The sequence below is a fragment of the Leiobunum rupestre genome, chromosome 5, assembly GCF_980474605.1.
Source record: "Leiobunum rupestre chromosome 5, qqLeiRupe1.1.hap1, whole genome shotgun sequence".
In the NCBI taxonomy this organism is placed as follows: Eukaryota; Metazoa; Arthropoda; class Arachnida; order Opiliones; family Sclerosomatidae; genus Leiobunum; species Leiobunum rupestre.
The window spans coordinates 65,182,432-65,326,610 of record NC_143388.1 but is presented as its reverse complement, the minus strand read 5'-3'; the positions used below and the strand labels follow the sequence as shown (position 1 = coordinate 65,326,610).

Below are 144,179 nucleotides of genomic sequence, written 5' to 3'. Positions count from 1 at the left end.
TTGCTCTCATCTATAAAGCTGCACTCATTTATAACACTCATTTAGAAGTGGCTCGATACTCATCAGCTGTTAATTTAGAATTGAAATTGCTCTTCCTTCATTAGAAAAGCAAAGGATATTATTTTATTAAAATGTAGGATTTTGAATTGATGTAGTTTATTTATAGAAATAAAGGATTTGTAGTGCCAATCTTGTCTCATCTGTTTAGAAATGGAAGGGAAGTCGTCTATGAGGAGAAATTTGAAACTGTCTTTTTATGAGGTAATGTACATGGTTTACAAGTGTGTGTTTTTAAATAACATTCAACATTAATAGGGCAATTTACTGGGCATTATCTGTTAGGTTGTGCCATTTATATTTTTGAATAAGGAAACTGGAGCTGCGGAAGGTTACATGATGCAGTTCCTCGAAATGATTGAAAAGACTTACAACTTTAAGTGAGTAAAATAGTTCTATGACTCTTAAGTCAGAATGCTTTTATTTCGAATTCCAAGCAAGCACGTTGAAATATCACAGAAGTAAAATCAGTTCTAAATAAAAGTATTTTTTAAAGAAATGTAATAATAAGACTATTTTAAAGACCATGCTAAAGACACATATATTTAAGTTCCATACCAACATTTATATGTATAAGAGACCTAATTAAATAAATAAACACTGTTAAAAACGTTTGAAAACTATTTCCCGCATTTTGTACCTCCCAAACCTAAGTTTATCAGTTTTGATATAAATTTTATAAGTAAAAGAAGTTCAGTTTAGTCGATAAAAAATTTATTAATATTCTTAAATGGATTGATAACCCGAGACAATTAAACAAAATTCATTCTCCCAATCTGAAATTTTATCTAGTCTTACAAGTTATGTCGCACACCTGGTGAGACAGAAGGGCGTCATGGAGTTTTAGGATTAACCACCGAAATTAGTCCTTGTGATATTAAATATAAAATTACCTAGACTAAAACGTTTTTGTCTGGGAATTTTTAACAAAGTATGTATTTTTTAACCGTTTTCAGTTACACAATTTCAAGCTATACGGAAGGAGCGTCGGGTAGAAAGAGCAAATCTGGGAACTGGAGTGGGATTCTAGGAAGGCTACAGAGAAATGTACAGTTAATTTTGACTTTTGTTGAATGAATAATTCTGGAAAGGCTCTTCTTATAGTTCTGTAATCTGATATGAAAAAAAAATAGCATTTCTTAAAACGCTACAAGACGATTGAACTATCCTCCCGCCAAAAAATGCTGCAATAAAAAAAACTCCCAAACCAACTTATTTCTTCAAATAAATAAACCGAAATGTTTTGTGATATTCTCACAAACTCGGGAAACTTTAGAAGCAACTACTAAATTGTAATTCAAACACAGCTCGAAATCGAGAACCAACCAAGACGATTCATTAATATTATTGAATTTAATAGTAGTAATAATAATAATGAATATAAAGTTAATAATTATTTATTGATATTAAATTAATTTCTTGATTTATAATTAATATTATTACATTTAATAGTAATAAAATAACAATAAATATGTCATGGAATTTTAATGGTTTTTGCAACTGCTGTACGGCTTTCAAAAAATGAAAAATAACGTCTGATCTCTTTGACATTTTTAGGAAATCGACGTTTCATTTAGTCCGATTACGTTGACTCTCGGACGTTTCAAAGATTTTCCAATATCAATTCCTGTCTACGTTGGCACCGCGAACACTTTGGTGGGAACGCAAAGCCACTATCATTTTACCATTTTCTCTGTTATTGGCATTGAGGTAAGTTAATCACCTTAATTCACAATATATTTGGCCCACAGGAGTTACAACTACTACTGAGGGTCGTCGCGAGGCGTTTTGGCGCCCCAGGCAAAATATTTTTTGCGCCCCTATTTACAGCCACTTTTAATTTCCACAGTGCAGAACGTTCTCAGAGCACAGTAAGTGCCCTGAGCACACACTGTGCCCCAAGCACACACTATGCACTGTGCATTTTAAGGGATTTGCGCCATTAATTTAGAATCAAAAACCAATGTTTGGTTTTGGGTGGTGCCGGAACCTCAAGACCCCGTAGAAAGCCGTTGTGCCAAATAATGAGCAAAGCTCAGCTCAATTACAAGCTCACTAAAAGCGCTCATAAATAAGTGAAAAGTGAGAAACACCACTTTTGCTTCTTAAATAAAACCTAAAACAGAATGTCTATGGACTAGTATTTACATAGAGTGCAATAAAAGAAGGGCATCTTTGTTTCGCAATAATCATCGCTTTTTTCTGTGAATATTAGCTTAAAGCGAGTCTTTTTCATAATGAGTGTTAAAAGAATAATAGTATTGGGAATGAAATAGTTTAAAAAATTATAAAATACGAAATTAAAAATTAAGAATCGTTTTGAATTTGACGCTCCAGGTAACCACCTGTTTTTCCTGCATGTCACGATGGCCCTGCTACTACTAAACGTGCATTTTAAAAATTCGGGTTTGGAAATTAAGTGATCACTTCTGTTTCCCGCTACCGTGATTTCTTGAGTGCTAGATATTTGAGCTTGGAGTGGGCGCTTTCGAAACTAAATAGAAAAGGGTTTATTTACACACAAAGAGAAGAAAACGGATTTAACAGATCGATTAACAAAGAAATTATATAAATTATTGCGTAGTTCCAGCAGTAAAAATGACTAGACTTAATGGAAAATATCATATCAAATTTCAATTTAGATATCATACACGAGGTTTGGTTATTTCCCTCAGAGTTTTGCAATGATTTGAACTAAGTTTTTATACTTTTTATAATTTGTAAAATTTACGTTTGTTTGAAGTTCAAATATCCAAATTATTTGTGGTATCATAAGTGGTAATTGTCAATCCAATAACTGTATAAAGTTGTAACCATAAAATATAGTATAGCAAATAGTACACAAATTATCAAACGTGGTAAAACCTCAATGGGTCTCTTTTCACGTTTCTTTAATTCGGAAATTCGATTCTAAGTAAAAATTCCAACTAGATATTTTATAAAAATTTAAATTTAATCATATTTTGTTTTAATTTTATTTATTTTTATTGTGACAGAATAGCTGAAATTGGCGCAAATTTCAAGAACCGTTTGGCAGTGATTTTCCTTCTTTGGTTAAATAAATGCAAAATTATTTAGAAAAATGTGTAAATAATGTCCTTGTACCACGAATGTCGGAAATACATTAAGCCTTGTAGCACCTATTGGATAATTTATTAGAAAAAACTCTGAAGTAGGAGTTCCCAACCAAATAACGAAGAGTTTCGTCAACAGCGTTCCTACGAAAATGTCAATTATATTGCTTCAAATATTGACTTTTAATTGGATAAGGAGTTCAATTTTCTTGTTTGAAAAATGTTTAGTTGATTTAAGCTAAGACCATTTACACCTGGACTACAAATTCTACAATGCCAACGATTTCAGAGTGTCCGCTACAAAACACCACCATGTGGAGAAAATCCGCGATAGTAATCGACAAACATGCAGCAACCCATTGACTTTATTATGTTGTACAGTTTTATTAATTTGTTTTTTGTGTTTTTTTTTATTGACATTTCATGTATATTTCGGAACGTAACATTGGCGCGCATGGTGTGAAAGCTTTTAGCTGTATACACCAATTTCCCTTCTACATTATTCTGACCCCCCTTTTTTGACGCCCCTTCTTTAGGAGGCGAACGGTTCGCGCTCTCTCTCTTGACGCGGCGTAAATAACGGGCGAAAATTGGTCACGACTCGCGGGGCGAGTAAGATGTCGGGAGAGGAGGGCGAAGTGAACGCGTTTCAGCCCGAATTCCCTTGTGGACGAGAGTTGCCTCTAAATAACGATGGTGGCGTTGGGGTAGCGGCGACACTAGCCTAACAACAACGCCTACCTTCATTGCAGTCCAGGTGTAAATGGTCTAAGATTTAAGCCTAATTATCGGAATTCAAAGTAAATTTTTAAAAATGCTTAGTCATGTCTGTCATTAGGTATTCCAATTATAACATAATAAGTTTAAAGCAAGTGGCGGCTCTATCCTTGCCGCCTGTATTATGAAACAAGACGTACGACGGTCAGAATACACACAATCCTTCTAATGTGTTAAGTTTGTTTGAGCTATTCACAGCAACCTGCAACGTCGGTATCCCAACCAAAATATATCTACGGTCACACATATTTACACTTATTTGTTACTTCTAGTCATACTTTGAAAGCATCGAAGATTCCTTCGATCAGTGTCACTCTTATTTTTTACTTCTGATCACATTTATTTGTTACTACTAGTCAGTCGTTGAGTGTCTCACTTATTTCTTCTGGTTATACGACAAAGACTAGTTCGATCAGTTTCATACTTTTTTGTTACTTCTGATCACACTTATTTGTTACTTCTGATCACACTTATTTGTTACTTCTGGTCACACTTATTTGTTACTTCTGGTCACACTTGTTAGTAAGTTCTGATCACACTTATTTGTTACTTCTGATCATACTTATTTGGTACGTTGAGTGTCACACTTATTTGTATTTCTGATCACACTTATTTGTTACGTTGACTGTCGCACTTATTACTTCTGGTCATACGCCCAAGACTAGGTTGATCAGTGTCATACTTAATTGTTACTTCTGGTCATACGTTGAAAGCGCGGCCGACTCTGAACGGCCTTGAAAAACGCTATAGGGAAACGGGCGCGTAGATCTCTATAAACACGCGGATTTTCAATGTTGGAAATTGCGGGGGTCCGTATACGCTGCCCAAAAACCATATTGGAATTAAATTTAAGGAACGTATTTGCAATTCTAGGTTATATGTAAACCACAGCTATTCAAAAATATAACTTTCAAGAAAATTGGACTTAAATTAAGGAACTGTATGTAGATTTTTAGGCGAAAATATAAAAACACGAAAATTGGGGTCCCGTAAATTACCCTGAAGTTGTAGTGTAACAGAATCCTAACCTACCCAATAATATTTTTTAACGTTATTGGACTTAATTTTAATTAAAATATCTACCACATAAAGCGAAATAGTAAATTGGGCAAATGCCCAACTTCTAGGGCTCCGATTTGAAAACTTTATGAAAGGCTATCAATGGCGATGCATGTACACTCGAACGAAATATCATTGACTTTTCTAGCCCCAACCGTTGATGAGGTATGCGCGACACGGCGGCATCGGCATCGGCTACACTGTACGTGAGACTAATACACACAAATCCTTAGGATTGTGTGTAAAAACTACTGTTATTAGAGATCGCCATGAATCTAGCCGATCCTACGAACAACGTGACTTAACTGGGGACCGTCACGCCGGGGTGTCATCTTTTTATGTAAAAGGAAGCTAAAATTTAAAATAGCCGAATGATAACGTCGTCAGAGAGCCTTTGTAGAGTATTATAGTATAATAGTTAGAAAACTTTTACTCTATTTAGTGAAATTTTACCTAATTTATATATATAATGTAAAAATATTGTTTATAATTGCTGTAATTTATGTTATTGGCTAATTTACAAACGATCAAAATCAACTCCTTTTTTTTTCGACGCTAGCGATATCTATTGAAAAAACAGCTACTTCACGTCGAGCCGCCACTTGCTTTAATTATATACCATCATAATTATAGCAATTTATATAACATTTATAAAGAGTCGATTAGTCAATTTTAAAGAAAGTTATCTTACCTATGGTTTCCCACATTGACACAATATCAAATTCCGATTAAAATTTAAAAAAAAATATTTTGAAAGGTTTACGTGGTGTTGTTCGTTTCGATTGGCATTTTTTACGGTTTTGGAAGACTCTACGCAAATTTGGTTGAAAGAAAAAAGGACATTCCTCTGCTTTTCCTCATTCAATGCATATTTGGAACAAGTATGTAACGTTTTGTAAAGGGATTTAATTCTACATTTATAAATCATCTGCTAACACGGGGTACGTAACTATATAGAGACTAAATATACTACTTACTAACTTCTAATATAAATAACTTGATTACTCACTGCAATAAGTTCTTTAATTTCCGAAATTGATAAATTATTAATTTGTAGTAAATTCGTAATGTCTACTTGAAGAAAAATTCAAAATTTCTATTTTAACAATGACTTTAGAAATGAAATAACTAAATTGGTAATATAACCGTTTTTTAATAAATTTATTATAATAAACTAAATTCCAGGGCTACGTTGTGTCCCACTCGCGAGCTGATCCGACCCCTCATTATTAAACTACATTACTAAAAACGAAACAAAATTGACAATTTAAAAAATTACTATAGTTAGTTTATTATTAAAAGTACTCTAAGAATGTCATGCCAACCCTAAAATCTACGTTACTGATAGTTGTGTGGAATCTCTATATTCCTTTAAAGCATCATTAAGCGGATCATTTAAAACGTAATTCATACTTTTAAGGTTTCTGATAGATAAAGTAAATATTTAATATAGTAATAGTGTAAATGTGTGTTAATTAATATTTATTGGTTACATAAATTATCATTCTCCAGCCAGAAGGATAAACACGAAACTTTGGGCTAAAAGTCGAAGTATTAATTTATAAAGGCTAGTTTCGCATTAAATTAATTAAAGTGCAAAGTCTTAACCTGTCCAACCCACACCTTAAGAGTTTCTAACCTGCCCAGCGAAAGTAACCCGCAATTACCTGCAAATATATACTAATGAAGAAATAATAGCAAATTGGGAAGTTGAGGTGTCAAAAAGTCTCAGTACATATTTTCTTAACACCAAGAGTGAGCAGGTGGTAAGCCCGTCTCTCTAGGGTTGTGCTATTCCAAGCTGCGTACCTTTTTTTTGGAGCGCTCCTTTCAAATGTTTAGCATGCATCACTCTAAATTTTTTCATCGTGATCCTGATTGACTTTAACCGTGAAAGTTGCAGCTAGGAGAAACAAACCCAAGGAGAACGCAGGTAGCCTTTAAACACGATAATGCAGTGTTGTGTACAAATTTCGTTGGACGCACCTTTACGGTGAACGTTTTACGGGCGGGGGTAAGTCATTTTCCGAATTGTCCCCTTCCGACGCGACGGTAGCAGGCGCTAAAGCGTCTAACCAATGAAAATTGTACACAAGAAAATTCATAAATTTTGATGGGGGGGGGGGGTATTCTTCACGAGGTAGGTGGATCTCTTAGTTACCTAGATGTTAGTTTTTGAAACCAATTATTTTGTCTCGTTTATTGGTGCACCTTCAATAAGATGATTATTTTAAGTTTGCAAAAGCATTTTACGTTCTGCACTCTTGTGGTTCACTCTCCAAAATCTCTAAATTTTAAATAACCAAACTGACCTTTTTGAAATTTTGAACAGGTCCGTCGGCAGTTAGAAGAAGCAGCTCATTAAGATTTTTGCTTTCCTTGTGGAACTTAACGACGTTTTTGTTCTTAGTTAATTTTTCGTCCGAAATGACCTCGAGATTTTCGATTAAGAAAGAGGACAGATTCATTGATGACATCAACGATTTCGTTTTATTCGATAAAGTGCAACCACTTTTATTCAAAGATGCGGCCACAACTACGTTCATTGAAGTATTACACTTTTATATTGTGTTTTATTATTTTAAACCTTTATTTCTATACTTATTGAAGAGCGATAACATTTTTTTAGAAATCAAACTGTATATCATCTGGGGAGTGAAAATAGTAAAATTGCTTTTATATAAACCAGATTTCAAACAGTTGTGTATTGAAGACGGTACCTGTAAATTTAAATACATTTTTTATGATAATGAGGGTTCGTGTACAAATTCGTGAGTTAACGCGATGAATAATTTCACTTTCGATTGGATAAAGCCTTATTGAAAAACTGAGTGAATCCATTTTTAATAACTTTAGTTTAATCTAGATTACTTATGCGTCTTTTATCTCAAAAGATAACTCTGCTACAATTTGAAAACAGGAGATGAGAGAAGTTTCCTCAATAGGTCGAATTAGGTGCTTTGCGGCTCAGGTCTAAAAGAAATTCAAAAACCTCCGGCGTTGCTCACCCGCGAAACACGATAAAATAAGTAAACTGTAAACATTTTTGAATGTATCTGCAAATGCATAAACCTATATCCACCTAATCAGAGCCCTTTTTCCCAGCTCGCATTAATTTTTTACATTAACATTACATTAACACTACATTAACATTACATTAACGTTACATTAACGTTACATTAACGTTACATTAACGTTACATTAACGTTACATTAACGTTACATTAACGTTACATTAACGTTACATTAACGTTACATTAACGTTGCATTAACGTTGCATTAACGTTGCATTAACGTTGCATTAACGTTGCATTAACGTTGCATTAACGTTGCATTAACGTTGCATTAACGTTGCATTAACGTTGCATTAACGTTGCATTAACGTTGCATTAACGTTGCATTAACGTTGCATTAACGTTGCATTAACGTTGCATTAACGTTACATTAACGTTACATTAACGTTACATTAACGTTACATTACCAATTACCATTATTATTATTATTATGGTTTATTCAATGCATAAATTTATACAGTTTTTTTCTTTAAGTATTTTTTTCTTTAAATGCATTGCGTGGTGGAGTGTTACAAATGTAATGCATTTAATACATTAGTATTGAGGATTACATCGATAGATATATATATACACACTTTTTTTCTTTAAATTACTTTCTTTAAACAAAATAAAAATAAAAAAACGTTAATTTTATATAATCATAGCTAACAGTATTCATTCTTATAATAGACAATTTATAGTTAAATATTATTGCAATTTTAATAACCGACATAATTACTTGTTAAGTCATCATTTTCTAAAGTCCATTTACGTACATTTATCTTGAAGAGATCACGGTTTAACTCTTGTTCTAAATTTAACGGTAGTATATTAAACAATTTATAGCCCAAGTACATAGCTTGATTTTGTGTTTTAGTTTTATTCATTTTTGGGAGTTTAGCATTACCATTAGCATTAGCATTAGCATTACCATTAGCATTACTATTAACATTACCATTAACATTACCATTAACATTAACATTATCTTAACAATATATTACATTACGAATTTATCTAGCAACGTCACTGGAAGGGATATAAGGATATATTTGAATTTATATCGTTTGTAATAGACACTTAACGTGCAACGCTAATTTCTAAATGACGTATAAACGAGTCTATTGGTTTCCCTAGCGTTAGCAAAGTAGAAGGAATCTCGTGAAAAACAACCTTAACGTTAAGTAACCGGGTTCAAGAATGTCTAGGGGTATGATATAGGTAAATATACAACGAGAGTACGGGTGTCCAAAAGGTTTAATATATTGTAAACCAAAATAATAATAGCAATACAAATAACAATAAAATACTTAAACACTTAATAATAATAAAAATAAGCATGCACTAACACGAACGTCGCGGGGGGGGGATACGCGGGCTCTCTCTCTTTATAACAATAGTTTGAAGCCTGTGGCTTTCGCTCACCGATTGATCAAACGGTCTGGTGCCGTTCAACGTCGCCCGTTTGGGTCTCCTTAACCCTTTGGCTCTGTCCGCTCTTTAACTCGGCCCACTCTCTGGCTCGATCCGAACTCTGGCTCGATCCGAATTCTGGCTCTGTCCGAACTCTGGCTCTGTCCGATCTCGGGCTCTGTCCGACCTCTGGCTCGATCCGAATTCTGGCTCTGTCCGAACTCTGGCTCTGTCCGATCTCGGCCTCTGTCCGAACTCTGGCTCTGTCCGACCTCTGGCTCTGTCCGATCTCTGGCTCTTCCGTCACTCAGGACCCTGAGGACTCACTCCATCTCTCACTCTCACAAAAAAACTCTCTAACTCCCTGGTTTTGTTCAGCACCATTTCAGTAGGCGTGGTTTAATTACGGAAACTGAAATTTGGTGACTTCTTATTGGAGAGGTTAAAGGTTAAGGGTAGCTTGGAGTAGGCGGCTTGGCTTGAAGATTATTGGCTGTAGAAGGTTCGTGTATAAAAGTAGAAAGATGAAATCATCTGGTGTGTTTCCCAGGAAGAAGGTCGCACGACGGTACCACATGTCGCCACGTGTCTTTCGGGAAGGGTACACGTGGTTGTAGTTTTTATTTTTAAAGGTGGCCGTTTGAAATAACACTTCTTTCAATATTTTACTATTGACGTCCGAACGCCGTACAATAGAGAGCGCGCATCTTTAAGTCATTTACGATACGACGCCGAGTATTCAACAATAGAGAGAGAGAGAGAGAGAGAGGTTATAGCGCACAATGGATGAGTCAAGATGTGCTCGCTTTCCCAGCACCGAACGCTGGTTAGGGGAGAGCCACATGTAGAGGGGATACGATACTTTACACGGACAACAATAATACATTTTACAAGAAAAATACTAATGATACCTTTTTACGACTTGGACACCCGTAAGAAATTGAAAAATATAAAAGGGACTTAAAAACTAAATGTCATAAGTTTTAAATAACACTAATCTAAATAGGAAATATTTGAAATGCAATAAGTTTTAAATAACACTAATCTTTAAATAACACTTTTAAAAATGAGCGTTACAAACGGTTTCGGAATAGTTTCCATCGTGGAATTCATGAAATCTCTCAGAAAAAAACGTTTCATTTACGAGAAGCTTTGACGGGTCAATGTTGGCCCCCCTTTTTTGATTTCCCAGAAAATAACTCTATCAATTTTATGCACCCACAATGCGATAAAATGTGACAACAAGCAAAAGAGATGTGACTTAACCATTATCGAGATATAATTAAAATTAAAAGGGGGCTAAATTAACGTCAGCCCCCATAATTTCGTTATTCAACTAGGATACAATATCATAGCCACTGCATGTCAATGCGAAGAAATGCGACAGATATAATTTTGATTGCGAAAATATAGTTTATGAGAATATTAATAGAGAAAGTGGGGGGGCTAACTCAACAATATCCCCCCATATTAATTCATAATTTGAATTAAACTTAATATAAAGAGACGTCAATGCGAATTAATGCGACACTATTTTTAACGAATGCGACAAATTAGGTTATGAGATAATAGACAAACGAAAAAAGGGGGGCTAATTTAATGGCAGCCCCAAAATATAAAAAAATAAGTTATAAAAAAATTTCAATTACGTCGTTAACGTGTACCAATGCGACAATCATTTCTTCAAATGCGACATCAATAGAAATAGTTCTTCCAGGCCAGATTGTTATGTGACCAATAATAGATAAAAACGGGGGCTAATTTAATGGCAGCCCCCAAACTATAAAAAAATAAGTTAAAAAATTACATTACGTCCTTAACGCCAACCAATGGGACAATCATTTTTCCAAATGCGACATCAATAGAAATAGTTCTTCCTAACCAGATTGGAATATGACCAATAATAGATACAAAAGGGGGCTAGTTTAATGGCAGCCCCCAAAATATAATAAAGAAGTTTAAAAAATAAAATAATTTGCGTGTTTAACGCTAATTAACGCTACAATCGTTTTTTTCAAATGCATCATCAATATAAAGAGTATTTATTAAACAGAAATTTATATTATCAGAATAAGAAAAAAAATCAATCTAAGGAGACGTCAATCAAATTAATGCAACACTATTTTTAACGAATGCAACAAATTAGGTAAAGTAAAATGAAAAAAATATATTAAATTATGTGTTTAACGGGGACCAATGCGACAACACCTTTATTAATTGCGACAACATATAATACCTGCGAAACTGACTACTATATGCACTCCATTTTTGTTTAAGAAGCGATAGTTTTATTCAAGAAAACTGATAGCACCAATTGCATATGATTACGAATCATCTCGATTCGAAAGCGACATCTGGGTGACTGCTTGCGACATCATTTTCATGAATGTGACCTTATTTTAAATGAATGGGACATCATTTTAAGTGAATGCGACATCAATATAAAAATGTGACGTCAATATAAATGAATGCGACATCACTATAAATGAATGCGACCTCAATATAGATGAATGCGACATCAATACATATGAATGCGATATCAATATAAATGAATGCGACATCAATATAAACGAATGCGACATCAATATAAACGAATACATATAGTAGTCAGTTTCGCAGGTATTATATGTTGTCGCAATTAATAAAGGTGTTGTTGCATTGGTCCCCGTTAAACACATAATTTAATATATTTTTTTTCATTTTTTAATATTCTGAGGCTACCAATAAATTAGCCCCCCTTTTTAATTTACCTAATTTGTTGCACTCGTTAAAAATAGTGTTGCATTAATTTGATTGACGTCTCCTTAGATTGATTTTTTTTCTTATTCTGATAATATAAATTTCTGTTTAATAAATACTCTTTCTATTTATGATGCATTTGAAAAAACAATTGTCGCGTTAATTAGCGTTAAACACGCAAATTATTTTATTTTTAAACTTCTTTATTATATATTTTGGGGGCTGCCATTAAACTAGCCCCGTTTTTATCTATTATTGGTCATATTCCAATCTGGTTAGGAAGAACTATTTCTATTGATGTCGCATTTGGAAAAATGATTGTCGCATTGGTTGGCGTTAAGGACGTAATGTAATTTATTTTAACTTATTTTTTTTATAGTTTGGGGGCTGCCATTAAATTAGCCCCCATTAATTTTATCTATTACTGGTCACATTCCAATCTGGTTACGAAGAACTATTTTTATTGATGTCGCATTTGGAAAAATGGTTGTCGCATTGGTTAACGTTAACGACGTAATTGAAATATTTTTATAACTTATTTTTTATATTTCGGTGGTTGCCATTAAATTAGCCCCCCTTTTTTCGTTTGTCTATTATCTCGTAACCTAATTTGTCGCATTCGTTAAAAATAGTGTCGCATTAATTCGCATTGACGTCTCTTTATATTAAGGTTAATTCAAATTATGAATTAATATGGGGGGTTACTGTTAAGTTAGCCCCCCCCCACTTTCTCTATTAATTTTCTCATAAACTATATTTTCGCAATCAAAATTATATCTGTCGCATTTCTTCGCATTGACATGCAGTGGCTATGATATTGTATCCTAGTTGAATAACGAAATTATGGGGGCTGACGTTAATTTAGCCCCCTTTTAATTTTAATTATATCTCGATAATTTTTAAGTCGCATCTCTTTTGCTTGTTGTCGCATTTTGTCGCATTGTGGGTGCATAAAATTGATAGAGATATTATCTGGGAAATCAAAAAAGGGGGGGCCAATTTAATCGACCCAGCTTTGACGCAAGGTTGGTCAAAACGATGTTTTTTAAAAAGATTTTGGTTTAAAACTAGGGATGTTAATTTTCCGGAAAAATAAAATGCGGAAAATTTTCCGCAAATCGGAAAAATAAAAATTGTTTTTAACTTTTTATCGATATAAAATGTCTAATATCAGTAAACATACTACAAAACATTAATAGCGTTACATTGTTAATCAGTTTAAAATAGTCTAGAGGTTTAGTTTTACTTTCAGATTCGAAAAAATGAGGCGAAAATACCGCTTTATTTCAATTTGCAAACAATATATTAGACTAATCATGGAATGAAAACTTTTTTTTATTCTTTTCGGAAAAATACGGAAAATTTTCCGGAAAAAAGGCCTCGGTCATTTTCCGGAAAATTTTCCGAGCGGGAAATTTTCCGCGGAAAATTTTCCGACTTACAACACTATTAAAACCCTTATCGCTGTTTCAAATATTTAACTTGAATGAAAACAAAACTTTAAAAAAACCTAGATTAAAACTCTTTAATTCGCATATAAAAAGAATTGAAAACTGTTTGAAATGGGTATTTAACGGTTTAAATTGTTTTAACAAATCGCAGTTTCTTACTTGCTACTAAAGATATTTAATTTGAGACTTTAAAATTTTAAATTTTGAATGAATAACATTGTATTACGCTTATCAGAAAAATGTCGTCCAAGACAAAACCTTTGAAGAAATAGTTCGCCGTCATGGGCCAAATCAGCACATGGTGGGACCACCGATACTCATTCGCAACGCGGAACTATTTTCTCGAATTTCGTCAAGCGTTGAGCAACGAAAGAGCGTCATATTCACAACTAGTCTGACGTCCAGCATGCTCATTAAGAAACGCTATTCCCAGAAGCGAACTTGTAAATTGAAAATTGCTCGATCTTTCAAATTAGCCACGAAAGTTTTATTTTTTAATCCGAACCTTTCGAACTCAACAATCGAATTCTTCAACCACAGGTACGTGCCTGTAGTTCATTCGGTTGCGATCATTTAAATAAAAATGAGTGCAGTTTATGAGACTTGACTTGTGATTATGAAAATTTTCATTTTTTTATAAGACTTCGTACGATGATCGAAAGAGATTGCTTGGCAGATTTGAACCCAGATCACAAGTTCGAACTGCATCCCTGTTTTACGCAACAAAAGAACGAAGACCACTTTCAAATATTTGATGTTGAAGCGTTTCATGAAACGTTTAAAATATGTATTAATGGTTATATTTTAGGCTCTATTATTTTAATGGTAGAAATGTTCTATTACTTTACTATTCAAATTGCCCACTATTACGGAAGTAATAGATCACGCTTCAATTAGTTTAATAAGAAATAATCTAGGAATATACAGTAGAACTATTGGGCGAATATTGGTCGAATAAGTCAATCGAAATTTAATGGTTTTACGTAGCAAAATATGTTTAACAATTTTTCCGATAAGATATTTCACTTCGATCTCAGTCAAAACTTTAAAGAAGCTTATTAATTTTTCAAATATATATTATTTGGAATCATCTATTTCATAACAATATAAATATTTTAGAGTTGCCATTCTACTCATTTTTAGGTTTTTAAAACAGAAGTACATCATAATTTATATAGAAAAAAGGTATATTAATGTATGTTTTGCTAGGATTTTAAATATTGTGGGGAACAAATGTTGGGGGTATTCGTGTCATGACAAATCAAACACTTCGAATAAACTAGTATTTCTCGCTAGCAAAGTTAAAAACCTTCATAACCGGAATTTTACTTAAAGATGACCTTATATTCTAAAATGCCTTATATTATACGCTCTGAAATGGTAGTTAAGAATTCGCAAGAAGTTTTTTGATTTTTTATTATTTTACAATTTTTTCAAATATCAACATTTCCTCAATTCTCGATAAATAAAACTGTTGATGATTGGATTAGTAATAAATGGTAATAACATTTATATTTAGTTTAAATTTATATAATTACATCCGTATCTTCGAAACTACTTCACGGCAGATAAATTTCTGGGCCCCCGGGGCCCAATATGAAGTTGCGGGCCCTCCTGACAGAATTTTCAAGCCGGGGATAATGGGAAAGATTGTACTGAGTGCCATTTTCTTATGTGGAGTTGCTACTTTCTAAGTCGTGACGGTGAGTCTTAAAAAGCCAACTTGTAGGATATTTTCTAAATTCAAGGCATACTACGACTAAATAAATGATTGTTGTAAGGGAGGTTACGATACTTTGAAATATCTGTTTTAAAAAATACCTTTTAATATTATACGCACGGAATCTCGCAATGTTCTCTAATTTTTGCTTAAACGCTTTTGTTATATTCATCTAGTGAAATTCACCAATTTTTCCCTTAACATGCATTGCTATAACACATTGAAAGTTAAAACCAAATATGAATGAAACCTCTATCTGGGCCGCCATACCATCTGAATTAAAGAAGAAGGCCCAATTCTGCGGTCTAGAGAATCGGTACACGTTTAAAGTTTTCACCATCGTAGACTCTATGAAGCTACTGTAATAGGTGCGCCTTATTCTGATGAATGTTTATTTCAGAGCAGTGTCGCGACATTGTGGGAAATTTCGCATATTGTGGGAATTTATAGGGCCCATTTTGGCTTTGTGGGGAAAATGTAATTTTTTTCCATAAACTTGGATTTTGTCATTTCTGCGGGTTTGATCATAGGTTTCTTAAATTTGACTATCAATAGAAAGCTCAAAATTAACTAGAGCTGTGCATTTTCGTGAATCTTGTGATTTTAGAAATATTATAAAGGAGGCGCCTCCTAATACTTCAATCAAACAATGTATAGGCCTAACAACCAAAATCTTTAAAAATTGTAAATTCAATAAAATTTAATTTTAAAAAGTTCATTTTCCAAAATTTTACAAATTTATGGCTTGTTTTCGTTAAGGATGGGCCTTAATTGAGGTGTGGGAATTCGTCGGTAATTTACTATCCAGCAATGGGAATTTCGAACATTGGCAAAACTGCTTCACTTTCTCTTGACGACTCTTTGTATTCACTGCCATCGTTTGCTTTTTTTAAATATTTTGTATTTATTTATCATCATCTAAAACTTAAGCGATTAATACTTTAAATGCCGTATGAAGCGATGCAGAAGGTTCAACAGAAAATATGGCGTCTTCTTCAAGTTATAGAAATATTAAACTCTGATGTCTAAACGTCGAAGGAAACGATTAAAATATCACGTGACCTTACTACCTACTGTAATAATGTGTTACCTAATAACATTTATGTATTAAAATCCCTTACGTTTTTATATTATTGAAAATTTCTGAATTTTTGTTACGGATTGCACAGTATGGTGTCATAGAACGTTACCTATGGGTTTCCCATAGATCATGGGTTGTAAATCCGTATGGCAGCCATGATTGAAGCTACGAAAGTACTATTATTTTATAGAAAATTTCCCCAAAACTGTTACAACCCAACACTAAGAGGAAAATGTTCTGTAATAGTTATAGAACGTTTTAGGCAAACCCTGAAGCCAGAACACCTCGGTATTTTTACAAACAAATCTGTCTGTCGGTTATTCAGAACTTTTCTGTAAAATTTTGTTATTTCTCAATATTTCAAAAAGCATAACCATTTCTGTAAATTCTACGGTTGTTATCTGTGTTTCTATTATGTATTTTTACAGAAATAATTATATATTTACCAGTTTCGTCCTGAATTGAAAACCTGTAATTTTAAATGAAACATCGATACATTTTACTGTTTTTCACTGAGATAAAAAACACTTTAAATAAAACAAATTTTGTGGCAGCACATGATGCCTAAAAATTTAAGAAAAACTTACATGTAATACTACTCGTAGAGTTTGAGATATTCACTGTAAAATGAATGATATTCAGCGAACAACGTTTACGCTCAAGTTTCATTCGAAATCCGACGATCAGATAAATGTCCAAAAGGCAAAATTTGCAATGGACTGGTAATATAGGGCAACATTGTTGTATTTTAGTTGTTTTGATAGCGGCAGTTTCCGAGGATAACCTAAAGTGCGAAACCGCTCTATGTTGTAATATCTGGCTGAAATTCGGACTTTGAAATTAGAGGTTGTTCGATGAATACCGAAACGCCATGCAAATATTGTGAAGAATTTCACTATAAATTGCAATGGACCGCTCACATTTAGGGCAACATAGTTATATATTGGTTCTACATAGTGATGAACATGTGTCTAAGTATATCAAAATTATAATTCTTAATTGACCACCAAATATAACTTTTATTTTATCAAATTAACTTTTAATACCTAACGGTGCTTGCAGAACATTTCTCAAGTGGATTGTAAAATTAGTTATCGTTATATAGATTAATCAATATATCGTAAATATTTTATTGGTAAAAATATTTCAAACCACTTTTGGGAAATATTTTCGTTCGTTAAATTAATTTTTAGGTCTGCTAAAATGTGTTGTGGATCTGTAAAATGTTTTTCTTAAAAAAACTGTTTTATGTAAAGAATTTCTGAAACATTAACAGAAAAAAACTGTATAGTCCTGTAATTGTTACAGAAGCAGTCAAATTTACAGTTTCATTAGTTATATTTACTTTTGTGATTAAAAACGATTTAACTGCTTTTCGTTTTTTACAGAAAAACACTTTAATAGCTACATGTATGTACATTTTAAAACTGTAAAAATTATCTGTAGGCTGTACAGAAATTTCAATTCTGAACTTTTTTAGTTGCGACTTGGAAAATGTACAAAATAGGCTGGCTAACTTCAATTTATAAAGGAAATTATACCATCCACTGATGCTTATGGCAAAATAGTTTAGTATAAAGTTAATTGTTGGGGTCTTTCGCTAAGAACGCCTATGATGGTGAATTACAGAAATCTTTAATCAGAATTAATTTTATCCTTCTTTTTAATATTTTAACATCTAGGTAAGTTTATTAAATCCATATTTATTTTTATTACAAAATTAAGAATATTCATTTTAGGTCCTAATTTTCTTATTGCTAAAATGGGTGTTGTAAATATGTAGCCACATAATAAAACTTTCCCTAACTTCGTTTTAGGTAAACACTTCAAAATGACTCTTCTTATTTGGAAAAACTGTACAATTTTAATTTATTACATTTTAAAAATAACCTGGATTTTTAAAGGCTGTATTTCTATAAAAAAAGAAACGAAAATCTATCGCTAATATCAACTATGTTAGTTGTTAGTTTGGATCATCGAAGTACGTGTAAGAACCAAGTGGCAATCGGTATCGGTTTCCGAAAAAAACCTCTACTGCAGCGGAATATCACACCACGGTCGTTTTTTGATACGTTTACTCGATTTCAGGAGCGGATTTCATTTCGAGTAGTGCTATAATATCCTATGCTCACTTTGCGTTAATGAAAATGTATGTACACGGCTTTTGTGAAACTATATTTTTGGTAAGTTCCAAAAAGAATCTTTAATTGCATGTGGTGTAGCGAAATTTTGGGTAGACCTCGATGATTATACTGTGATCACCCCAAATAATGAAACTTATTGGGGGTGTGGCCTATCAAGAACCCCACGCTACAACCTAAAACAAATCCGGGTACACGTCTGGCGTTCACTATTGGGGCCAACGTTAAAATATAAATTAAAAATAGAGCTTTGTCTAGGGGTATGATTTGGAATAAACACTAAAATGGATTTAAAGGTTGCCAACTAAAACATTTAATAATAAAACACTTGGAAAATATAATTCAACACTACACTGAGAGAAATTTCTGTACTTTCTACAGAGTTTTTGTACAGTATTAATGTGTGCGAAATTTTTGCAGTACGTTTCTGTAAGCAAGTAAAACAGTTCAGTCATTTTATTTCTGTACACTATCCTTATGTATATTTTAGTTACAGAACTGTTTTTGTACTAAGAACTGTAGAGATTAAAGAACTATTTCTGTAATCCATGATCAACGGTTTTGGCTGTTAAAATGACCAAATATGTTTATTTGTGGCACTGTAATTTTCACCAAAAACTGCAAAAATTACAGATCTCGTCTTGTAATTTGCGCTACAATTATTTAATGTTTTACATGTATATCCGTAGTTGTAATACAAATATTTTATAGAAACGAAATTTTCTAAATTTCTGCGGTTATTACCATAAGCCTATGATAGCCACTCTCGCACCTAACGGAACGCGCCTCTTGCGACCGCGGTAAAGCACGGCTCCTATCTGTCAATTCAAAGGAATCCGGCGCCTGGCTGAACGCGCTTCCTTCTCCGTCTCTGGGTACTCATCTCAACGATGATTCTTTTAGAATCGCCATCGGTCTTCGCTTGGGTGCCCATATCTGCGTTCCGCGCGTCTGCAACTGTCGTGCCCATGTCGACCCGTTCGGGACCCATGGTTAAGTTGCAAAAAAGCACTGATCGTCTGTCCCGCCACGCCGCCATCAACGACATCGTACGGCACGCTCTCGTGACATGTCCGCCCGTGTGCCCTCCGTCCTCGAGCCCCCGCGTTTTGTCGCGGGACGACGGCAAACACCCAGATGGCATGGCCCTTGTCCCTTGGTCCGGTGGTAAATCTTTAGTATGGGATTTCACATGCTCCGACCCCATAGCGCCTTCGTATTTGGCTTCGTCTTCTGGCGCCCCTCTCTGGGCCGCCATCCAGGCTGAATTGAAGAAAAACGCCCAATATATGTGGGCCTCGGTCTTCGCTTCCAGTTCTGTGCTTTGGCTGTTGAAACTCTTGGCTTGGCCCTGGAACACGCGACTGGCCTGAAAATTCGCGAAGTAACCGGGTAGCCGCGTTCCGTGGAATACATCAGCCAATGCATAGCCATAGCCGTGCAGCGGGGCAACGCGGCCGCCGTCTTGAACACGTTCCCACCAGGCTCCTCTCTTGATGAATTTCTTTACAAACTCCACTATTTTTTACTATTTCATTTTTGTAAACCAATTTTTTTTAAATAAATTAAAAAGTTAATTCTTGACGCGACAAGCGACTCTCACCTCTTTTATAACTCAAACATTTAGTGCAATAATAAAAGAAATCGACAACGCCACGGCAAAGTATCAACCCAGCACGTGAGGTATCAGAAAAAGAGCGGTCAGTTATCACAACATCAAATAAAATTGCGTTGTTTTTTCTCTACTCTAGACTGTGAGTAGACGAATTAGCAGACGGAAATCCAGTAGTTTAGCGAACTTCTCGCGTTGGCCGCTGGAAGGTTCTATGGTAACCGAATATCTTATTTTTAAAATTACAGTTTAGCAACTTGCGCAAAAATTACCAAAATTAAAATAACGTAGACGACGAATTTTTCTAGTGCACAAGATTTATTTAAAACATAAATATTTAAATTATGTAATTAAATATTTCTGTGTATTTTTTGACGCCCCTACCGGATTATTTTTTTCAGAATAGTTTTTACATTGAAGCCAATATAAAAACGAGCGTGGCGCTGAACTCCTACACGTTATAGTACAGTTTATAGGGGGAAAATCCTTGCTCGCGGAATTTCGACGAATGTGTTGGCCACTGTAGCGTGAACAGCGCGTGATCAAAGTTGGCCGTGGTTCACCAGTGCGGCGCTGATGGCGTAACTTTCGTTACCAGCCAAATGAAAAGCATGGGCCAAAGGCAGGGTTCTTTAAAAGTTCTAATCGGACCACGCGACAAAATTTCAAAACTCGTTCTAGTTTGTTACCCGATTTCTACATGGCTTCACGAAATGCAGTTGCAGAGTCAGTTGTCAATTATTTCTTTGTATTATTCTAACCCGTAAGTTAACTTGTATTCACATTAGAATAAGATATAACAGGTTCAAAACTTTTATTTAAAAAATCTTAAGATTTGTGCACAAAGTTACGTGGTTTTGTGTATAAGGCCATAGATATATGATCTATGAATAAGGCCGCGTGATGTCTTTATAAGGAACGTTAATACGTGGCGTTTATTGCTGTCCAGTCTTGAGTAAACTGATTTACTCTTGAGTAAACTGATTTACTCTTGAGTAAACTGATTTACTCTTGAGTAAACTGATTTATTCTTGAGTAAACTGATTTACTCTTGAGTAAACTGATTTACTCTTGAGTAAACTGATTTACTCTTGAGTAAACTGATTTACTCTTGAGTAAACTGATTTACTCTTGAGTAAACTGATTTACTCTTGAGTAAACTGATTTACTCTTGAGTAAACTGATTACTCTTGAGTAAACTGATTTACTCTTGAGTAAACTGATTTACTCTTGAGTAAACTGATTACTCTTGAGTAAACTGATTTACTCTTGAGTAAACTGATTTACTCTTGAGTAAACTGATTTACTCTTGAGTAAACTGATTTACTCTTGAGTAAACTGATTTACTCTTGAGTAAACTGATTTACTCTTGAGTAAACTGATTTACTCTTGAGTAAACTGATTTATTCTTGAGTAAACTGATTTACTCTTGAGTAAACTGATTTACTCTTGAGTAAACTGATTTACTCTTGAGTAAACTGATTTACTCTTGAGTAAACTGATTTACTCTTGAGTAAACTGATTTACTCTTGAGTAAACTGATTACTCTTGAGTAAACTGATTTACTCTTGAGTAAACTGATTTACTCTTGAGTAAACTGATTACTCTTGAGTAAACTGATTTACTCTTGAGTAAACTGATTTACTCTTGAGTAAACTGATTTACTCTTGAGTAAACTGATTTACTCTTGAGTAAACTGATTTACTCTTGAGTAAACTGATTTACTCTTGAGTAAACTGATTACTTTTGAGTAATCTGATTTACTCTTGAGTAAACTGATTTACTCTAGAGTAAACTGATTTACTCTTGAGTAAACTGATTTACTCTTGAGTAAACTGATTACTTTTGAGTAAACTGATTTACTCTTGAGTAAACTTATTTACTCTTGAGTAAACTGATTTACTCTTGAGTAAACTGATTACTTTTGAGTAAACTGATTTACTCTTGATTAAACTAATTTTCTCTTGATTAAACTGATTTAATTGGATTAAAACAATTTTCACTTTATTAAAGCGATCTACTCTTTATTTAAATGATTTAATCGTGACAACTAGATTTGATCTTGATTTAAACTAACAAAATCAATGACTTTTAATGCTTTACGATTACGGAAATAAATCGCCTAACAGATAATAAAAATAGCGTTCTAGCACTTATTAATTTTCTCACTTCTAATGTTTACCAGATCTGTAATCTCTATTTTTAGGGTCCTTATTTATGTGTAGGGCCAAGCTGACGGGAACCCCAGGACCAAATTTGGATGCCTTAAATGCCTTTTGGAAAGTGATGTGACACAGTGCGTAGTAGATCACCGTGTTTTAGCCCATGCGGGATTAATGAACTAGAATACTTCTTTTGGTAACTAACCCGTGGTCAGTTTTAACAAAACAGCATGTACAACAGAAACTAAACCTTTTTGCAAAACAGCCATACCGAGATAAAAATCAATATCGTTAACGCGCTGTACCCAATGATATGGGGTTCAGACTAACTATTGAAAATCCGTGCTAAAATAAAATTTATTCCAGGTAGAAGTAGTTATCTATACTCCGTTGTTTAGCTTATCAGCCTCTCCTTTCATGCTTCCTTTATCTTCCTCGCCTCTAAGAGATCACCCTCTTTTCTCCGGCGACTCCGGTCTCTACTTCGTCGTCGACGTATCTCGTTTATACCTTTACTGTGACAGCTCGGTCCCTACTTCGATACCGAAGTATCTCGTATCTGTCTTTCCTGTGGCAGCTCCAGTCCCTACTTCACCGTCAACGGATCCGATCTCTGCTTCTCCTCCGACAGCTCCGGTCTCTACTTCGCCACCAACGGATCTCGTCTCTGCCTTACGTGTGACAGCTCCAGTCTCTACTTCGCCACCAACGGATCTCGTCTCTGCCTTTCCTGCGACAGCTCTGGTCTCTTCTTTGCCGCCAACGGATCTCGTCTCTGCCTTTCGTGCGACAGTTTTGGTCTCTTCTTTGCCGCCAACGGATCTCGTCTCTGCCTTTCGTGCGACAGCTCTGGTCTCTTCTTTGCCGCCAACGGATCTCGTCTCTGCCTTTCCTGCGACAGCTCTGGTCTCTTCTTTGCCGCCAACGGATCTCGTCTCTGCCTTTCGTGCGACAGCTCTGGTCTCTTCTTCGGCACCAACGGATCTCGTCTCTGCCTTTCCTGCGACAGCTCTGGTCTCTTCTTTGCCGCCAACGGATCTCGTCTCTGCCTTTCGTGCGACAGTTCTGGTCTCTTCTTTGCCGCCAACGGATCTCGTCTCTGCCTTTCGTGCGACAGCTCTGGCCTTCTTTGCCGCCAACGGATCTCGTCTCTGCCTTTCCTGCGACAGCTCTGGTCTCTTCTTTGCCGCCAACGGATCTCGTCTCTGCCTTTCCTGCGACAGCTCTGGTCTCTTCTTCGCCACCAACGGATATCGTGTCTACCTTTCTTGCAACAGCTACAGTCTCTACTTTGCCGCCAACGGATCTCGTTTCTGCCTTTCGTGCGACAGCTTCGGTGTCTACTTCGCGCTTAGGGCAGCTGATTTCAGTCACCACACCGTGAAAAATCACTGACTGAGCGAATTTATCGGCGCTCAGCAGGCTTGCTCAGTTGAAGATAAATAAAATAAAATAGTCTGGCATGAGCTCTCGCTCGACTGATCACCCAAGTGAAAAAATTCTGAACATTCATTTTTCAAAGTTCATTTGTCCACCTGAGCACCTCTGTCACAAAGCCTTTTGTCATCTCTCTTGGTCCTAATAAGGCGGAAGGACGGCACTTGGTGCTTTTCTTTTGACTACAGGAATTTGAAGGCCATCACGAAAAAAAGATGTTTACGCCCTACCGCGCATCGATAACGTGCTAGATCGAATTGGATGCCCGGAGTATTTCAATCTTAGCCGAAAAGAACAAGGAGAAATCCTTTTTCACTGGATCTACGAATTCAAGCAGCTCCCATTTTCGCTTAGAAGTGGTCATGCCACTTTCCAGCGTCTTGAGGATAGAGTACTACTGGGCTCTCTGAAATGTACTATGGCACTAGTATATCTCGACGATAGCATTACGCAATGCAGCTACGTTTGTCGAACATCAACGAAGTCTGGCCAGCATACTGCAAGCATCACGCGAAACGGGGTTTAAACTGAGCCGTCCAAACGTACTTTTGCCGAGAGTCAGATCAAGTACTTGGGTCACATCGTTTTAGAGAACTGGGTTAGCTCTAACCCTAAAAAGGTACGCGGTGTCCAGGAGTTTCATTTTTCAACTAGAGTACCAGAGATCAAAGAATAGATGTTACTATAAAATAATTTGACCAAAAAATATAAATATAAAATGTTTATTTAAGATCACAAGACATAAAATTTGCACGCGCACTAGAAAATCCAAAATTCCTCGCGACTTGATCACGCACTCGTTGCCTTGGAAAAATAACATTAAAATAAGAAGACTAAGTTGCTTTATAGAAAGATCTACTCCTGGGCATAACTGGGTACTACCAACGGTAAATATAGGACTATGCTTAAGTGGCGAGCCCCTTGGCGTGGTTGCTTCGAAAGTACGAGACTTTTCAGTGGACCTCAAGAAGATGACTTAGGAACCCTGCCAAAAGGCCTCCTCAGTGAAGGGATATTGGGTCACTTTGACGAAGATGGCAACCTCGAAATCAACTGTGATTCCAATGGTATTGACCTTGGGCTGATTTTGGTGCAGCCGATGGAGAAAAGAAACTGTGTCACCATCTGAACAGTGCTAAAGAAAAACGGGAGTGTTTGACCTTTAAAAAAAATAATAATAATAATCAGCTAGGCTAATACCCAAGGCACCACCTTAGGCCCAAGTCATCTAGCGACTTATAATGCCTTCAAACAGGTGGCCGGGTTAAAATGCGTAGGAGGGTGGTAGCAAGCCCTTCATGCCACGCGAGCCAACAGCTCCCTATACTAACGATTACCGTTAACCTACACAAGTTTTTATGGAAGGGGAAACCGAAGAGCTCGGGGGAAAACCCCTTAACTAGTGAGGAGAGAACTTGCAAACTCAACGCAGAAGGAGTTGATTCGAGTTTTCACCCAGTGCCACAAGCTGGGATCGAACCCGGCTCCTCTTGCCGCGAGGCGTAAGTGCTAACCACTCCGCCACCCCACTACAGCTACGGTAGACCGTTAAGGTAGTTTCGGATAACAACTCTCTCATTACCTTCAAGGAAAAAAATCTTAATTCAAGGCTATCGTGCTGGACAATCAAATGAGAGAAACATCAACAGCAAAGACACGAAGGGAAATTATAATCAAAACGATAGCGCATACCGATACCCGAAACTGAACGACCTTTGGAAAACCACCGATTTCGGACTAAGAAGCTTTTCTCACACAAAAGTCCCTTCCCCAGATCCGAATCGTAATGCATTATTTAGAAAGGGAAGAAGATATTCCTCTGCCGCAACTACGAAAAACGGGTAATAGCTATACGCCGACTTTCGCTGAAAAACGGACCCTTATACCGGAAGAATCTTTTAAAAATTGTGGGTGACGGCTACTACTCGATAATCCACTTTCTGCGTTGGGACATTTAATTCAAGGCAAACTATTTCCCTACCTCCGCACATTAACGAATCGATAAAACGCAAGATAAAGTAATTGAATGATATTGGTGACCAACGTTTTTAAAGAATGGTCAAAAGATGTCGCCTCTTGTTCCAAATCTCAACTTTGTAAAATTCCTCCCGTCAAGCCATCGGCTCCAATACGCCCGATCCCGTGGACTACCTGACAATGTGGGTGGAAACAAAAGCAGTCTCTACCACCAAATCAAAAGACGTCGTAAACTTCATTCTGGGTCACATTGTTTGACGGAACGGAGCGCCTTAGAGACGAGCAATAAAGACTAACTTCAAGCGGTTGACTAGAGCAGGAGAGGAGCTGGAACTCGACTCCCCTCTAAGAGAACGCATCGCATTTTCCGAGATACACGATTTTCACATTAAAAGCGAGAATGAAACGCGACAAAATTACGACGATCAAAAATGTTAGTTTTAATTATTTCAAGCTGCACTTCGGAATCCCCTTCTCTTACAAAGCACGAAGGCATACTTTTCGTAGGTCTGCCGCACTACAACGCTTTTTCATTCCTCTTTGTATTTTCCCCTTTTGGGCCTAGGACCCGAGCTCCCATCATTTTTATAGAATTGCTGTTGATGTTTGTACCCGCGTCCCACCTTCCAATTTTCACAGCTATGTCCAGCAGCACCTCATAGCCGAATACCTAGGACGTCGGGTTTTTTTTCGTGGTCCTATTCATTATTCACGCACACACCGTTTTCGGGGCCAGTTTTATTAACTATTTTTCTTTGTGTTTTCTTTAGTATATTATTTGTTACCCAGTTGTAAACTATTTTGGATATTACTAAAATATTGATTTCTAGTTTTCTACTACGGATAAACAAATTAATCGATTTCTTATTGATTTCCACCTCGAATGAAACAAATTATGATTTGATTAATGAATTCCACATCGGATATGTTGATTTCCTTTGGCGCTGGCACCTGGGATATATAACATTATGAATTTCTGTTAGGCTTCGACGTCGGATATATCCAATTACTGATTTCTGGTAGGCTTTCACCTCAGATATATCCAATTATTGATTTCTTGTAGGCTTTCACCTCAGATATATCCAATTATTGATTTCTTGTAGGCTTTCACCTACGATATCTTTAAATATTAATTTCTTGTAGGCTTACACTACGGATATATCAAAATATTGATTTCTTGTTGACTATTACTGCGGATATATCAATATATTGATTTATTATAGGCTTTAACCTCATGCACATCAAAATATTGTTTAATTTTCAAAGCAAGTATTGCCTCTAAGGGTCGTTCGAGTGGGACAAGCGTATATAAAATTCCACCCGAGCGCTGCTTTCCTCGTAAAGCTTCTACTTTCACCGGTTTCTTCTTCCTCTTCGAAGGTCAGATATTTTCCATTAGCAACTCCCATATCACAAGTATGTTTTGATCAGCGATGTGTGGGTAAAAACCAATTACAAATTTCCTTTACTTCGTCAGATAAACAAGTAGTAGTTCCAAGGCTCTTTTTTATGATGATATTTATATTTCATATCTATACGCAGTAATACGACCGTAACACTTGGCGTAAGTGTACTTCTGAATATGGATTTACAAGGATTTTGTGAAACAAAATTTTGGGTAAGTTTAATAACCAATTTAAAATTGAAATAATGGCATATAAGGTAACGAAGTAATATATTTCTCTCTTTTAATTTCAAACAATCAAATGTGATTATAGCAGTAATAGTGTGTGAGGTGATTAAGTAGTGATTGAAGTGATAAAGTAGTGATTGAAGTGATAAAGTAGTGATTAAAGGATTTAATCGTGATAAAAGGATTTAATCGTGTTTAAAGGATTTAATCGTGTTTAAAGGATTTAATCGTGATTAAAGGATTTAATCGTGATTAAAGGATTTAATCGTGATTAAAGGTTTTAATCGTGATTAAAGGATTTAATCGTGATTAAAGGATTTAATCGTGATTAAAGGATTTAATCGTGATTAAAGGATTTAATCGTGATTGAAGTGATTAAGTACAAATTAAAAGGAGTAAGTCATGATTAAAACGATTAATTAGTTATTAAAATGATTATTTAGTGATTAAAATGAATAATTAGTTATTAAAATGATTATTTAGTGACTAAAATGTTTAATGAGTGATTAATATGATTAATTAATGACTTAAATGTTAAATGAGTGAATAATATGATTAGTGATTGAATAATGTTATTAATTAGTGATTAAAATGTTTAATGAGTGATTAATATGATATATTAGTGATTAAAAAGATTAATAGGTGATTAAAATCATTAATAGGTGATTAAATGATTAATAAGTGATTAAATGATTAATAAGTGATTAAAATAATAATTTAGTGGTTGAAATTATTAATTAGTGATTAAAATGATGAATTAGTGATTAAAATGATTAATAGGTGATTAAAATCATTAATAGGTGATTAAAATGATTAATTGGGGATTAAAATGATTAATTAGTGATTAAAATGATTAAGTAGTGATTAAAGGGATTAAGTTCCTCACCGAAAAATAACTCCCCCTTAACATTAATTTATAAGGGGAATTTATTGGTGCCAAAATTACTGCCGCAAAAAAGTCACCCCCTACCCTCTGAAATTAACCTACCTTAACATAGTTTTGGATCGAAATTTATTGTTGAAAAAAATATATACCGCGGTACCTTTGACACAAATAATTGAAAAGTAATGAAAAATGTTATTGATTTTGAAAAGAAAGAGTTTCTCCTAATTGAAAGTTAGGTTTTGCACTTCACCAACTCATTCGGTTTCGGCACTTTTTGTATATTATTGCAACGCCAAGCTCACCCCTCGGTGGTCCTTTCATTCCTAATGAGCTCACCATATCGTCGTACTTGGGATGATTGACTTCTAACTAAGTTGAGGTTTAGCAACCACTCTAATTAATTGATGCGGATCTTTAGCGAAGCGTTGGATTGAACACAGATGAAATAATTCATGATCATTCATACATTGCGATAAATAGCCATTGCTAGAAGCACTCTCCTCATTGTCCGAACTGGGTGCGGCCATATCGACAAGCGAGTTGTAAATGAGACAGAGCTTTAATAATTTGGTATTTCTGGGGCTTTCTCGGAAATGACCAAAGTATTACAGTTTTCCGATTGTTAATTTTATGGCATACCCCCATAAATAATCATAAACAACCACGATTTTTGCCTGCATTTAAACTTATGGGGGTCCTATCTCCCCATACCCCCTCAATTTTAAATAAGCTGAATTTTATAAATGAAATACTTGCCGCGCACTTTTTTACAGAAATTTATTTATTGTAAAAAGTACAATAAGGGGGGTATCATTTAAACGGGGAAAGGGGTTTGCGGGCCTATTGTAACAAATAGCCCAACTGGTAATTTCTTATTTGTTGGACGTTTAATATAATGTGTTAAGTTATTTTAATGCAAAGACCAATGAATGATAGAATCATCGGTTCGTTTTTCGAAATGATTATTCTAGGTGTAAAATTAAACTTTTATTAACAGCTTCATTTATATAAAAATAAAGTTTTATTTAAATTTGAAATATCAAAATTATATTTGAATATTAATTATTTAAATTAATTATATTTTACAATGTCATTATGGGCAGTTAATACATTAAGCAGTTTTTCTATTTGGAATATGTAAAGTTTGAAACTTTTCATAACTTTACAATTTTAAACTCTTTCCATAAAATATTTATTTTATAAAATTAATTTTAATAAATATATGGGAATATTCCTTTAGATTTTAATTTTTTACGCTTCTTTCCGTTCAGTCTAGCTATCAAATTCTTATTAATGTTTTTTAATTAAAAAAGTTATGGTATCGGTAATTTATAACCTAACATCCTATATAGCGAAACTTTTTTTTATATTTTAAATATTCCTTAAATTACAGTATCTGAAAATTGTTCTGTTTATCTTTAAATTAAAAATGAAATATTCAATGTTGAAAAACCCTCTACTTCGTCTAATAAACACTACCACGCTCCTAGATACGATAATGCGATTAAAATCTTTATTTACATTTGGTGAAGCTTTACATTTTTCAAAAGCTCTTTATTTGTAAGATGTACCCATTTCGGTTATCACTTTGCGTTAATGTTTATTTTAATAGATTAACAAGGATTTTGTGAAACAAATTTTTTTGACTGGTTTATATCTTCAATTAGATTAAGGGAATTTAAGCTAGTTATAATCCATTTATGGGGCATTTGATGATTATCTACTATTAGGGTTTCTCAAACCATTTAAGAAAAACGCCAAATTGTAGATTTAGAAGTTTATAATGTTACAAAAATACCTTTAATTAATGAACTTCAAAATATCAAACGATGTTGTAATAGGCTGTCTAAGCAAACTAAAAAGGTAAACCATAAAGGATTTTTTAAAATAACAGTTAAAAACGTACATAATTGAGCGGTGGAATATGTAACGCTTATTTAACGAAAAATAATTTTCTTTGAAATATGAACAAGTTAAAAAGTTTAAATAGTCCAGACTATTTTTAATAAAGATATAAATACTTTGGGTTCCAGTTTAAAGCCTGTCGGCCAAATGTCAAAGTACAAGGAATAGAATCTTATTTGTTTCTGATAAATAGTTCACCAACTATTGTATTAATATTATTTTAATTAATTTTTTCTTGTTGACATCCCACTAATACAAGAAAACGAGAACCACCGTTGGTCTAAAGATAACAATGCACACGGTCGAAGAGGTAAAAGAGACCGACAACGTTTGGGGAAACTAAATATATTTACTTTTTAAACCTCTTCATCAAATTAATACCCTACCTAAAATAGTTCTTAAAAGACACTTTCTCCAGTAACAAACCCTATATTAATTTTATATTGGCGTACATGCTTTTGGTGACTAAATATTAATTTCTTATTAAAACTAAGCCGAAAAACAATCCCAATATTAATTTTATATTTCCACCCTCAATAATTTTCCTTATGTATTAATTTCTTATTTCCCCCGCGATAATTAGCTTAGTTTCAACCTCAGATACCCCAAATACAATGATCTCTTACTGACGACCACGGCATCTCTGACGAACCAACAGCACCGAGGCTTCGCTTTAAAGGGACTTTCAAGGGAGGTGTATTCCATGGTGTATGGACTCGGAAGTTCATTCAAAAAACGACAGTGGAACGTCATCAGAGTGTAACTTTGTAAATGCGGAGAACGGCGACCGCATGACGTATTTTAAATGGATTTCAACCCCCGCCCCCACAGCTCAGTGAGCTCACCCCTAAAGTCCCTTAAACTTAGTAAATAACGCTCAATGTAAAGTCATCAAGAACGTCCCCGGCAAAAACGGAACACGAACCCGCGAATTCTCCTAATAATGGTGCTTCCCGGAATATAAAATAGGTTTCGATGAGGCTATTAGAATGGCCAGGGTCATTTTGTTTTATTTTATAAAATATAAATATTTAATTGAATCCCGTTAATTGTAACCCGGCCACCTGAATTAATGGCTTTAAAAGTCGCTTGATGGGTATTACCCTAGCTGATTACTAAATAAATAAATTTAATTTTGTAAATTTTTGCATAAGATAGCTTCTAAGGCTCTATCAAAATGGACTATTAATAAATAGTAAATGAAATGTCCTAGTGGTCGAAATATAAACTTTTTAATAGGTAATGTACAATGATTCACAAAAAGCTTCTCATATGTGAAATTAATTATATCTGATTGACGATCATTTAACCAAGATCAATGTAAAACTAATTGTTTGTAATAACATTTGGTAAAATAATGATTACAATATTTTGTTGGAAATATTTTTGTTCTTATTAACTATTTCTTATTGTCAATGAGGTTTTTACGTAATGCAACCCTTGCTTATGATTTAAAGGACACCAACCTGACGTGGTACACGTCAAACCCTGATTTCACGGCATGTTTTTCGAACACTGTGCTTGTGTGGATTCCGACTGCTTTCATTTGGATGTTGACGCCACTTGAAATCATAAACTTCCGAAAGTCTAAGCGCAGAGACATTCCATTTAACGGGCTTAACATTTCCAAGATTGTGAGTTTTTCATTTTGTTTCCGTCTTATTGAAATGATTTTTTCCAGGCACACAGTCGAATAGGGTAAATAATTCAGTCAGTACATTAGTGAAGGGATCTTAGCGACACTTACGAACAAATCGTACTATTCACTATAGAAAATCATCACTACGCACTCTTTTGGTTGCCGTCGAAAACTAGATAGGTATAGTATTAACAGACGCATTTAAGGCAAGCAATTGAGCGTGTTACCAGAGATCCTGCTAGTCTCATCGAATTTCACTAATTAAACTAACTACAAATCTTACTTAATCTCACACTCCTCTCTCTCTGAAATTAACCTATCACACTCCTCTCCTTTTAGAGTTTTGCGCATCTCAACTCCTCTCGGATTATCATAACTGGCCGGTGGCCACGTTAGATTAACTGTCTTTAACTTCTTTATAACCTTCTAACGTCATCATATTATGTTATTATCGCTAATTGTACAAAAGTTACATAACTCTTTTCAAAAGCGTCATGTTTTTATATTACCTTGGTTTTTGTTTTCTAGACTCAAACTCAACTCCGCTCACCAACGAAAACTAACTTTTTAGCTGATCTCCTTTCATCACATTTCGGTCCCACTCCAAATACTTTCTTTGAAATTTCTTATTTCATCTCACTCTCCTCTCACTTAAATCCACAGCTTCGAAACTCATATCAGGCTCCTCTCCATTGGAAGCTTAGAGCTTCTCACTTCCTCTCACTGATCTCACGGTGAGAGGAGAGTGACCATCCCCACCACCAATAGCTCAGTTTTATTTATTACTATCTTAGCTTCAATTAAGCTTTTACCTTATGAACATTAAGTTTGGACATTGGGAATAAGTACTCCTAAGCCACGGTCACACTAGTGCTTAAAATTCAGTTGAGGTCCGTTTGAATGCCAGTTTTGACCACCGACGATAATTCTTGGTTCACACGTGTTAAATCATTTCACCCCGGTTCACTTATGGCCAAGGCTTATCGTCATTTCAAATTATGACCAGAAATTTGAAAATAATAAAATGTATCCGAAAACAACTAGTTAATCATGTTTACTATACATACAGTAATATTATTTGACATTATTTAGAAATTTATTCCCATTATTTTTGAAAATACGAGCAATTTTACTTCTCTGCCTTGCAGTTTTGAGAGCGATTCTAAGCAAACCAACTTGAACGAGTTTAGTCCGTTATCCAGGTGAAAATTCAACAATAAATTTTCTGACCAAACAAAAATATTACTTCTGTCTACAGTAGTGTATCAGGAGTCAGGAACCGTTTGCCGGAGCCCTCTAGCGCCCAGCTGTTAAAAATGGCGCCCCATTAAAGATGGCGACATATTTATCGTTAATAGATTAGTTTGTCTGTTAAATTAAAAAAACCACATTTTTACTCCGTAATACATCTACGTTTGGCTTCCCCAGAAATAAACAGCGCCACCTAGATTTTTATTAATGAACAAAATGTATTCTTTATTTAATTATCTTTATTTTAAGGTATTTCACTAGTCGCTAGTGTACTTATTAGTGGTGCTAGGATAATAAATGTCAAAGGGGGATGGCAGAATGTCGCTCTATTGAAATGTGAAAAAAAAATCCACCCATTTTAGTAACGAAATTTTAAATATATTATATATTTTAAATTTATGAATATACAGTATATAATATTTTAAGTACAATCTAATTAGTCCTCATCGCTGTTGCATGAGTCACTGTCTTCATGACCTATCAAATCGACTTCAACATCATCCACCACGTTCGAACAGTTACACGCTGATGTACACTTGAGTCCGTTTAAAATGCATGTACATTCCGTTGGCTTACATATTCTAGAGCATTTGCAAGCCATAAGACTTAATACCCTCTCTGGGGCTGGTAAACCTGTCATCCAATTTATTTCCAGATTTCCTTCTTCGTCACATATCCAACCATGGCCATTTGTCGGGTTAGGAATATCAGGAAAATTTTCAAGGCTTAGTGTCAAAATACCAGCTTGATAATTTCCTCGACAAGTGTGTTGCTGTAACGTATCCAGACAAGGCGGCAGCTGTCCCGATTGCAAGTTACCCTTTTTAGCTTTGAAGATTTGATATCGAAGTGTATTGACTTTTTTTTATTTTGGTGTTACTACAATACACTTGACAAGTTAGCTCTTCTATTCCCGCTATTGTTTCTTCAGAAATGTTCCAGTTGTCTCCAAGACCAGTAACGACGGTCCTTAGCTTCTCATTTTTGGAAATAATTTTGAGCGCTTTCAATTTCCCCTGACCAGCCATTGAACTAACGGTATCACATCCAGTAAAGCAATGTTAACCAAGTAGAGCTTCGCAAAGTTCATTTCCGATAGCGTTGAATATCTTTGTAATATCCACCATTCTCACGCGAGCCCGAGTTCCTCTTCTTATAAAAACATTTGATTTTATCTGAGAGGAGAAAGTGAGAAATAAAACCAGAGCGTCGGTATCATCGGAAATGCATATTAAAGTTGAATATTTTTGGGAAGCGTGTTGAGCGCGTAAAAGAAGGCGTGTATCAGCTTCCTCGTGACTACATCCCAGTTCCTCGATCTCTTTTATATCGTGTTTTGTTATTTTAAGGCATTTGTCTAAGCATGTGACGTACATAACTACGTCTCCGAGCAATTCTCTTCGATTTTGATCTTTTCAGCTTTCCGTTAAAATTTTATTAAATTGTTTTGGGTTTCGGTACATAACAAAAGGCACCTCCAGTTTTTAATTTTGTGACTAGGTCGAATTTGGCTAAAGGACAAACTCTCACCAGATCCTCTATTTACTCTCTCCGCGTTCTTAATAGAATGCTCTCTATAGACGTCGAATACTACGTCTATCCGTTTGCTGTTTTTAGCAACGTGAAGAATTTGTTTGAAAATGTGGTTGGACAGCTCTTCGAACGTATGGTTCTCCCCTTGAAGTTTCTGGATAAAGGCCATTGCATCAATTAGTTAAGCATTCGTTGAAGGTATTACTTCAGCTGGAGCGACTTGTCTTCTAGATACTTCCCCTGAGCAGCTGTGTTGGTCTTTTTGAGAGTGCCATCCGGATTTGCTAGAGTTCAGGGCAAAGGGCCTAACGGATGACTAAAAACTTCTTGCATATTAAGTTTTTGGTTATCAGCTATTAAAACCATATTTGCGAAAAGTCTATGGTCAGATTTAAGAACAATGTCTTTATTTTTTCCCTTAAAAATGTTCTTTTTCATCGAGCTGAATGTTTTTAAATTTACCTTTTTGATGGGGTCGTGAAATGCGGTTCTGGTTTTCAACCGATTTTCCAAAAATAATTGGTAATCTTCTTCACCTTTTCTCCCAGCGGAAAGAAGGTCTTTAGAAACTTCACTCGTTGCTGCTGCATTAGTAGAAAGACTTACGATGTCGCATGCAACGTCGCCAAAAGGATTGGTCCTGTTACTCTCTAGTAACTCGACGATAGAAGAAACGTCTTCTTCATCCCTTTTTATTCGACTAATATTCCTGGTTCTTGTAGAGAGATTTGTTCTCTCAACTGTCTCAACGTATCTGCTCTGAATTCGGCAGTGAGGTAATAACGGGAAACTGTTCCAGGTTTGAGACTAAAACCTCGAGTTCCACCAGATGTTTGAGTATCTTTATTTACTGACTCTTCGGTAGCCTGGTCAATAGCGATTCAGGCAAAGGGGTTGTTTGGCCTAAGCTGAATTGAAAATCCACCATCGTAAAAATGTTCAAACAATTCCGGAAACGTTTTATTGAGCTGAGTCATTTGGCAGTAATAGACAGGTAAATATCGAGAATAGTTAGGTTTATCCATGGCAAATATCCATGGAATGATTTCTGGGATCGCGGATAGATGCAGATACCAATTACCTTCTGTGTCAGCCCGAAGGAGTCTTAGTAAACTTGCAACCATATCTACGTAGGTCATCCAGAATTTTGCCAGAGTGCCTCTCTCGTTTCGCAGGATACTAATAAATTCAATGAATTTATTAATAATTAATTCGCAGAACTCGTTCACTACTATAGACTCGTAGGCATTTGGAGATGGGTCTATCTGAAGTTCTTGGAATACATTCGTGGCTTCTTGCATTTTATCGGGTTGCTGACCTTCGTTTTCAAACCAAACAACGAAAGCTTTCCAAGCTAGTCTCATTAACGCTTCAAAGGTAAGCTTATGAAAAGTACCGACCTTTTGTAATGTTTACCTTCCAGTACCTTAGGAATGGAGCCTTCGGCTATAACTCCAGATTCCACGGCCAGATCACGTAGTCCGGCATCACCAAACATTTTGCCAATCACAGACATAAAATTGCATATTGTATGAAAGTTTCCCATCATCAAAGTTACATCTTTAAACATTTCTTCGTTTACACTGTAAAAAATAAAGGTATTGTTAAGGTACCTAAAAAGACCCCATGGTATTTAATAGTACCTTGAAAGGTACTCCTTCGTTTTATTATCCGCGCAGGTATTAAGTGTTACCGGTAAGGTATTTACAACTATATCGTGGTATTTAATAGTACCTTGAAAGGTACTCCTGTGTTTTATTATCCGCGCAGGTATTAAGTGATACCGGAAAGGTATTTACAACTATATCGTGGTATTTAATAGTACCTTGAAAGGTACTGCTGTGTTTTATTATCCGCGCAGGTATTAAGTGATACCGGAAAGGTATTTACAACTATATCGTGGTATTTAATAGTACCTTGAAAGGTACTCCTGTGTTTTATTATCCGCGCAGGTATTAAGTGATACCGGAAAGGTATTTACAACTATATCGTGGTATTTAATAGTACCTTGAAAGGTACTCCTGTGTTTTATTATCCGCGCAGGTATTAAGTGATACCGGAAAGGTATTTACAACTATATCGTGGTATTTAATAGTACCTTGAAAGGTACTCCTGTGTTTTATTATCCGCGCAGGTATTAAGTGATACCGGAAAGGTATTTACAACTATATCGTGGTATTGAATAGTACCTTGAAAGATACTCTTGCGTTGTTTAATCGGCACAGGTATTAAGAGATACGGGAAAGGTATTTCTTACCATTAAAGGTATTTACGGAAAACGTTTTGGGTTTGAACTCTTGATGTTGTACATTTATGGCATTTAACGAATCCTTTTTGAGATTTATCGCCTGAGGTGGTACGAAACCCTCAATTTTATAAATATATAAATTGTTTTGGTAACCAAAAGTTTCTTTCACAATAATTAGTCGTAACTCAGTGTTGCACATAATTTTTCTTATCTATCAATTTTGTATATTTACTAAGAGATGGCGACAGTGATACTATCTTATCATTTTTTTTGACATCTGTATTTCAGATGGCAGCACCATTTCGCTTTGTTTTCTAGGTGAAAATATTTCGCCTTTTTTAAATTAAATGCAACAATAGGCGAAACTATAAAGTCTAGGGGGGCTGAAAAGATGGTAGTCACGTGACTTTTTGTGGAGAACTGAAGCGCCATCTATCCTAAGAAATACGAACCACTATTCATTTTATTTTGCTAATGGCGGTTTAAATTTTGAGTAATAAAATCTAAATTATCTAATTTAAGTATTATTATTATTATTTAAACCATCTTAATAGAAAGGTTAAAATTAATTTGCTGTCTGCAGTATCTGAAAGGAATATTTTTTTATTTTCCGTCGCACGGCCAACTATGAACAGGAGTTACCGAATGCATGTTGGCTGTGATATGGTTGTCACGTGATTTCGTTCTCCCATTTTAACAAGTTGGTTATGACCAAATTTACTTTATAGTTTCGCCTATTCGGGGGTCTGAAATAAATATATAATTTTAAATTATTTACTTCATATCATACTGTTTGAAATATATCATTAGTTATATTTCAAAGCTAATTAATATAATTCATGTTGAAAATATTTTCGTATCCAAAATTCTTTGTTACCACAATGAATTCTTGGTATAATCTAACACCCATTAAGGTACTTTTAAGTACTTTCATAAAATTAAAAGTACAAATGGGAACCATTCTTGGTATAATCAAACACCCATTTAGGTTCTATTTAGTACCTACACAAAATTATAAGTAGCAATGGGAACCATTCTTGCTATAATCAAATACCCATTTAAGTATGGTACAGTACCTTTAGGATTAAGGAGGTTTTAATAAATACCTTCATCAAGACGTACCTTAAAGCACCTCCTTAAAGAGGCATTATTTGATACCTTTAAAGGTTGGTCTGGGGATGCAACATAAAATACCTTAGTCGGTACCAAAATGCACCTTATTTTTTAACAGTGTATCCAAACTATTTCCGCCACTTTCGCATATAGCGCTTGGTCGCAGACCACGGCTATGCTCTTCAGATTCAAAGTAGATTTAATTCGAAGACAGTAGCGCACGATTTCCTTAACTGTCGACATATCTGTTGCTGGGGCGTTGATTGTGGGCAAGTAGCCTACTGAATCAGCCGTCACTGACATTGATTTTCAAACTAAAATATTAAATTCAGTCCAAGAGCTTAGCTTTTGATCTGGCGAATTTGAATTTCTCGAGATAACCCAAATTAAATATCGATAGTAAGCTTGATTAGATGCGACAATTGCGCGCTCAGAATGATCGTTCTGGACTATAGGATGAGGGCCTTATCTTTTAGAAACTACGTAAGCTTCAAGAGGCTTATCGTAGAATGGAATAGTACGTTTCTTGTCTTTCTTACTTACATGGGTTATTGTCAACGGAGGATTGCACGTTAGAGATTGACGTTGAAAAATTATTCCATTTACGCGGTGGGAAGTACTGGCTCCGCTCAAAACTTCTTCCTGACGATCAATGTTATCAAATGCTAATACTGTAGGAACATTTGGGTGTATTTTTGTAGGAAAGCGGTTCTAATTCTCTTTCGACATTATCTAGCTTTTCGATACATAATTATGTATCTATTTCTTCTAGCCTTGAATAGGAACAAGAATGGCCAAGACGATTGATTATTTTTAGCAACTCAACAATCCCCGTTAACGTTTTCAAGACCCATGGAAGTAGAATATGCTTTGGCGTGTTTACCTGGCCGGAACTAACAGCGTGAATAATGTCAAGGGCTATCGACCAGGAGACCCTGTAGATACGATCCGAATACGTTAACTTTTTACCGCCAATCAAATTATTAAGAAAATTGGAAAGGTTTGTAGGTATATTTAAGTACTTCGAAGACAGTTGTTTGAGGTGAGGGGGGCATTTTGGTTCTTGGACAGTATTTTTAACGATATTTTTAAACATTTTCAAATTGTCGGTTAGTCGTATTAAAGTTTTTCGCCTTGAAGGCCTATCGGCCGAAGTACCGTATATTTTTCCCCAATAAAGCTTAGTTTGCTCCCCCACTTCTTGGTCTCTTTACTTGTTCACATTTTTACTCCTCACTCTCTAGACCATTGGTGGTTCTCGTGTTTTTGCTCTAGCAGTATTTTTAATGTTTTCTCGAAGTGCTAAAGCTGCTCCACGAGTTAAAGATAGCGATTCCTTCGCTTCCACTCTCGCTTCGTACTTTAACATTAAACGAACGTACGACTCTGAGAGCGAGTCGAGCGATAGACAGTCTTGTCGTACGTAAATTCTGCTATTAACGATTATGGACTCTCCAAACTCAATTTCAATTTTTCGGCGCAGGTCAGATACTTCATGATCCACTACTCCGTTATTACCCTTAGATAATATAACCCTTTTGATAAGGTCATGCAGAGAATAAATTGGGCTTCTTACGAATATTTCATGGCGTAGATCGTGAAACCGTTCCGCGAAAGCTTTGTTTTCAATACTTTTGTATCGATCTGCCTCTTCTGAATCCAGTTGAACATCTTGATTTTTTGGTTTCCAGCTTGTATAGTATTTGTAACACGACTTATGATAGTGAGCTTCTGCAGCCACTATGTCTCGTGAGGTTATCGCGATTAGTCTTTCATCATATTGTTCTATTGCCGTCTTTCTGAGCGTTTGGTCTGCTCTTAAGTCTACGGACTGTATTAGCGGTTCTCGAGTGTTTGTCCCTTTAATATACTTAGACCTTTTATGACAAAATATGCAAACCTTCTCATAAACTCGAGAGTGTGATGGACCTTGCCTCGAAGAACGTCTCGAATCGTCAACTTCCGCCGAAGTTGATGGGTCTTGATTTCGTTTTTCGAATTTACACAAAGTTTTTTTAGACGTAAACTTGTTTCTGCAATTACGATGGTAGTATATCTCGCTAAATAGCGTTGTATCATCATTAGCTAAGCGAAGAAGCGGTTCAAAGTTCCTAATCTTAGCCACATCACAAAGAAATTTCCATGACCGTTCGTCTTGAGGGCGGGTAAGCTCCTGTGAGGGCGATTCGATATTGCAAAGTACGCCTGTTTCTCTACGCGGTACACTTTCTTTTCTATATTTTTTCAACATTATTAAAGTTAAATTTTATTAAATATAATATTTATATTTAACAACAAAGGGTTTACTAAAATAATGACCCCAACCTTGACACATACTATTAGAAACTATCTGCGCAAGTATTAATTTTTCAAAATAATATTAGTTTTGGGAAAAAGAGCTGCGAAACGTTTGTGGTCGTTCCACGCCCTTTGAACTCCTTTTATCTCACCTCTCCGACCCACCCCCCTATAATTGTCTAAATTTTACCACTACACTCCTCAAATGTCCGATTTCTACTTGTCCAAACCTCCCTTAAAAAAGTTTAACATTGACACGTCCGTAGAGTTTTCTCTCTCTGAAGGTTTCAGATTGCTTCTCTTTTGGGTCGCTGCCGAAAGCGAAATTCTGCCATCCCCCTTTGACATTTATTATCCTAGCACCACTAATAAGTACACTAGCGACTAGTGAAATACCTTAAAATAAAGATAATTAAATAAAGAATACATTTTGTTCATTAATAAAAAGCTAGGTGGCGCTGTTTATTTCTGGGGAAGCCAAACGTAGATGTATTACGGAGTAAAAATGTGATTTTTTAAATTTAACTGACAAACTAATCTATTAACGATAAATATGTACTGAACATAAATTGAAGAATAGATTAATATTTGTAATTTACGATACTGCACGTTGAGCTGCGATATTAGGCGACTGATATACGACTGTCTGAAGATATGTTTCCGAAGCCATCTTTAATGGGGCGCCATTTTTAACAGCTGGGCGCTGGAGGGTGCCGGCAAACGGTTCCTGACTCCTGATACACTACTGAACACAGAAGTAATATTTTTGTTTATTAAGAAAATTTATTGTTGAATGGTCGATTTTAGGCCCCTGGCTCACGGACTAGTTGCTTCCCGAACCAACACGAAACGATTTCTCACGCTGGTTTTATAAACTAATTTTTTTATAACCAAGCGATTTAAGGGGTAAGTGTGAACCTGGCTCTAGAGTAGCACGCTTCTTTTAAATTTGACGAATTTTCGGGCGGTAAATATAGTTTTATGAACAATGATTTTTATTCGGTGCTGTGCTTTCGTTTTTTAATTTAGTTGTCTTAAAATAGTGGTAAAATGACATCGGAAATTTTAAATAAGTGTTTTTTTAAAGTTTTCTTACAAAACATTTTTCCATAAATTCAAATCAATATTCAAACTTAACTTTAAAAATCTAATCTGTAAACTCGCAATTGTAGCTACAAAACATCAGTGCGCTACTTTATTTCCAAAACCACGTATCTTTTTAAAAAATTTGTGCAGAGATACGTGGTTTTGGAAATAAGATAGCGAATGAGCTTCACCGCTATACTTCTATGTGCTGCAGAGAAGTGGTCGACATTTCAAAAGGGGCTACATAGCGATGACAGCGCCATCTATATTTTCCAATGGCGTTATCAACCATCTCTCCACAAACCCTGGCTACACTAACGAGGAGACGACCCGAGGTGGTTCTCACCGATTTGGTTCGAAGTTGGGGGATTGTTAGACCTAGATGTAACATGAAACCCGTTAAAGGGAAAAGTTACGCTGGGCTCCCGTTTTGCCATGGCAACCAAAAATGTTTTTGACAACATAAAATAAGAAAAAGTCTATGTAAAATAACATGCGAAAATGACAAATTCTTCAATAAATCAAAAAATAATAATTTAAAAAAAATTTAAAAAAAGTAGTAAAATTAACATTTTTGGATTACTTTGGATGAGCTCGAGCTAATTTGAATAAATAAGTCGAAATTTTAGATATAATACAAAATATTTGTAAAATTTATGCCGTGATAACTGCCATATATTTTCGCCGATAAATCTTAAAATTTCTAAATTACATTATCTGAACGATGTAAACAGATTTTTAGATTTCGGTAGAAAAACGACGCCGTTTTATAAAATCGCGGATACAAATATAAATCATGGTGCAATAAGTTAGGTAATTTGTATCCGATTAACTTAAGTTTTTACGTTACATTATCTGCCCGAATGAATTTGTACTATAGATTTTTATAGAAATCCGACACCATTTTGGAAAATGGCGGATATCAATAAAACTCATCGTGCGATAAGTTCCGTAAATATTCGTCGATTAATCTGAAATTTTCTACGTTTCATTATCTGCCCGAGTTAATTAGACCTATGGGTTTTCCAATAATAATCCGACGCCATTTTGAAATATGGTGGATATAAATATACCTTATGATGCGATAACTGCTGAAATTATTTGTCGATTTACGTGAAATTTTCTACATTACATTATCTGACCGAATAAATAAGCCCCTTAAACTGTGATAGAAATCTGACGCCATTTTACAAAATGGCAGATATCAATATCTCATAATGCGATATATGCCGAAATTATTTGTACAATTACTTGAAATTTTCTACTTTACATTACCTATTAAAGATAATAAATCCTATTAATTTTAATAAAATTCGAGGCCATTTTGTAAAATGGCGGATGTCATATAAGTTCCGTAATTATTCGACGATAAATCGGAATTTTTCTGTTTCATTAAATGATCGAATAAAAAAGTTCTTTCTATTTTGAAAGAATTCCGAAGCCATTTTGCAAAATGGCGCATGTCTGAGAAGTTCCGTATTTATTCGTCAACTATTCTGAAATTTTCTATTTATGACCGAGTAAATTAGTCCTATTTCTTTTGAGAGAAATAGTCCGTTTTTCAAAATAACGCACATCAATGTAACCCTTCGTGCGATAAATTCTGTATTGTTATTGTTAAAAAAAATTATAGGAAACTTCATATAAAATGGGTAAATTTTAATACATTTCGGCAAAATCCAATAATATTGGGTAAGTTCTTATATCATTGGATTAATAGAAAATAATTATGGTTAAATATATCATTTAGGCATAGTTTGGGTAAATTGAAATATTATTAAATTAGTTCAATTGACATTGTAGAATTATTGGTAATTCGGGAAATTATTGGTAAAGAAGAAAATGGTTGTAATTCCGGAAATTTTGGGTAATTTGGAAAATTATTCATAATTTGGGAAATAATTTGTAATTTGGAAAATTATTAGTTATTTGGGAAATAATTGGTAATTTTTGAAACTAATGGTAATTCTTGAAACTAATGGTAATTCTGGAAATTATTGGTAACTCGGGAAATTATTGGTAACTCGGGAAATTATTATCGCATTATGAGATATTTTTATCTGCCATTTTGTAAAATGGCGTCAGATTTCTATCACAGTGTAAGGGGCTTATTTTTCCGGTCAGATAATGTAATGTAGAAAATTTCACGTAAATCGACAAATAATTTCGGCAGTTATCGCATCATAAGGTATATTTATATCCACCATATTTCAAAACGGCGTCAGATTATTATTGGAAAACCCATATGTCTAATTAACTCGGGCAGATAATGAAACGTAGAAAATTTCTGATTAATCGACGAATATTTACGGAACTTATCGCACGATGAGTTTTATTGATATCCGCCATTTTCCAAAATGGTGTCGGATTTCTATAAAAATCTATAGTACGAATTCATTCGGGCAGATAATGTAACGTAGAAAATCTTAGGTTAATCGGATACAAATTACCTAACTTATTGCACCATGATTTATATTTGTATCCGCCATTTTATAAAATGGCGTCGTTTTTCTTTCGAAATCTAAAAATCTGTATACATCTTTAGATAATGTAATGTAGCAATTTTAAGATTTATCGGCGAAAATATATGGCAGTTATCACTGCATAAGTTTTACAAATATTTTGTATTATACCTAAAATTTCGACCTATTTATTCAAATTAGCTCGAGGTCACCCAAAATGGTTTTATTCCCCCCTATTTGTCCAAAGTAATCCAAAAATGTTTAATTTACTATTTTGTTTTATTTTTTTTTGAAATAATTTTTTTTTGATTTATTGAAGTTTTGCACCCTTAGAATTTGTCATTTTCGCATGTTATTTTACATAGACTTTTTCTTATTTTATGTTGTCAAAAACATTTTTGGTTGCCATGGCAAAACGGAAGCCCAGCGTAACTTTTCCCTTTAACGGGTTTCATGTTACATCTAGATCTAACAATCCCCCAACTTCGAACCAAATCGGTGAGAACCACCTCGGGTCGTCTCCTCGTAAGAAAAGTAATTTTAAAAACCATTAATTTGTAAAGATAAAATTAAAGATACAATTTCGATATAGTAGCGCTCGCGAAAAATTAAAACTAAAAAATAAACTACTGTCAAAGAAAAGTTACTCGTACCTTTGAAAGCAATAAAAACAGCGACTCACTCGCATTGAAAATTGGAAAATTAATAAATAAATAAATTATTTCGCAAACAAATTACAAAATATTTTATATTAAATAATTTGGGGGCCCATATATTAAAATTTGGAGGCCCCTTAAGACGACTTTTGGAGGTCCCTACCAAAATTTTAAGTAGGCCCAGGCCCAGGCCTACCCCGGCCTATTGCTGGCGCCGCTACTGGTGGTCTATATGATGAGTCGTTTGAAAAAGGTGTTAATATATCAGCTGTTAAGTTTTAATTATAAGACTTAACTAAATTCCTTTCCTAAATTATTATTTATAATATGGATATTACCAGGAAACTATAGAGGTATACACTTGGAATGTCTAACGTTCCATTGGGACGGTGATACGAAAGCGCGTCGAAAAAAGGCGGGGCTTAACTACGTCAAGTGTAAGACGTAACACGACATTTCAAATTCATTGGATCGAGGTTTGACGCGAAAAGAATGCGTCGTCATGGTAACAAATAGGCGATCTTCCCGCGTAAAAAGGCTTATAAAACAATGGATTTAAAAACCTCAATTTGTTATCGTACTTAATATTTTAAAGTAATTATAACGTTCTTCGCGAAAGAAGTGTAGTGATACCTAATTTCTGGTATTTGTATGGTTATAAATGAGATAATCAGGTAAGCCAATAATATAATAACCATGACTAGGTTTAATGACGAGTTTTCGTCGAATGAGGGTAGCGAGGCGCGAGAGTTTTTCTCGTGAGTTTTCCCGCTTTAAGACACGCCCATTTCTACGAGTTTCATTACGGCCGTAAAAATCTTTCAGAGACATTCCAAGTGTATACCTATATAGTTTCCTGATATTACACGTTTCAAAGTCCATTAAACCAATGTACCACCTTGCAATTAGTTTGGCGATAATTAAGCACCAAATTCTGTCCGTACGATTCAACAGTTGATATAATTTAATTGGCAACACGTTTTTTCAAACATTCAAGCATTGAGCCATTCACTGCTTTGACAAAGTGCGGGCCGATATTTTTCGTATAGCGAGTTTCTAAAACTATAACAGAGGGAAACTGTTTATTATCACATATTCCTTTACAGTAAAATTTTCACATTTTACTTCTATATAATAAAACTTGAAGGTCGTTTCGAGCTAGACCTTTTGAAGTTGTTCTAACGTTCCAGCTTAAAATGTTCCGTCTTCACCTTTCTCGCACGTGGTAATTTTGGCCAAGTTAAATGGTCGGAAATTTCTGACCAAAACCACTCTAAAGTTCCACCTCCGATTGATCCATCTTCGCCTTTCTACGTCCAAGCAATAAGTGGGTGGTGCTTTTTGAAAAGAGGGATAAATTTGTCGGCTGCGAGGGGCTAGCCACTTACTAAAAATCTGTACACCGATTACGGGAGTACAAAACACACATGGGCAAAATAGCTTCCCTCCACCCTCCATCCCTCTGCCCTCCGGAGCGAACGTACGTACTCCTTCATTCATCCATCGGCCCTCCATAACTAATATCTGCCCTCCATCCTCTACCCCTCCGCCCTCCAGAGGGTAGATATACACTCCGTCTAATACCCTCAGCACTCCAGTGAGTAGAGCTACACTCCGTCATATACCCCTCCGCCCTCCGTAGCTAAATCTGCCCTCCATCCTCCACCCCTCCGCCCTCCGGAGCGAAGATACGCACTCCGTCATTCATCCCTCCACCCTCCGTAGCTATGATCTGCCCTCCATCCTTTACCCCTCCGCCCCCCGGAGCGAAGACACACACACCGTCAATCATCCCTCTTTCCTCCAGAGTCTCGAAATGCACTCCGTCAAATTCCCCTCCGCCCTCCGGAGCGAAGATCCATCCTATGGCCTCCAAAGCGAAGATTTGCCCTCCACCCTCCGCCCTCGAGAGAGTAGATATGCACTACGTTAGAAATCAATTTAAGATTAACTCGTTGTTAATCTTAAATTGATTTCTACTAAAACCTAAAGTGTACATTGTAGTTCTTTCAAACACACTGTTCAATTGGTTGGTTTACGTTTACTACATTAAGGAGTAAGCGTTTTATAAATAATGGCTTAAGGGCCGAGAACAGACTACATTTTCTCGTGCGCGTCCTACACATGCCAATTTTTTTTGGCAAGAGACCATACAGCCACTCAAGCTAGTCAAGCTGCCAGTCAAGCTGGTCAAGCTGTCTGTCGTCAAAAGGTTGGCATGTGTAGGATGGGAGGGGTTGAAATTCGCGCACGAGAAAACGTTGTTACTATTCTAGGCCTTTAAGCTGTATGTAAGGCACTGTTTTTAACGAACACGTTCAGAGAATATCGCCGTTTGTAAACTTTACATATTACAAGGTATAACACGAATAGTCCAAGAGCCCAAGACAAAGTAAGTGACTGATACGCTACACGGTAGTCTTTGAATTACCATTACGAAGGGTAACCAAGAAATGTTTGTCTTACGGGCCGGAGTGCGGGTTTTCACCATGGCAACCAAAAACATTTTCAACAACATAAAATTCGTAGGGGATTTTACATGGGAAATCAACAGAATGTAAGGGTTCCCTCCGCCCCTCCCCCCCCCCCTTTGAATTTAAAACTTTGTAATTAACTAAAATCAAGTAAATAATGCTAAATCTCAGTAAAATTATGAAATTGCGTTTGAAATTTCACTGCTTTTTTGAAATTCCACAAATCACACGATGTTGCCTAAATTTACTAAAATGGTTGAAATTTAATGAAATTTAGAAAAAAAAAATATTAAAATTTAATTAAATGCCCAGCTTTGGAACCATTTGGAACAAAAATATTTTGTCTGATTTCAAATTTCGTGATTTTCATCGTCTTTTCGCGCCATCTAGGAACCGAAATTGGAATCTATTTTTTAATTTCATCTTATCATGAGTTTAATTACTGAATACAGCCGAATTATTTTGTTAAAGAAAGTTCGATAATGGAAGCTCCAAATATTTTAAATAGCCCAAGATGTTACTATAAAAAGCATGATTAAGGTTTATTGTTAACAAGTAAAGAGAAAAACATAATTTTAAACGTTTATAGCTCATTTAGACAACGTTAGCCCCAAGAAAGCGTGGTAACTATTTTAAAAGAAACTGCCAATTTAACTGGTAAGACGTGTCGAAGAAATAAATTTACAAAATTAAATAATTATACATACTATTTTAAATTTAAGAATGATAGGAATGTCTTACCAGTTTTTTTTTATTGTGACGGGTGGGACAATACAGTCCGCTCGTCCATTTGATTAATCAGGTGCGAGATATGTGTTCCGGCCACGCCAACGGGGGGATACTTGGGGATAGGGTTGGAACACCCGTGGCGGAAGTATGACAACCACCCGTTGGGGGATTAGTGGTAGTCCTCACACGGCCATCCACAAACTCTGCCTCCCGGACGCCAGGGATTACAGGAGTAAGCCACTACTCCCGGCTGTCTTACCATTTAAATTTGCTCGCCAACACAATTATGAAATTTAAAAATAAAGATTCCAATTTTGGTTTCTAGATGACGCTAAAAGACGATGAAAAGAGCAAAATTCGAATTTTACCGTAAAAAGGCCAAATTCAAATTTCACGCGGTGGAATGAGGCATCCTTGCGCCGATTGTACTATATATTTTGTCTTTCTTAGCCTGCAATTGACTATAGGGAAAACAGATTTAAACGTATAAAACTTAATTGAACGACTTAACCGGTGAATTTGGCTCGCTTAGGGCCAATGTAGAAATATAAATAAGCATAACGCTAAAGTAAAAGCATGTAAAAGCGACATGTTATAGGCATTCTTTGAGCCATTCAGATTGGTTTTTGCTGGTCAATATCACATGAATTATCAAAAATGCAACTTCCCAACGTCTATCCTTCAGCCAAACTGTACACCCTTATTAAAATGCCCTGTTAACCTCTGTGAAAATGGACTATCTTGGTGAGCACTGTTATATTTGCGTTAATCTAATTACTCTTGAGCCTGAGTTTAACAGTGACCAAATGAATTAAATGAGAGTCAATCAGTATTACATAAACTAATGATTTAATAAGGCTATTAACGAAAGAGATTAACATTTACTTCGAGCATTGTTACAACTTATTCATACAGCGAGGTAACAATGAGATATTCGCGCGCATTAGGGGTCCCAGGTGTAAATACACGCCCGTTTAGAAATAGCGGCGATGGTGCCATCTAGAGATCATAATCAGAACATAACAATTCCTCCCTGTTAAAATTGAAAGTTACACATCTAAGAAATTTCCAATTACTAATACCAAAAAGAACTAAATCTTTTAGTTTATATTGTTTATATAACATAACCATATGTAATTAAAAAAAACAACAATGCGTTAAAGATCTCCGTTAGTTAGAGATTAAGCTTGACAGGGCGTTTAATCATCCGACTGGATCGGCGTACCACAGATGTTGCACTTGGGTTGAACAGTCTAACGGTACTCGGACTTTCATGTTGAGTAGTTGAAGGAGTGGCAGTTGTACATGCATTTCTTCGTATAGGTGTCTTCTCAACGCCATAATTAAGTTACCATTTGATCGGGTGACTTTGGTAAACTTTTGAAACCAGGGTTTATTACCATTAGTGGTCGTGAGAGTCTAGTAGGACTATTCTGTATTGAAACAGGTAAATTGGTAGAGACTGGGTTATGTACTGCTGTTTCTATTTGAGGTAAAACACGTTCAATAACTTGGTCTAAATGTATTTTCCAAACTGCGCCTTCATCATTCTGAATGCGATAAGACAACGGTCCAGTTCGTTCGACTACTTTCCGGGGGTGTCCAGGTTGGTTTACTAGTCTGTAGTCTCGAGCGTAGACTGTATCTCCAACATTGAAATTTAGATTACGAGATGAATGAAGATCTCTTCGTAGGACTTGATTAGTTTGTTGCGCTCGGACTTGGACTAAGTCTGTTTCAAAGGTTTATCTTTAAGAAAAGATTAGCCGGAGTTTCTCCTGTTGCGGCGTGAGGGGTGTTCCGATAATTCATCAGGAAATCGTCCAAATGTCGTTGAATTGAAGTCGAAGGGTGTGAATGTTTTAGACCTCGTTTTAGGGTTTGTACAAAACGTTCAGCTTGCCCATTCGTTGAAGGATGAAATGGAGCTGAAAATACGTGTTTGATTCCGTTACCTATGGTAAACTCAACAAATTCGGAACTTGTAAAGTTAGATCCATTGTCACTGACAAGACACTCAGCGAAGCCAAATCTTGAGAATATGTTAGACATAAAATCAATGGTTCGTTCAGAGGTGGAGGACTTGGTTTTATAAACCTCTGGCCATTTCGAGTAGGCATCAACAGCTACAAAAAACATGTGATTGTGAAATGGACCAGCATAATCCACATGAACTCTTTGCAGTGCTCTATCAGCATATATACAAGGATGCAAGGTACTTTTCATTGGACTTTTGCGTAGTACTTGACATTCTGTACATGATTTTACTTGATTTTCGAGGTCATTGTCTATTCCCTTCCAATAAACGAAACTACGATCGATGGCTTTTATATTCACGATACCGGGATGGTTACGGTGAAGTTCTTCTAATACCTTTGGTCGAAACTTAGGTGGTATCACTACTCTCATTCCCCGTAATATACAACCTTGAGATACCTTAATATCTTCCCGCTTAGAGAAATAAAACTTAAGATCGACGTCCTCCTTCCTTAAATCAGGCCATCCATTCCAAGTATAATCCAATACTCGCGACAAAAGCGGATCATTGCGGGTTTCTTGCGCAATATCGTAACTTGTCATAGGCATATTGCTTAACTGATGTACATTGAAGAGCTCTGCACCATCCTCTGTTTCTGGTAACTGGGTGGATAGAGGTAAGCGAGACAAAGCGTCTGCATTTGCGTGTCCCGGGGCAGGCTTGTATTTAATCGTATAATCATGCGCGGATAGAATAACTGCCCACCGCTGTAGACGAGACGCGGCTAACGTCGGAATACCGGAATGATGTCAAAAAATTCGAGTTACTGGCTGTTGATCAGTATATAGAGTGAAATGTCTTCCGTAGAGATAAGAATGAAACTTCTTAATCCCGAAAATCAATGACAGCGCCTCTTTTTCCACTTGTGCATATTTTTGCTCCGTTTTCGTTAGCGTTCTCGACGCGAAAGCAATCGGCCGTTCGTCGCCATTGGTCATTGTATGGGCCAAAACGAAGCCAATTCCATATGGTGAAGCATCACGTGACAGAACCAGGGGTAGATCAGAATTATAATTTACCAGCACGTGATTTGAAGTTAGTTCGTTCTTCATGCTCAAAAAGGCTTCATCGCATTCTTCGGTCCAATTCCACTCTTCCGTTTTGGTCAACAGTTTACGTAAAGGTCGCAACTTCATACTGATATTTTGAATAAATTTCCCATAATAATTTACCAACCCAAGAAACGAGCGTAATTGCCTAACGTCAGTCGGTACAGGCGCATTTTTAATGGCATCAATCTTCTTGGTTGTTGGGTGTAATTCTTCAGAGTCTATAATGTGTCCTAAACACTCCAGAGTCTTGACAAAGAATCGGCACTTTTCTTGCCGTGCTCTCAAACCATAGTCTTCTAATTGTTGAAGTACCTTATCCAAATTTTCCAAATGTTCTTCGTCGGATTTACCAGAAAGGATATCATCTTGGAAATTACAGGTACCATTTAATACAGTTAAAACTTGTTCAAGTACTTTCTGGAATATGGCAGGTGAAGAGGCCACTCCATACGCTAGCCTGTTGACTTTGTATAGTCCTTTTGCTGTATTTATTGTTAACAGTTTACTGGTTTCGTCATCAACTGCGATTTGCATAAAAGCTTCACTGAGATAGAATTTAGAGAGTAGCTTTGGCCTTCCGCTAATTTCTCGAGCATTTCTTCTATGCGTGGCATAGGATACTGGTCGACTTGCAAAGATCGATTTACTGTCACTTTATAATCACCACACAGTCGAATGGAACCATCTGGCTTGACTATCGGCACTACAGGTGTAGCCCAATCACTAAAATTTACGGCAGTGATAACGTTTTCTTTTCCAAGACGTTCCAATTCTTTGTCAACCAGAGGGCGAAGAGCGTAGGCAACGTTACGAGATTTATGAAATTGAGGAAGTTCGCCATCGCGAAGGTTAAGGTGCGCTTCGAAATTCTTCATTTTCCCAACTGAAGGATCAAAAACTTTCTTGTGTTTTTCCAATATTTCTTTGAGCCTATCAGGCTGATCATTGATATTGTGTAAGTTCAATTCGGAACTTTGAAATGGGCGCAAGTTTTTCCAATCCAAAACAATTTTTCTTAACCAGTTTCTACCAAACAGTGGAACTCCATCTCCTTTTAAGATCCATAACGAACGGTAACCGGAATAACTCATAATGGTTGAACTATTTCTTTCGTATAAGTTGCAAGCTTTTTCTCAGTTGGAGTTAAAGAAATATGGCTGAAAATTTTATCGTTTACGTTTTTAGGTATTACAGACACGGATGCTCCAGTATCTAGTTCCGTCAAAAGAGTCTACTCTTCGACTTGTAATTCTATAAAAAATGGTGTATCAACGTCATGACCATGATAATTTACCGTATTCATAGTAAATATGTTCCCTCTGAAGCTGGCATCATCTTCATTTTCGGAACCTGTGTGCTTTTCTTCGCTAAGAGAATGAACATTTTTCTTATTTTTGTTTTTATCTGGCTTTGAATTGTTCGTACGGTTAGAATTATGTTTGCACATTCTTTTAATGTGGCCATGTCGTTTACATTGATTACACTGAGCACGTTTAAATCGGCAAGAGCCTTCTAAATGGTTTGTTCCTCCGCATCGAAAACAAGGCGCGTTTCCTCCGCCTCCACTACCCCATCCTTAGCGAAAATTGTCCGAGCACGACTTTTGAGCAAAGGTGCCGGAAATAGAACGAGAGGGAAAAGAGCGTCCAGAAAATCGAACGGCGTGCACGGCGCCATGTGTAGCCGATGCAAAACCGCGGAGCTCGGCAGAATCTTTAGCGACGGTTTCCATTGACGATGCTAGAAAGACAGCGGTTTCAAACGTTAAAGCACTCTCAGACAATAGGCGCTTTAAAATAGCTTCATTCGACAGGCCAGAGACAAATCTATCCCGTAGAACATCATCAAGATTTGCCCCAAAATTACACCGCACCGATAAGCGTTTGAGTTCTGCTACCAAAGCATGCACCGATTGCCCGTCCTGTTGACGGCAAGTGTTGAAGCGAAAACGTTCGGCCACTATCAAAGGCTAAAGCGATAAATGATTCTCGATGATTATCTTAAGGTCATCCAAAGGTTTCGATGAAGGCGCGTCAGGAGCGGTAAGACTACGAAGCAAAGTGTACATCTTTGGGCCTAATAAACTGAGGAAAGTCGGTACTTGCTTGGCCGCTGGTACGTCGTTTGCGAGAAAATAAAGGTCGACCCGCTCCATGTACGTAGGCCAGTCGCACGATTAAGCATCGAAGGGCTCGATGGAAACAAAGGGCGTCGAAACGGCGGGTGGAGTCGCCATTGTGTAAAGCGTTGCTGAGGGATCGTGAAAATAATCCGTCGCCAAGTTTTAGTTATATTTGCGTTAATCTAATTACTCTTGAGCCTGAGTTTAACAGTGACTAAATGATTTAAATGAGAGTCAAACAGTATTATATAAACTAATGTTTTAATAAGGCTATTAACGAAAGTGATTAACATTTACTTCGAGCATTGTTACGGCATATTCATACAGCGAGGTAATAATGAGATATTCGCGTGCATTAGGGGTCACAGGTGTAAATACACGGGCGTTTATAGATAGCGGCGATGGTGCCATCTAGAGATCATAATCAGAACATAACAAGGACAAAGCACACCCCAGCCCATCCGTGTTCTCCCGTCCATCCTCCCCATTACGCCTTTACCCTCCGTCCTCCATATTAAACTATAGCCCTCCATATTCTACCCTCCACCCTCCCGAATACGATTTAACCCCGGCGTTTTCTACCCTCCACTCTCCATTGTAACCTTGAGCCCTCCATATTCTACCCTCCACCCTCCCGAATACGATTAAACCCCTCCGTTTTCTACCCTCCGCCCTCCATTGTAACAGTGAGCCCTCCATTTTCTAACCTCCACCCTCCCGAATATGTTTTAACCCTTCCGTTTTATACCCTCAATCCTCCTCAATAAAATGCAGCCCCTCCATTTTCTGACCTCCGCCCTCTATTCTTATAACAAGAGGGATGGCTTCTACCCTCTAATCTCCGACAGACAGATATCGGAGGGTTTTCAATACAAAAATGAGTACAGCCTTTGGTAGTACTAAATCTCTAATCATTTTAGTACACCGATTACGCCAAGTGATCAGCCCCTCGATCGGCTGTTTTACTCTGCGGGGGGAGGGGGGGGGGGTAGGAATCTTTGGCATTCCAAAAGTCAAAGGCAAGATATGCTAAATTTTGCGAGCTAGGCCTAGATTTTACAACTCTATTCTATTTTTGTTAGTTCTTTTGTTATGGTCAGCTTTACGTGGCAGTTTCGAGAGTGAAGTTGGCTAAAAATCAAAAATTCAATATTCTTGAAACTGTGACCTTTTCCTTATCGTTTGGACATTGCAAATAATTAAGTTAAGAGGAACCTCCTATGGGCTACATTGCAAAAAGTGATTAAAAACTTACTACTTATTACTTTATTATTCGCGTTTTTATCACCCTTGGAAAATATGAAATCGTTCTTTTCATTTTTATTCTCAATATCATATTACTAACAAGGAAAATTCATAAAAAATTTCAGATTTTGTTACAGAAATTATAGCAACAGCTTGTAGTTTTGTAACTAAGTTACTTGTTTAAAACCATTATAAAAAAATTCGCTGGAGGACTTGAGCCTAAGGTGGAGCCTTGGGTATTAGGCAGCTGATTATTATTATTTTTATTCATAATTAATAAGAAAATAGCAGCGTAAAGAAGTCTCTCGTCCCTATAAAAGACTGAAGCGGCATGTACAAATAACGAAAAATCGCACTTTTTGTTCAATGTTTCTGATAAATTTAGTTCTAAATCATTTTTTGCTTTGATTATTTTAACAGGTTTTTTCGATCATTTTGGTTTTGATATCAGTCAGCAACATGTGGTATCACGCTGTTCGTGGACGTTGTTCTCAAGACGAACAATCGGCATATATTGTCAAAACATTGAACTTTGCAAGTATTTTTGACCGTTCAACCATTAATCCAATATATTGAAAGCGTACTTACAATACATCATCCTAATCCCCATGATTCCTAACTCAAACATTACGTAATTTATAATACCGAATAGTTCATGAGGTTTAATACCCCTTATAAAGGCTCCACTCTGATAAAACAGTGCATATTGGAGTTCCTTTCAAACCATTAAATAAAACTTCTGAATCAGCAAAATAGATATTACCTTGTACTGATATTCAAATGATTATGAATAGGGTTTATTAGTGATGTTGATAATGCTATCTCGGAAATACGGCATTCGATCATCCGGAATTCAATTCACTTTTTGGTTCTTGGCGTCAGTTGCGGCATTGCTCAGATTCACATCTCTCATTAAGGACCTACTAATTGGGGTAAGTCACTTTAAATCAAAATAAAGTTGTACAAATATTGCGCGAAGTAAGAAATATTACTATCATTTATTTAAAATATATAACAGTCAGTTTGTGCCCTTCCAATAGATCTTCCTTACTGCGCATAAAGTTCAATAACTGGGGCATCTTACAATTTGTATGACGTGGCGAGTTGTTAACTATAGTTATTTTTATAAAAATCCTCTCTAACGGTTTTACTTCCCGTTTTTATACCGCCCAAGTGGTCGCCAAGTTCTGGTAGAATAAAAATGATTGTAAGAAGAAGTCTCTGTTTAGCAGAATCTATTTTTGACTTTGACGGAGGTTCATACCCGGTTTTCATGAAATCCTGACCTTTTATTGCGCTAATAGACTTGTTAGAAAATATATTTCAAAAAACGCTGCCAGTTTTATATTTGAAATCATAAAGCTGATATTTTGATTCGCCCCACCCCCTTCGCTGCCGCATGCATTTCCATAATATACTATTTCGATCACAAGTCCACCCTTTAAGGGCACAAATCGTCTCGATTTAGTCCCTTACATCTATATAAAATTAACTTTTTTTATAAATAAAATTTAAATTGTAATTGACTCCAACTTTTGATGCTGATTTCTTGTAGTTTTAAACTAAAGCCTGTTATATTTTTAGGGCACATTAAATGATGTAACAAAGATCTTATTGAGCTCGAGTGAATACAGTTTCATAATGCTCATGTTTGTCTTATCGCTCAAATCAGACCGTAGGCCACGATATCAGCTCGGACATGAAGGCTACTCTTTGGAGAAGGTTAGTCCGAATAACTAATAAATCCGGTTATTTAAAGTTAAGAAGAAGTAGTAAAATATTCTTGACCAATTAGTTCAACATCGACGGAAATTACTGAGATTAGCGGTTTCTAGTGGATATTCTCAATATAACGCTGCCCTGTTTAAATCTCTAATTTAACTACTTTTGCGTGTTGAAATTCCCAAATTTCTATTTTGAGCTTAAACTTTTATGGGCTCAACGAAGTAACATCATTATATATTAAAGGGAATATAACCTCTGGTATTTCTGTCGCCCTCCGAGGGTTCCAATATTGTCCGCTGCCTCCCACGGCTTTTCACACCTGCGGTGCTGATTGTGAAGGGAATTAAGGAAATTGATAGGGTCTTCCACAAAGAACGCTTTGGAGGTTCTATTCCCTTTAAGCAGTAAAAATTGTCCAAAATATTTTCATTTGATCTACGGCTACAAATAAAATTTTGTCATCGAAATCTCGCCTGGTTTATGGTGTCTTTAAAATAAATACTACGAGAAAAGCAGGGACTGTATAAAAACATATTATAGCTAGCTGGCTTAGATTACAAAGTAACATAACCATTACAACATTTTCTAATTTAAGCGAAATCAATAAGATTATCTCTCCGTGTTTTGGACGATACCCAACTCACATACACATAGCTTCTGGTCCAAGAGGGCATTTCGTAGTAAACCGAGCGAGTGATATAAATATTACATTTGTAAAGCCAGAATTATTTTAAAAGAAGATTTCTAAATAACCATGAATACTTCTGCGAATGTTTCCATACCAGAGTTAATGAGAAAACCCAACTCACTTCGGGCAGGAATCTAACTTGTGATCTTAGGGTTATCATTACAATGCCACTTCCAATGGAATTCCTTTCGCAAACCCGATTAAGTTATAAGATTAATTTTATGTCTGAGTCCTGTTCATTCGTGGTCCTCGTTGGTCCAAAGGAAGTGTTGTTGGGACTGTAACTCAAAGGTCGCCAATTCGATTCCACCCAGAGTGGAGCTCATATTTATCTGATTCACCTTGGTAGGAAAAAGAACTATTTCTTGAATATTTAGAAATTTTCCAGGGAACCTTTTCCAATACGGTGTATAGCAGCACACCTTAATGTGCTTATTCCGTTTTAAGTGCATTGCGCTCGTCATATGATCTGACTCAAGAATGTAGCTAAATCATGTAATTCTTATAAATCAAGTGGATTTATTTATCTTGCCGTTTTTAATACCAAAAAGGTTCCATTGTTCTTCTGAATCGCTTATCCAGCAGCTTAAAAAGGCTCCGCGACAAATGGCCGAATCACAATAATGTGCGAATGTTGGAACCTCGTTATGTAAAAACAGTGTGATAGAGAATAAACTTTGCAATCATTTCCAAATTCATTGGTTAGGGATTATGTCCATCAGGTTTCTTTTTCGTGGCCTAAGAAATTCGCGAACACTAGGCTTAGTGTTTGCATGGTTGTTAGATATACAGGATCCGATTTAAGGTTAGTTTAAATTGGGGTTAATTAAAAACATGGTCATTTTGTTTGTCATTTGCTTGTGTTAAGTAAAATTTCTAACCTTTGGCGAACTGTTATGTTATCAATTTCTTACCTTTATCATTTTATATTCGATTGGCGGAAATTTGATTTTGTATAAATAAACATGAAAAACTATAAATATTGCATTCGCTCAATATCGTTCTATCTGGTGATTTGGATGTAGTCTATCTTTAGTTTAATATTCTAAAATATGTAAACTCATCTTTTAAGCTGTAAATACATCTTCAAAATTGTTACGTACGATTGTTTAATTTATCAATTTCAGATCAAGAATAGTGTGGAATATTACTTTTTGTAGGTGGGGTGGCGGAGTCTAGGTGGGGTGGCGGAGTCTAGGTGGGGTGGCGGAGTGGTTAGCACTTTCGCCTCGCAGCAAGAGGAGCCGGGTTCGATCCCAGCTTGTGGCACTGGGTGAACACTCGGAACAACTCCTTCTGCGTAGAGTTTGCAAGTTCTCTCCCCACTGGTTTAAGGGGTTTTTTCCCCGAGATCTTCGGTTTCCCCTTCCACAAAAACTTGTTGAGGTTAACGGTAATAGTTAGTTTAGGGAGCTGGTGGCTCGAACGCGTGGCATGCAGGGCTTGCCACCACCTTCCTACTTATTGTAACCCGGCCACCTGAATTAAAGGCTTAAAAAGTCGCTCGATGACTTAGGCCTAAGGTGGTGCCTTAGGTATTAGCCTAGCTGATTATTATTATTATTATTATTGTAGTGAAAGGATAGTTGACCAATGGAAAATGGGAAACGTTGCTCACGCATCAATTGATCAAATCTCGCAATTTCAAATTGGTCGAACGTATCTAGCGTAATTTTTGTTGTTGTCACAGTAATATTTAGATTTTACCTACCATTATTTCATTTTGGGCTAAAAATATTTGTATTTCTTTTTTTCAGTGTCATTCTCCGGAAGAGGAAGCGTCAGTATTTTCAAAGTTAGTTTATCATTGGATGAATGAGTAAGCCATATCAGACACACTAATCTATATCACGCATACTTACATTGTTAGTACGATAATAATTTAAAGGTTTTAGTTTTATGGAAAATTCTGTTAAAGAGAATATTTCCTATCAAAGAATTGGGTTAATTTAATTACCACCTCTCAGACATTTATAAACATTTTTCTAAAACTATCACGAATTTAGAGTAGGTGTTTCCTTAATCACCTCACGTTTCGAAAATGTTTTAAATAAATCTGATTTCACGTTTTGATTGTACGTTTAAAAATATAATAAAACGATAATATAGCTCTAACTTATTATATATTTATCGTAAGAAAACAAATTTTATTTAATGAATTATAAAAATATGTGTTTTCTACGAATTAACATTTTTCCACTAGTGTAAAGTGTGTTCAATAAAACGCAAAAATCATCGCAATATCGTGCATGTTCTACATCATCCCAAACTATTCAAATTGCATTGTTAATAAAATAAAATTAAAAGCCATTATCAAATAATAATGTCACAAATTTGCTTAAGTAGAGCTGCAGCTATCTGTGCTCTAAAATTTAAAGCTTGCGATTATTAGAATTTAGGTCTCGCGATAAAAGAACCAGAAACATTCGGTCGCAGAGAACACCGTCGAACATTAGTGATCCTCAGAAACTTCGTGATGCGGAGATATTAGCAGTTTGTGGTGGGAATAATGTTTGACTCTGCCAGACACTAGTTGAATTAAAAAATGGTAAATGTTTGCCATTTCTTTTCACTGATTTGGAATGTCAACTACAAAAATTGATTTATATATACTTAGAGAATGATGACTATGTTGAGAAGATTTTTAGCGTTGCTGCCATCCATCCCATAATATCAAATCAGTGCTGTGTCTCATTGGTTCCCTGAAACTGATATCTTCCAACGCATTGTACCAGACCCCGGTGTCGTTGTGCCTAACCCACTGTAAAACTCAGCTCGGATGTAAATTAGACTATGATAACCGTGGATCTTCTCAATTATTGAATATATTCTTGTTCTATTTCGTTGTCTTTTGACTATCTCTTTAGGGTCAATATCTAATTTAGATTTTAATAAAATATACCATTACCAACTACTTGAGTACTTATAAAAAAACTGTTATTTTTATTTTTCTATTTACGTACAAGTGGTAAGATCAAGGAGGTTGATCACTTCCCACAATCGGTGTACAATCTGTTAAAAAAGTCTTTGCGTGTTGGGATTTTCACACCCCAAAAGGGATTTTGTTGTCCATTAATCGACAGAGTGAAATCTTTCGAAATCTAGATTGGATTTGTGACTTTTCCGTGATTTGTGGAAAACGCTAAATAGATGTCTGCGCAAACCTGATGATTCTCTCTATTTTCACTTTACCATATGTATAGTTTCTTCAATTTTATTCGCTCAACGTAGCCCTCGGAATATTAATTTTTCCAGTGTTTTTGAAATACTGTGGACGTTAGGCGTGTTTGATGAAATAGTGGATTATACATTTTAGACTGTTTATTTCTGTCTGAAAGTCTGAGTGTCTTAAACATAACACTTCGTACCTATAAATCAATCATGCAAAATTCATTAACACCATTTGCGGTGGCGTTACGTTATTATTTAAGAAATTGTCAAAAATGATATTTTTCATTTCCGGGTGAGATTTATATTTCAAAGAAGATCGAGTAATATTGAGAGTAAAATTGGTTTCATCCTTTTATCTTAAAAATAATTTGAGAAATTAAAAATAAAGTGTGAAAATCCCAACAGGCAAAGACATAAATTAAACAATGTACAAGTGAAGAGAAGCACATTGTGAAAAACTAAATGAAAAGAGACTTAAAACGGTTTTAAAATTCACAATTTATTTATTTAAAATAAGACTTGTAAAAATCCCTGAAGAAGGAGGAAGAGTTCCTCCGAAACGTTGGATTTTTAAATAAATAAATTGTGAATTTTAAAACCGTTTTAAGTCTCTTTTCATTTAAACAATGTACAATCCCGTAGCTTTTACTTTTATAAAGTGAATACTTAACTTTTTACAGATTTAGCATTAGTGCAGAGTGAAATAAGTTTCAAATGTCGATAATCGTGTACATATTTTTTAGTGCATGAGGTGCGGTGGTGGAGTGGTTTGCACTTTCGCCTCGCAGAAATAGGAGCCAGGTTCCATAACAGCTTGAAATTATTCTTTCTGCATTAAGTTTGCAAGTTTTCTCCTCACTGGTTTAAGGGGTTTCCCCGAGCTCTTCGGTTTCTCCTTTACATAAAAACTTGTAGAGGTTAACGATAATAGTTAGTGTAGGGAGCTGTTGGCTCGTTTGTCAGGAAGGGTTTGTCACCACCCTCCTAAGCAGTGTTACACGGCCCCCTGAATTAATGACTTGGATCTAAGGTGGTGCCTTGGGTATTAGCCTAGCTGAAAAAAAATAAAGATTCCATAACACGTATAAAGACACTTATGATTAAAAAGATGGCACTAATTTTAGAGAGAAAGAATATTGTAGGTTTCTTTAAACCCAGGAAATAGAATTCAAGCTCCATAGAAAAATTTGACCTTAACCACTATTTTGATCCCCATTTCTTGAAGGAATGCATTTGATCTCACATAGTCGACTAAGTCGAAACGGGTTTATATTTCGTTACGGCAGGGTTCAGTAATATCGATTTGGACTTACTGTTATCATTATCTAGTTCATCGGTGGTTCTGTTCAAATACTTCTAGTTACATTAGAAGTCGAAAATATTCTTATTACCAGTATATGAATTTCTGGTAATTTTCTTAATTTTATTTTTTTCATTAATTTTAGGGTAATTTCTCAATTCTTAAATAAAAGTTTAAAACTATCGGAGATTTGCAACTGGTGGAGTTCTCAAAGCAGTCAATATGAATTCTCAAGTGGAAAAATTACAAGCGAAGGGTAAATCCTTCCATTAAATCCAATAACCATAAAAATAAATAATTTTGATCCAGTTGCTTACATGTGTGATCGTGTACTTTGTGATATCATCGTGATATTGTGAAACGGATAGAAAATGTTTAGTTAAAATGGGAGCTAATGCGGATAGAAGCTTTAACATTCCCTATAGAAGCTCTACATACAAGTCAAAATATAATTTATTTTAAATGGCGTCAATGGAGATAATTGTGATCGAAATATATTTTGGGGAGTTTACGTGAAATTACTCCTAAACTAAAAATAGCACCCTCTTAAGAATTGGTACCATTAATATGGCCACTTTATCCTACACAACTACGCAATCAAATTTAATATCAAATATATAAATATTTTTATTTAATTTAACTCTGTTACTGATCACACTTACCACCAAAATGCGGGGCAAGTGTGATAGGGGGGTGGGGTAATTGTTATCACGTGAAATCCTTGACCAATCGCAATGAAATTACAAATTTGTTTTCATAGCTTAAAAATAATATATTTTGAAACTAAAGTACCCAGAAGCTTATATAGCTATCTAAAGCTTAACCTTTCCTTTTTTAGTAAGTTTAAATCTAGAAAATTATAAATAAAAATTTCTTATAAACCATAAATTATTTTACCAAAATTTAACATTGATTAACTGGAAATTTAAAAATAGTTTTCCAGATTAAATTTTGAAAACCTCAAATTATTAGCAAAAATACTAATTTTTCCCCAACAGGTAAAAAGATAAGCATACTACAAAATATCAAAATATGAAACCGGTTTGGCAGTTAGGAAAGAAGTTGCAGAAATTTTCTTTTGGACATAAAATATCTAAACACAAGTAGAAGAGTATAACGTTTTTTCAACTAAAAGTTTAAAAAAATAAATTTAATTTAAATTAATATTGAAAATAAACAAATTGTGTATAATTATAGGGCAACGAAAGTGACCATGCAGGGGGTAAATTATCTTATAGATAAAAAATACGACTGCGCATGCGCTATCAGCCGTAGCCTTTCCCTGTGTAGAAAAAGCAGAACCATATTTGCTGAATTTACTTTGTATAAATGCGCCTCTCTCGGTTTTTATGCAAAATCCATGCATTCTTTAGTCGCGAAAATGGCAGAGAATTACCGCGTCCAAGGCCTAATGTTTCAACCTCCATAATTGAAAATATTAGACTGGCAAATAAATTTATTCCAAAACATTGTTTAATCGAAAATATGACGTCAAACGTTCGGAAACTGACTCAGTTCTTTTCTCCATAATAAATAAATTAAGCTTAGCCTAAAATCCTGGGTTCGTTGGCGGTGAGCTAAGAAAATCGAAAAATTCGCGAATGAGATCGAAATTGCACCACGTGGCTACACCAAGGAGAATAAAGTTTCCGCGCTGTATAAAATCCTCCTTGGAAAACCAACTTACGACTTGTAGAAGAAAACATAGTTCCAAACCAAGCTCCCCCCTTCATGGCCACTTGCGTTGCCCTTTAAGTATATTTCAATTTGCATTTATCAAATATTTTATTATAATAACATTTGGGGAAATATTTGGGGGTCATCACACTTACCTCCATTGACCTATGCACATATGACCCTTCCCTGGATGCCCTACGCACGTGATTCTTTTGCTTAATGGTTAGTCCAGTCATGATTTACTCACTCGAATTGCTAGATTTTGAAATTAATCTTTCATTTTTATTTTTCTAATGAACTGAAGCAAAAATGAGGCAGACATTCGAGTAGATCATGGTCAGTTTTGAGTGTTTTCGAAATTCCTTAACTAATACATATCGTACAGAAGTCACTGGGAAACCAAAAAATTGTGAAATATCTAAGGAAATTCAGAAAACTTCGCGATATATCGATAGAAATCACAGAATCAATGTGGGAAATCAATGCGTTTTACATTAGCACAGTTCAGTGTATAAGATGAACCGCTAGGCTCCATAAAAAGGAAAAGCATTTTCTTTTGAAACGTTACATAAATGACTCGTATTTCGATTTGGCTGATAAATATAATATGTCGACCATGTTGGCGACTGACAATCTGTTTCGAAAATAATTAATAGTAGGAAAATACCTCAAAATGAACAATGCTTACCTTGTCGAATGTAGATGGCAATTTTCTATATTTAGCTGTTTAATATATCAATAATCAATATTGTTTTAGCCGATAATTTTGGGCTTAACTAAATTCGGTACTTCTGGAAATCAGTTATTACTCATTTTAATTAATATCGGGTTAAACTACGCGTACGATACAATAACCAAAAATTAATATATTTTTTTAGTGAACCTGAACTATCAACTTTATTGCGAATACTTCTGAGAAAGCATCTGTTTTATTATCTTTGGGGTTTATTTATTCTAATTATTTCAGACGCCTTATACTCAATTCAGGTCTTAAATGTGTTGTAAGTAAACTTTTGATATAATCTTAGAGCATCATCTAAAAATATCATTGTGTTTTAATTCGTGAGGATGATTTATGATTTACTGCCAGCTAGGAGCAACAAACACCAGGAGAACGCAGCTAGCCTTTAAACACGCTAACGAACGGTTGTGTACGAATTTCATTAGACGAGCGTCACGAGCCTTTACGCTGAACGTTTTACGGGCTGGGGGGAAAACAATTTCCGAATTTTTCCCTTCCGATGGCAGCAGGCGCTGAAGCGTCTAGCCAATGAAAAACGTACACAAGAAAATCCACGACTTTTGACGGGTGGCGTTCTCCTTGTGTGGGGTGTTGTGTCTGTTGCTCCTAGCTGCCAGGATCGGTAAGTTTAAGGTTGTAATTAGCCCAGCAATTACTTTAAATGGGTCGAAACCGAAAGTCTGAGTTTGAAAATTTTAATTGTCCCTTTTCCTGACTATCGTTACGTCATAAAATCGTCTGTTTTATCAACTTATTTCATTAGCTTGGGAGAATGTGAAAGTATAGATGTTGCAACAAGCGACATTATGACGTAGGTCTCTTCACAAGAAACAACTTCGCTGAGGCGATAATATAATTTCGTTTACCTCTTTGTATATTTTTAATAACTGGCTGCATAAACGAATGGCTTAAACTAGTTAAGGATCAAACTGTTCAGTACGAACCATTTCCTGTACTCAGTGCATAAAGTACCGTGGAGCTTTATCAGAGTTTTACCGCCCCCTAGAAAAATTATGCCCTAATGGTTAATAAGCCCATGCATAAGAATCATAAGTATAGTAATTAATAGTTAATTTAGTACACGTTTCAATGAAAGTTTTGTAGTGATTGTAAATCTTACGCCGCGATTCTTATTGGACAGGACGATTGAGATAATAATCCATATTCGACTTAAAAACTCCACTTACAAGGAGACGACCCGAGGTGTTACACACCGATTTTGTTCAAACTCGAGGGATTGTTAGACCTTCATGTAACTTGAAAAATCCTAAAGGGAATTTATTCAATGGGCAACGGTTTTGCCATGGCAACGAAAAATGTTTTTGACAACATAATATTTAAATTTTCCCATTGAAAATAACATGGGATTTTGACCGATTCCTAGGGTCCCCCCTTTGAAAAATTTTAAAAAAATTAAAAAAATTTAAAATACCAAAATTATAAAAAAATTATAAAAATTGACGAAAAAATCAAAATTGATCACCTTTTGATCAATTTGGACCAAATGGGTGACAATGAACCGATATGGCTAAAATTGGAAAAAAATATGATGAAAAAATAAAAAAAATTCAAACATTGAAAAATATTTAAAAATTGAATAAAATAATTTTTTTTCAAAATTGAAAAAAAAAATTGAAAATTATTAAATTGATCAAAAACAGTAGTTTCGATCCAAATTCATAGGAATTGACAGAAATTTATAAGTTGTGTAAAATTTGATTAATGTATAGATAAATTGCGTTTTTTTTAAAACAAAGTATTTATTTTGATCAAACTTGACCAAAATTGGAAAATAATAGATCTAAATTAGCCCAATTTTTAAGATTTGTAAAAATTATTCCGTCAATTCCTATGAATTTTGATCGTTTTGGATCGAAACTATTGATTTTGATAAAACATTTTAGTGTTATTAACATTTTTCAATTTTGAAAAAAAAATATTTCAAACAATTTTGAGATAGTTGGTCGAATTTAGTTTATTTTTATATAATTTTTACAAAACTTTAAAATTGGGTTAATTTAAATCTATTATTTTCCAATTTTGGTCAAGTTTGATCAAATTTACCAAAATAAATACTTTGTTTTTAAAAAAATCGCAATTTATCTATACATTAATCCAATTTTACACAACTTATAAATTTCCGTCAATTCCTATGAATTTGGATCAATACTACTGTTTTTGATCAATATTTTTTCAATTCTATATATTTTTTTCAATTTTGAAAAAAAAATTATTTTAATCAATTTTTAAATTTTCTCCCATTTTTTCCAATTTTAGCCAAATCGGTTCATTGTCACCCATTTGGTCCAAATTGATCAATTTTTTAAATTTTTCACAGGGGGACCCTAGGAATCGGTCAAAATCCCATGTTATTTTCAATGGGAAAATTAAAATTTTATGTTGTCAAAAATATTTTTCGTTGCCATGGCAAAACCGTTGCCCATTGAATAAATTCCCTTTAGGATTTTTCAAGTTACATAAAGGTCTACCAATCCCTCGAGTTTGAACAAAATCGGTGTGTAACACCTCGGGTCGTCTCCTTATTAGTAAACATATCGTAGGGATTGTATGTTTTATGACCACTAGGGTGTCTTTTTTCTGCCCTCTCCTCTCGCGCAGGGGCGCTGGGTAATTAATAAAGGACTATTACTCGCAAATTCCGTTCGGGGTTATTTTCTTTTAAATGTTAAACATTTTCTTTGCAAGCTCACTCAGCATAGATCTATTTTAAAGAAAATTAAACAACTGTAGCCAAGTAGATGAATAGGAATTTTAAGTATTAAAATGGAAACTATACTGACACGACGGCCCGACGGTTTTCCGAAACATTTGCCCGATGGGTCAGACATTTGCAAATTTTTAGTACGGTTTTTGGAATCTCAAAGTGATTTCGGAAATCATACAATGATTTTGAGATTTCAGAGAGCGATTTCCGTGTTTTTGTTTTGGTTTTTAAGGCTGATTTTGAGATTTCGCTAATTTAAAGATTACTAAAATCATTTTTCTCTAGAATGTACGTCCAACCCCTCGAATTCTTCCGATAAAAGTACGTCTAAAACCAAGCGTTAATAAGTGTATTAGGTTATAGCTAAACAAAAAGTTACCTACGCTGAAAAGAAAACGTACCAAACAAGCCGCTAAGAGCGACAATATTACTTTATCCTGTTCCGCCGGATTTATTTGAACTCGGAAAACCTTTTCCCAAAGAACAATATTAATGTTAATGACCGAAATATATTAAGAGCTTAAAATTATCGCGCCAACCTCCAAGCGGACCAATTACATAAATACTGGGAAAATAGAAAATTATTCACCACGTTTTTCTTTCGGCAACGGTGCCGAAAGTAGAAAGCTACTCGACTATAAAGACGTCATAAAACTTAAATTTCCAACGGATCTAACAATACACTATTTGGGTAAGAGCACTATGATTAGGGAAATACCTCTATTAACAATGAAATACGTAATATCAAAACATACCACGCACTTAAATAATCAAACCAAAGGAAAAACCTGAGGCTCTAAGCGTTAACGCAAACAAAACCTTTTACTTATTTCGTAGCCAAAAGGCTTTGTGATATTGTGAGAGAAAAAAAACCAGTCCAAAGAGCGAAATACCAGGAAATGAGATTGTCTGGGCCGAGTGAAAATGAAAGGTCGAAGAAAGACAAGCAAAACGAAATCAACCAGCCTCTCTCATGATTCCCGCAGATAAAAAGATTGAAAGTCGCGTTTTCCCTTTCTCTATCGCCCTCCCACGAAGCGCGAATGAAAGACGGAAGATAGACACGCCAAAGGAACTCAATCACCCTCTCCGCGGCGAAGGTCTCCCTCTCCTAAATAAGATTTTATTAGACCAATCTTGTTTATAACTTATAATAAGTCCACTCTTTATTTTTTGCTTAAATTATATCTTGAACGGCAGTGCCTTGTCCCCCCTCTCTTTTTGGTCCCCCCCCTCTCTCGCGGCGAAGGTCTCCCTCTCTTCCGGACATTACCGCGAATTTCCCTTTCTCTTCTCCCCAAGTGCGACACAGACACATACCCACACACACACAGCCAACTTTCCCATTGAAGTCACCACAGTGAGAGCTTCACTCACTCGCTTCGCTCGTTCGCTCCGCTCAATAATAATCAGCTAGGCTAATACCCAAGGCACCACCTTAGGCCTAAGTCATCAAGAGACTTTTAGGGCCATTAATTTAGGTGGCCGGGTTACAATGCGTAAGAGGGTGGTGGAAAGCACTTCATGTCACGCGAGCCCACTAAATGTGGGCCCACTGACTTTCGGAATCGATCTATTCCATTTTGAAAAATACATTTTACTATAATACTTGAGTAATTGGTCTTACATTGTCCGTTAAGTCTTAAAAGGATTTTATTGTCACACATACCTCTAAAGAAAAGTTCGCGTTAGGCTCCGACCAAAGAAAGAATAGCGTTGAAAAATATGACGAAATATCTTTGTGTTTTCGTCTGTTCTGCTACAAAACCACTTACATGTTAGAGATTTTCTGAGCTGAAACTCTAACGTTTTGTAGATGAGCAGAATGTAGAAAAAATATTAAGCTACTAAATTTTGACATATGTTTCACAATTTTTCTCCACTGAATGTATACAAATTTTGAGTGCCAATGTTTTGACTGTGGTTTATTCGCCTCGTTTCTTTGTGAGTCCGTGGCGCTGACTTTAAGGGAAAAAGTCTTGCCAAATAAATATTAATTTTTCAGTGCCACTTGACAAAATGTTTCTTCAAATTTACTTCCTTAAAAAGGTCATCAAAAACTTAATTTTGTCAACTAACTAAAATTATTTGGAAGGAAGCTCCTCATATTCCCACCCAAAGTAACTTTCCTGGTTAAGTTGAAAAAGATGGTGTCACTGTTGCAGTTAGAAATCGTTCAAGGTCCAAATGTTCGTTAACTGTGAAAATAGGATAGATGGTTTTTTAAATATATCAAATGTTTTGATATGATATTGTGGGCTAATCAAATTAAGGTTTGGTTCTTTTTTTAAATAGTTGCAAATTAGAGTTTTTCCACCATCTGAAATATTTTACATACTAGCAACAAACACACAAGGAGAGCGCAGCTACCTTTACACGCAAAGCATTAAACAGGCGGGGGAAGACATGAACTTTCTCATTCCAACGGTGGCAGGCGCTAAAGCGTTTAGCCAATGAGATGTGTACGTACGATAATGCGGGTCTAAAAACGCGTGGTGTTCTCCTAGTGAGGGGTGTGTTTGTTGCTCCTTGATTTAACGGTTAAATTTTAACCATATCTGAATTTCCAAATGAAAATAATGCAAAAGTTTTATACCTTTTAGTCTTATAACTGATTTTGCGGAGAACAAAGATCCACTTTGGAAAGGAATTTTCTACATTTTCCTTTATTTTTCAATTGAGTTTACACAAGGTATTACTTACGAAGTTTACTCCAGAAGGATGCTTCAGGTTAAACTTCATTTGAAAACCATTCTGACCGCTGCTTTATATAAAAAAGTAGGTGTTCTACTATAACGTTAATTTGATACTTGTATAGACTTTTGCAAAAGGATTAAACACACAACGATTTAAAGTACACTATAAAGCCAATTTATTGTTATGATATTTTAAACATTAAAATATTTCAACTAAGAAAAGGCGCGACATGTTTCGGCTTATGGCGAGTACGCCGCCGTTTTCAAACGCAGTTACAGGTCTAATGACACCGGCTACGTGGATTTAAAATGAAGAAAGAAACCAGGGTAAATACATTATTAAGCGTGATCAAAAGTTGTGGGAGGGAAACATTAAAATGTGAATCTATTGGTTTGGGGTTACAAAGTATCATGATAGGAGGCATTTCCAAAATTTAACAATGTCTGGACTAGGTCCAAAATCTCTGTTTAGTGTCGTCATTTTAAATTTATTTATATTATATGACTCTATAATGTCAAGATAAATCCCAATTTTTGATTTAAATAAGAGGTCTACTTCCTCTCAAGCGCCTTTTCTTAGTTGAAATATTTTATTTGCATAACTCTTACACTAGTTTGGAGTTACACATCGTATATGTATAGACTTTATTTGGTACAATGGCCGCCACTATGGCCTAAAAAGCCAAAGCATCCAACACGGGGCATTTTGCACAGTTTAATCGACTTATACTATTATATCTTTAGGCCCTTCGATTATCCTGCACTGCAAAATGTAAATCGTCAAGTGGTGAACTGCTGAATCTCGTGTCCGTGGACATTCAACGCGTAATCAATGCATTTTCTCAGTTGCATTTCATTATATCGCTTCCTTTCCAAGTGATACTGGTCTCTTACTTGGCTTACTTATTCATGGGAGCTCCCGGATTGTACGGAATGGGTTTCACCTTCGTTGGGGTTCTTGTCGTTTGCATTTTGATGAAGTTGAAGAAGAATTTCGAGGTTTGTAAATTAAGAAAACCACGCATCTAACTATAACCAACAATATGTAAATGTTATGTGTCATGTACTTCCGTTAAATTGTGAGCGTGTTTAGCTTCAATGAAAACAGCTACATTATTATTCAAATGAATACCCGCCGCGCCACTTGGTGCAAAATGCAAATATAAACTTACATATTAGCAGAAGTTCATAATACAGCCATTTCGGAAGAAGTATTCTACTTCGGTTTATTAATGATAGATCATTCCGCTGCACTCACAGGCTCTACTTAAACGTGGTGGAATAGAAACGCGTCCTACTCGCGGATGGTAATAATCCTACACCATACGCGTGTTCGCCGACCGTCGTCTGCGGTGAACATACGAAAAGCTCTTAAATATAACACGTCTTGGATGACGTTTAACATTGCCGATATAAATATGAAAGGTATACTTTTTAATAAGTTAAAATATTTTAGAAAATTAAATATTTAATATCTTTTAAAATAGGAAAGAGTGTGAATGTAAAATGTATTTCAAAATATTGGGGAAATAATTTGGTTGTTTTTCCAAAACTTTCACCTTATCATGAAATACAATTTATATGCATTCTACAAAGAATCATAAGTAAGTGAAAGAATTAACAAGGTAAATAATTCATCATTTATAATGTGAATACGTAACATCCAGGATTGAAAATGCAGCTGAGAAAATTAAATTAAGTATGATGTGAATTATAAAGGGTGTTTCAGAGAAGTCTGGCACAAATCTACAGGCGTGTTCGTTGGGTAACAAGGAGTGAAAGAGGTCCGCAAAACGTTTTTCTAAATTGAACAATATCCGAGTAATTGACCGCAAAAAATCAGCCTTAAAAACGTCGAAAAACGCCCAAATGTGCAGTTTCTATTATTCCATGGACCCAATTGTTTCCTTTTAATTTGCAATTGGGTTTTTTATGGAAAAAGATTATAAAAAGGTGTTTCATAGTGACCACGTCAATTGAAAGAAAGTTTGCAATTTAATTTCGTTTTTTTTCTTAAAATGCATAAGTATTACTGAATTATAAAAAAAAATTCAAAATGATCACTCGGGCGCACACAAATCATTCTTGAGCTCGGTCAAAGATTAGAGGCGTGTTACGAATTCGTGATCGATAACTATGGTAGCTCTTCCTAACGGCGGAGGGCGGAACTACTCGTCGGAGGTCAAATTTAATGCACTGTAGAAGCTAGTAAGTTAGAAACTTAAGCAGTCGCTTAACGTAATAAGACCCCTTATACGTTTTGCCACCGTAGCGAACAGTTTCACAGCGATCAACAATACGTTGTCGTAGGTCGTCAATGTTGCGGATTTCAGTCTTGTGAACCAATTTTTCAAGATGTCCCCAGAACTAAAAGTTGGTGTTCTTTGAGTAACAAGGAGTAAAAACGTCTTATGAGATAAGTGAATAAAAATTTATCCAAGCAAAAGCTAGAACTATGCTATCGTTACGATTTAAAATAATTACAAGGTGATTTAAATTACCACATTAAAAAATTAATTTATCTGTTTTATGGTTTCTCAGAGGTTACATGTACCTGACAACATTACTTTGATCATTGTATTGACAAAAGTTGCTTGAAATGACCCCCATTGGCGTATAGACAAGCCTGGACGCGTCTTCGGAAAGATTCTCGAACACGACGAAATATTTCTGGCGTCTTTCGGATTGTGTCGCAGGCATCAATTATGCGTTAACGTAGGTCTTCAACGTCTTGAACTTCAGTTTTGTATACAAAGTCCTTGATATGGCCCCATAGATAGAAATCACATAGGTTCAAATCTGTAGATCTGGCTGACCACGCAACAGTTCCGCGTCGACCTATCCACTTCTGAGGAAAATTGGCATCTCGATGAGCTCTCACCCGAAGGCTAAAATGAGGGCGTGCTCCGTCATGCATAAACAACATTCGTTGTCTTACTGTACGTCTTTAAGTAGCTCTGGTAAAAAGTTTTGTAGAAAGGTTAACTACGACTCAGCAGTTAGTCTTGGTGGTATAAAATACGGTCCAATTAAATGGTCGTCAACAATTCCGCAAAAGACGTTGAGACTAAACTGCACTTGATGTGACCAAATGTAGTCGCGTGGGGATTTTTTTGCTGCCAATTATGACGCTTATGTAAATTGAAGATTCCTTCACAGGAGAAATTAGCCTCGTCAGAAACTAGGAGCGTACTTAACCAATTGACGTCGTTAGTCTGCTCCTGAAACCACTGACAATTGTACAAATGTTTCTTATCCAACTAGAATAACTGTGATAAAGAGATAAACCTTAAACTTATTGGTTTATTAATTTATTTAATATAAATGTTGAAAGATTTATTAGAGTCCATGGAAAATAATAATTAAAACAAATTTTAACGGAGGAAACACATGGATGTAAAAATTGTTTTATTTCAATTTTTAAGACATTAAAAATTAATAAAAACTAACCCTATAGATTCATTTCCAGGGTGAATTGAATTGAGGCATCCACCGAATTTACAAAATCACAGAATTGAGGTTATCTCTAATACCCTTACCTCTGATAAAAACATTAGTACCGTCCAACTTATCAATTCTGGTTATCCTAAATCCCTGGTGTCTGGCATCTTCAATTCACATAATGTAAAAAATAACCACCAAGAAACTTTGCCTTTGTCGAAAACTACCCCCATGCTTGTATTATCATATGTTAAAGATAAAAGTGAAATAACGCATAGATTATTAAAGAGTAAATTTAATATAAAATTGGTTAGTCGTGGAGGTAGTAATCTGAAAAGCATTTTCAAGAGTAAGCCGCTGAAAGACACAGAGAAGAATATTCTTGAGGACAATTGTATAGTGTATAAATTCGATTGTATCTGTAAAAAAGCATATGTCGGAGAAACGAAGCGCCCCCTTCGTACAATAATTAGTGAACATAAATATTGTATAAAAACCGGCGATCTGAAAATAATGAAAATCATGACATTTGGTTTAATGAACCATCGATTTTATATAAAGAGACGGATTATTTCAAAACCAATTCATAGAGGGTATCTATATAAACGACATAGGGAAATTAAATTTGGACGATGGTTGTTTAACTGCGAAATCGTGGGATGCGTTCGATAGGAATTTATTGTACCCTGTAAGAAAGACCAATCAATGATTGTTTCGCTTTGCTAACTATATCTACCCTATTTGGTATATATATGTATTGTTATCAATTGTGTTTCCTTAGTTTTGACAAAGACCCTCGGGTCGAAAGCTCAAGCTATGAATGGGTTAGTTTTATTAATTTTAATAACTTAAAAATTGAAATAAAACAATTTTTCATCCATGTGTTTAATCCGTTAATTTTTTTTAAATTATTTAATATAAATAAAATATTTATGTCAAATAAAAACCATTAAAAAATGCCCAGATGACTTTAAACATATTATTTCATACCTTACAGATTAGAATTGTTATTCATTCATCATTGTAATTACATTAGTCTGTTTTCTTATAAGTTATATTTTAATTGAAAACAAAATTTATTTTAAAATATAATTGTATCGAAAGTAAAATAAACTTAAATCATATACACTGCAAAATATTTCATATTAATTTTTAATTAGCTTGAACTTCAGCATGACCATAATAATATCTATTGCTGTTCTTTAAAAGTTGCATCTGTAATGACTAAAATTTCCACACCTTCAAAACAGCTCTGTCATGATTATATCTTAAAATAATATTTTATAGAAAAAATTAATTAAAGCTTTAACAATGTCATACAATCAGCTTACCATTTATGTGTTCTACATTTTCCCAACAAAATAACACTTCAACTAATCGCTACCTGAGAGGAAGATACATGCCTTTTGGAATATATTTGAAGAATACTTCAGTGTTTAGTTATTGACTTCATGTAATGTATAATATTTATATTATTTTAATTAATGATTTTGAATATGCATTAGATTATTATTGTCATTATTTTGGATACAAACAGAAACAAATCAGGTTGTTTCTAAAAAAGACTTTATCTCAGGTTGCGCAATATTATAAATTTCTTTTCCTTCAGTTGAGTCTTCAACAATAACCTTTATTTCCTAGACAATAAATTTAACGAATTTTTATATGAAATTAGTTTTAATTAGTAATATAATACATGCAGGCTGCCTTATAGCAAGCCAAAGCTTAAAAATTACATATTTTATCCTCTAAACTGCAGACTCAAACGTCTTTTCTGACAAAGATCCGGGGCTGTAATTGTTTCAGATTGATTATTTCACTGAATTAGTTAAACAAGCTTTAACGTAAAAATTACATTACATTGCCTTGTACAATCAATTTATTATTCGGGCCACGAGCTTGGTCTAAAGACGCCATTATATTTTTAAAGCCCAAAACCGCCCGATGATTACCTCCGTTACTACTATTTTTCTTCAAAATTCTTCATAATACTAAGAACCAATGGAAAGCGCCCGCGATTTTTGAACAGTCGCACAATGATCTATCATCAAAATGACATAGGTTCAATGAGATATGGAGCATTTCCCCAAAGGGTTTTTATTATGAACTTCTGATATTAGCTAAATGCTAACGCGCGCGCTGTTAGCACGAGCTGCTGCACATTGTGACCTAGGAGTAGCAAACACAAGGAGAACGCAGCTAGCCATTAATCACGCTAATACAGTGTTGTGTTCAAATTTCATTGGACGAATCTTTATGCTGAACGTTTTACGGAAAGGGGGAAGACAATTTCCGGATTTTCCCCATCCGACGGCTAAACCATCTGATCCATGAAAAATGTATACAAGAAAATGCACGACTTTTGAAGGTTGCGTTCTCCTTGCTTGGGGTACTGTGTTTGTTGTTACTGAGTTGAGATGTTTACTGTGCGAGATATACATGGTGTTAACTAAAACACGAAAAATCATAAATAACTGAAAAACGTTTTTTATTTTAAATTTCAAATTTCTATGGAACATTCCTCGTGCAGGGGGACATTTACTAGTGAAAATATGAATGACTTTGAACCATTTACTCAAGGTCATTCAAAAGCTATCTCGAGAGCCGGTGGGTTTACGGATTTGGTTCCAGTTAGAAAGTTGTTGCTCGTCATAATATTAGTTCAAATAACTTTGATTTGACCAAATTTTATCATTCAGAATCCGATAAATTGAAGTTTTGCGAGAAAGAACAATTAATGACTCCCATGACATTTCAATTGAACACTATGAACTCCGTCGTTAAACGAGGTCAAGCATGTATTGTAGCCGACCGCATCATAATTGAACCGTTGTAAACTATTTGATTTAGTCTTTTTAAAACTATATTTATTTGATTTAATCATTTTAAAACTATATTTATTTGACTTAGTCATTTTAAAACTACATTTATTTGATTTAGTCATTTTAAAACTATATTTATTTGATTTAGTCATTTTAAATCTATATTTATTTTATTTAGTCATTTTAAAACTGTATTTTTTTATTTAGTCATTTTAAAACTATATTTATTTGATTTAGTCATTTTAAAACTATATTTATTTGATTTAGTCCTTTTAAAACTATATTTATTTGATTTAGTAATTTTAAAACTATATTTATTTGATTTAGTCATTTTAAAACTATTCAGAATATTTTATTATCAAACACTTAATTCGTTAACCTTCAATTTATCCACTTCTGCTTGGTCAATTCTGCTTGGTCAAGATTTCGAATTGGAACCAAATCCGTTAATCCAACAGTTCTCTAGATAGTTTTCGAATGACCTTGAAGACATTCAATTTTACACTAGTAAATGTCCCCCTGCACGAGGAGTGCTCCATAGAAATTTTAAATTTTTCAAAACAAAATGTTTTTCAGTTATTTATAATTTTTCGTTTTTAGTGGACATCCTGTATAAATAAATGTCCTGTACATTCTACACTAATTATGTCACTGCGATAGGCCTCTTAAATGTTTATCACGAAGTTTGCATTCAGTTATATAGCGATTAATGGGAAATATTATTGAATGTATAGCTTCTTTTAATATCAAATAGGCTTTTGAGTTTATCTGTTAGCAAATTCTTAGGATAATGGACCTGTAGATATATTCAGGTTCTTGAAGCTACTTTCGCTTACATGTGCCGCAAGAATGTGAAAGCAGATCATCTTACATTCGTTTCCCCTTCCATAAAAACTTGTTGAGGTTAACGGTAATAGTTAGTGTAGGGTACTGTTGGCTCGTGTGGCTTGCTGGGCTTTCCACCACCCTCCTACGCATTGTAACCCGGCCCCCTGAATTGAAGGCTTTAAAAGTCGCTCGATGACTTAGGCCTAAGGTGGTGCCTTGGTATTAGCCTAGCTGATTAGATTAGATTAGATTACCTAAGATAAAATTGTTCGCGGCGTCCTAAAAACCGATATTTGGTAAATATTTTGAAAGTGTATGACACAAAATACTTTTAAAAATATGTTTCTGACGGAGTTTTAAACATTTAGCTTCCTATCTCAAAGATAATTTCAAAATTTTTAACTTAAATGGCATCACGTTCATATGTTAGTACTAATTTACTTTTGTTAAATTTTATATTTAACAATGGAATGCACCTTTATCTATGTTTTACCGTTTGATTGTTCTTTAAATATGTGGCCTTTTAAAATCTGATTTGCATTTGTAGGTTCGTTTAATAAAAATCGTGGATCAAAGAGTGAAGAAAATGAGCGAAATATTGAACGGAATGAAAGTCTTGAAATTCTATGGATGGGACATGTCTTTTGAGAAACACATTGAACAATTCAAAACGTGCGAAAATGCCGTTCTTAGAAAAATAGCCATATTGAACTCCATTACAACCACAATATGGCTTGGTCTAGCATTTGCGGTAAAAATATTATAATTTTTTCGTGCAAAGTTTTTATGGTATCGATATTTGAGTACGCTCAATACACCGATGATTTAAAAATATTCAGACCATATCCCTTCCTATCTTTAACTGTGCGAAGGACAGGCAATGCCCCGAAAGCCCAAATGGATGAAACGATATCTTAGGCTCATTATTTCTCTTATGAAGAGATCTAGAATCAACGGTGCCGAGTATGGTAATTTTGCGATTAATATTTTAATAACATATAAATCGCAAAATTACCATACTCGGCAACGTTGATTGTAGATCTCTTCGTTTGGCTTATTTGTAGAAAGATCTTTATAGGGATGATATTGTGATAAACTTACTATAAAAATTCAAATATTCTAGCATTTTTAGTTTTTGTGGAAAAAATAACTTTTCTGAGAATAACTCGCCCTTGTTTTCTTTCGTTTTAAAAGAAATTCAACGTTTTAGGAAGAACATCACAGTTATTTTATATCATTTTAAAGCCTTTTCTCATTTCTCATACTGGGAAGCTTTTTTTTGCGATAGAATTTTATATTTAATGGCTTGAAATAAAATAGATTGTATACGCTTTTTCATTGATTTTGCGTTCATTGCAAGAATGCACCTGGATGTTTTTAATGCAGTACAAGAATCTAATGAACCACATTCTATCTTAAGAACTAGAAAGTGTACAATTTTAAAGATTGTTAACATTCTTTAGCATTCTTTTAACATCTTAATCACTTTCCAGGGATTCCTAATATCATTGGTGATGTACACAAAAGTTGCAAACTTGGGAATAAAATCTGCCAAAACATTGTTTTTTGGGTTCAGACTATTCACCCAAAGTCGAACTATTTGTAGGTATATGCCGCCTGCTATCAATTCTCTAATTTTGGTATGTTATTTTAAATAATTTCAATTATTAATAAAAAATAAAAGTTAATAGAGTTTTTCATTTAAATCGAAAAAGATTTTGATCTACCATTGATTTCACTTTGCAGGCTAAGGTATCTCTCGATAGAATACGAAATATTTTGAAAACTGAAATAATTGAAAACTACGTCCAGCATTTTAATGAAAATCCAATGAACGAAGGTGCTTTTTATACCAATTAATTTTTTTTATCAAAATATAGAAACTTTTGGTTTTAATTCCAGTGATCTCTCTGTCCGATACATCATTTAGTTGGGAGAAAAACGTTCCAATCATTGAAGACATCAATTTAGCAGTGACAAAAGGGAAATTGGTGGCCGTTATTGGAGAAGTTGGATGTGGAAAGTCATCTTTGCTCAGCGCAGTTTTGGGAAATATGGAAAAACAGAAAGGAACAGTAAAAGTTCAGGTATCTAACTATAGTTGCCACGGTTACCTATGTAGGACGTTTGTGTAAGTTAGTGCTCAGTAATTACTTGTTGACCAGCACTGAAAATTAAGCCAATTGAAATATATTTTATTTATATTTTATTTACATTTTTTTACATTGTATTTACATTTTTTTTACATTTTATTTACATTTTATTTATATTTTATTTACATTTATATTTTATTTACATTTTATTTACATTTTATTTACATTTTATTTACATTTTATTTATATTTTAATTATATTTTATTTACATTTATATTTTATTTACATTTATATTTTATTTACATTTATATTTTATTTACATTTATATTTTATTTACATTTATATTTTATTTACATTTATATTTTATTTACATTTATATTTTATTTACATTTATATTTTATTTACATTTATATTTTATTTACATTTATATTTTATTTACATTTATATTTTATTTACATTTATATTTTATTTACATTTATATTTTATTTACATTTATATTTTATTTACATTTATATTTTATTTACATTTATATTTTATTTACATTGATATTTTATTTACATTTATATTTTATTTACATTTATATTTTATTTACATTTATATTTTATATTTTATTTACATTTTATTTACATTTTATTTTATTAATATTTTATTAATATTTTATTTACATTTTATTTACATTTTATTTACATTTTATTTTATTAATATTATATTAATATTATATTAATATTTTATTAATATTTTATTAATATTTTATTAATATTTTATTAATATTTTATTAATATTTTATTAATATTTTATTAATATTTTATTAATATTTTATTAATATTTTATTAATATTTTATTAATATTTTATTAATATTTTATTAATATTTTATTAATATTTTATTAATATTTTATTAATATTTTATTAATATTTTATTAATATTTTATTAATATTTTATTTATATTTTATTTATATTTTATTAATATTTTATTAATATTTTATTAATATTTTATTAATATTTTATTTATATTTTATTTATATTTTATTAATATTTTATTAATATTTTATTAATATTTTATTAATATTTTATTTATATTTTATTTATATTTTATTTATATTTTATTTATATTTTATTTATATTTTATTTATATTTTATTTATATTTTATTTATATTTTATTTATATTTTATTTATATTTTATTTATATTTTATTTATATTTTATTTATATTTTATTTATATTTTATTTATATTTTATTTATATTTTATTTATATTTTATTTATATTTTATTTATATTTTATTTATATTTTATTTATATTTTATTTATATTTTATTTATATTTTATTTATATTTTATTTATATTTTATTTATATTTTATTTATATTTTATTTATATTTTATTTATATTTTATTTATTAAATTAAAGGGTTCTAACACAAACACCTCATTGAAGGCTGTTCCAAAGGTGGTCAAACCTCGTCGTCGAGCCGTTTTTGTCACTCGCCTTCATCCGCTTCTTACTGCTCTAGACCTAAGGGCCTGCCTTGAGTCCGAAAACTCATTGTCGACCCTTATTTGCACTCGTCTTAAAACTCGCTATCCTTCCTATTCCTCGTTTCATGTATCGACCGAGGAATCTGAGTTTGACACGCTGTTGGATGTCAATACTTGGCCGAGCGATTGTCTACTGAACGAATTCGTGGGACCGCTACACAAAACGAGGAAGCACGAATCAGAGTCCGCAGCTTCGATCTCCCACCAACAGTCACCCATGAAAGTTCTTCCAGGAACTGGTCCTGGTATGCAAACAGTTCAGACTGCTTCTTCCTCTGCTGGCGTGAGCCCTGCTCTAGTACCATCATCCATTGAACCAACGAATGACACTAATGGGTCGTAAACGCATTCTCAAATTCGATATTTTCTATCAAAATGTGCGCGGTCTACGAACCAAAACACATGAACTTTATTCCAATATTCTCCTGAATAACTATCCAATCATTTGTTTGACTGAGACCTGGCTAACGCCGAATCACTTCAGCAAGGACATTTTTCCGGACAACTATACTGTCTATCGTTCTGACAGGCCTTCAACTGACGGCACTACGCTCGGTGGTGGCGTATTGATTGCCATACACAACACTTTTACCTCTCTGCGCCGTCCCGACCTTGAAACCTCAGAGGACAGTGTTTTTGTACAAATAAAAACTGCCGATACCACCCTATTAATTGGAAATCTCTACCTAACGCCTAAACTTAAATTCGAGACTGTTACCACCGTCCTATCCACCCTATCATCACACCTCTCCAGCTTAAATTGCGACATAATTCTACTTGGTGACTTTAATGTACCTGGCGTAAATTGGTCATCACTTTCCAATACCAATTGTAATCCCAATGTCCGTGGAAAAGCAAAAGCCGTAATTGACTTATGCTCTGACTGTAACCTGACTCAATCCAATACGGTACAAAATTCACATGGCAACATCTTGGATCTCATCTTGACCAACAACTGTCTGGTCACGTCGATGTCACCTGATGTACCACTTGTCCCTGTAGATCGCTTTCACCCACCCTTATTAGTCACCTACCACGGTGACATACAACACAACACAGCTCCTCCGTCCGACGCGAAGCTCAACTTCAAGAAGGGAGACTACCATAGCCTATACTCTGAGCTGTCCAGAGCTGACTGGTCTTTCCTCTACGAATCTAGCGACGTTGACAAGTGTGTTGATATGCTCACCGTTCGGGTTCATGACGCTATGCATCGTCACGTTCCGAAAGCGTCGCCCAAAACCAAATATCGACATCCGTATTGGTACTCTGCGGAACTTATTACTGCATTGAAAAGGAAGAATATCTTCCATCGCAAATTCAAACGGTGTGGACAACAAGCGGACCGGTTAACATACGAAACGGTTCGTAAGGACGTCAAGCGTCTTCTAAAACGGGACCAAAAAGATCACGCGTCCACGGTTTACGAAAAATCGATCTCTAACCCTAAGCACCTGTGGGCTTATGTGAATGAGAGACTCAAACCAAAAACTTCCACAATATCTTTAAATTTAAATTCATCGATCACCTCCGATCCTGTGACGTTAGCGTATGAGTTCTCTAATGTCTTCAGCACCATCGCTTCTGACAACCTAACCGATTTTAACAATTACCCGTATTCAAATTTGTCCCCGTGTGCCGATAAACTTTCGACACTTTCAATCAGCGAGGCCTCCATACTGCTAGCCATCAAAAAACTCAAACTCACGAATTCCACTGGCATTGACAATATACCGTTATTCATAATAAAGGGATGCGCCGCTATCTTCGTCCCTATCCTAAAACACATTTTTAACCTATCACTATCCACCGGCAAGTTCCCCTCGCTATGGAAGCAGACGGTGGTCTCTCCTATCTTTAAATCTGGATACGCCGGGGATGTCAAAAATTATCGCCCGATTTCTCTCTTATGCTGCTTTGCAAAAGTCTTTGACGCTGTGATGCACGCCGCTATATATGATTGGTTTCGACAGAACTTTACCGATTGTCAGCACGGTTTTTTACAAGGACGCTCCGTGGAAACTAACCACGTTGCCTTCTTGAATGATGTGATGCCAACCGTTCTGAGCCAAGGACAAGTTGATGTCGTGTCACTTGACTTGTCGAAAGCATTTGACAGAGTTTCGCACCCGCTTCTTTTAAAGAAATTATCACACTACGGTCTGGCAGGTTCAGCGGCGATATGGGTGGAAGATTACCTGTCCGGGCGCAAAAACATTCTAAAATGCAACGGATGTGTGACTGACGTGTCCTATGCCACTACCTGCGGAGTACCCCAGGGCAGCTCATTGGGCCCCCTTTTTTATAATATTTACGCCAATGACCTTCCATCAGTGGTCAAGTCCTCATCAGTAAAGCAATTTGCTGATGACAACAAAATTTATAAAACCATTACCAGTATTGCGGACTGCAGAGCCCTACAATCGGACCTGAGAGGAATCCACCAATGGTGCGAAAACAATAACCTGCTAATCAACGGTTCCAAAAGCCTAGCCATATCTTTCACACGGAAATGCAATACCATCGCGACCAATTATCATGTCAACAATGAGCATGTACCGAGAACTAAAACACTTAAGGACCTTGGAACTTTTTTTGACCAGGGCCTTTATTTTCATGCACAAATTTCCTGGTCAGTCGGTCGCTCGCGTCGCCTGCTTTTTGGAGTCCTACGCCTGGCGAGGGCACTGCATTCCGCCAAAAGCTTCCGCAATCTCTACCTTAGCCTAGTGCGAACGAAATTAACATTTGACGCTCTATCTTGGGGTGGTTGTGCCAGCTACTTGATTGAGAGGATCGAAGGCGTGCAACGCAAATTTATCGAACTTGCCCATACACACTTTTTCAAGACCAAACCGTATCATTACACTTACCTCCTAGACCACTTAAACTTGGAAACGATCCAGTTATTCTTACACAAACGCGAAATTATTTTCCTTTGGAAATTGATTAAACACTCTAACGTTATTACCTTAACCCCCCACCTAAACTTCCATATACCATCTCATAGCACCCGTCAACAAATTCCGTTTACAAAGTCAAAACCAATTTCCCCTATTTTGCGTATGCAACAGACATGCAATTCTTATGCCACTCAATTTGACATCTTTTCATGTAAATATTCATCGATTTTAAATCTTGTGTAATTTTTTCTCCTGTAAACCGCATCTATTTCAATTAATGTATCGCTGCATTTTCTAACTTTGTATTTGTAAATATTTTTCAAGTGATTCTTTCTATACCTTGTTTATGTATATAACTAATTTCAGTGTTTTGCCTTGCTGGTCCTTTATGAACTGTTGCAAAGCACTCTAAATAAAGATATTCATTCATTCATTCATTCATATTTTATTTATATTTTATTTATATTTTATTTATATTTTATTTATATTTTATTTATATTTTATTTATATTTTATTTATATTTTATTTATATTTTATTTATATTTTATTTATATTTTATTTATATTTTATTTATATTTTATTTATATTTTATTTATATTTTATTTATATTTTATTTATATTTTATTTATATTTTATTTATATTTTATTTATATTTTATTTATATTTTATTTATATTTTATTTATATTTTATTTATATTTTATTTATATTTTATTTATATTTTATTTATATTATTTTATTTATAAGTAAAAATAATGATTAACTTCGTTAAATTTGCATATTTAAAAAGATCAATGTTTATTTACAATGATGTGTCTAACCGGTTTCGAAACGCTTCGCATTTCATCCTCAGAGACTAACGTTACAAATTGAATTACACGACATTATATACCACAAGCACTTCAACCTTTGTGTTCGCAGAAAATTCTGGTCGTTCTCTGTTGTTGTTTTTTATATTTTTTATATTTTATAAGGTATTTATTTTTTTAAATTATTATTTAGAAACTAAGGCGCCATCTGTTTGAGTTGTAAAAGGTTTAAATTATAGGAGCGAATGATATTTAATAACGTTTATATTTAAAAGGGCAAGTTTAAACTTATATAATATTAAATTTCTAGGTTTAAAAAAAATAAAGAGTTAGGTAATTTCATCAAACAAATTGTACCAGATGGCGCTTAGACCTTGACCTGGTTTGTCATTTAAGGCTGTGTTATTGAACATATTTTTGTAAATTTCTATGCTTTCACGAGCATTACGTTTAGGCTAGGAGGATTCAAGTGTACCTGGAGAAGAATTCGGGGGGCCACGGGAGAGGCCGCTCAAAGCCTCAAACCCTTGGACATAAAACTACAACGGAGCCATCTAGTGGGGAAAATGTGAGCTATGACCACGTGTTTGGTTTAGGAACTGGATAAAAAATTATATTTTTATGGCACCTATAATCGCTACGACAGTTGTCAAAGGAACAATATTTCCCCATAATTAAATTTAAAACTTAACATTCATTGCAACTTTCTTTGAAATGATATAGTTTTCGGGCAAATTTCTTCGACGTGGCCTAAGCTAAAAACCGTTAAAGTTCGAAATACTGTCTAGCAGACGAATGTTTTGGTAGGTCCTAGGTTACTTTGTAGCTTTGTAGGTGGCGCTAAAAACGTTATGTCCAAGTATTTGACACACCAGGCGACAGCTATAGCCGAGCCGCGAGGCATTGGTCGGGGGAATACAAATTTCTTCTCCAGGTTCTTTAGTTCTTTAGTTCTTTAGTTCTTTTATTGCTCAACAAGAGGTCTAAGACCCATCACGTTAAGACAGTGGACAATACAAATTATACATATACAGAGAAAAAATATATACAGTTTGTATGTACAGGAAAACAGTACAATGTGAGGGAGATACAAGGGAAATAAAACAAAATAAAGGAGTTATATTACAGTATTACATGTAAACGAGTTAAATATGAAGTTCTAGGAACTCAGTTAGCTCCTTGCGGAACTGTTTGGGGTTGGGAATGGACTTTAGGAAGTCCGGGAGAGAGTTCCAGTCACGGACCGAAGAGGGGAGGAAGGAGTGCCTGCGGACGGAGGTTTAGGTATGTTAGAAGGTTGGGCAATAAGTTCAATTTCGTTCCATGGGATTACATGTTTCGAGAAGTAAGCGTGTTTAGCTATGACTGAATTTCCATATGTTGTTTTATTTCTGGTATAGCCAATATGATTACTAAGGCGTTTCTTTAAGTTCACTCTAGTCTGACCGACATAATTTTTACCACAAATACAATTGATTTTATAAATACCATTTTTTTGCATTTTTTCTACCTTGTCTTTACCTTTTTTTACACAATATACTATTTTATTTCTTGGTTGCCAGCCAATTTTTAAACCGCGTTTTGTATATATGTTATTAATTTTTTCAGATGTTCTCGGTATATATGTTAAGCCCATATAATTAAATTTTTCTTCTTTCACTTGATTAGTATTTTGTTCTTTTATAGTTTTTAGTTTACAAGGATGAAATGCGAAGCGTTTCGAAACCGGTTAGACACATCATTGTAAATAAACATTGATCTTTTTAAATATGCAAATTTAACGAAGTTAATCATTATTTTTACTTATACTATTCGGCATATTGAACTTACCACAACTTTTAAACCTTATTATTTTATTTATATTATTTTATTTTATTTTATTTATATTTTATTTATATTTTATTTATATTACTTTATTGATATTTTATTTATATTTTATTTATATTATTTTATTTATATTATATTATATTTTATTTATATTTTATTTATATTATTTTATTTATATTTTATTTATATTTTATTTATATTTTATTTATATTATTTTATTTATATTTTATTTATATTTTATTTATATTATATTATATTATTTTATTTATATTTTATATTTTATTTATATTATATTTTATTTATGTTTGATTTATGTGTTATTTATTTTTTATTTATTTATAGTGAACATGAATCAGGATACGTTTGGTCAAATGACCAGATAGCAAAATTAACGACCATTTCTATAAACATAATTTTTTTTATAATTTTGATTTGGAAAAATTGAGTTTAAAAATTCAAGTTTAATCCTAACGGAATTCATAAGCCCCGCTGTCTGGCGTGATAACTTATTTATAATGCCTTTATGTCCTTAATTCGAGTATCGGTTACATATTTATCAATCAAGAATTTTACATTGAGCAGAACACCATATTATTTAAGAGATATGCAGTCAATTGTAAATTGTACTCCAAAACAATTGTCAGGAAAACGTCGATACTTAGATTTCAGAACTGGTTTTTATCAATATCTTAAGTACCGTTGACTAAGTACCTATAGCACCAAGACGAAAACCAGCTAACTGCTAACAATACCGCTTTTTTCAGGGTTCGATTGCCTATGTTCCCCAATTGCCCTGGATTCTGAACGCTTCGGCAAAGGATAACATTATTATGGAAGAATCATTTCATCCAATTCGTTATCAGAATGTGGTAGATGGTTGCGCTCTCTCACAGGATTTCAAAATTTTACCCGCGAATGAAGAAACTGAAATTGGAGAAAAGGTATTGCATACTTCGCCCGTAAACAAATAATCGTATGTTTCAGTGTACTTGTCACAAAAAAACCACGTAGAGAATTTGTAAGCACAATTACAAACTTAAAATGGACATGAGTCAGCGAAGCTCTAATATATGTACAAAAAATAAAGTAACGGTAGACATAACATAGGGAAGGAGCGTTGGTGAAGTGCTTAGCACTTTCGTCTTGGAGGAAGAGGAACCGGGTTCGGTCTCAGCTTGTGGTACTCTGTGAAAACTCGGTTCAATTCCTTCTACAATCTACATAGAGAGTACAAGTTATCTCCGTACTAGTTAGAGTGGTTGGCCATCGATTTCGTCAGTTACTCATTCCATAAAAACAGTAATAGTAAACAGGGTTGGCAAGTTTTAGACCAAATGTTGAAAACAAGTGCTTTAAACAAAACACAAAACAATTAGTACTTTTTAAACACACTGTTTTAAACATGATTTTTTAAGAAGAGTTTACATAGTTTAAGTAATGATGTTAATTAGAGGTGAAAAAATTCGATTGATGTATTGCTATTGCGACTAGAAAGGTAAAGGACTTGATGACAAAGAGTTTGTTTCAAAGGTCTATGACATTGGCTCTCGTTTAAAGCCTATATATATTTGTATTGAACTCCAGAGATTCTTGTTTTGTTAGAATAAAATTTATTAAGTCTTTCGTAACGTTGTGAAGTAATAAAGTTTTCAATACGCCACATGTTGGTGCATTTCGATAGTTACATTGTGTTGAATTTCCCTGACGCAATAAAATTTTAAAATTACAGACATTATATAAGCATTTTGGTGGGAAGGAGTATCTAATTTAACTACTCGTTTTTCATTTAATATCCTTTTGACGAGTTGAGACTGGTGGTTGCCAAAGTTCGAATAGACCAAATGAAGTAGGATCTACGTTTACAAAACCAACAAATATAACTACTACTCCTGCAGCTGGAGTGTATTATATACTTCTGGATATACTCATTAAACTTTGATGCTTCTATGATTTTTCATTAAGTCAGATCATTAAATTTACGAAATTTATTTGTCTTAGCCTACGTTCTCATCCTGGTCCATTTACTTATATAACCTGTCTACCCAAGAGCAGTTATAGAATTTTTTAAATGTCAGGCTTTGATTAAAAATTGTTTAAATTGAACAATATCCTTTTCACTGCTTTTGCTGATATCTCATTTGATACTTTGATAACGTAGTTAAAAGCTATGATGACGTAGGGGCTAATAAATAGAATGCCATGCGGACCTTAAATACTAATTTCTCTAAAAATGTTTTATTTTGATAAGTAAATATAAAGAAGAGTTTAAAACATGTTTTAAACGTTTTTTTTTAATTTAAAGGAAAATCAGTTTAAAACAACGAAATGGGTTTTAATCAATGAAAACAGTGTTCTTGTTCTTTTGGAAAAAACCACAGATTTTGCCAACCCTGATAGTAGATGTAGGTAGCTCTTGACATGGCATGAAGGATAGGGATGTGGGGTGGCGGAGTGGTTAGCATTTTCGCCTCACAGCAAGAGGAGCCGGGTTCGATCCCAGCTTGTGGCATTGGGGGAAAACTCGAAACAACTCCATCTGGGCTCTCTCTCCACTGGCATAAGGGTTTTCCCCGAGCTTTTCGGTTTCCCATTCCATAATAACTTGTAGAGGTTAACGGTAATAGTTAGTGTAGGGAGGTCTTGGCTCGCGTGGTATGCCACCACTGTCCTACGCATTGTAACACGGCCACCTGAATTAATCTCTTCAAAAGTCGCTTGATGGGGATTATTAAAATTAATACGCACTCGAGGTTTCACTGTTCCTCTGCCTGAAGAAGTATTTCGTCCAATTCAACTTTTTAAATGCAGTCCACTGAATTCATTTTTAATGTTCATTCCTCAATATGTTATTATCACTTCCTAAAATTCTTTACACCAATTACAAATATAACACCATCCATATTTTAAATACACCCATCGAAAAATAATGTGATCTTTATATGTAATAATAACAAGTAATATGTGCCTATTCGAAGTTTAGTCATATTGCAACAAACAACAACTCATTCTAGTTGCAAAACGAAGCTTTTTACTAATCTATTGAAATACGATTTAAAGCGCAAAATATAAAAAAACGTTTATAGAAAACAATTATATTAAGATTTTGTTGATATAGGGAATAAACTTGAGTGGAGGCCAAAAGCAACGCGTGAGCCTGGCCAGAGCAGTGTACTTGAACGCCGATGTTTACTTGTTGGACGATCCTCTGGGCGCGGTTGACTCTCATGTTGGGAAACACATTTTCGAGAACATCATTGGACCCCAGGGAATGCTCAAAGATAAAGTAACCATTTAAATACTTAATAAAAATGTAGTAGTTTGGAAATACCATTTTAAAGAACAAATAATATTGAAATTTTTTGTATCTTCAGTAAATGTCCGTATTGTATATTCATAACTTCTTATGAAGTAAAACAAGCAGACCTGTCCGAGCTTTCTTTTTCCGATTCAAATTTCCTGCCAGTCGTTGTCTACTAATATTTCTACAAATATATTTTCTAAAAACAATACTTGCTGCTCAGAAATAGTCGTTGCCTATCTTATAGCAGAGTTTATACAGGGTGTTTCAAAAGGTTAGGTAAAATTTTAAAGAGTTGTAGGGGTGAGTTAAGAAGTATGCCTGTTTTTTCCTATTTTCCTACGATGTGTTAAAAGAGCGCCAGGGAGCTTCAAAATGTGGCCTACTAGCCCCTGGAAGTAGGCTGCAACAAGCACAAAACCAAGCAGCAGGGAAATGCGGAGTTAGGTTGTTTGATCTCAAAGGCCATAAGACTGGACCTCCTCGCCCTAACCATCTACGTGGAAAATGCTGGTTCGGTTCTTCCCGGACCGCCAAGGCCTAATGAGCAGGAGCGCTGTCATGCTGCAACCACATTGGTCACAGAGTCACTAGTGGTACGTCGTCCAGATGATTAGGCAAGACATCTTGCAGGAAAACCAGGTATGACGCCCCAGTGAGTCGTTGCGGCAAAATGTAAGGGCCTACCAAAACGTATCCTACTATTCCAGCCCACATGTTAACAGTGAATCGTTCCTGAAAACCACGTCTAAACGTGGCATGTGGGTTTTCAAGCTTCCACTCGTGCTGGTTGTGGGTGTTGAATGGGCCTTCCCTTTCGAAAGTAACTTCGACAGTTAAAAGGACGCTTTTAGGAATCAATACATCTTGTTCTGAACGCTCCAAGAACCAACGTGCGAAGTCCACTCGCAATGAACAATCCCGGGATTTAACTCTTGTACTCTCTGTCTGTGAAAAGAGTACTGAAGATTCTCGTGCATGAGAAACGGATGAATGACTGGCTCCCATTTCGTGTCCTACAGGACGTGTGCTTGTTGCCTCTAGCACCTCTTCTTCGCACCTCTTCTTCGAACTGAAAATTGCGGGCAATCCGTGGTCGACCTACTTCGTTCCTGTTCTGTTAAACGAACAATAAGTTTGTAACGAACCATTCGCAGAGAAGTTAGAGTTAAAAATTAAGTAACGTATCCAGAATGTGCCTGTCTCACATAATCGATGATGAACATTGGTAAATGTCCGTGAGACGGGGATGCGCCGGTCCGGGTACCTTTCCTGGTAGAGACGTTGAGCAGTCAAAGCATTACTATCTGCTAGTCCATACACGAAATGATTATCCGTCAGTTCTCTGGAAGTGAACTCCATTGTTGCAGTTTGAAAGTGATGAGAACTCGCGGTCCATCACGACTTTAAATACTGTTCAAGTTTACTTTTTTACGCTGGTTACCTCGATTGGTTTACAAAGTCCTTTTTTATTTAACACACGAACCCAAACCTGCTGCTTCGTTTTGTACTTGTTGCAGCCTACTTCCTGGGGATAGTAGGCCACACTTTGAAGCTCTCTGGCTCTCTTTTAACTCATCGAAGCAAAATGGAAAAAAACAGGCATACCTCTCAACTTACCCCCTACAACTCCTTAAAAATTTTGCATAACCCTTTGAAACATCTTGTATAGAAATAATATTAATAGCTACTTAAAGTTTACTAATTATTGTACCAAGTATTAACTTCCTCCTCGCAACAAATGGAAACCCCTCAGTCCTTTGTTTACGTTACAAACAATACAATTCACCCCTCAATTACAATAGCACCATCTATATTAACATTATTGTGGTTTGTTTGTTATCTACAAATGTTTTAAAACGAAGTCATTTCGATTAACATGATTTAGACTCGAATTATCGTGACGCACAATATTGGGTTTTTGTCAGATGTGGATGAGATATACCTTATGAAAAACGGCAAGATCATCCAGAATGGTTCTTTCAATGAACTTCTCTCAACGAATGGCCCATTTAAAGACTTGTTTTTGACTCATAATAATATATTGGAAAAAACAGCCTTAACAAAATATCATCCTTCCATGAAGCGCATTCAAAGGTAAAACCTGTTGCACAATAATTTAAATATGTTCTTACAATTTTTTTTTAATTTTGTGGAACGAATGTCATTTTCCTTATTAAATCCAGAAGTAATCCTTGTTCCATGGCGAATAAGAGTTTAAAATGACCTTTAAACAATTATTAGATTTCTTAGTTTGATTTAGAAACGGTGTAAAGCAAAAAATGGTGTTTTAAACCATAATTAAAATTTTTGGTTCTTTTGAACACATATTACCAACTCCTGCCAACACTGTTTATCTTTTAATTCAGCATGTGTATATTATATATTTATTGGAAAAACATTTCATTCCGGTAGAATAAATTTATGTACAGGGTGTTTCAAGTATGAATTTCAAGAATTCCATGGCGTGTTCGTAAGGTAAAAATATCCAAGTTATTTAAAATCTCGGTGCTTTTATCCCATAAGCGATAGAAACATTATCTAGTGTGAAAAGGTCATCAATACACAAATAGAACATACAACGTCGCTTATATGATTCCGAAATTTGAATTATTAAGCTTAGTAGAGGACCATATTTTTAATAAATTAAAGTAATTAATGATGAGAATTATAAATATGCATATATATTTGTTTTATTGCGAGGGAATTAATACAATTAAAAAGTTTCATATTAATCAAAGAAATCGTTCTGCGCAACTGTGGGGTGGCGGAGTGGCTAGCACTTTCGCCTCGCAGCAAGAGGAGCCGGGTTCGATCCCAGCTTGTGGCACTGGGTGAAAACTCGGAACAACTCCTTCTGCGTAGAGTTTGCAAGTTCTCTCCCCACTGGTTAAAGGGGTCTTCCCCCGAGATCTTCGGTTTCCCCTTCCATAAAAACATGTTGAGGTTAACGGTAATAGTTAGTGTAGGGAGCTGTTGGCTCGAACCCGGCCACCTGAATTAAAGGCTTCAAAAGTCGCTTGATGACTTAGGCCTAAGGTGGTGCCTTGGGTATTAGCCTAGCTGATTATTTAACAACGGGTTTAATATACCCCGTCAAATCAATGAACCTAATCGTGTCATTCATTAATTGGATTTCCGTGGTCTGCCCACCCGTGGCCTCGGTAGTCCAATGGTAGTGGCGTAGGGACGGTAACCCAAAGGTTGTAGGCTCGATTCCTGCGTGGTTGCATGCTTTTCTTAAATTTGTTTATGCGAAATTGTGGAACAATGAAATTTACATCTGAAATAGTTCTAGGTCCCTTTTTGAAAAACGTGTAATCCTATTAATTGATAAAGTATTTCTTGGCACTAGATAATATTTTTATCACCTGAAATTAATCGACATTACTTTCAAATGTGAAAAAATTTAAATAAAAAATTCAATATTAAAATTTTTGTGTGCTGTAGAAAATAAGATAAATTTCTATGCGTTGTTATTTCAAAAAAATATATATCAAGTTTACACTAATGGGGAATGACTGTTCAGACGATTCGTGGGCTTACTGCTCGAGCATGCGGGTGTTTAGGAGCAACTCATTATCCCGAAGTATAAACTAATACATTTCTTGAAAATATCAAATTTTTTACGCTGTATTACAAAAGACGATAATTTTCTGCGTTACCATTTCTAAAATCTAAAACAATTGAATGTTTTAATTTAGGTCTTCTTTTACGAACATGAGTAGTATCACTGCCAGCGATAAAAAGATAAGAAACGGGGAGAATAATAAACTTATCACCGATGAAAACGTTTTGTCTGGAGATGTAAGTTACATTCAGCGGTAATTTTAAGGAGGTTTTAAATCTACGTAATTTTTTCCAAATTTAAGATAAGATTTATGTTACTTATTATTAAAATTTTATGATCCGATCTATTTTTACTACTACACAGACTGAATGATTTTACTACCCAAATACGGCAGAACGACCGACTCAAATAGGATCTGGTTACATTTAATGACCCCAAAATTATTAATTAATCTAATATTTTTCAGTCAAACGATTCAAAAGACAAATTATTTTGAAAAGTATTACATACAACTAAATTAATTATTATTCAAAATCTTTTGTCGATAAATTTCAGTGGCTAGTTATAAATATCCGTAGACAGAACAAGTCTATTTTCAAGCAACTTTGAAAACCTAGCGTTAGTCCAATTTTGAGTACGGAATTTTGAGATTTCAGAGCACAATTTTAGCGTTGATTTCGCCATTTTGGGACCTATTTTCGCCCAGATTTCGGGATTTTCAAGTTAATTTTATATTTTTAAAATAAATATTCTCTAGTGTTAATGTCAGAACCTCTCGATGAAGATTAGACCTTTGATTGAAAAATGCTTACGGGATAAAGGACCTACGGGTTTTGATAATTTCGAAACTTCTGATTATGGCTTACTGGTTTGACGCGATTTGGTGCTACAATCAAAATGGAGTGTTTTTCCTATACGCTTTGCTCATGCGCGGAGAGTCCGAAATAAAAAGAAGCTTGTCCACAGTTTATCTGACCACATGATTCCGTCCAAATTTATTTCCCCCTTTTAATAGACACCCAAGAATCCCTTGACTAAGGAAAAGTGTTATATCCAGTGAGCCTAAGCTTATATTATTAATCCAGGATTAGACGAAGAACCTTGGAAGTCATAGAACTTCCCAAATGGTTTCATTGTTGACAGCACACTCCTATTATAAAGGGAATATAACCAGCAAAGCAATCTTAATGGAAGACCCCTTCAATTTTTATTATTAAAATAACTATAAAAATTGTGTATCTATTTTTTAGGTAACGTGGAATGTTTATAGAACACTCTCTAGGGAAATTGGATGGGTCTGGCTGGCAATCATCACGATACTTTTCATGGGCAATATTGGTTTTATGCTAGCTTTATGCTATTGGCTCACTCGTTGGTGCAACGACTCATACGTCGAAGAAAAGAACCATATTGCTGTCGCCACTGTGTTGGTGGTTGGTCAAATTGCGTCACTTTTTCTTGGAGTGTTAGTTCTTTCTATTCATACGTTAAAAGCGTTGAAGAGCATGCATTCAAAGATGCTGCACAGCGTGATCTTCTCTCCAATGTCGTTTTTCGATTGCACTCCTTCCGCGAGAATTCTTAATCGATTTTCGAGAGACGTACAAGAATTGGACAGTTTTCTTCCAATTAAAGGGATGCTGCTTTTCACAAACACCATGAATTTAATAATTTCCACAATAGGAAGTGCAATCATTGTGCACGAAAATTGGCTATTAGTAATCATTTTGTTCCTTCTTGTTTTTATTTTAAAGGTAAGGCCCTTTAAATATTTTTTAAAGGCAACTATTTGAGAGTTTTATTTTTATGTTTGGTTCTTATTTTATTTGCACAAATGTTTATAAGTACCCGCTGAACCATGAAAAAATATGAATCCAATTATTTTCGGTATACAGTGTGTTTTGAATTCAGGTACGCTAATACCCAAGGCACCACCACCCAACTTTTAGGCTCATTAATGCGTAGGAGGGTGGTGGCAAGCTTGACATATCACGCTAGTCAACAGCTCCCTACACTAACTATTACCGTTAACCTCAACTAGTTTTTATGGAAGGGGAAACCGAAGAGCACTTTATTCAAAAACTGCAAGGGATAGAGTTGCGAAATTTTCAGGGTATTATCCTAAATTTCCGAAAAATCGGAAAATTGGTTTCATTAGAAAAGAACACTTTTTAACGAGATATGAGCTGATAAAAAAACAAGCTATCCATAGGGGCCAATAACCTTCGCATTTTTCTACGTAAATGAAAGAAATCACGTTAAAAGATTAAATTCCTTAAAAAAGTAAATGTTATTTACCAAAACGCCAATTTAGGGCTACAGTAGGCCTATAAATGTAACATTAGGCCAACTACGTACAAAGGTCAAGTTTTCAATTAGTATTTAATATGAAATCTTTTTGTACTCAACCATTCTCTAACGTTTATTGAGTCTAATCAACATTATTTTTTTTATTAATAAGTATTTATACATTTAGGAAAATTTGTATTGGTTAGAAAAGAAAAAGAAAAAATTCACACAATTTTCTTCGAAACAAGAGGCCAAGTTTAAATATATAACTAATTTATTTAAGAATATAATTTTCTATACAGCTCATCAATATCTAAATCAATTATTTTAAAGGTATATAACATGCCACCAAATTATTCTCGTGATCAGCGTGCTTTTATGGTTGAGTTATTTTACGATGACGCCCATCATAACGCGCATAGGGTTAGTGAATTGTTCACCGTTCGATATCCAGATAGAAGACCAAGCCACAACACCGTTCTTGGAGCTGTTCGTGACTTTCAGACTTACGGAAATTTCAATCAAAGATTTTGTGGACCAGGTCGCCGTAACATGAAAGACACCGTTCTAGCCTATTTTGTTGCGTATCCTCGAGCAAGTGTCAGAGGTGCAAACGACGATCCCGGATTATCGACGAACTACGTGTGGACCACTCTTTACAAACACCGAGAATCACAACTTCCATCTGTATTGAGCGACCCTCCACCAAGCTCTGCACGAAGGAGATATGGAACGTAGATTTGATTTCTGCAACTGGCTAATAACCATGTCTGATGAGAACCCAAATTTCATCCATCAAATGCTGGTGACCGACGAGTGTTCCTTCGGGAGAGATGGGCCTTTCAACCATCAAAACACCCACATGTGGTGTGACGAAAATCCTCACTGGCATTTTCCTCACCACCATCATCAACAACAACTCCGATTGAATGCTTGGGCGGGTTTGCTCAGGGATCAGGTTATTTGCCCATTTTTCCTCCCAGCTCGTCTTAATGGACAACGCTACTTTGCGCTTTTACAGAACGAAATAGCAGACGCTTTAGAAGATATTCCGCTGGAAGCTTAAAGACAGATGTGGTACCAACATGACGGCGCACCACCCCACGTACCTAGTTGTGTAGTGGAACATCTTAACAACGAGTTCCCTCAGCGTTGGGTTGGCAGGAACGGTCACGTTCGATGTCCTGCGCGGTCTCCGGACCTAACTCCGATGGACTTTTTCTTGTGGGGTTTCATCAGAGCACAAGTTTACGTGACGCCCGTTGAGAACATCGAATATTTGCGTCACTGAATCATTGCAGCCTTCGAACTTGTCACTCCTGATATGATCAGAAGCTCGTTTCAAAAAATGCTTCATCGTGCCCAAACATGTATCGCGGCAAACGGAGGTATCATAGAACCTCACTTGTAAAGTTCCTATGTTTATCCGAATAAAATGTTCAATTAAATCTTTCAGACATTTCTTTCATTTACGTACAAAAATTCGAAGGCTATTGGCCCCTATGGACAGCTTGATTTTTTTCATCAGCTCATATCTTCGTGGAAACCAATTTTTTTGAGCATTTTCGACAGCACTCTACCACTTTCTCATTGAAACGTTTTTTCTAGCACCTACCGGTGAAAAAATATCTTTTACATAAACCCGAAATTACTTCCTTCCAATTTTTCTTAAATTTAGGATTTAAAGAGATCCTACACTATAAATAATACCCTGAAAATCTTGCAACTCTATCTCTTGCAGTTTCAAAACACACTGTATATTTTTATCCACCGGGTACCCAACAAAATAATTCTTCTGTTTCGACCAATATATTTCAAATTCTAAAACTTTCATTAAACTCTAAGTATGATTAAGATTTTTATTGACAAGACTGAATAGGCATGTTCATATTTAATACTTATGGTAACATAAATAGAATGATAGTTAGAAGCGCTTCTGGTCTGCAAGAAATAAACTGAAATGTTTGCTTATAGCTATTTACAATTTTCGCGTTCCTTTTAGTTGTTCCTGTTGGTTGTGTTGAGTTTTCAATAATGGCTTTTATTATGGCCATCTGATTATTTTCTGTAATTTTAACGCTTTGAGCACTCAAAAACCATTTTAATCAATTGTTCTATACAGGGTCTTTTTTTTTGCTCGGAAAAGTGTTTTTTTTCAAAAACTATTTATAGTACCGATTTCAAATTTGGAAGGTCAATTCTCTATACCGGGGGACATCAGTTTGAGAAATTTGAGCGTTTTCGGTAATGTTTTTCACCAATTTTGAAAAATTATTTTTCGACCACTAGGTGCGAGATAAAAAATTTCTATTATAAAGTTGTAGGCCGTCATCGAAAACCCTTAAAAATTGTTCACTCGACGAAAAACAACTTATTTATCAGTGAAAATTCGAGCTTGAAAAATTTACAAGTTGGTGAAGCCAAATTACGATTGTTTGAAACGATAATTGAAAAGGGAACAAGTCTAATACAAACGTAGTAGAGTTTTCACACTTGAAAAAATGTACACGTTTGGTTTTTAAATGCAGATATTTTATTCACATAAATTTTTACAAAACATTTTCAATAATATCACCATTGGCTGCAACACAGGTTTGTGCGCGGACAATTAAGTTCTCAAACGCTTTCTCTACCATTTCTGGTGTGACGTCTCGGCAAGCACTGATTATTCGTCTAATGAGTTCCTCCCTAGTTTCAATGGGCGTGGCGTATACCTTTGCTTTAACAAATCCCCAGAGAAAATAATCCAGCGGTGTTAGGTCAGGTGACCTTGCTGGCCAATGCACTGGACCATTTCTCCCTATCCACCTTTCAGGAAACTCGTTGTTGAGGTGCTCAGTTACTTGCCGGGAAAAATGCGGAGGGGCGCCATCTTGCTGAAACCACAACTGACGTCTTTCAGCCAATGGAAGGTCGTCGATTGCGTCACTCAGTTCGTTCTGTAGAAAATGTAAATACCTTTGGCCGTTGAGGTTCGTCGGCAGGAGAAAGGGACCAATCAAACGGTTTCCAACAAGTCCAACCCAAACATTGACCCGTTCAAATTGAACCTGGTGATGATATTCAAAACCCCAATGTGGGTTGATGTCAGACCAAAGATGGCTGTTTTGATGATTAAAGGGCCCATCTCTAGAAAATGACGCTTCGTCGGAGAACAAAACATGGCGCAAAAATTGTCTATCTTCTTGGACAGCATTTAGTAACCAGTTGCTAAATTCATAACGTCTTTGATGGTATCCGTCAATTAGTCCTTGGTGGAGCGTAACTCTGTATGGGTGATAGCGATTCTTACGAAGAATTTTCCACACACGATTTGCAGAACAACCCAAATCAGCAGCGGCGTTAGCGCAACTGTGACGAGGATATGCCACAAAGTACGCGAGTACATTGTTCTCGAAGTCTAAATCCGGTTGACCCAATCCGCGAAACCTAGGTTGCAAGTTACCAAATTGATTGAAATCGTGAATTGCTCGTCTTACTGTATTTACAGATGGTGCTCCATTTGGATGTCTTTCTGCGAAGATTTCAGTCACTCTTCTAAGGTTTTGCGCTGCTTCTCCATAGTAAATGGCAACTATCTCGGTACGCTCAGCTACTGAATAACGAGGCATTGTTCAAAATATTATCAAACGCTGATAATAATCTCCCAAAGTTTTCCTTTAAATACCCAATGCATGTTTAGGATTGACCTATAGCCTCGTGTTTTTTAAATCCGGTCGTTTTTTTAACCAAAGTTTCAACTGGATTAGGTAATTCGGTTTCAATTATCGTTTCAAACAATCGTAATTTGGCTTCACCAACTTGTAAATTTTTCAAGCTCGAATTTTCACTGATAAATAAATTGTTTTTCGTCGAGTGAACAATTTTTAAGGGTTTTCGATGACGGCCTACAACTTTATAATAGAAATTTTTTATCTCGCACCTAGTGGTCGAAAAATAATTTTTCAAAATTGGTGAAAAACATTACCGAAAACGCTCAAATTTCTCAATCTGATGTCCCCCGGTATAGAGAATTGACCTTCCAAATTTGAAATCGGTACTATAAATAGTTTTTGAAAAAAAACACTTTTCCGAGCAAAAAAAAAGACCCTGTATATAGGATGATACAATAAGTAGATAAGTCCATTATGAATATGGATAAAAAAGCTAAACCCTAAACAAATTTGAAGAAATTTAAAAACTTACTAATTGCTCGTACCCGATAGGTCTTCGAGCAAACAAAAAGACGCGAAACTTGGACCAAATAGATCTTCGAGCGAAAAACTTAATTTAATTAAACAAAATAGCCAGAAATTCCTTATCCGAATATATATATATATATATATATATATATATATATATATATATATATATATATATATATATATATAAACCAGAAGAAGATAAATATTTTTAATCAACCCTCGATACAAATTGAGAAATATTTCGTATAATATTAAAAAAAAAGTTACAACCGTTGCCCAATTGCAAATATGTTTTTCCAGTATTATTTCAAACAGGCGAGCCTTCATTTCAAAAGACTGAACGCCAATTCTATTTCGACGCTTTTGTCTCACTTCTCAGAATCAATCAACGGCGCTGCCGTCATCAGGTCAATGAATGCCACTCAACGGTTCAAAGAGAAAGCCTCCGTACTGCTGGACGCGAATAACTCAATTGACTACCTAGAAAATAGCACCACAAGGTACGAAAACGTATTTTTTTAAACCAATTACCTCAATGTTTTCAGTTACATTTTAATAATAGTGAATCTCAGAAATAACCTTGCTCTGTTCAAAAGCTATTCATTGCTACCTCCCTCCTACGCATTGCAACCCGGCTAACTGAGTCTCTTCATGACTTACATCGGTTTCAGTCCAATTGCGCAGTTTTCATTTGCACAGTTTCCGTTTACACACTTTTCCATTTGCGAAATTTCCATTTGCGCAGTTTGTCAATTGCGCAAATTACCATTAGCGCGGTTTTCCCGTTTGCGTGATTTTCCGTTTGTGCCGTTTTCCCGTTTGCGCGGTTATAACAAAAGAGTTATTTCTGGCAGATAATTTTTAACATTACCCTGTTTAACATCCAGTTGCCCTGCTGGTCTATGTTTAATGTCCAGTCGCACTGTAAATACCAAAAATTTTCATGTTTTGCTTAGTTGAAATATCATTTGTTGAATTAGTCACTTGAAAATATATCGCCAGTCAAACAGCGACTCGTAGCTTTTCAGCCTTTAGGTTAAGATCGTAGTGTAGTTACTAATGGATTTGTACACCCCCTTACCGTAGAACTATAGCCTATACTATGTCTTAAGTTTCAAGTTGACGTATTCTGAGTATTGGCGTGTTAAAAAGTGTACTAAATATTAACTAAAATTTCTTAAAATTAAAATTAAAATAAAGGTAAAATTCAAACATTTAATAATTAAATCTTTTTTTAGAAGAAAAAGATATTACTTCTTTAAAATTGTATAAAATGTAGGTATAACAAAATGAGAAGAACCCCCAACTTGTCCAAATGATAAATTGGTCGTAAAACTATTGACAGGTGCTTGGCGAAATTGAAGAAAGGGTTTCGGGAATATCGGGAGAGGCTTCGCGACTTCTCGGGCCGTCCGGGCATGGTACTATTGTATTAAGTCAAAGTGGCGTACCTTTCGCGGGACGATTGATACACCGCGCGTTGGTTATCTCGCTTGGATAATGGTTTCGGAGAAAGTCATCTCTCCTTTTACGACCGAAAGCTTTTTGCTTCAGGCATGTCATAGTTTAAGGAGTTTAGGAAAGGCAGTTGGGAATAGACAAAAAGTTCCGTTGAGATTTGAAATTTGTATTCTTGAGGACAGAGAAAAAAGAACTCCATCCTCACTTCGCATTTGGAGCTCTTTCAGAGCAGAACATTTTTTCGTAAAAATAAAATAGTTTTTTGTTACGAAGTCAAATTATTACATTAAAATTTAAGTTAGCCCACAAATTGGGAACTCGTAAAAATAAAATAGTTTTTTGTTACGAAGTCAAATTATTACATTAAAATTTAAGTTAGCCCACAAATTGGGAACTCGTAAAAATAAAATAGTTTTTTGTTACGAAGTCAAATTATTACATTAAAATTTAAGTTAGCCCACAAATTGGGAACATTAATTAAATCCCGCTTATTATTAGTATTTAAAATTAGTTTACTCGCAAACTTAATCTCCCAGCATTAAATTAATTATAAAGGAATTGAATCCAGACGTTTGGACTTTTCTTTATGGTGCCGAAACCCGGGACTGGTTGAGTTGTGAATGAACAGACAGCGGTAGTATTACAAAAAAAAAGATATCGAATATTAATATTAAGAAGATGGAGGCGGAAACAGATGTAGCCAGAGCCATAGCTGATGCCACAGCGAAGGCCGCGGAAAACGCCAAAGGAAAAAATGAAAGATATCTAAGAGCTAAAGCTATAAGGAAAACCATGAGAACGACAATTACAAATTATTTGAAGGTAGTTGCGGATTATTTAAGCGATGATTTGATAGACATCGAGACATTAGAAGATGCGCTATCCATATTAATTAAAAAGGAAGAGGATCATCGCCTATCGGAAAGGGATGCTGAGGCATTGACGGACGACGAGAAAACATTGGAAACCGAGACGTTGAATAAAGAGCGTTACAAGGAGGAAATATTCGCGAGCAAATTAAAGATCGGTAGAAGAATTAAAGCCGCGCGAGGAGGATCGTCCAGCGTAACGGACATATTATCGGAAGCGTCGGGAGCTAGTATTCACGGGCATATTAACAATAATAAATCTGCGGGTAGTGTTTCGAGGAAATCTCATACCAAACTGCCTAAGCTTGCTATACAGAAGTTCGATGGAGATATCACCAAATTTCATAGTTTTTGGAACCAATTCACCGTCGCTGTGGACTCGCAGGACCTGGACAAGGTAGACAAATTTAGTTATTTGGAAATGTATTTAGAGGGGGAGGCAAAATCAGTAATTTCTGGCATATACGCTTCGGATGACACTTACGACGAAGTTGTATCAATATTAAAAAATCGATTCGGTCGTAGGGATTTAGTCATTCACACCCACATGAATAAGCTTTTAAGCATAGAGCCCGTTCGAAAGTCTAGCGATCTCAAGGCCTTGCGAAAATTATTCGACACAGTCGAACTTAATATTAGAAGTTTAAAATCATTAGGACAAAACATTCACTCCAATGGTAGTTTTTTATGCCCTGCCCTGCTGCGAAGTTTACCCGAAGATATTCGCCTAGAATTTAGTAAAGAACGCGATACCGACCAAGATTGGGACGTCCATAATTTAATCGAGTTCCTGAGGAAGGATTTGCAAAGTCGAGAAAGATCGAAATTATTAAGCGCACCCACGGAAAACGATAAACGAGAAGGAGCCTCTTCCCAAGATAGGTCAAAGCGGTTTCCTGGAAAAATAGATAAAAATAAAACTTATACTCCCTCGGCTTACTCCCTAGCTACTAATGTAGAAAGGGCCACGGCCAGTAAAATATACTGTATATTCTGCGATAATACCGTACACGCTACTTTTCATTGCGTAAAATTAACATTAGAGCAAAAAAGAAAATTCATTAGAGAAAATCGAAGATGTTTTAAATGTTTGAGATTAGGGCACGATAGCAAAAGCTGCCATGCAAGAATAATGGCATGCCGAGCATGTGGAGTGAAACATAACTTTGCTATATGCGAATTAAACGAAGCGAACAAAACGAAAAAAGAATCTGATGAAACGGCCCCCAAGGAAAAGGTAGACGTAAACTCGACATCCACCGGGCAAGGCCTGATCAGCGCGCGGAAAACTCTACTTCAAACCGCTATGATTAAGATTGAAAACCCCGTAACTTCAGAAGTATTGGAAGAAGAAGTAAGATGTCTTTTCGACGCGGGTAGCGAAGTTAGCTTCGTAAAAGAAGAATACTCTAGAAGAATGAATTTGCCCGTAGTTGAAGAATTAGGATTGACAGTAAATAACTTTGGCAACGAATTTCCGAAGGAAATGCGGAGGCGCGTAGTTAGAGTAACCCTTCAGAACAAACGTTATCCAGGATTAAAAATTGAAATTATAGCTATGGAAGTACCTTTCTTGTGTAATTTAACGACTACCAAACATTGCGGAAAAATGGAAGAAATTATGAAAGAGAAGGGCCGAGAAATGGCAGACGAACCAAGTTTAGCCAATAAAAATATTTCCAGTATTAGCGTATTAGTTGGAGGAGATTACTATTGGAACGTAGTAAAAGGTATAGAAAGGTACGGAAGATTTGTAGCTCTGGATACCTTGTTTGGATGGGTGATTCAGGGTCCACAAAGGGGTAAAAACTCAAGTGCGCAAAATTTTAGCGTCACGGCAATGATTACTGGAGTAGAAGAAGGAGAGATTAATAAAATTATGAAAAGTTTCTGGGAATTGGAATCATTAGGGATTAAAAGCGAGGAACAAAATTTAGCGCCAACCCACGAAGAAGTAATCAAAAAATTCAATGAAGAAATCGAATTCAGGGAGGGAAGGTATTACGTAAAATTCCCATGGAACGTGGATAAAACTGTTCTGCCTAACAATCTAACCCTCGCCTTAAAAAGATTCAAACCTCTTCTGAAGAAATTCCATAAAGATCCTAAATATTTCTCGGAGTACAAAAAGATAATTGACGATCAATTAGCTCTTGGTATCGTGGAAGTTGTCCCGAGAGAAAAGGAAGATACACCTGGAGCGTTCTATTTACCGCACCAAGGTGTGAAGAGAGAAATTAGCGCAACTACAAAATTACGCGTAGTAATGGACGGATCAGCGAGTCAATACGGATCTCCGTCGCTTAACAACTGTATGAGTTCTGGCCCCAATCTAAACCCAGACTTATTGCTTTTATTACTAAGATTCCGAAACCATCAAGTAGCCATTATGGCAGATATTGAAAAGGCTTTCTTACAAGTCGGTCTAGTGGAAGAAGAACGGGACTCGGTGAAATTTCTTTGGGTAAAGGAGGATTTAAATGGAAAAATTAAAGAGGAGGATTACCAAATATTGCGAATGGCAAGAGTTCCTTTCGGAGTTACAGCGAGCCCCTATTTATTAGCAGCCACGATCAAATATCACATAAAGCAATACGAGGGAAGCCACAGTTCAGCGGTAAGCGCTCTAAATAGAGATCTATATTATGACGATTTGGTGAGCGGAGCCAGCGACGTAAAAAAAGCGTTTGAACTCTCCGCTGGAGTTACCGAAATCATGAATAAAGCCAGCATGAGATTCCGAAAGTGGGAAACCAACTCGGACGAATTGAGAAAAATTTGGGGAAATAAAAGACAAGAAGCGGGTGAAATTACATTATTTGAAAGCGGTACCAACCGCGAAAATTTAAAGGTACTGGGCTTGAGATGGAACGCGAAAGCGGATCTGTTTTCTTTCGATCTATCAAATTTGATCGCGATGATGTCGGAAATGAAAAATACTAAAAGGCAAGTTTTAAGTGTAGTAGCGCAGATTTTCGATCCGATGGGAATGCTATCTCCGATTACAATTAGAGCTAAAATTATATTTCAAATGTTATGGGAACGTGGGTTAAAATGGGACGACGAACTTCCTCCAGACGTGGGAGAGTTATTTACCAAATGGAGAAGAGAACTACCCCAAATTAGAAGAATTAAATTGCCGCGTTGCATTTTCCATTGCCCAGAAGACGAAATTAGCGAATTTGAATTACACAGTTTCTCCGATGCGAGCACTAAAGAATGGAAGCCTTTCGTTTCCAATCGAACCGCCGAAATTCAAAAGATAACCGACCCTCAAAATTGGAGCCACTGCTCGGGAGCCGAAAATCCAGCAGATTTGCCCTCAAGGGGAACAAGCGCCGAAGAACTCTCAGCGTGTAAGCTATTTTGGGAGGGGCCCGTTTGGCTAAAAAAGCCGAAATCGCAGTGGCCCGAGAAAAGATTCGAAGAAAGGAGAGTACCCGTCGAAGTCGGGGTGGAGAGAAAAAAGGTAGTCCTGGTAGTAGGATGCGAAACTAAAATCAGTATAGTTAACATTCTAGATTTGAACAGATATTATTCATTAGACAAGGTGATTAGAATCACGGTATACGTATTGCGAGCTTTCGGTAAAAATAAGGAAGTAGTAACCGATGGACAAAACACCAATATTTTACACACAAAATGGGGTCATAAAATTATGCCACCGACAGCTGCGGAATTAAATAAAGCTGAGACTATTTGGATTAAAGCAACACAATTAGAAGATTTTAAAAGAGAAATTAGTGATTTACAATTAAAAAAGACAATTTTAGCTGCATCAAAGATTGCAACTTTGCACCCTCAGCTCGACGAAGAAGGAGTATTAAGAGTAGGAGGCCGTTTGACAGAATCAGAGCTAACTTATGGCGAAAAGCATCCTATAATTATGGCAAAAACCAATCGCTTCTCCGAATTAATCTTAATGAGAAGCCACCTGAAAACACTGCACGGAGGAGTGCAAGAAACTATTACGCAAACCAGAGAAAAATTCTGGATTGTTTCTGGTAGGCAATTAGCAAAAAACGTAATTAGCAGTTGCATAAAGTGCAGAAAAATAAAAGCAAAGCCTTGCGTAGCACCAGTAGCTCCTCTTCCTGCGGATCGAATGAGAGAATCGAAACCGTTTGAAATTATTGGAATAGATTTCGCGGGACCATTATTCATACGCAAAACTAATGGCCCGCCAGAAAAAGCCTACATTTGCCTCGTGACATGCGCAGTCACTAGGGCTATTCATTTAGAATTAGTATCATCGTTAAGAACGGAAGAGTTTCTCTTGGCATTCCGTAGAGTAGTAGCGAGAAGGGGCATTCCATCGGTAGTCTATACCGACAATGCAAAAACATTTCACAAAGCGAACAAGGACTTAAAATTAATTTGGAAATGCTTAGATAGCGCAGAACTAAAACAACATTTTGGAGTGAATGGCATTACGTGGAAATTTATAGCCGAACGTGCAGCTTGGTGGGGGGGTTGGTGGGAGCGATTAGTACGCTCTACCAAAACCACTTTAAAAAAAGTATTAAGTAGAGCCTCATTAACATACGAGGAAATGGAGACGACACTAGCCGAAACTGAGGCAGTGATCAACTCCAGACCCTTAACCTACGTCTATAACGATATAAACGAACCAATCCCTCTCACACCAGCTGAATTCTTGATTGGGAAAAGAATTACCTGCCTCCCTTCTCAGAAATTTCCAAATGACAAATTACCAGCTACTCGTGTCGAATTAACTAAACGTTTAAAATACCGACAACAATTAATTCAAAACCTTTGGAAACGATTTCGACACGAGTACTTGATGGAGCTAAGATCGGCCCATCACGCCGCGACCGTAAAAGAAAATAGATTAATTGAAATTGGTGATGTCATGCTTGTTCATGAGGATAAACTACCTAAACAGGTATGGAAACTCGGTGTAGTCACTAAAATCTTTTACGGCCGCGACAAAAAGGTGCGGAAATGTCAATTAAGAATGGCGAACCGTAGCGAGATAATCAGGCCAGTACAATTGCTCTACGCGCTTGAAATCAAAAATGATAAAAACAATTAAATAGCGCAACTGAACTATTGAAATACTTTTGCAGTATTTCGGGGGGAGTGTTAAAAAGTGTACTAAATATTAACTAAAATTTCTTAAAATTAAAATTAAAATAAAGGTAAAATTCAAACATTTAATAATTAAATCTTTTTTTAGAAGAAAAAGATATTACTTCTTTAAAATTGTATAAAATGTAGGTATAACAAAATGAGAAGAACCCCCAACTTGTCCAAATGATAAATTGGTCGTAAAACTATTGACAGGTGCTTGGCGAAATTGAAGAAAGGGTTTCGGGAATATCGGGAGAGGCTTCGCGACTTCTCGGGCCGTCCGGGCATGGTACTATTGTATTAAGTCAAAGTGGCGTACCTTTCGCGGGACGATTGATACACCGCGCGTTGGTTATCTCGCTTGGATAATGGTTTCGGAGAAAGTCATCTCTCCTTTTACGACCGAAAGCTTTTTGCTTCAGGCATGTCATAGTTTAAGGAGTTTAGGAAAGGCAGTTGGGAATAGACAAAAAGTTCCGTTGAGATTTGAAATTTGTATTCTTGAGGACAGAGAAAAAAGAACTCCATCCTCACTTCGCATTTGGAGCTCTTTCAGAGCAGAACATTTTTTCGTAAAAATAAAATAGTTTTTTGTTACGAAGTCAAATTATTACATTAAAATTTAAGTTAGCCCACAAATTGGGAACTCGTAAAAATAAAATAGTTTTTTGTTACGAAGTCAAATTATTACATTAAAATTTAAGTTAGCCCACAAATTGGGAACATTAATTAAATCCCGCTTATTATTAGTATTTAAAATTAGTTTACTCGCAAACTTAATCTCCCAGCATTAAATTAATTATAAAGGAATTGAATCCAGACGTTTGGACTTTTCTTTATGGCGCCTGACGGCGCCGCGCACTCACTTCGCTCGAGCGCTGGGGGCGCGTGGCGCTACCCCAACCCCATTCTAAAAAGAGGGATGGGCCGTCTATAACGCCACCCAGAGGACAGTACCAAGCCTTACGCACCAAGAATTGTACAACCCGACATTTACCAAACCAAAACTATTCTAACCTAACCTAGCCTAACCAATCACTTTCACCGCTTTAATAACCTTTTTGACCTCTAAGAAACAAGCAATGCCATTAAAAGGTGTATTTTTGTGGCAGTCACTAATATTAAATTGCAGTATTTTGGAATATATTACATTTTTTGTGGCAGACATTAAATTTAAATAGAAATATTAAGAAATAATATTTTTTTTTGTGCAGGCACTAAATTTAAATTGCAATATTTTGGAAAAGGTGTTTTTATTTGGCAGCCACTAAATTTAAATAGAAATATTTGGAAAAAATGGCATTTTTTGTAGCAGGCACTAAGCAATATTGTGTGGCAGGCATTCGCTTAGATTGTTAAATTTTAAACCGAAAAATTCTTAATAAGCTGAACCTACGCCAAAGTAAGCTAAAACTAGTAAAAAATAGTCTTGCCTAAGCCGGTGTTCTTTAACAAACAAAGAAAACGTTTTCATAGCGAGAGCCAGAATAATTCCGTCAGCGTGGCAGATATAACATGTTTATCTTAGCCCTAATTCTGAGAACCTAGGGTATGCGTTTTGACTGAAGATATATTCCCAACAGAATAATTGCTTTGCCTCTGTGGTTGCCAGCAATGCTTGTGTTTTTGCAAAATAAATATTATTATTATTATTATTATTATTATTCAACAAACGATATTTCAACTAAGAAAAACTTAAAAATTATAGGTATTTACAGCGCGACCGGCAATTAAGAATTCACCAGTAGCGCAGTTGGATGGTAAACAAAGTTATGGTAAAAATAATCTGCCAGAAGAAAACCTCTTTCAAGGAATTGAAAAACCTGCGCAAATGGAAAACCGCGCCAATGAGAAACCGCGCAAATGGAAAATATCTGCGCAAATGAAAAATATATGCGCAAATGAAAAACCTGCGCCAGTGGAAAACCACACAAATGAAAAACCTGTGCAAATGATAAACCGCGCAAATGAAAACTATCTGCGCAAAAGGAAAACTGTGCATCTGAAAAATGCGCAAATGAAAAACGCGTTAATGGGAAACTGCGGAAAAGGGATACTGTGCAAATGGAAAACCGCGAAATTGCATATGTGGAATAGGGAACTGCGCAGTTGGCCCATTAGCCTTGCATCTAAGGTGGTGCCAAGGGTATTAGTCTAGCTGTTAAATCCCAGTAATATAACTTTAAATAATATTTTCAATTATACATTATTACAGTTCTAATACTAAAGACTCACTTTAGCCATTTAAATAATTTTTGTAAGCTGCGTTTTGCAATTGAAAAAAAGAAATACGGTTTCAATTTAAATTAATTCCAAAAGTGTTCTAACTTAAAGTCTATGATAGTCGCTGAACCTTGTTTCTTTACCCCATTTCCCTCCTTTTCTAAAAAATATAAATTAACTTCGTATCGTTTCTTCTAATTTCAAAACTAAATTTAGTTTCGGGTATTTAAAAAACATCCCCATTAGTTGTATATAGTGCCAAATTAAGATGGCACTTGTACCAGGATTCCAACCAAAGAAGGACCCCATAAATTCCGGGCACATTTTTAGAATAACTAAATTCATGCAATAAGTGTTTGCGCCATAGATAATGTCCGAGGATAAATCTATAACGATAAATCGTATTTCACTATTTTATTTCTTCATATTATTAGTTTGAAACGCTCTTTCAGAGTAGTCAATTCACCGAGGCAGCTGTGACGTTATCCCGCGGCGTTTTTCTTTCGCTGCCCCGAAACTGCTCTCAACTGCCTCTTGTATCTAGAAAAATAAACGTCTTTCGTCATAGTTCCGTGTTACGGAGCTATATTTTGTGACCAATTTTAGGCTATAATTTCAAATAAAGGCGAGGCAAGGTTTCGAACACTTTCCCTAACGATTAAAGCAGATATATTTGTTAGGTGGTACTACATCCAAAAATCTATTAACTTCACTTCTCCCAAATACTCGGTCTCGATGGACCAGAGGAGCAAGCTTCGACTTTCGGAGCACTCCAGGAGCAGTTTGTGCTGCCCAAATAAATGGAACTGTTTACAGAACCAGATTGTCAATTGACAGAATTCGATTCAAGAAATTAGGCTATAGCCACAAACCTCATATCCGCGTGTTTAACCGAATTTGATCATTAACGACATAATGGATTTAACTTTTATATAAGTGATGATATTTGAAACGCATGACGCGAAAAAATAAAAGTCGATTTCATGAAATACATGTTTTTCGAAATTAATTACCTCGGGTCAAAGTTCAGATTGTAAGAAACCCGGGCTTTGTATAGTATTTCGTTTGTGTCTATACTTTTCGGTAGAAAAAGGAAGATTTTTAAACCTACTACACTACAGAACACTAAGACGCTCTCTCGCTTAAGGCTCTCTGTGTCACTTGTTAATTGGAACGTGCCACCAAGCGTGCGTCGCGCTCCGTTATTAAATAGAAGGGGGAAAGTCCCATCTTCATGAGAGTCACAGTAAAAATTCCACATTGTTCTAACGTTAACAAAATACGTTTGAATTTGTTACAAGTGTGTTTCGAGAAAACATTGCTTATGAAAATAAGAATTAGCAATAAGTTGCTATTTCGGAATCCTTCAAAACGTGTCATTCGCTTCCTTTCTTAAAATGATGACTTTCAGTTGGATACGATGCTAGTTTGGTAATAACCATCAATTTAACTTTCATTTCAGTTGGTGTATAGTCCGAGGTCGCATTATCAATGCAGCACTATTTTTACTATTTGGAACCGTGCTTGTTTGCAAAGCCGAATATTTGTCACCCAGTGAAGTGGGATATACGGTTGCCTGTTTAACGAATGTAAGTTCTTAATCATGAAGTAAATATAAACAAGAATGATTTGTAATTTACGAGCAGACTATTTAAAAAATTAGTTTGAGGATGGTAAGAATCGTCCCCAAAAACGTATTACTAATATTTTAGCAAGAATATATGTATGTGAACAAATATTATGTAGGTAGCAAATTGTTAGCGTCGTGATTACTGGAAGAAATTCCACGCTCTTCCGCCTTTTGTCTGAAGAACTTTATCTGACAATTGTCTGGAAATTAACGTATTGAATAAATATTGTCGAAGTTCACGGCATTTGTACCAATTCGACGAAGGAAAATATAAACTTGACAGAAAATTAGATCGAGGAAATACTCAGAAATAAAACTTCTAACATAAAAATACAATGTATTACCAACAATGGTTATACTTATGGAGCATGGCTATGTTGAATTGTCATTTAACGTTGCTCCCCGCCCCCCCCTCTCGCTCGCAGAGTTAGTCCTTCACAATAAAGAAACAAACCAACACGATATATTATATTTTCTTCAAAACTGTCTTCAAACGTGACTGAAACAGACACTGGTGACTTTTTATTCCCCTCGTGCTGAGGTACAAATTCGACCATGACGTCCGCTCACCGTCTCAACGAAATCATTTTCATTAAGAATAATTCGTAAATACAATATTGGGGCCACGAAATTGCACATTTTTAAGAAAATTCATTTTATTTATTTTCTTATTTAATTATTTTCGAGTTTTCTTAATGCAGTCTCTAATATCAATATCTACTATGTGCATAAATTTGACTGCTTTGGACACCTCGATGATTTCAGCCGAGCGAATTCTGGAATACGGGAGATTGAAACTAGAGGTAAGATTTTTCTTTTGCTTCAACTTTATAACAAAAATTTAAATGAGTTGCGAAACGCGTTGCTTGTATTTGTAAGCAGTCGTAGTTATTTAGTTTCACATAATGTCTGTAGAAGGCAGAAGCGCGGCTCTGTGAAGCGTAGAAACTATGTTAGCCCTTTGCCAAAAAGTAAAATGAGTTGGGGTTCCGCCAGAATTAGGTAGATAATTTAGGGTTCCATAGCAAACAGAATTGGTAACCGCTGACACATACACTCTCCCTGACTTAAAATACATTCTTACTTTACTGATATAAGGTTATACTACTTTTGTGGTAATTTAACCTCGATTTATAACTTATGACAGGTATCCAAAATCAACTAACTATTAAATTTATTTCAATGCATAATTGAATTGTGTGAGGCATATTTTCCAGAGTTCGTGAAGCATTCATTCAACGGGCCCATGCATGTATTCGAGCCGGTGGTGTTCATTTTCAACAATTCCTGTAATTGTTGTTAATTGTATGTTTAAATCTTATTAATTTAATTAGTACCATATGTATGCTTGGCAAAAATAAAATTAACAACTTGGTTTTGAATGGTATCTAGTCATTTAAATTAGGTTGGAATTACTAAAATCATTATTTAACAAAACACATTTCTAACAGTTTACTAATCAACCTTTATATAGCACTTGTTAAAAATTTGATAGTTTCATCAATAAAAATCAAATGCTTATTTAATGCAAACTATTTGGTTCAAGGCAGAATATCGTTCGTGCATTTGAACGATTTTAGTTGTTTTAGACTAAGGCGCTGATCATAATCCGTAATCGGTGTACAGGCCTTTATCTTTGACTGTACGAAAGTGATTACGTAACCGATTAAAGATTAAGAACTACCAAAGGCTGTACTCGCTGTAATCGGTTTACAGAATTTGAGGAAATGGTTAGCCCCTCGTTTTAGACTGTCCTTTTTGGATACCCAGATCTCTGAAACGAAGCACTGTAGGACCCATGTTCACTGTACATTTTCGACTCCTCTGGACCCAATGATTCACGACATGCTTATCCAAAACCTCCTGAATACTCACTTTCTTCGCGAATCTCTAATATAAATTATATTATTCCTTTAAAATTAAAATTGGGTGACCGTGATAGAGATCCAATTTACTTTTGCAATGATTATTATTATTAAATATTTATCAAAGAATGAGTATTTATTTGAGTTTTCGCAAAACAGGCTCCCTGGAAAAAGGAGACGAAAACCATCAGGGCTTCTTGGCCGCACAAGGGAGAAATCTCATTTCACAACTATTCAACGCGTTACAGGCCGGGAATGGACGTCGTCCTAAAGGACATTACATTCACCATCAAACCAACTGAAAAGGTGTTTATTTACTTTAAATTCATTATATTCATTGAAACATGCGCTTTAACAATAATGCGCGTTTAGTATTTTCCGACTTCAAAGGGCACGTGAAGTTGTAACTGAGTTCGATCGTAATCTCCAGATTTTGCTACCTCAACACAATTTAAACAGTAAAAGCTCCTTCTTAAAGGGAGTATATCCTAGCTCACGAATCCGACCACTAATTTATTTATAGTTTCTAAATTCTAGAGTCAAAGATCAAATCTTAACAAAATTATGAAACATAAATTACCTATATTCATATTTTAACGCAAACTCCTTAAATTTTTCTTGAGTATATATACCAACGCTAACAACAAAAAAATTTCTAATGTCAAAACAGATAAAATTAGTTACTGATGTGGGTAATTAAATGAATTTCGTAAGCGTGATGGCAGAGTGGTTATTACTTTTGCTTAAATGCAAGGAGATCCCGTTCTTCTACTATAGTTCCAATAATTTGTTGGTTTGTCTGTCTGTCGCGCTTTAGGCGAACACACCTTTTGCTTTAAGGTTTTGGTTAATGTTTAAAATAAATTGAGCACGGTAAATTTGTAAAAATGGAGATCTACATGTAAATTTGTAGCTTTCAAAAGGACGATATTGAAAGCATTTAGATTTTTTAATTCGAGTCACGTGAACTTTTGACATGTCAAATATATATTAAACCAAAAATGCTTGTGCCAAAACTGTGTAAAGGCAGATTTAGGAGGTAACGACTAAGTTGGGACCTAGAAATGATCATATATTGCTGATATATTTAGATTTAGAGATATTTTAATGCGAGTAATTTAAAAAAATAAGGTTAAAAAAGTTAATTTCGCAAATGTTTGTGAATAATTGTAGTAAATTTTCGTCACCTTTTCGTAAATTGATATACATATTTATCAGATTAAAATGTATGTATTTTACATTTGCTGAAATTTGTGCCTTAAAACCGTAATAGTAAACTGATAAGATATTAAATTGAAAAGCAATAGTGCCCCTCCAGGGTTTCAACTTTTCAAACTCAGTTTGTAGCTAGCGCGCTTGTATACCAACAAGTCGGCCCAGGCCGTAATATTAGTTCCACATCGGTGTATTCGGGTGGGCAAACCCATACACCTTTCGTAGACTCAGGAAGGCAAACTAATACAAAAGCTGTTGAGGCTACGTGATTTCTTATCGTTTGATATATAAATTGCCATCCTATATCGACCTCGAAATGGATGTCAACATGAACATGGGCGTCGCAGTCAAAGGCCAGACGACTCACGTAGCGACAACTCACGTCGCCAACGTCGCCGTCAAAGGCCGGACGACTCAGGTCGTCGTGAACGGAATGACGATAGTAAAATGATATTAATGTTGGGAATTATATCTGTTTTAATTTTTGTAATGTTAGTAACTAAACCTAAATAAGAAAACAGAATTTAAAAGTAAATCAAATATAAATATCACGCCCAAAATAGAAAAAGGGGGGCTATTGCACCCCCTGTTTACCTGACAAAGCTGAAACTTGCACGCAGTTTAGAGGTATAGAAGTAATATAGGTGTAGTCATTTTTGAAGTACCGATGCGAAAAATGAGACTTGACCCTGGGAGGAAAGAAGGTGTCCAACCTGTGGAAGCTATGATGTCGAGATTCACGCGTCAGAAAGGTCACCTTTCGTTGGCTCTACGTGTTTGAGGGGGTCAGAGAGCTGCAGAGGAAACACTTTAATTAGCACCATACTAGCGACGGGTTTGTTTTAGAGGTAATAGGAAATCAGTTGAAGACGCGTCAGTGCGGTGATTTCATCGCAATTTTTAGGGCGTATTACAATTTTCGTGGCGCAGGATATCGTACCATTCGGTGATTCTCCCTTTAAGGGGGTTGGTCAGATGGGGCGGAAATTAATGCCTCTGCGTGCTCGTCAGAGAGTCTATTGTGCTCGTCAGAGAGTTCTATTGTGCGCGTCAAAGAGCTCTATCAAATGAAACGTACTTTTTTTTCCCGGTCACTCTCCCTTTAAGGGGGTTGGTCGTAGGGGGCGGAAAATAATGGCACTCCATCTACCGTGTCGTCACTTTCCACGACAAACAAACAACAAAAACAACAAACAAACACTTAACGACATTCCGTCCATAGCAATAGTGTCACTTCGAATATATATTCGATGTGAAACTAAAAACAAACCGCTCGCCATTTTTGATTTTCTTCAAAAACTAGATAATTATGTAGAATATAAGAAGACACTAGCTTTATGTTATGGAAAGCTTATATTTTGCCCTAATTTACCAAGGTTGGTAAAATACTGCGTAAAATAGCTAATTTACAATTGGGGAGTTGTGACCGTCGTCTGCTACGCTGTCGTAAACAATTTGAAATCATTACAGGGGTTTTGCTCCCTGTTTGGTCCGTATTTATCTTTTAATGAGTTTTAATAAAATAATTCCATGGGATTTTTACGTACTAAATTAAAATTATGTATACACATAAAATAAGTTAATGATAAAGTAGTTTGTAACGGTATATGCATTTTAGTTCATTATTTTACTTGATTAATTATCTAACAGAACTACATTTAAATTTAGGGGTGTGTTGAAGTTATATGTAGCTGCAATTTCTTGTTAGGTTTATTTTAAATCTCTAGCAAGTTTAATAAGTAATTTATTTATTGTTTCTAGCTCTTATCGTTTAATATAATTAAATTTTAAAATACATGTTATAAATTATCTGGTATTATTAAACAATCTTTTTAGATAAGATTTGTTTTTACTAGCAATCTCTACATTTGACCGTTTATTTAAAAAGTTGTTTTCTTTACGTGAATGATTAAAGAAGATCATCCATCAATTTTCAATGAACAGTTCGTATTTGTTGATAGTTTTGGATGCCTGATATTGCATAAAAAATTAATTTGCGAAACACTTCTTGCCTTTGTAAATAACGAAAAATGTTGGATCGCAAAACTCGTATACTAAAAAATAGTAATTTTTTGTTTTAAATAGTTTAGTTTTAGTTATTAGTCATAACCAAAATATTAGCCAAACAACATACCGAAGTTTAATGTTGTTATTTAACACATAATCCTTTACAAAATTACAATATCATATTTTATCAATTTACTATAAAGGTTTCAAGGCTCAAATTTCAGCAAAGATTTTTGAAATATAAATATTTCCATCTGATAAATATGTATATCAATTAACGAAAAGGCGACGAAACTCGGGTGGCTGAGCGGTAGGCACTTTCACCTCGCAGCAAGAGGAGCCGGGTTCGTTTCCGACTTGTAGCACTGAATGAAAACTCAAAACAACTCCTTCTGCGTTGAGTTTGCAAGTTCTCTCCCCACTGGTTTATGAGGTTTTCCCTCTAGTTCTTCGGTTTCCCCTTCCATAAAAACTTGTGAACGATAATAGTAAGTGTAGGGAGCTGTTGGCATGAAGGGCTTGCCACCAACCCAGTGGCGTAGCTAGCATGGGTGACATCCGGGGCGGATATCATGGTGAGCTACTTACTAGTCTCTAGTTTATATAAGTTTTGATTTATTTCACGGTCGGGTGTCACCCCCGAATCACGCCCAAACGGGTGGCACCCGGGGTGCGCCCCCCCCAGCTACGCCACTGCACCAACATCCTACGCATTGTAACCCGTCCACCTGTTTAAGGCATTTTAAGTCGCAAGATGACTTGGGCCTAAGGTGGTGCCTTGGGTATTAGCCTAGCTGATTCTTATTATTATTTATGTTGAAAATATACTTTTTTTAAAATTATTCCCAGAAAATATTTATTTAAATCTAAAACACCATCAAAATCTGATCGTTTCGAATGCCCAAATTAGTCCCCCCTCTTAAATCTACCTTCAAACTGCTTTGGTAAAAGCATTTTTGTTTTTATATCTGCCTCTCTATTCTGAACCCACAGGAATATTTAGAAAACTGAAAAATGTTACTATAATTTTAAAAATTTCCTATAATTAGGAAAATTAGAATTTGATGAGAATGATGGGAGCTAACTTCCTTTTAAGCCACTTTGCTCTCAGTTCATTCGGAAACATTAGTTAAAATAAGTAAAATAAAACTTTGAATCGAACAAATGTTTTTTCTTATACTGTATTAACTTTGTTTACCTCGACTTAATTTAAGTAATATAATCAAAAGGTTAAAATAAATAGCATTTATTTATTTAACCTGTTTTCAAATTATTTTACATTTCATGTTAAAAATAGTTTGGTAGTATTGGAATTTATAAGAAATATTATTATTCTTCATAAATAAATAGTTTTAGATTTAAGCAAAATAGTTTTAGTATAAATAAAAACAATTATCTTTAATTTTGATGGCAATAAATTTAGGACAGTAGCACATTCAGGGGGTAGGGGGCAAAATTACACAGTATTAAATATATTTTTTATACCACCCTTCCATCAGTATGGTAGCCCTGGTTAATCTCTCTCTGTTGAAGAATCAACAATTCGTTAAGTGTTTGTATGTTTGTTTGTTTGGCGTGGAAAGCGACGACACGGTAGATGGAGCTGCGATAAATAATTGTGTTTTTAAAATTTCGATTCTCGGCGTCGTCGCCGAGACTCGAACACTGATAGCCGCTGGTCGCGTAATCTTCGAGAACCAACGGCTATACCAACCGAGCCACGCCGTGCTCAGCATATTTAAGCTTGAACTTTTACCATTGAACACTTTTTGTTTCGTGCCCGCCCTATAGGGGGGCGCATTTCTTCCATTGCGGGCGGAACGAAATTTTGCGTTTACTCAATAGCGTTACAAGTAGACTGTTAACTAGTAAAGGCGGGAGAGATAGATCCGTTAGACATTGCAGCAGAGAGCATATTATATGCTCTCTGATTGCAGAGAGGTCTACCTCGTAGCTGTCGCAAAGTTCAAAAGTAAAAAATACGTGTGGCACTTTCTTATCGAAACCGTGTTTGGCCTGAAGTAATAAATAAGTGTGGCACTTTCTTATCGAAACCGTGTATGGTCAGAAGTAATAAATAAGTGTGGCACTTTCTTATCGAAACCGTGTATGGTCAGAAGTAATAAATAAGTGTGGCACTTTCTTATTAAAGGGAGAGTGACTGAAAAAAACAGTTGGTCTCATTCGATAGAACTCTTTGACGCGCACGCAGTGCCGTTAATTTCAGCCCCCTCCGACCAACCCCCGTAAAGGGAGAGTTACCGAAAAAAAAGTCGATTTCATGAGGGTGAGCGGTGGCCACTCTTTAACATAGGATGGTGAATTTTATATCAAACAATAGGAAATCACATGGGCTTAACAGCTTTTTTATTAGTATGCCCACCCGGGTCAGCTGATGGTGGGCGGCATCCACTCTTTAACTTAGGGTAGCAATTTATTTATCAAACGATAATAAATAACGTAGCCTCATTAGCTTTTGTATTAGTGTGCCTACCTGTGTCTACTAAGGGTGTATAGGTTTGTCCACTCTAATACACTGATGTGGAACTAATATTACGGCCTGGGCCGACTTGTCATTGTTGTAAAATCATGCCTACTTTTGCTTTATTTCTTCATAGTGTGTAACTGGCGTTTTTTCTAAGAAAAAGTTCTGGAAAGTTTTGTTTTTTTTTCTTTCCTCGCTCTGCGTGAAGCGAAGCCCTGACGACTTCTTAGTTCTTTTTTTTTTGCCCCCCCTTACTTTGTAATTTCGGCAGTTCCAATTTTAACCTTCCGACGGAGAACTCGGCTCTCTCCGACTCGTCTTAAACTGCCCACTTCTAAACAGTCGCGCCATTTTTGGTATCTTTAATAATTTTACCATTTTTAGTTCCACATCGATAACGAAGTGGGACTATTGCTATGGAAGAATGTCGTTAAGTGTTGTAGTGTGTTTGTCGTAGAAAGCGACGACACGGTAGATGGAGCTGCGAAAAATAATTTTTAGCTCCACATCGATATATATATAACGAAGTGGGACTATTGCTATGGACGGAATGTCGTTAAGTATTGTAGTTTGTTTGTCGTGGAAAGCGACGACACGGTAGATGGAACTGCGAAAAATAATTTATTTTATATAATTTATATTATTGGCGACGTCGGGAATCGAACTCAGATAGCTGCTGGCCGCGTATCTACAAAACCGACGCCTTTACCAATCAAGGCATGCTTGAACTTTTAGCCTTGAACACTTTTATAGTTTGTATTTGGATAGTTAAGTTGTAGAAATTTATATATCAAACGATAAGAAATCACGTAGCTTCAACAGCTTTTGTATTAGTTTGCCTACCTGTGTCTACTAAGGGTGTATGGGTTTGCCCACTCGAATACGCCGATGTGGAACTAATATTACGACTTGTTCTAATTAAAATTGAAGTTTTTATTATTTAAGTTGAGCGTCATTATTCTTTTAACGCGTAGCCACGTACTACCAAACCATTACCTTTAGATTTTCAGTACAAGATTCAGTAAACCACCTAGTGTTATCACATTAAGTTGTTGCCTTGAAACCCGGGAAAAGAACTGGCAATGGCGTTGTATTCATCAACTGTGTAGTCAGCTTTGGAATTAATTTCGAAACTCGTAACTATGGCGGACAAACTCACGCGTATAAAAGCTAAACGCACTAGTACAAAGCAAACTACAACGCGCACGAAAAACCTATTGGACGCGGAACTCGCGAAAGAGCATCCGGACGATGCCACGTTATAAGGCTACTTAACGGTGATCAACGCCAAAGAAGAACTACTTCGCGATCTGGATGCCAAGGTCGAAAGATTATTACACGACGGTCCTGAACTCGAGAAAGAACTCAACGTCACGCAGGAATATATGGACGACCTCACGATATCTCGCGTACGCGCTACGCGTTATTTGGAAACCTCTATTCCCGGATTCCGTTTGAATATTCATCGTATACCATCGAAGAGTGAAACCACCAAACTTGCACCACCAAGTACCGTCAGGCTACCGAAACTAGAAATTCGTCGATTCAACGGAAAGTACAGCGATTGGCAAACCTTTTGGGAAAACTAGCAGGCTCAAATCCACAGCGGAAACTTCAAGAAATCTATTAAGTACAGCTATTTATTTTCGTATTAAGAACTGACGCTAATTATGAGAAGGCCATCGAACTGTTGCATGGTCGCTTTGGCAATAAAGTATCAATTATTGGAGTGCATATGGAAGCCCTCAGAAACTTAATTTCCGTAAGCTCGTCCAACGACGTAATCGCCTTAAGAAAACTGTATGATACCGGCCGGGTGCAAATTAGAAGCCTAGAATCCCTCGGAGTTATATAGATGTTACGCAAGGAAACGTAATTTGCCCTTTAATCACGAGGCACCTTCCTGAGGATATAACTCTCGCGTTTAGCATAATGCACTTTTCGGCGATTCATTTGAATGTCGAAGATTTGATGTCATTCTTAGAAAAGGAAATTAGCAGTAGGGAGCGAGCCCAAGTTTTATGTGGATCCCGAGAAGCGGAACGAAAACCTACCCAGTCGAGCTATTCACGTTCTCACACCCAGCCTGAGAAGCGCGGTACCTCACGCCTTCCCAGCGCAGGCGCCTTAACGACTAACGAAGTATCGCTTCCCTGTTTATTCTGCGTTCAAAGCGACCATTTAACCTCCAATTGCGCAAGAACCACATTAGAAGAGAAGAAAAATGTGCTAATTAAAAAGCGACGCTGTTTTCTATGTTTGCGAGAAAAACATCAGCTGAGGGACTGTAGAGCTCGAGTACGTAAATGCAAGAAATGCGAGAGACGACATCATTATACTATTTGCGACCAAGATAGCAAGAGCGGCGAGCAAATACACGCCTCCGAGCCTATGAGTGCGACTCCACAGGTGCGCCAACTGGCGGCCGGATTCAAGACCGCCGAGCGCTCTACGATTCTCCCTCAAACCGCACTTGCGAAAGCTAAGGTGCCCTCTAGTGCAAAATAAATTAAAGTTCGCTGCTTTCTCGATAACGGCAGCCACGCAACCTTCATAAAAGAAAATATATCGAGATAACTAGGCCTTGAAGTTATCGAAGAGGAGACTCTAGAGGTCATAGCTTTGGAAGTTCTAAACCCGTTCGCACCGTGAAAAGAAAAGTTCAACTGGAGTTAAGAAGTTGCCACGACCCTAGAAAACGAATCGTACTAGAAGCGTACGAGACTCCGGATATATGCGGCGCCGTATTCTCCATCCCTGGGACCGAACTAGAAGATAAATGTCGTGAAAAGGGATTGGTCTTGGCTGACACCATCTCGTCTAGCAAATCAAGAGCTGATCCACGATCCGTAGAAGTCTTAATCGGAAACAATTACATCTGTCAGATAACGGAGGGCACAAAAATTGAAGGGTTTGGTACAGCTCTCGTTGCTCTCGAAACCCTATTTGGCTGGACTCTTCAAGGACCGACTACAATGGGGACCTCCGTCATCGGTGTCAACACTATGAGAGTTTCAGTCACTCACACGGAAGATGAAAGCATTTCCAATCAACTCTAGAAATTTTGGAGCCTCGAAGCTTTTGGAGTCCATGATAAAGACGACGATTATCCCTCAGGAAGTCAAGTCTTAGTAAAATTTCAGGCAACTACCACATACCAAAACCACCGCTATTAATTCTCCTTGCCTTGGAAAAGTAATGTCGATGATCTGGAAACAATTACGCGATAGCTGCCAAACGTACCGCTAACCTCGTACAAAAACTGAGAAGAGATCCTGTTCAGCTTCTGGAATATAAGGACATTATCAAACAACAAATGGAAGACGGTATCGTGGAACTCATGAAGACAGACTACAAAACCAAGCCTTCAGGTCCAGTATTTTACTTACCACACAGTCCAGTAATTAGACAATCGAGTCAAACCACAAGAATTCGCATGACGGCTCTTCTCATTCACCGGAACACGCCTCTCAAAATGATTGCGTAGAAGCTGGACCCCAGATGAATCCGCATCTCTACGACGTCACACTATGATTTCGGGAAAATCACGTCGCATTCTCTGGAGATATCACCAAGGCGTTTCTACAAATAGAAGTCCGCGAAGAAGACCGGAATGCTCTAAGATTATTATGGGTCGATGTCAACAACCCAAAGGGAAGTTCTACCTTTCTAGTATATCGCATCACTCGAGTACCATTCGGGGTGACGTCAAACCTTCCAACGCGTGGCAGCAGCTTAAGCAAGCTAATCACTGATCCACTTTGGTGGCAAGGACCGCAGTTCCTTAAGGAACCATTAGAACTTACCACACCACCCATGATTAAAAATGATGACTTTTCGGAAGTCAAGAACGAAATGCGCAAAACAGAGAAATCTGTTACCGTTGCGATCACCGCAAAATCTGAAGAGCGTCTCATAAACATTGAACTTTTCAGCTCGCTGAAGAAACTTAACTGCGTAGTCGCGCGCGCACTACGTATTGCAAGAGGAATTCCGTAAAACGTACCGGAGAGCTAAGCGCCGAAGAAATTAAACTAGCGGAAATCTATATGTTTCGAACTACGCAAGAAGAGCAATTTCCAGATTAAATTCGCCAATTAAAAGCCGAGAAGACGGTACCAACGGCATCAAAAATTCGTCTGATAAACCCTCGACTAGATGAAAATGGACTTTTTGTCTCGGATGACGCCTTAAAGGTAGCAATCTCTTGTACCAAGAGCGACATCCCTGGATTTTGATGCCAAACCACCATTTCTCTAAACTACTCCTTCGAGACGCGCATGAACAAGTCATCACCACGGTCGCGATCCGAGCCAAATCTCGGCCCCCTTACCAGAATTTCGCACTACTCAAGCTCATCCATTTGAAATCTATGGAATTGATTTCTTCGGCCCATTATTTGATCGCGACGGAAGCAAATGCCATTTATCATTATTTACCTGTGCCGTGACTTGGGCGGTTCACTTAGAACTCGTGACCAACCTATCAACTTACACGTTCCTCCTCGCTTTCAGGAGATTCTTGTCACGTCGCGGTATGGTAAAACATGTTATGATGGATAACGCTAAGACTTTCAAACGCGCCAAGAGTGATTTACAAGAACTGTGCATGGGGCTGTATCGCGAATCCAGAAAATGCGCGGTACTTCGCGAATAACCAGATCAAATGGACATTTATCGCTGAAAGAGCCGCCTGGTGGGGCGGGTTCTGGGAGCGATTAGTGGCTTCGGTAAAGAACGCGATGCGTCGAGTCGTTGGACATTCTAAATTGTCCTAAGAGGAGCTTGAAACTACGTTGTCAGAAGCAGAGGCCGCCATCAACTCGCGACCCATCACTTCCGTTTCCGATGACGCCGATGAGCCCGCCTCACTCACACCTTCGCATTTTTTGATCAACGACAACATGAATGGCCTGCCGCCAACCACCTTCCCTAAGGACGTCGCAACATCCAGTACGGAAGACAAATTACGACAAAGACGTAGACATCATCACGCCGTGAACAACAGTCTCTGGCGTCGCTGGAAGACTAAATACCTTTTGCAATTAAGGTCTGCACACCATCGCACCAATAACAAGCCAACGGAACCGTTGCAAAAGGGTGATTTGGTCATCATTGAAGAGCCGAAGCTACCTTGACTCTGCTGGAAGATGGGTATTATAAATGAAACTTTTGTCGGTCGCGATGGACATATTCGTGCGTGCATGGTTAAGTTAGCTAATGGGACTGCACTTCGACGACCCGTTCAGCTGTTATATCGCTTAGAAGCATATAATTCTTAATTGCATTGGGCTGCTGCCCAATCGAGCGGAGTCTGTTGAAGAATCAACAATTAAAAACATTTTTTTTTATATACTTTCAGTCATTTACTTCTGTTCTTAGTAACAGGCGTATCTTATATACATATATTCTTTGGCTTGAGTCATTCGCATAATATATGCCCGTTTCCTTTAAACTAGCCCAAACTAACCCCCTTAGCACTGTATTTTTATAGTTGAAACCGTACATTTGTAAAATCATGCCTACTTTTGCTTTATTTCTTCATAGTGTGTAAGAAAACGTTCTGGAAAGTTTAGGGTTTCTATTTTTTCCTATCTCTGCGTGAAGCGAAGCTCTGACGACTTCTTAGTTCTTTTTGCCCCCCTTACTTTGTGATTTCGGCAGTTCCAATTTTAACCTTTCGACGGACAACACGGATCTGTCCGACTCGTCTTAAACTGCCCATTTTTTGTATCTTTAATAATTTTACCATTTTTCTAATTGAAGTTGTTATTATTTCAGTTGAGCGTCATTATTCTTTGAACGCGTAGCCACGTACTACCAAACCATTACCTTTAGATTTTCAGTACAAGATTCAGTAAACCACCTAGTGTTATCACAATCTCCTTTAACAGCGTCCCACAAAAAGATTTTGTTATTGTCTTTAAAGAAAACTTATTTTTATAACTATGCAAAAACTGTCGCTAGGGCCTGGGAACCAGGTGGATTACCCAGGGCGCATAACTTTAAGGGGTGCAAAATCAGACGTTTAAAAAAATTATTGGACTAAACTTTGCTAGAGTTCACTAGGAAATTATTAAGGTTAATCATATAAGACGGTCATTTTTCTCTTACACCACGACGTTAAGGGCAAGCTTTTTACGCTTTTTCAAATTATCAACTTACTAATTTTTTACTAATTATATTTTTGCATAGCTCGAGGGAAGGGGAAATCGGTCTAAAACTGTAACAGAAGCTTCTGTATAGTCTGAATTGTATGCTAATGCGAAGAAATTCACGTCCATTGACAATTATCTTGAGCCTGTGAGGGTACTTTTTTCATTTTGGTGTCATAGATGAGTTCTTCTGATGAAGAGATATGTATTAAACTTCTGGTAATAAAGTTTTACATTTTACTACTTTTGCGCCCAGCGGCCCATTGCATCGCTTTGTTTGACATTTTACTTTCCATTTGCGTGCTCTGATGCTCTAGTCTGATCAAATGTCACGTGTTCCATTTATTTATTTCGAGCGCTCCGAGATAATTCGAAACCAATCTGCTAATTTAGACAGATCAGCAGTTCGAGATCGTTCAAGTATTTGCCGTTTTCTGATTCACTCTGTTTCCTCGCAGCCAATTACATTTTAACTCCGGTAAAAAAGTGTATCGTCTCTCTCTTTCTGGATAGGAGTGAGTTAAAGGAGTCAAAGGACTAGAGACCAGTCGGGTAAATATGGGTTCCGTGGTATACAGTTTGGGAAACACTAGCGCCAGTCAGTCTTTTTACAAACCCTGTTTGATAAGATCTTCTCTATAGAAAGGTTAAAATTTCTATATTTTATTTTCATTTTCGAATGACCTTGAACCCAGATCGACTCACTAAATTTATTGTTTAGTTTTACTTTGGGGATCTGATATATGGTTAGCCCCCATTATAGGTTAATTTTTCGGGTTCGGTCGGGCTGGGTTAAATTAAAGTTAACAACGTGCTCAAGAGAAGATAAAAAAAGACGTTATGACGCACAAAAACGGAGTATTCTGTTCATTCCACAAGGAGAGGGAATTTTCACACTCTGACTTTTGAAATCCACCTACGAAATACCAAATTTCAAAAACGAAAAGAGAAATTTTGATAGAATAATAGGAAAGTTCACCCCGAAAAAAAAATAAATTGATAAATGAAAGCTGAAGTTTTATTTTCGTAAATAATGGCGGCGCGATTTTGGTGTCTTTTCTAGGGTGGCAAAAAGGCTCGGTTATTAATAACTGCGAATTGAAGATTAGTAGTGGTCAAGGTAGCCAATGTGGTGGCACAGGTCAAAAACACGAAATCTACCTACAAGTATGAAGAAACCAAAGAGAATACTGATAAGAAACAAGATGTTCGTAATGAAATCGGGAGTAACATTCGTGAGTGTAATTCACCATTGAAAGATTTGTATCCGTACGAAAATATGAATTTCAATCCGGCAACCATCAAACCTTCATTTTAGTTCATATAATTTTTGATTTTGGTTCACTATCCCATTACTTAACATAAAATTTTTACGTACGAAAATAATCAGTAAAATTTAGTCTTTGGATAAGCTAATAATTTACAGATAAGAATACAAAATCGCAGATTTTTTTCCATTACCACAAAATTAAAATTTTTTTAAATGGAAATAGTTTTTAAATTTAATTTTGCTTCTTTTTTCCCTCAATTGGTTTTTATTTCAACAGCTTGCGTAACCTTTCGTTTTCAATGTAATGGGGGAAAATATATGGTTTAACAAGAGTTTTACTTGGTGAATATTGTTTATTTTAGTATTTGGTAGAGGTTCATGATCAAATTGGCAGATATCTTGCTGAAAAACTACAGCAGTACGCTAACTCCATAATTTTATTTTGATTCTCTGAAAATGTTTCTTGTACCAGAATTTTTATAATGCACAGCCAACAATACAATTTGAAGCGATTCTCATTAAAATCTTCCAAGTTACTTTTAGCGGTTTAATTGCTATACAAATTTGGCTGGCTAGATAATCGGAGAGCTTACCAAAATTTATAATTAAACATAAAGGTTATAATTAGACTGAATTTCCCTGTATTATTGTACCTTTATTCTGTTTGTAATTTATCTGACATAATATGTGTTGTAGTTTCACAAAAATATTGAATTTCGTTGCATAATATGGAAACAGATTTTTCACGTCTCAGCTGATAAGGGGTACATATTCTTATATTAGATGGCATTATATGCTTATTGGTTATTCGGCGCCAAATAAAAACCATCGAAATAAAACAAACCATACTTACCAAAACATTTTTATTCAAATTAGCGTTATGTACAATATTCCTTATTATATTTCATTTTTATATTTGACTAAAAATAGACGGAATTTTTAAAATGCTTACCCATGTAGAACGAGTTACTGCTACCTAGCTGGATGCTAGCTATCATGTACGCTATAATGATGTGAAAGCCAAGGCGTAAGCGTTTTTAGGTGAAGAACAATTAAATTAATTAGTTTATTGGTGTTTTACCAAGAAAATAGTTAATTACGCGTACCTGAAAATTTAGCAAACACAAGTGTCTCGAGATAAAGGTTTATTTTCAGGGAAAAGAGTCAAAACGTGATTAAGGCGATAGTGGTATAAAATAAAGTTTTTGACATTTGTAAAAGAGCACTGACGTCAAAAAATTTGCAATATGATGTCGCCATTTTGAGGTTTATATGTACTCTCCACATACCATCGTTAAGTAAACAATTGTGGTACAATTTGAGTGGGGGTTAACAGGAAAAACAAAGTAGAGTAGCTACATCTCTACTTTCAATCAAAGCCGTTAAACTGTTATTCTAGTACGGTTTACTTATACAGGGTGTCCACTAAAAAACGATCCAGGGCGAATATATCAGAAACCGTTTTCTCTAGGAATTTAATTTTTTTTTAGAAAGTTGGTTCCAATTAGAAAAGTGTTCCCCGTCACGTTTTATGCCTACATAGCGTGATCATGATTGGATTTGACCAATAGTAAGTCGAGAAAATTGGTACCAAAATCACAAAGGTCGTAAAAGGGAAAATTGCAAGACAGCGCTAATAACTCCAAAACAAGTCGTGCTACATTATCGAAATTTGCTAGACAATCGCATCATGGTAGGATATTTTAATATTTGGAAAATTGTATGACCTTGAACCATTGTTTTCAAGGTCATACTAAAATTATCTCGAGAACCATTATGTTTAGAGCAAAAATTCCAATTAGAAAGTTGTTCTTCGTCACATTTTATGTATAAATAACTTTAAATTATAATTTCTAATTGGAATTTTGGATCTAAACCTAATGGTTCTCGAGATAATTTTAGTATGACCTTGAAAACATGGTTCAAGGTCATACAATTTTCCAAATATTAAAATATCCTACCATGGTGCGATTGTCTAGCAAATTTCGAAAATGTAGCACGACTTGTTTTGGAGTTATTAGCGCTGTCTTGCAATTTTCCCTTTAACGACCTTTGTGATTTTGGTAAAATTTTTCTCGACTTACTATTGGTCGAATCCGATCATGTTCACGCTATGTGGGCATAAAACGTGACGGGGAACACTTTTCTAATTGAAACCAACTTTCTAACACTTACGGTTCTCGAGATAGTTTTTGGATGACCTTGAAGACACAGTTCAAGGTCATCGAGGTTATCATTCTTCTTTGGCCCCCTGCACGAACTACGTAACATAAAAAATTTAATTCCTAGAGAAAACGGTTTCTGAGATATTCGCCCTGGATCGTTTTTAGTGGACACCCTGTATTGTTAGCAGTGATAATAAAGTTACCACTTTCAAATTCTGCCAATGTTGGTTGACAGGTGCTTAAAAATTTCAATTGGGAAATCAAATTTATTAGCTGTTCCACTAATTACCTCTCTCAACGACGATTGTCAATGTTGGCATACTAAAGATCTAATAAGACTGAAATGACGCGTGCAACAAAATTAAGATTTTTGGGACACATTCCTTATGAACCAGGACCCTTGGAGATGCTTTTAAGGTTTTCCTTTTTTCCAGGTCGGCATTGTTGGTCGTACTGGAGCTGGGAAGTCGTCTATCACATTGGCTCTTTTCCGACTAATCGAAGCAGTCAGTGGTCAAATTGTGATCGACGGCGTGGACATCTCCGAACTGGGCTTGTTCGATTTGCGCTCCAGGCTGACCATCATTCCGCAAGACCCGATTCTCTTCTCCGGAACTCTGCGGTCAAACGTGGACCCTCTGGAGAAGCACACGGACCAAGAGATTTGGCTCGCCTTGGAACGAGCTCATTTGAAATCAACGGTCCAAAGTTTCGATGGTGGCTTTAGCTACGAAATTGCAGAGAGTGGACAAAATCTCAGGTACCACTGTTCATGATTATCTGTCACAGGCGTTACAAAGGTCAACGGGGCCCAACCTAATTATTTTTGGGCGGAGTGGTTAGTAGTTTCGCTTCGAAACTAGAGGAGCCGGGTTTGATCCCAGCTTCTGGCACGGGGAAGAAACTGGGAACAACTCCTTTAATGTTGCGTTTTCAGGTTTTCCCCTCAATCGATATAGAGATTTTCCCCTTTTTTGGTATTCCCTTTGTATAAAATATTGTTGAGGTTAACGGTAATAGTAAGTGTAGGGAGCTTTTAGCTCGAGTGGAATGAAGGGCTTGCCACCACCCTCCTACTCATTGTAACTCGGCCACCTATATTAAAGGATTTAAAAGTCTCTAGCGGTCTTGGGCCTAAAGTAGTGCCTTAGGTTTAAGCCTATATGATGCTTATGATTATTAACGAAATGTCTGTAACTTACAATAGTGCCCAAAACACATATAAGCAAGAATCTTCGAAACTAATAAAGTTTCAGAAGATACGAAAATTGTTAAATACCAGGAAAAAAACAATCCTAAACACCATGAAAGTTCACAAATATCCGAATATAGTAAAACATCCAAATATTTGAAGAATTTTAAACAACCGAGATGTTTGAATCAATTTGAACAAATTAAATATCTGAATCTAATAATTCAGCCTAAATATCTCCATCTATTAAAGAAATCCAAATGTCGGAATTTACTAAAACCACTCAAATAAATTAATCTATTTTACAACCCAAATGTCGGAATTTACTAAAACCACTCAAATAAATTAATCTATTAATGCAACACAAATGTCTGAGTTTACTAAAACAAACTAAAAAGGATAAGTCTATTCAAACAACCCAAAGATCTAAATCTATTAAAACAACCCAAATGTCTGAGTTTACTGAAACAAATCCAAAAGGATAAGTCTATTCAAACAATCCAAAGATCTTAATCTATTAAAACAACCCAAATGTCTGAGTTTACTAAAACAAACCCAACAGGATAAGTCTATTCAAACAACCACAAAGATCTAAATCTATTAAAACAACCCAAATGTCTGAGTTTACAAAAACAAACCCAAAAGGATAAGTCTATTCAAACAACCCAAAAATCTAAATCTATTAAAACAACCCAAAAATCTAAATCTATTAAAACAACCCAAATGTTTGAGTTTACTAAAACAAACCCATCAGGATAAGTCTATTCAAACAACCCAAAGATCTAAATCTATTAAAACAACCCAAAGATCTAAATCTATTAAAACAACCCAAAGATCTAAATTTATTAAAACAACCCAAATTTTTCAATTAACTATAACTACTCAAATAAATTAGTCTATTAATACAATCCAAACGTCTTAATCTTATTAAACAAGCCAAGCGTCTTAATCTATTAAAACAACCGAAAAAGCAGAAACCAATAGAATAGCCACAGTTGCTAGAATCTTCTCAATCGTCTTTAATCTTAGAATCTGGCGTAAAACGTACCTAGATATCAGAACCCATCGAAACACCCTCAAAAGTGAAACCCCGCAAAAATCTCCCAATTGCGTTAAATATCAGAAACTGAAATTATTATAAGGAAATAAATATATTATTTTGATATTAAAATGTTTTTATTTGACAATTTTCATTGTCTAAAATGTTTTGTTTTGATATTCGTTCGATTATATTTTAGCGTTGGCCAGCGCCAACTGGTCTGTTTGGCGAGAGCTCTGTTGAGGAACAGCAAAGTGCTCATTATGGATGAAGCGACGGCTTCGGTGGATCTGGACACTGACGACCTCATCCAAGAAACTGTCAAAAGGGAATTCAAAGCGAGCACTGTCATTACCATCGCTCATCGTCTCAAAACTATTATGGATTACGACAGGTGGGCTAACAGCTATTTTTAAATTGCTGGATTAAAAAAATCTAAGCCGATAAGACGTTGATTTTATAGTTGCGTCGCTAAAATTATCAATTTGAGCTTCAATCTAAAGCCTCGTGCTTGAAAGCTCCTGAATTAATTAAGTTTTTTCAAGAAACTAAATATGTATGTGTATAAACTTGGAAAGTTTAAAGAAGACTATAGTGACCCTGGTGATTCTCTTGTCATCAAGAACAGCTGATATATCGCTCGCCATGTGCTTCTACTCACCATTTAACATTTGTTTCGAATGCCTCCTTCGCTTTTAAAACCTCTAAACACTTGATTATACGCCAAACTAGACCAGTTTCCCGACGAACATGGCAAATTATCTAAAATCTTCAGTGTAAGATCTAGAAAGGGTTTCTTAAATCATTTTCTGAGTTAGGCTGGCTACACACATGAGACGCAAAATTAGAAAAAATCCTAATTTTTCACACGCTACGCTTGCTCGTGTGCGAACTTGGTTTTGTTTTGGAAGCTACGCGTGCGAGTGAGCTCAAAATTGAATTTTAAAAAAAATCGTGACTTCTTATACTGGACTTAGTTTAAACCTAGAGCCTTTCTCTAGCACGGTGCCATTGAATCCTTAGGTATTCCAAGTGAATGGATAGAAGGGTAGAAGTTATCCAAAAGCTAACTTCCAAAGTCCACACAAGCTAAAAGTAGGTCTTATATTAGGGCTAGTTTAAAAAATACTATTTTTTAGCGAGCTCTAAATAAAAAATCAAAATACGTTCCAATGTTAGAGACAAATTTCTAGGGTGATGCCTTAGGTATTAGCCGAGCTGATTAATATTATCATTAAAAAATGTTTGGAGCATGGTAGGATGAGATAGTTAAAAGAAAATAAAATTTGTGAAAAAACCTATTTTATCAAATATGGTTAAATTTAAAAAGTGGGAGTTGTGGCTATTCTCGCCAACTTGAAACCTGCATTTTTTAAATAAAATGAAAAGTATAGTTGGTAAGAAATGTTTTAGTAAACTGTTAAAATAATTTAAGAAGGAATAGAAATTCTGTATTCTGCCCATTAAAGAGCTAATCTTTAAATGTCAAAGATAAAATTCGAAGTATGCTAATAATAATAATAATAAGCTAAGCTAATACCCAAGGCACCACCTTAGGCCTAACGGAGAACTTGAAATCCTACATCAAAACGCACAAGTTGAAAGGATAAGAGTCATAAGACCATTTTTATACATGTATTTCATCTGAATTGATTGTTCTTATTTCATTTCCTTCTTTTCCTTCGCACCCGCAGCTCCAACGTTACAAAGAAATTATAAACATACAATTATATCTTGATCGATTTGATCAAATGAAAAAATTAATCTATATTACTTGATCGTGATAGAATAATTAACACTTGAAAATATCTTGGGTCACAATATAAAGAAACAGATTTTTCATATGCTTCCATTTTTATTTTAGAGTGATGGTTCTGGACAATGGAGCTGTTGCGGAGTTTGACAAACCTTCAAAACTACTCACGGATCATAGTTCTATGTTTTTTTCTTTGGCAAAAGACGCGGGAGTTGTGTAATGTGTTCTAGGAGTCAGACATTCGCCAATTCTCGAACACTATTTGGAAAAAGAAGTCCACCTTTAACTCCGGAAATCTGAGCGACAATCGATTCTTAATTCTAAAATTACAACGAAATTCAATATCAAAATTTTAAAAATTTTGATTTCAGATATCACTTTGAGATTCCTAAAATTTTGAAAATTACCAATTTTTCTTTATAAATAAAATCTTTAATTGATCTGTTTGTTTTTAACGCTTCAACTCTTGTTGCGCGTAATGTTTGTATGTATATATCTTAATTAAAATCAACATTTCAACTTTGTTAAATGAAAATACAATTAAAATTAAGTGCATGAATAAAATTTAGAATTGTTAACTTAAGCTTAAACGAAAATTTAAACTTCTAAACCGAAAAACGTAAAATTGTAGTTCTTTAAAATATGATACTTTTCCATTGTATATACAGTGTGTTACGGATAAGAGTACCGAAACTTTCTTTATGCATTAGAAGTAAAATGATCTACTGCTGGTTGAATCTTTGAGCTTCTAGCCCATTTTTTTTGAGCCCGTCCGTGCAAAAAGCGTTCCTAGACCAATGTGCCTTGGGTATTAGCCTAGCTGATGATTATTATTATTATTATTATTATTAGCTACAAAACGAATTCGATAATTTTAAAACCATTCCTTTAGAATTTTTATGACATTTGTATCTTTAAATTTAATAATTAAAATCGTATCACTAAATTAAAATGGCTTTATCTTCAAACTTATTTTACTTCTAAAAGGACATTAATGAACTTTTGCCCTCACGGATAAAAAACAATTGATAGTTTAATGAAAACAATTTGGTTCAAGGAAGAATATTGTTTGCCAGATTTAAGGCTGTGTCTGGTTTTTGGGGTAGTTTTTTGGGAGCCCATATCTCTGAAACGAAGCACTTTAGGACCCATGTTTATTAGATATTTTGTACTCATAGAGACCCATAGAATGCATAAAGAAAGTTTCGGTACTCTTATCCGTAACACCCTGTATATGTAGAGTATTTTGCCTCGTCGAAAGGGCCCGAATTGACTTCGCGGGGCCCCAACTAATAAGAGATAGAGGTATTGATCCCGTCTCTTAGCACCGACGATTTCATGCTAGAATTTAGGATAATCATACCAAGTAGGGGGTACCCAGCGTTATTTATACGGATAATGCTAAAATATTTGGAAAAGCAGACGCCAACCTAAAGTTAATCTGGGAAAATTTAAATTTGGATAAGTTGGGATACTTATTTGGGTACCCACTGAATACTGTGGAAATATATAATAGAAAGAGCCGCATTTTACGGTGAATGGTGGAAGATTTTAGTCAAATCAACAAAAACAGCGCTTAGAAAATTTTTAGGAAATTCTTCACTCACCTATTCCGAAATGCAAACTGCTATTTTAGAAATGGAAACTATTATTGATTCCCGGCCCACCACTTACGTATATAATGACGTAGGTGAACCATCCCCATTGTCTCCGGTTGATATTCTTATAGAGCGCAGATTAACCGCACTGCCGCCACTAAATCAAAATATCAAAAGTGTAACCACTTCACGTGTGGCAATTACCGACTTAAATAAAGAGATTTGTTAATTAGTAAACTCTTAGGTAGATTTAAAAAAGTATATCTAAAGGGTAGATGATAAATTAAAAAGACAAATGTCTAAATTTGGTCGCGTACTAAAAATGATTAAAAGTCGCGATGGAACAAAATTATAGGTCTTGAATGGTTAAGATCGCCAATGGGTCAGAAATTAAACGCTCAGTAAGACAATTGTGTAACCTTGAAATAACCGATGACGCGCACGAACCTTAGATTATACCCGCTAATAAATATCCAGGTTTAATCGACGGTGGTTGTTAAATAATGCGCGTAATGTTTCTGTTTGTATATATCCTAATTAAAATTTGTTACATCAAAAAACAATTAAAATTAAGTGTATGAATAAAATCTAGAAATGTTAACTTCAGCTTAAACGTAAATATAACCTTCTAAACCTAAAACGGTGAAATTGTAGTTCTTTAAAATATGATATTTTTCCATTGTATATATGTAGCGTATTTTCCCTCGTAGAAAGGGTGCGAATATTTTCTTAAAGTATTGATGCTAATATACTGTGTGAATCTGGGAATTTTCTACGAGACCCCAGGTATTGTGCCTACTTGGATATTCTAAAGGATTTAATATTCAATAAATGTTTATTGCCATTCACTCTTATATTTGACTGAGCTTTAGGAATTAAGTCTACTTAAAAACTAGTTTTATATGTTTCCATGTTCTGTTTTGATGCGATACCTGAAGACTTATTTTTCAAAAGGGTAGGCATTTTATCAATACATCAATTCCAAAACCTTTCTTTATTGTATAGTTTTTGGTGGAAATTTGTAACATACTTTTTAAGAAAGAACAAAAATATAAAATTATTTTATAAATTTAGTAATAAGATCCTTTGTTGCCTGGTTATGATCCAATTATAGTTTCTTTTCGTATTAGCTATTAAACACCAGGTTTAACTATGAGAATTTAATCGAGCTAAGTGAAACCTAATCCTTTGGCTTGATAATTGTGTTGTAGATTCCATCTGCATCTTCAAAAATATTGTTATTTAGCAATACCAGAAGTAAATGAACCGAAATTATTAAAGTCCTATTGTTTCTTCATTAAACACAAGTTACTCATAAACCCCCCGGCAGCCTCTCCTCCTACTTTCTTTCGCTCGACTGAATTCTTAAGACACCACCAAGCGGTCGCCTTGTGAACAAACCGGAAACGTCCCTCTAATTTGAAAATTTAAAATGGCTTCTCCGTGGAAAGAGGATTTATTTGCATCCGAAGACGAATTTGATGATAATGATTTTTTTCGACAAAAGATGCTAGCACTCAATGTAATTTATTTATTAATATCGAAATCTAGTGTTAAACATAAAGCGGTAACGTGTAATTTAGTAAAAAGCGTAGCAGAATCTTGCAAAAAGGTCAAATATCAACCTAAGCCTTTGAATATAAGTGCTATAGTGTAACAACTCAATGTTTCTAGAGGCCTTTATCTTTAAATAAGGAAACTCTTACTGATAATATGCAACGATCTGAAATTAGTACCCAAACTTTAATTGTAATCACAGCTGTTTGATGAAATTACCCGAATGTTGGTGAATTTTCCAGAACTATTGTATGAGGTTAGTCTCTACCCTTTTGAAATACTTTATTATAAACTAAGTAATTTTAATAATAAATGGAAATTTGGTAGGAGAAAGAAGATTACAGTGGGGCACCCATTATGAGAATTTTAAGAACAAGAGTAGTGGACTGTTTAGTGAACATCTTGGATTTTGTGAAAAGCCAATTAGCCTTTCTCTGCAAGCAAATGGAAATTGCAACTTAAGTATTTTGTTCAAATCACCAAAAACATTTAACATTTTAAAAGACGGTGTGTTCGATATACGCTCATTGACAACAGTGTTCAATGTTGTATCTGGTCAATTGGGTCACATTTTTTGCCCTGGTATTAACTCCGTCCATGTGATTGATGGCAATTTCACAAAACCGAAGAACTTACAATTTATTGAGTACCCTATTCCACGCTACCAGTAAAAAATGTGAAATTTATTCTCAGTTACAGGAAGGAGTAACAGAGTCGTTGTCTGAAATTCCAAGGGTTAAAAAAGGCAGTGTAAGAGTTGCGTTTTTCTTGCATAAGTTATAAACAAAGCTAACAAGTTGTCAAGCCAAAATATACCTCTCCTCGGAAGAATTGTCCCTAGTGGTATTAATTTCTCGAGATAACCCTTAAAGATATATCTCCGCAATTTAGAGTTATTTGTTAAAAATGTTATCCCGGTTCTATCCGGCCCGGTATAAAATTTTAATTATAATTAAAATAATTGAGACGAAACGACCAATTTTAATTTATTCAGAATATCATAAGTTAAGTAGTTACAACAGTGAGTTAGACGTACTATAACAATGCACAATTGAATTAAACCCTTTTTACAGTACAAGTTTATCAGTTGAATATAATACGAAGCAAATTTTAATGAAAGAAATATCTACAGAGGGTATTATAACGACCGTTCGCTTTTTGGTTTATAATTTTAACGGAATAGGGCCGATTTTAAATAAACGATACTTTATCGAAATTTTGTTAAAAGAATATTCTAAAAGGCCGCGCGATAAAGTTACGAGAATAATTTCCCGTCGCCGTTATATCGAAAATTTATTTGATTAGGGATTGCCAGAACTGTAATGTTAGTGATTAGAAAATAAAATGGAAACCCGAATTATGCAAAATTATAAATGTTTATTTTTATTCAGAACAGTCTATGGAACGTTCTAGATTTAACTTTCATCAATAACCCAACAATATATATCCCTTCTACGTAATTGTACAGAACTGGTACTCAAGTGTCTAAGACTAGATTTGTCTTAGTTCATCGTGATTGAAAAATAACCCAAAACACGCTTACACTTAAGTAAATATCATAAATTATACTGAGTAATTTTAGCTAAATTCAAACTACCTAACTATAAACTGTCTTAATTAACAGCTGAGAGCTGTTCCCTACTAATTACTTCCAATCTACTTAATTAGCCTCACAGGTTGAGTTGATAATTTCAAGGGTATAATTAGGTTATTCCAATTCAAAAAATAATAACAATAAATTTTATCTTACAGCTGACTTGAGTTAGTTCACAATTACTTTAACACTTTCAGTCTTAAACACGCACTGTTCATACACTTAAGTCCATTCACTCACGTTCCAAACGCGAAACACAATTTAACTCTTTTTTTGACCGAAGACCGAACATACTAATTAAAACCGCAAAGTTACCTCATAACTTTTGACCGACACCAGGACCCCGTCCTGTAGTAGTTCGTCTGACAGCCAAGAACTAAGAAAGACTTTATCTTCTACTTTGACGGCAACGGCCTTAAATATTTTTATTATTTTTTTTTTTGACCCGTCGAGATTTGACTAAAGTTCGAAAAATTCAAGATATTATATTTTTTACCCGGTTTGATTGATAGTTCTCCACACGGTGACGCTAAGCGTTATTAAAAGGTAACAATGAACTACTTTTTGTGTTTTAACGAAATTTTGTTAAGAATTTAACAAAAATTTAAAACAAAACAAAAAATCGTACCAAAGAATAAACAAACAAAGTTCAATAAACAATATATACAGATATTGTATTAATCCGTTTAGTTAAAAAACCCGCCTTATCATAATGGTTCCTTTACTTTAATATTTTCCCTAAGGAAGTCAATGGCTCGGCGGTGAACTATCCGCATTGTTACAATGCGACCCGAGTTCAATTCCTGATCACGATAAAATTTTACATTAAAATACTAAAATATTTAATTAAATATAAGATTAATATGATCTATAAATATTTAAATAAAAATAAGATTAATATAATTTATACATTTTTAATTAAATATAAGAGTAATATAATTTACAAATATTTAAAATGATGTAGAATAAATTATAGTACCGAACGTTATAACTTTGTAAAGGACATTCGCCAAAGCTGTTTTTTAGAAAAACACCGTAAGTTAACAAGCGTTGGTGGCTGAGTGGTTAGAGTAAATCTCTTGCACGAGTTTTCCCAAGGCAACCGAAAATGTTTTTGATCTCTCAAAACCAAAAATCTCCATTTAAAAAAGCATGGGATTTTCTCAGTTTCACAGGGTACTTACTTACTTAAAAAATTTGAAAAAATTTTATTTTCAAAACATACCCAAAAAGATTAATTTGACCTATTTTGGGTAAAATTGATCAATGATTTCGTCTAAAATTGATAAATTTTGGTTAAATTTTAACAAAATTTGGGTAACTTAGAAAATCCCATGCGTTTTTAAATGGAGAGGTCAAAAACATTTTGGGTTGCCATAGGAAAACTAAAGCCCATTGCAACTTTTCCCTTTGTGAATTTTCTTACTACCATAAGGTCTACCTAACCCCCGAGTTTCAACAAAATCGGTGATAACCACCTCGGGTAGTCTCCTTGTTAGTCCCCTCGGAGAGGTAAAAAGCGTAAATCGTTTGAGTCGCCCAATAGTAAATTCAAAAGACAGCGTATCGCAAGTAACTATCCAATAGCAAACCCAACACCTAGAAGTAAGAAAATAAAAGTTTCCAGAATACAACAAGCAAGATCAGTTTAACAGAAGAAAGTTTTGGAACTCGAAAAACAGTTGAGTTTCAGAGAAATAAGCTTAAATGAAAATCAGTTGACAGAACTCTCGGAAATTGTGGATATAATAAGCAGCAATTATAGCTCAGAGACGGGTATTAATTCAACTACTGGTGATACCAAAGAAATGTTGAAAGCGGCTTGGGACAAAGACTCCAAAGAAAAGCATTTAAACGATCAAAAAATATTCTTTTGCCAACTACAAAAGTTGACCAAAACCTCTCGTGTGAGGAAATGGAATGCCAACACATTAAGTTGACCAAAACATCTCGTGTGAGGAAATGGAATGGCAACACATTAAGTTGACCAAAACCTCTCGTGTGAGGAAATGGAATGCCAACACATTAAGTTGACCAAAACCTCTCGTGTGGCGAAATTGAATGCCAACACATTAAGGATGTGTTTAGCCGTATGTTCCAGAAGCAAAGCTGCTTATGAAGCATTGAGAGGTTTTAAAATTTCGACATTAAGAGAAAAAACTAGAAAACTAAACCACTCACCAGGAATTATTGAAGAATATTTAGCTGAACAGCAAACTCACGTTATGGAAAATGCACTTTAAAATTTAAACCCTCTTTATTAACTTCGGTTCATTTACTGCTGGCAATACTTCATATTATATAACTTTCTTTACCACGTCGTTTAGATAGTGTGCGGAAACGAAAGGTACTAGAAATTGGGAGAGCGTTCTACTGTTCCGTAAAGCCGCGGTTTCACGGACGCTTGTAGCTAAAACATTTCAGCTTGTGCAAGAAATAGTTATTGAAAAACGATCACGCTAATACAATTTCTGTTTTGATGAAAGTTTGAACCTTTCGCGTGTAGAGTGCGCTTGCGAAACTAGATTGGTGTCTCGCGTCAAGCACCGATCAAATCCACCTAGATATTTTCAGGCCCAAGCAAAATTTTCGCGCGTGACGTCAACCCACGTGTAGCTATCAGCGAATGAGGAAGTAGATGCGATGGCTTACCCAATACCCGGTGACGGCTTGGTTTCCTAAGCCTTATCGCCAACCAAAATGAAAGGAATATGAAAGAAAATTAAAGGAAGATAAACAGAGTTTTGTAAGGGAGAAAGAATTTATTTGGAATAAGTAATTGAAAGAATATAGAAATAGAAATGCAGTTAATATGGCTTGGAATGAATTAAATGATACCATGCAAATGCCAAGTAAGTGAAGTTTACTTAAACTTTCATTACTATATTTTTCATATTGTTCCATAAATTCTACAGGAGGATATAAAAAGAGCATGGAAATCCCTAATCGATCAATTCTGAACTCATATAAATTCAATTCAAAGTGTTAAATCTGGAGACCCTTACGACAAAGAAAAACAATTTTTTTTGTTCCTTCTCTAATTTTACTTTGGGAGAGCTAATTTGTAGCCTATCACTTAACTCGGACTAAAACAAGTTAAGGGAAATTTTTTTTTACTACGCGCCTAATGTAGAGAATTGCAATTATTTATTTACTAAGTAATTTTATTTGAAGTTAGTTTTTGGGTGCACCACTATGCAAGGAAAAAATTGAAAGTTAAATAATAAATATTCTTTGAGAAACGTAATTAATCTAAAATATTAAATATCATTGAAGTAATTGAAATATGGCAATTGCCCATTGTTAAATATTTTAATACTTTTATGATACTTATTGACTTATGGTAAAATTTTCAAATATAAACCCTGATTTTTAGGAATACAATAGCATTCCATATGTTATTGATCTATTACCGACAGAGGACCAACACTCCCTGTCTTTTAACAGTGGCAATACTGTTAAAATAACCTTAACTTTGATTATTTTAACTTAACTCTGGTTTGGATAAATTAAAGATACGGTTTTTTGTTAATATTGTTTAATTGGTAAAATGGAAGAGATAATTTTCGCCAAACTTGCCCTAACAGAATTCTTTTTCTTTCTATTCTTTCTTCAGAGAGAAGATTCGCTTGGGCCCGTCGCTGTGGCCACATGCAGCGCTCGCACGGTCCCCTGGTTTTCCCCGATTCTCGGAAAAGTTCCACTATCTCCTTACAGTCTTATACTTTAGCCCGGGGAAGTGGATTCTTCCGATTCCAAAGAAGGGTTTTCCCCCAAAATTCGCTAGGCCAAGTTTGACTATACATATAACACTAACAAAAGAACAAACAAAATTTTGGTTCAACCTTGAAATCCCAACAAAATCCCCCCCATGAACGATAGTTCATGTATCTCTTAATTAGTTAGTTCGAGAGGGTAAAGTAAGTTAATAGCCCTCTGGATGATTGTTCTATTTGGCAATTTTAGTGAACAATACACTGAGAAAAAAAATCTTGTTAAATTTACAGGAAACTCTTGGACTCCGGTGAAGCCAAGAGGGTCCAGTAAATTTTACAAGTTATGATGTCATCGGATAATCCAAATTCGTAGGTGTAAATTTTACTGACAATATATTTGTCAATTTAACAAGACCTTGCTGGTAGTTTTAATTATAAATCCTGTTAATATAACAATCTAGATAATGTAAAATATACAGGTTGGCGGTAAAATTTATCTATTACCATTTATTAAAATTTCAACTATCTTGAAGTAGTTTTTACAAGAGGATCATTAATACTAATGTGAACAGAAACTAATTTTTACGGTTCCCCATGTAAAATGTACATTTGGTATTATGGTTAAATTTACACGGTAAAATTATATTAATGACATATACGCTTTATAAAATAGATCTTGCGAAACTATTTAAATTATCGTTGAAAAAGTCAATTTTACTGACAAAATATTTGTCGATTTAACAAGACCTTGCTTGTATATTTAATTATAAATCCTGTTAATATAACAATCTAGATAATGTAAAATATACTTCTAATATTAAAATTTAAAACTATATTCAAGTACTTTTTACGAAAGGATCAGTACAACTTATGTTGAAAGAAAATAATTTTACTATTCCTCGCTTAAAACTTACACCGATAAGCATATTACACCAAAAGGCAATTATTTCCCGAGGAAATGCGCCTTTTTCAGGTACCGGCAGGTTTTCAAATCGAAATACGTGTATTACGAAATGTGCATTTATTTCCTGGGAAAATGCCTTTTAAAACTAAGTGCACTTCTAAAATGAACTACATATGGAGGTAAATTCCGAGAAGAGCACTAGTGACGAAACCCCGACACATTAAACACAATAATAGAAAGCTGGGTTAACTCTCTCTACGCATGGCAGCGTACCCTATATAACCAACTGATTAATGACCATTTTAACCAATTATACGTTGCTTACATAATGATTTGTCTTTTATTATACGGCTTAGTGTCTATAGAAGAAGGCTTTTACAAAATTGCTATAATTTAAGCGTGTTTCGTGTGTAGGGCCAAAGAATGAAGAAACTCGGTCTTTTGGCTGCTAAGACCAAAGTGTAGTATCTTTTATATATAATGCTAGCCCAGTTAGATAAACCAGAATTAATCGTTGAAAAACAAGTAATAATCTGTAATAATATGCATTACGGAACTTATGTATAATAAAAATTTAAGTTGTAAAATTTAGTCTTTTGCTGTTTTAACTTACTAACACTAAGATAAAATATACCTCAATATAACCATTTAAATTTAATTAGTTTATTTGCTTGAAATCGGTTTAAATAAATAATATTGTGCAATAATATAAACAAGCCAATGTGTTTTTATTAAAATAATATATTATATTATCACTATTTTAATAATAATATGAATATTAAAAAATACGTAATACCATGAAACTACACGCAATTTAAGCTCTACAGACCATGGCGTAACGAAAATTTTTGTCCCCCTTAAGTTATCAAGATAATAATTTTTAATTCTGTGTATTATCATGTCTATTTTCATACTAAACATATGATTTACTTCCTGTTTATTTTGATGATTTTTGGTCTAAAACTTGCGGATTCATTGTAATGTTAATTCCTCCCTGTTACAAAAGGGATTTGTTTCTTGCAAAGAGTTCATAAATATTCATTCTTTCATTCATTCATTCATTCAGGGCCTTTTTATTTGTTATGAAGCATTCACACCCCCTTCCCCTCGAGCATATTAAAAGCGTTTTCAATCGTTTAGATTTGCACGCCCCCCCCCCCCCCCGCCCTTGACCTTCTTCGGTGGGCCCTTAAAACGAAAGGGCCTCCTATTTGTCATGGGCCCCCGGGCGGTCGCGGGCTCTGCGGTTCCTTAGTTACACCACTGTCTACAGACTTAATGTAAAATAAGCTTTACCGTGTTAAAAATTTAAAAATATTTTTTGGTTTGTTTTTTAAAAAGTAATATACCCATTTTACTAGTATTCAGTTAGTATAAAATTCGTACTATGAGGTAATATTTAGTGTTAATATACTTTAATATCTAAATAATGCTAGCCCAGTTACAAAAACAAGAATTAGTCGTAGAAAAAAACAGTAATAATCTGTAATAATGTATTACAGATCTTATGTAAAATCAAAATGAAAGTTGTAAGATTTAGTCTTTGGTTGTGTTAACTAACTAACCATGCCCATGTAAAAATTACTAGTAATTTCATGAAAAAAATACGAATGCTCATTTTTTATTTACAGTTAGTAAAAGTTAAAAACCAATTACAACTGCTTGTTTTAAGAAGTAAGGGATGGATTTGTAAAAACCACAGTAATGTGGAGTAAACTATATAATACGAAATGATTTGTATATTTTACATTATTGATTACTGTTGAAACTACTTTTTTTTTCTCAGCGTATCACACTCTTTTGTCGCGGCATTGAAACACCTGTTGTACCTTGCCTGTTTTCCACTGTTGACGTGGGAGATTTTTTTCGCTGACCAATACTATATCTCCTGGCTTGGGCTACGTTCAGCGGGACTCAGCGGACTCAGCGCTGAGGTCAGCGCTGAGCGTTGAGCTTGCTGTACGCTTTTTTTAACTTCCGGTTTCTACGTCATGTTGCTCAACGAAGTCAGCGGTCGGAGGAGCAGGTTTTTCCGTTGCTCATCGGTGTCGTGACGTCATTCGACAAAGTTAAAGGAGGGGTAGCAGACGATATTTTGTTCGTTAAGTCAGCGAACCAGAAATCGTACAACAACTTTTAGATTTTTGTGACGTAGCGTTGATTAAAAGAACTCAACGATAACTCAGCGGTTTTTCTCCGTTGATAGTTGTTGAACGCAGCCTTGATTGAACCCTCTTTTCTTAAATCTACTTGATGCGCTGACGTTAGCTGTAGGAGATATTCCCGTCTCCATGTTCTCCAAAATGTATTTTGAACGGTTTCCTGATACTTATATCTTTTCACGACTTCGACTCCTTTTATTGACGTCATTGGGTCTAAATTCGAATCAGGCGGCATTGACGTTAATCGACGTCCGGTTAAGAAATGAGCTGGTGTTAGACCAACGGGTTCTCCTTCTTCACTATATTGGTACGTTAGAGGTCGCGAATTAACGACAGCTTCAACTTCCGTAACAATAGCTTGTAGTTCGTGGAATTTCAATAGCGCTTTTCCGAGCGTTCTTTTCAACGCGTTTTTTACCGTTCTCACTTGTCTTTCGTAAAATCCTCCCCACCAAGGGGATCTCTCTGCTATAAATTTCCACGTTATTCCGTTTTTACTGAAATACTCGTACACTTCCCTTTTGCTAATGTTTTTCCAAATCGATATTAGGTCTCGATTAGCCTTTTTAAAACTTAACGCGTTGTCCGAATACATGGTTTTAATTAATCCTCTACGAGCGATAAACATACGTAATGCTAACAAGAAGGTAGTGGTGGACATATCTTTAACTAATTCTAGATGAACGGCGCGCGTTACACCGCACGTAAACAAACAAATATATACTTTGTCAATTGTTTGTAGCGCCCTCTGCAAATTGTTGGTCATCCCAATTTTCTTCTTTGATTCTCTGTCGCAGCTCTGCCGAGTTGATCTGCCATTTTCTTAATTTCATTTTTGCTTCTGATAATATTTCCTTCGCTTTACTCGCTCTTTGGTACGCCACCTCGTGATCTTCATCTCCACTAATAAAATCGTCGACGTACAAGTCGTTGCTAAGAAGCTTGCAGGCTTCTGGGTGTTTCGATTCGTATTTTTTCACGTGATATTTTATCGTCGCTGCTAAGTGATGGGACTTGAAGTTACCCCGAACAAAACCCTCGTCATTCTGAACGTTACGATTTCTTCGCTGGGATGCTGATTCCAAATGTCTGGTTTCCATAGAAATCTCGTGGCGTTTCGATCTTCAGGTGCTGTGGATATTTGTAAGAACGCTTGCTCTATGTCCGATGTAATCGCCACTCTTTTCATTAGGAACTTCAGTAGGACTTCAAACAGATTTGGATTCAGATTAGGACCTTGTAACAAACATTCGTTCAGCGACACTTCGTTCTTTTAGAAGTGGACTTAGATGCTCCGAACGGAAATTAGTTTAGTTTGATTTCTCCAATTACTGGTAACTCTAATTTATTTGACAGATCTTTTCGAATAAATGTACGTTGACTACCTCCGTCTACTAGACATCTAGCAACTCCTTGTTTACCTTTTCCCTTCAATAGGACTGTAGCGGTTTGTAGTAAAATACTACCGCCAGAGGGCTCTCTGTTTTCTCCCTGTACTAGGGAGAGACTTCCCACTTCTTCCATTGTCGTTTTTTCTTTTCCCCATTTACTTCTATCCTTCTCTCTTTTCTCACACATGGCCGTATGATGGCGCCTTTGACAATGTTTACACTTTATTTGTGAGTTACAATATCTAGACATGTGATCGCTTTTAAGGCAACGAAAACATCTTCTCTTTCTCTTTAAAACCTCTAATTTTTCCGCCAAAGTTTTTGACTCGCATTCGATAGCAGTGTGAGCGGCTTCGCAAAACGGACAGACTATTTCTACGCCAGTTGTCAGG

At 35.5% G+C, this 144,179-nt stretch overlaps 4 protein-coding genes and 1 long non-coding RNA gene across 7 annotated transcripts; 4 read left to right on the top strand and 1 right to left on the bottom strand.

The window, feature by feature from the left end:
* The first annotated feature begins 210 nt into the window (after positions 1-210).
* On the top strand, positions 211-1,134 carry LOC149945614 (glutamate receptor ionotropic, kainate glr-3-like). The gene is made up of 3 exons (XM_090176633.1): positions 211-261; positions 343-437; positions 1,014-1,134. Exons 1-3 carry the CDS (start codon positions 211-213, stop codon positions 1,132-1,134), a joined length of 267 nt encoding a protein of 88 aa, XP_090032759.1.
* A 26,190-nt stretch (positions 1,135-27,324) lies between these two features.
* On the top strand, positions 27,325-55,730 carry LOC149945612 (ATP-binding cassette sub-family C member 1-like). Its single transcript, XM_090174607.1, has 5 exons — positions 27,325-27,367; positions 31,631-31,807; positions 54,540-54,657; positions 54,914-55,051; positions 55,704-55,730. Exons 1-4 carry the CDS (start codon positions 27,332-27,334, stop codon positions 55,033-55,035), a joined length of 453 nt encoding a protein of 150 aa, XP_090030733.1. The 5' UTR covers positions 27,325-27,331; the 3' UTR covers positions 55,036-55,051; positions 55,704-55,730.
* On the bottom strand, positions 33,494-36,158 carry LOC149945613 (uncharacterized). Of its 3 annotated transcripts, none has more exons than XM_090174609.1 (2): positions 35,997-36,158; positions 33,494-35,775 (listed from the first exon to the last, which is right to left on the bottom strand). In XM_090174609.1, exons 1-2 carry the CDS (start codon positions 36,143-36,145, stop codon positions 35,478-35,480), a joined length of 447 nt encoding a protein of 148 aa, XP_090030735.1. In that variant the 5' UTR covers positions 36,146-36,158; the 3' UTR covers positions 33,494-35,477. The 3 variants fall into 3 exon arrangements, with proteins under 3 accessions (XP_090030735.1, XP_090030737.1, XP_090030736.1); XM_090174611.1 differs by having other exon boundaries at positions 36,013-36,158; XM_090174610.1 differs by having other exon boundaries at positions 36,023-36,158.
* On the top strand, positions 55,714-61,263 carry LOC149945611 (uncharacterized). The gene is made up of 3 exons (XR_016481086.1): positions 55,714-55,841; positions 58,290-58,351; positions 61,149-61,263. It is a non-coding gene; the product is annotated as an uncharacterized LOC149945611 (long non-coding RNA).
* A 7,537-nt stretch (positions 61,264-68,800) lies between these two features.
* Positions 68,801-131,262, top strand: LOC149945610 (ATP-binding cassette sub-family C member 3-like). Its single transcript, XM_090174606.1, has 17 exons — positions 68,801-68,925; positions 69,588-69,842; positions 76,482-76,685; positions 77,681-77,774; positions 77,837-78,021; positions 85,863-86,039; positions 88,214-88,381; positions 90,285-90,493; positions 92,101-92,203; positions 93,218-93,721; positions 98,741-98,940; positions 109,550-109,676; positions 110,419-110,520; positions 111,742-111,888; positions 127,313-127,638; positions 129,309-129,503; positions 130,974-131,262. Exons 1-17 carry the CDS (start codon positions 68,869-68,871, stop codon positions 131,083-131,085), a joined length of 3,165 nt encoding a protein of 1,054 aa, XP_090030732.1. The 5' UTR covers positions 68,801-68,868; the 3' UTR covers positions 131,086-131,262.
* The last annotated feature ends 12,917 nt before the right edge of the window (positions 131,263-144,179 follow it).

Excerpts from the sequence above, each read along its gene's own strand:
- LOC149945612 (XM_090174607.1), top strand. The coding sequence starts at position 27,332 with ATGGATTTACAAGGATTTTGTGAAACAAAATTTTGG. Across the intron at positions 27,368-31,630 it reads TTTGTGAAACAAAATTTTGG|GACACCAACCTGACGTGGTA; the intron begins GTAAGTTTAATA and ends TATGATTTAAAG. Across the intron at positions 54,658-54,913 it reads CAAAACATTGAACTTTGCAA|GGTTTATTAGTGATGTTGAT; the intron begins GTATTTTTGACC and ends GATTATGAATAG.
- LOC149945610 (XM_090174606.1), top strand. The coding sequence starts at position 68,869 with ATGCTTCAGGTTAAACTTCATTTGAAAACCATTCTGACCGCTGCTTTA. Across the intron at positions 86,040-88,213 it reads AAACTGAAATTGGAGAAAAG|GGAATAAACTTGAGTGGAGG; the intron begins GTATTGCATACT and ends TTGTTGATATAG. Across the intron at positions 111,889-127,312 it reads CCATCAAACCAACTGAAAAG|GTCGGCATTGTTGGTCGTAC; the intron begins GTGTTTATTTAC and ends CCTTTTTTCCAG.
- LOC149945614 (XM_090176633.1), top strand. The coding sequence starts at position 211 with ATGGAAGGGAAGTCGTCTATGAGGAGAAATTTGAAACTGTCTTTTTAT. Across the intron at positions 262-342 it reads TGAAACTGTCTTTTTATGAG|GTTGTGCCATTTATATTTTT; the intron begins GTAATGTACATG and ends ATTATCTGTTAG. Across the intron at positions 438-1,013 it reads GAAAAGACTTACAACTTTAA|TTACACAATTTCAAGCTATA; the intron begins GTGAGTAAAATA and ends AACCGTTTTCAG.
- LOC149945613 (XM_090174609.1), bottom strand. The coding sequence starts at position 36,145 with ATGATGGGAAACTTTCATACAATATGCAATTTTATGTCTGTGATTGGC. Across the intron at positions 35,776-35,996 it reads GAAGGTAAACATTACAAAAG|TATCCTGCGAAACGAGAGAG; the intron begins GTCGGTACTTTT and ends TGAATTTATTAG.